General features: G+C 54.5%; 5 protein-coding genes across 9 annotated transcripts; 3 read left to right on the forward strand and 2 right to left on the reverse strand.

Annotated features, from left to right (window-relative positions):
- Positions 1-1,500: 1,500 nt before the first annotated feature.
- On the reverse strand, positions 1,501-3,324 carry NPM2 (nucleophosmin/nucleoplasmin 2). 2 transcript variants are annotated; one of them, XM_051640941.1, is made up of 9 exons: positions 3,198-3,324; positions 2,996-3,081; positions 2,775-2,894; positions 2,611-2,704; positions 2,422-2,537; positions 2,084-2,112; positions 1,952-1,988; positions 1,701-1,763; positions 1,501-1,528 (listed from the first exon to the last, which is right to left on the reverse strand). In XM_051640941.1, exons 1-8 carry the CDS (start codon positions 3,259-3,261, stop codon positions 1,719-1,721), a joined length of 591 nt encoding a protein of 196 aa, XP_051496901.1. In that variant the 5' UTR covers positions 3,262-3,324; the 3' UTR covers positions 1,501-1,528; positions 1,701-1,718. The 2 variants fall into 2 exon arrangements, with proteins under 2 accessions (XP_051496901.1, XP_051496900.1); XM_051640940.1 differs by having other exon boundaries at positions 1,701-1,766.
- A 2,052-nt stretch (positions 3,325-5,376) lies between these two features.
- PBDC1 (polysaccharide biosynthesis domain containing 1) lies at positions 5,377-7,343 on the forward strand. The gene is made up of 6 exons (XM_051640942.1): positions 5,377-5,422; positions 5,552-5,617; positions 6,487-6,546; positions 6,633-6,773; positions 6,884-6,995; positions 7,100-7,343. Exons 1-6 carry the CDS (start codon positions 5,405-5,407, stop codon positions 7,210-7,212), a joined length of 510 nt encoding a protein of 169 aa, XP_051496902.1. The 5' UTR covers positions 5,377-5,404; the 3' UTR covers positions 7,213-7,343.
- Positions 7,344-7,864: 521 nt separating this feature from the next.
- XPO7 (exportin 7) lies at positions 7,865-57,372 on the reverse strand. 3 transcript variants are annotated; one of them, XM_051640887.1, is made up of 28 exons: positions 57,292-57,372; positions 43,648-43,794; positions 41,948-42,041; positions 40,991-41,157; positions 38,110-38,175; positions 35,179-35,283; positions 32,972-33,137; positions 32,391-32,464; positions 30,805-30,924; positions 30,510-30,656; positions 29,002-29,174; positions 27,202-27,395; positions 25,844-25,949; positions 23,846-23,981; positions 22,898-22,971; positions 21,746-21,826; positions 21,091-21,154; positions 19,106-19,214; positions 18,550-18,656; positions 18,009-18,097; positions 17,195-17,302; positions 16,006-16,088; positions 15,162-15,376; positions 13,952-14,090; positions 13,126-13,286; positions 10,744-10,842; positions 10,341-10,468; positions 7,865-9,573 (listed from the first exon to the last, which is right to left on the reverse strand). In XM_051640887.1, the coding sequence occupies exons 1-28, from the start codon at positions 57,307-57,309 to the stop codon at positions 9,480-9,482; spliced, it is 3,264 nt and encodes a 1,087-aa protein (XP_051496847.1). In that variant the 5' UTR covers positions 57,310-57,372; the 3' UTR covers positions 7,865-9,479. The 3 variants fall into 3 exon arrangements, with proteins under 3 accessions (XP_051496847.1, XP_051496846.1, XP_051496848.1); XM_051640886.1 differs by having other exon boundaries at positions 38,083-38,175; XM_051640888.1 differs by lacking the exons at positions 7,865-9,573; positions 10,341-10,468; positions 10,744-10,842 and having other exon boundaries at positions 13,099-13,286; positions 38,083-38,175.
- Positions 57,373-58,867: 1,495 nt separating this feature from the next.
- On the forward strand, positions 58,868-65,049 carry DOK2 (docking protein 2). Of its 2 annotated transcripts, XM_051640908.1 has the most exons (6): positions 58,868-58,930; positions 60,308-60,604; positions 60,718-60,826; positions 61,688-61,869; positions 61,940-62,838; positions 65,004-65,049. In XM_051640908.1, the coding sequence occupies exons 1-5, from the start codon at positions 58,868-58,870 to the stop codon at positions 62,831-62,833; spliced, it is 1,545 nt and encodes a 514-aa protein (XP_051496868.1). In that variant the 3' UTR covers positions 62,834-62,838; positions 65,004-65,049. The 2 variants fall into 2 exon arrangements, with proteins under 2 accessions (XP_051496868.1, XP_051496869.1); XM_051640909.1 differs by lacking the exon at positions 58,868-58,930 and having other exon boundaries at positions 60,366-60,604; positions 61,702-61,869.
- Positions 65,050-88,954: 23,905 nt separating this feature from the next.
- GFRA2 (GDNF family receptor alpha 2) lies at positions 88,955-117,621 on the forward strand. The gene is made up of 9 exons (XM_051640918.1): positions 88,955-89,156; positions 95,125-95,439; positions 98,901-98,984; positions 104,997-105,345; positions 115,032-115,141; positions 115,218-115,358; positions 115,452-115,627; positions 116,139-116,192; positions 116,501-117,621. Exons 1-9 carry the CDS (start codon positions 89,117-89,119, stop codon positions 116,627-116,629), a joined length of 1,398 nt encoding a protein of 465 aa, XP_051496878.1. The 5' UTR covers positions 88,955-89,116; the 3' UTR covers positions 116,630-117,621.
- Positions 117,622-137,549: the final 19,928 nt, after the last annotated feature.

Here is a 137,549-nt window from a genome sequence, read left to right on the forward strand (position 1 = left end):
CCCTGTCACCTGGGGGGGACAACAAAATCTGCCACCCTCACCCCGCAGAGATGGGGGGGGACGGGGGGTGATGCTGTGGGGCAGGGGGGGGGGGGGGTCCCCAGGGCTGGGAAAAGCCCCTGCGACCTGAGGAAGGGCCGTGCTGAGGGGGCTTCAGTGTCACCCTCCTTCTCCCCGAGGTGTCACACGTGTTAAGTGCCTCATCAATGCCCCAGCAGGGAGCTGAGGGGGGGTGGGAGGGGGGGTGGGGGGTTCCCCGGGGGGTTTAACACCCCCGGGGGGTTTAACACCCCTGTGGGGTGGCCCAGAGGGGGCCAGATGCAGGAGTTGGTACAGAAACCACTTGTCTCTATCCTTATGCCTCAGTTTCCCCATCAGGGGGAGGGGGAAGTACCAGACCCCAGAGAAAAACACGGTGGAGATGATGGGGTTCCCCCCCCCGCCCCCAGCTGGGGGGCCTGATTCACTGTTAACTACCCAAATTACACCTTCCCCTGGTGCTTCTCACCTCCTGGGCTCCCAGGCCAGGAATGCAGCCCCAAAAACATGTTTTTCCCCCCAAAAAAAATAACCAGCATGGGATCCCTGCACCCCCCCCCAGCTCAGGGGTCCCCTTCTACCCCCTTCACCCTCAGTGGGGGGGCTGCAGGGCAGGGCTGTGCCCCAACCCTTCCAGCCAGGGGGATGATTGATGACCAGGGAGCCATCATCACACCCCCCCCCCCCCCCCCATCCCTTGTTCATCCCCCTCCCCATTCCAGGGCAGAGGGTCCCAGGGAGCCATCAACACCCCAGTTGGGGGGGCTGGCCTGTGCAAGCAGCCCCTGCAGAGTGAGGAAAGGCTGAAGGGACAAGCCTGCCTGTCAAAGCCCTCTCTGTGTGTGTCCCCCCCAACAGGGGATAGCCCCCCCCCCTGCCCCAGCCCAGCCCCCCAAATGGGACACTCAGCTCCCCCCAGAGAAGGGACTGACCTGGCCCTGTCTCCATCTCCACCCCCACATCCAAGCCCTGGGAGTTCAGCTTTCCAGCCCCCACACCTGGAACAGACCAAAGCCTTTGTGGGGGGGCTCAGCTCCCCTCTCAGAGCCAATCTGAGGCACAGCAGTGTCCCCTCTGTGTCCCCTCCCCAACCCTTCCCACCCTCCAAGGGCTGTGGACCCTCCACCCCTACCTGCTGCCCCCCTGCCCAAGGCCAGGTCAATGGGTTATAATCATCTCCCTGCTGCTCCCTAATCCCCCTTTGTCTCCTATTCACAAGCAACACTTGTTCCCCTGGGTGGGACAGTGGGGAGGGGGCTGCTGCCAGTCCCCCCCCTCCAAGCCAGGAGAAGGACAGTGCCAAGGAACCAGCATTCCAGAGCCTGGGAATTGGGCACAGAGCTCTGGAAGCCCAGGATATAGAACATTTCCCCAACTCCAACCCCCCCCCTTCCATTCCCAAAACAGAGAAGGCAGGAGTGCAAAATATCCTTTATTGGGGGGGGGGGAACAGCACCACACCCCAACTATTCCAGGCTTAGCCCTGCACCTGGAAAGGAGGAAGAGAAGGGGTCTCAGATGCAGGGCAAGCCCAGGCTGACCCTGACTTTTTAGGGCTGGGTCTGTCCCAGCCCCACTGAACCCATGAGGCTGGGGGGCACCTCCCCAGCCCCACAGGAACCTTCCCAACCCAGTCACCCCCCCATCCTGCTGCCCCATACCTGGGTTGGCAGCTCCTGCTACTTCTTGGCTGCTGCTTTTCTACCCCGTCCAGCTCCACGACCCTGCTGGGACGGGAGCACAGCTGAGCACAGGAGACCCCAACCCCAGGAGACCACCCCCCCACGACTTCTATTTCTCTCCCATATTTGAGTTCTTGAGTTCACATCAGCCCCTTTCCCTCTCCAGGAGACCCCAGTCCTGGTTGGTGGGTGCTAACCCACACGCCTGGGACACCCCAGATGGCTCCTACCTTGCTGGGAAGGGGATCCTCAGAGGAGAGGTTATTCCTGCTTGGGAGGGAAAGAGGATTGGGATCAGGGGTCCTGTGGAGCCCCTGCTCCATGGCAGGGTGGGTAGATACCTCTCCCTCCATCCTACTCACAGCTCATCCTTCTTTTCCTGCTTCTTCTTCTAAGGGAGAGAAAGAAAGATGGAGACAGCAGGGCCAGGATTCACCCCAGAGCCTGTGGCTCTTCCCCCACAGGGGATGGGGACCCCACAGCATCACCCCCCATTCCAGAAGGGGTTTGGGGCTCATGGTGAACACCAAGCAGCCCAATCCCAGCATCACCCCCCATTCCAGAAGGGGTTTGGGGCTCATGGTGAACACCAAGCAGCCCATTCCCAGCATCAGGACATGTGGAGGGTCTCAGCAGAGGAGGCTACAACCCCTCTGCCCCCCCCCCTGCACCCCACATCCCCAGCCAAGGGGGTGCTGACCTTGCTCTTCTTGGCAGCTTGGCCCTTGGGGGGCTTCCTAGGGGACTCTTCCTCCTCAGCATCCTCCTCCTCTTCCTCCTCCTCCTCCTCCTCATCCCAGGACAGACCGGGCACCACTGTGGGAGAGACTGGCTGAGCCCCCGACCCCCAAGAAGGGGTCCTGGAGGGGGTGATACCCCCCATACTTACTAGAGAAGTGCTGCCCACTGATGTAGACGGGCCCAGATCCAGTTCTCAGGCGGAAAGTGACCGGAGGTGTCAACTCCACTCCCACCAGGGTGGCCTGGGAAGAAAAAGAAGGTGGAAGCCCCCAGAAAAACAGCAGCAGCCCCCTCCCAACCCCGGGCACTAACCATGGGCAGCACGGTGGGTTTCAGGGTGGCCAGGGGCACGGGGGTACAAGCACCCCCTTCCTCCGTGGGCACGATCTCCACCACGTGGAACTCATCCCGTGCTGTCTCCCCCAGGCAGATCTTTTGAGGGGAGAGGCAAGAAAAGCATCACCCCCTCACCACCCCGCGACCCCTCCCCGAGCATTTGGGGACCTCTTAGGGGGGCACCAGGGACCTCCTACCGTGCGTAGGGCCAGTTGCTGCTCCCCCTGCCAGTCCTCAGACACTGGGAAGGTGTAGGAGTCCTGCCGGCTGCTCAGCTCACAGCCTGGGGAGGGGGGACACGGGGGTGACAAGTGCTGCAAAATGGGGGTGCAGGGCAGGGGGAGCAGCTCGGTGCAGCCCCCCAACCCCCCGGGGATGCTTGTGGGGGGAAGTTCTTACCCCAGATGAGGGAGACGATCTTCTCATATTTGCTGTCCACATCAGTGCTGTCCAGCAGGGACATGGGGCTGGGATCCCTAGGGGAGCACACGGTGCTGCTCTGTGGGGACCCCCCCCAAGACCGTGAGGGGGTCCCCCTCACACCCCAGACGCTTCAGGTCAGCCAGAGGGTGTCACCCCTCGCATCCCCACCCCCAGAAACGAGGCAGCTCATCACTAAACCCCAAAAGCTCACCACCAGGCACACAGCAACCCCAAAAGCAGCCTCCACAATGATCAGGGACACCCAGAACCCCCCCACCCAGGGGGGCTTATAGAGACACAGGGACCCCCACCCGCTCACCCCATCACCCAATCAGCGCCCTGGCCCCTCCCCTCTTAATTACCAACAGCCCCGCAGGGGCAATTAAGCCCCCCAGGTGTGTGTGAGCCCCCAGCCCCGAGCCCTGCCCTGCACCGCGGGAGCCCCTCCAGCCCGCCCGGCAGGGGGTCCCTGCTGAGCCCCCCACGTCCCTGGTGAGCCCCCCACATCCCTGCTGGGCCCCCCACATCCCTGCTGCGCCCCCACGACCCTGCTGAGCCCCCCAAGGTCCCTGGAGAGCTCTCATGTCCCTGGTGAGCCCCCCATGTCTCTGCTGGGCCCCCCACATCCCTGCTGAGCCCCCCAAGGTCTCTGGTGAGCCCCTATGACCCTGCTGAGCCCCCCAGGTCCCTGCTGAGTCCCTGGACCCCTAGCTGAGCCTCCAAGGTCCCTGCTGAGCTCCCCAAGATCCCTGCTGAGCACCCCCATGTCCCTGCTGAGCCCCCCACATCCCTGCTGAGCCCCCAAGATCCCTGATGAGCCCCCCCATGTCCCTGCTGAGCCCCCCCGTGTCCCTGCTGAGGCCCCCAAGGTCCTTGCTGAACCCCCACATCCCTGCTGAGCCCCCCATGACCCTGCTGAGCCCCCCAGGTCCCTGGTGGGGGGCCAGGGGGACCCAGCACCCCAGGACCCGCAGCAGAAGCACCAGCCTCGTCCCCCCAGTGACCCCAGAGAGCCCGGGCGTGCAGTGGGGAGACGGGGGGTGCGCGGGGGGGGCTGTCCCCGGGTCCCCTCGCTGTGCCCGGTCCCCCCCGGCTCTGACCCTCCCGCCCCCCCCTGCCCCGGGGGGTGTCCCCGCGCCCCCCACGCCCCCTGTGTCCTGCTGTCCCCTCCCTGCCCCCCATGTCCCGGTGCCCCCCGGGTCCCGGTGCCCCCCATGTCCCCCCCATGTCCCGGTGCCCCCCGTGTCCCCCCGTGTCCCGGTGTCTCCCCATGTCCCCCCCATGTCTCCCGTGTCCCAGTGTCCCCCCATGAGCCCCTTTGTCCCCCCGTGTCCCGGTGTCCCCCATGACCCCCCATGTCCCCCCCATGTCTCGGTGCCCCCCATGACCCCCCATATCCCCCCGTGTCCCGGTGTCCCCCATGACCCCCTTGTCCCCCCATGACCTCCCATGTCTCGGTGCCCCCCATGTCCCCCATGTCCCCCATGACCTCCCATGACCCCCCCTGTCCCCCACGTCCCGGTGCCCCCCATGACCCCCCCTGCTCCCCATGTCCCCGTGTCCCCCCATGTCCCCCGTGTCTCGGTGTCCCCCCATGACCCCCCATGAGCCCCGCTGCTCCCCATGTCCCCGTGTCCCCCCGTGACCCCCCATGACCCCCCCTGTCCCCCACGTCCCGGTGCCCCCCACGACCCCCCCTGCTCCCCATGTCCCCATGTCCCCCCATGTCCTCCATGTCCCGGTGTCCCCCCATGACCCCCCATGACCCCCCATGTCCTCCATGTCCCCGTGTCCCCCCATGTCCCCCGTGTCTCGGTGTCCCCCCATGACCCCCCATGAGCCCCGCTGCTCCCCATGTCCCCGTGTCCCCCCGTGACCCCCCATGACCCCCCCCTGTCCCCCACGTCCCGGTGCCCCCCACGACCCCCCCTGCTCCCCATGTCCCCATGTCCCCCCATGTCCTCCATGACCCGGTGTCCCCCCATGACCCCCCATGTCCGCCCTGCCCCCCCCCGCCCCCGTGTCCTGGTGCCCCCCATGACCCCCCATGACCCCTCTTGAACCCCCATGTCCCGGTGTCCCCCCATGACCCCCCATGACCCCCCTGTCCCCCCCTGCCCCCCCGTGTCCCCCGGCGCACGCGCGGGGGGGCGGGGCCCCCTCCTCTTCCGGCAGCGCAGGCGATGGCGGCGGCGGGGCTGGTGGGGCTGGGGGTCCTGGGGGGTCTCGGGGGGGTCCCGGGGGGTCCCGGGGGGCTGGACGGGCCGGGGGGCCGGTGTGGCGGGGGCCGGGGTCTCCCCACCCGCCCCCAGCAGCTTCTCCCCGCGCAGGGACCCGGCGAGGCCGCCGCGGCCGCTCAGGCGCTGTCGCTGCCGGCAGAGGCCTTCGGCAACGACGTGAGTCCCGAGGCCGGGGGGCTTTGGGGAGGGGTCCCGGTCCTGGGGGGTCCCGGTCCTGGGGGGTCTTAGTCCTAGGGGTCCCAGCACCGAGAGGGGTCCCAGTCCTGGGGGGGTCCCAGTCCTGGGGGGTCCCTGCATCATAGGGGGTTCCAGTCCTGGGGGGTCCCGGTCCTGGGGGGTCCCGGTCCTGGGGGTCGCAGTCCTGGGGGGTCCCAGCACTGAGGGGGGGTCTCAGTCCTGGGGGGTCCCTGCACCATAGGGGGTCTCAGTCCTGGGGGGTTCCAGTCCTGGGGGATTCCAGTCCTGGGGGGTCCCTGCACCATAGGGGGTCTCAGTCCTGGGTGGTCCCAGCCCTGAGGGGTCCTAGTCCTGGGGGGTCCCAGCACCGAGGGGGGTCCCAGTCCTGGGGGTGTCCCTGCACCATAGGGGGTCCCAGTCTTGGAGGGTCCCAGTCCTGGGGGGGTCCCAGCACCGAAGGGGGTCCCAGCCCAGGAAGGGGGTCCCAGCCCACAGGGTTTCCCTACACCCAGGGGTCTCTGCCCCAGCAGAGGAGTCCCTAGTCCTGGAGGGGTCCCCAGGGGGTCCCAATCCTGGGTGTGGATTTGGGGGGGGGGGTCCCCAGCCCTTAAGAGATGTGCCAGACCCAGTGGGAGGTGCTGCTTTGGGGTTCACAAGTCCACAGCATCACCCCCCCACACCCCAGGGGCCACAGACCCCCACACCATCACCCACAAGCCATCCCCACTTTCCTCACCCCCCCCCCCTCATTCCCATTTTCCCCCACACCCCCCCCCCCCCCAAAGGGAAAGAGGGGACCCCCTGGGGGGCTGCACAACCTCATGTGACCCCCACTTTTGCCTCCACAGCCCCGTGTGGAGCTGGCCTGGGCCATGAAGGCACATCAGCACGCCCAGGTCTACTTCAATGTAAGTCCTTGGGGTGGTGGTGGGGGGGGATCACCAGGGTGGGGGTGTTTGGGGGGGTCACAGTCGATTGAAGTCTTCCTGCACAGCTCATCTCCTCCGTCGACCCCAAGTTCCTGAACCTGACCAAAGTTGATGACCAGATCTACGAGGAGTTCAGGAGAACCTTCAGGGACCTGAAAATCGACCTGCTGGACCCAGAGGAGCTGAAATCCGAGCCTGCCAAGGAGGTGGGTGGGGAAGGGGACACACACACACACACACAGAGGGATGAATTGTCCCAAAGGGGGCTTGATCCTGGCTGAAGCCAGGACCTGCTGAGGCTCCTGCTCTCCCCCAGAAGTGGCGCCCGTTCTGCTTGGGCTTCCAAGGGGTGGTGGAGGATTTCAACTACGGCACCTTGCTGCGCCTGGACTGCCAGCAGGGCTACACTGAGGAGAACACCATCTTTGGTGAGGGCCTGGCCGGGCTGGGGACTGGCTCTGTTGGAAAAAGGGGGTGCTGAACCCCCAGGATCTGCTCTTGACATTTGTTTTCCCTCCCCTCTCTCTTTTAGCCACCAGAATCCAGTTTTTTGCCATCGAAATCGCCCGGAACAGAGAGGGGTGGAATAGTGGGGTGTACAGCAGGGCCAGGCAGCTGGTGGCAGAGGAGGTGTCATCAGGGTGAGGATGGGATTGGATTCCCTCAGTGCCAAGCCCAGGAGAAGTCTTTTTTGGGGTGGTTCAAGCAGGGTTGTCCCCTCCTCCCTGCCCCTCCAAGTTCAGCCTGTAAATAAATGTTTTTTAAAACCCAACAAACCACACCAGAGTTCCTTGTGCTGCAGGTGGTTCCCTAGAACAGACCCAACCCTCAACTATTGCTCAGGCCACTTGACAGAATCATGGGATGGTTTGAGGGGGAAGGGACCTGAAAGATCATCCAGTCCCAACCCCCCTGCATGGGCAGGGACACCTCCCACCAGCCCAGGCTGCTCCAAGCCCCATCCAACCTGCCCTTCAACACTGCCAGGGATGGGGCAGCCACAGCTTCCCTGGGCAACCTGGGCCAGGCTCTCCCCACCCTCACAGCCAAGAATTCCCTCCTCATCTCCAACCTCCATCTCCCTCTCCCAGTTTTAACCCCTCACCCCCTTGTCTTCTCACTAGAAGCCCTTGTCAAAAAGGAAGACACCTTCCAGCTCAGAGCTCCCCGTGCCGAAACACATCCTACCCCAGAAAGAAAACCCTCTTTCCCTATGATTTTTTTCACCCATTTCCTTTGGAAAACGCCCCCAAGCAGGAGCTTTGGGGGTGGCAGGTGATGCCCAGGCAGACACAGCTCAGTAGAAACCATTGAAGTTTTATTTGCAGTCACAATGCTTACACTGTATGCAGCAAACACCCTTACAAAGTCAACCAGCAATCTGCTCACGCGGGGAAAAAAAAAAAAAAAGGACCCAACACACAATCAGCCAGAGGAAAGAAAACACAAATAAACCAAAAAAAACAAAACAAACCGAAGGAAAAAAAAAATAATAAAATTAATAGGTGGTGTCTGGGAAGAGAAACTGAACCCTAAGGACTGAGTGTAGAGCTGAGCAAGAGGATGCACACGACTAGCAGCAACAATAGTGGGAAAAGTACAAGGCAAACTGGTTCCCTCCCCCATCAGCTTTTCCTCCGTGAGTCAATTTTCCATCCAAAACATACATTATGGTGACTTAGGAAAAAAAAAATGGAATCATTTTTATCAGGGGGGTGTGATACTTCATGCTTGAGGCATTGTCTTGTTACTAAGAACCCTCCGAGGTGGCTCCAGCAGCTCCGAGCTCCCCAGAGCCCGAGCGTCCCTGGCCTGCTGCCTGCTCACTGAAATGGGGGAGAAAAAGGAAAAAAAGGCAGTGAGGAGAAGGGCAGGAGCCCGGGATGGGGTGGGAAGGGGGTGAGGGCCCTGCCAGGAGCGGGGTGACAAGGGGACAAGTGGCTACTGCTACACCTGGGGACGGGAGAGACACCCACAAGCAAGCACGGAGGGAAGGTCACGCTGCATGGCTTCGAGTTCCTAATAACAAGGGCAGGACTTGGAACAGGGAGTCGTGATTTCCAGGGGCTTAATAAGAAAAAAATATACATTTGGGAATTTTACATTGCCTTTTTTTTTTTTCCTGTGTTTTTTTTTTTCTCCTTTTTTAAATTTTTTTTTTCTTTTCAGTGTTTTTTATCATCATCGATTCCCCCCCACTTCGATTTTCGTTTTTTTTATGATTTTTTTTCATGTTTTTTTTTTTTCCCCTGCTTCTCTCTCTCTCTCCACTTGTCACTAAATAGATCTCTGCCACTTTCACACACCCACCCCCTCGCCCAGCAAAGCTTCAGGCCACACTCCTCCTCACTCTCATACACGACCCTCACGCCAGCACCGGGTGCATCGAGACTCTGTAAAAATTTTCAATCACACTATTTTTTTTTTGTTGTGTTTCTTCGTTGTTTTTTTTTTTTTTTTTCCTTTTTCTTTTTTTTAAACGGAGTCCATAGAAACCTTGTTCAAAATGTTATGAAAAAATGTACATGTTTGTTTGTATTTTACAAGGCAGGCTGCAGCAGAGCGCTGGCGTTCCACCCAGACATTCAGGGAAGGGAGATGTGCTGGATTGTTGCACCTGGGTTTTTGTTTTGTGGTTTGTTTTGTGGGTTTTTTTTTTTTTATGCCCTTCCAACCCCCCCTTTTTTTTTTTTCCCATGGAAACAGAAGCAACCCTGCCCCCTGTGAGCTCAACAACCCCTCCTCCTGTTCCCTCCTCCCTCCGGACTTGGATACAGCAGCAGCGCCGCAATCCAGCCCTGGGGAAGAGCAGGGATGAGAAACGCCCTCTTTTTTTCTTTCCATCGGAAACGTTAACCCCTCCGGGCCAGGCCCAAGAGATGCTGCTCTGTACAGGTGGAAGTTGGGAGACGTCAGCTCATCATGTCGTTGCTGTTCACGCCGTAGGTGGAGTTTTTCATGGAGTCGTTCACCTCCCTCCGGAAGGCGGAGAGGTTTTGTGTGAACCTGGGGGAAGAGGCAGGGCTGAGAGGCAGGGGAGGTGGGCACTCCCCTTTCTCAGGGGGCTTTGGGGAAACAGGGATGGTTTGAGTGGGATGGGACCTGAAAGATCATCCAGATCCAACCCCCTGCATGGGCAGGGACACCTCCCACCAGCCCAGGCTGCTCCAAGCCCCATCCAACCTGCCCTTCAACACTGCCAGGGATGGGGCAGCCACAGCTTCCCTGGGCAGCCTGGGCCAGGCTCTCACCACCCTCACAGCCCAGAATTCCCTCCTCATCTCCAACCTCCATCTCCCTCTCCCAGTTTTCATCCATCCCCCTCATCCCATCCCTCCCTGCCCTTGTCCCAAGCCCCTCCCCAGCTTTCCTGGAGCCCCTTCAGGCACTGGAAGCTGCTCTCAGGTCTCCCTGGAGCCTTCTCCTCTCCAGGCTGAACACCCCAACTCTCCCAGCCTGTCTCCAGAGCAGAGCTGCTCCAGCCCTGGGATCATCTCCATGACCTTCTCTGGAGTCTCTCCAGGAGCTCCATGTCACCCTTATGTTGAGGGCTCCAGAACTGGACACAGTTCTCCAGGTGGGGTCTCACAAGAGCCAAATAAAGGGGACAATCCCCTCCCTTGACCTGGAGCATGCTTCTGCTCCCTTGAGCATGGCTTTGCTCACCACGAGGACCACAGACTCTCTAAACCATGCTTCTGCAGGAAGCTGTGGGCTCAGCACACCTCAGGGTGGGCTCAGCACCCACAGAGGGGTCTCTGGCCCTCACTGACCTGTCTCTGTTCTTGGTGAGGAGGTTGCGTTCGATGCCTTCCATGAGGTTCTCAAAGCAGAGGTGCATGGCCTGCTGCTTCTCTGGAGGCTGGCTGTTCACTATGCTGTTCCTCAAGTCAGAGAAATACTGGGGGGAGACAAAGAGAAGGATGGGTTCAGTTTCAGAGGAGAAACCACCTGGGCTTTGTGACACAACTTAGGTTCTTGGGAAGAGAGAAGGAAACACGTCACAGCTCTTCTAGTGCCCTCAAAAAATGAAAGTTAGGAGGACTCCTTTGTGCCAAGGCTGCTGCAGGGGAGGGTTGGACACTCTTCCCACCCTGCTCCCTTCAGCCCCAAGGCTCCAGCATCACCCCAGCCTAGCCAGCTCCTCCAGCTGGGATGGGAAGGTGGGATTGTTACCTTTTCATTGAGCAGTATCAAGCCGAGCAGAGGCCGAGACATTGACCATTGGTTCCTGCAGTCCTCAAAGATGATGATGTTCAGCACTGTCGACAGCATCTGGGGAGAAGGGGGGAGTTGAAAACCAGCCCTTCCATCCCAGCCTTCTCCTCACCTCCATGATGCTTCCAGTGTTGGAGCCTCAATGCTACAGAGCTCTCAGCACCATGGAACAAGAGGAGAACCATCTGGAGCCTCCATGAATTGATGGAGAACTTCACATGGAGGAGGTGCTGAAAGCTGTTGGGATAGTTATTCCTGACACTCCAACCTTGCCCCAAGGGAAAGATTGTCTCATCTTCACTTCAGCAAGTGCTTCAATGCAGAGAGTGCACCAGCTCTGGTGCCCTGGGGACCTTCCCCTCATCCACACTGTGTGCCCTTCCACAGCCTCCTTGGGATGAAGCCAGGATCTCACCCAGCTGGTTTGGAAGATGCAGTTGCTCCTTTTATCCTCAGAAAACAGCTTCTACCCCCCCAAAAAAGCCTGCTTGTCTCTGCTTTTGATCTACCAGCAAGGGTGGAATGATATTCCCTGCTCTCCCGTGGGAGTCACACTGACATCTGGACAAGCAGTGACACTGAGGTACCTAAACTACCTGGTGTGTGGAGTTTGTCTCTTGCTAAGCCTGAGCCAAGCAAGGAAAATGGCTCAGCTCACTCCTCTGCCACTGCACACACTCCTGAACCTGGGAGAAGACAAACCCCAGCAAGCTCCATGTCTATCCCAGGGGTTGTGGATGAAGACAGATGGCAGATGTGCTACCAGCATGGGGAAAAAACAACCCTCCATCACCAAATCCACTCTGAGGATGCTGTTTTGAAGGCAGGTGAGAACATTGCCAAGGCAGCAAAAACAACCTTCATGTGGTCCCCACAGGAGACACAGCAGAGCCCTGCTGAGGACAGAGACCCCACAGTGCCTGCTCTGCTGTGAGGGCACACAGACCATGGAATTGGGCCAGGGATTTCAACAACCCCTGATGTTCACACTGGTGGGGCTGGAAGGGAGCTCTGGAGATCAGCCAGTCCAACCCCCTGCTAGAGCAGGGTCCCCTAGAGCAGATCCCACAGGAACACAGCCAGGAGGGGCTGGAATGTCTCCAGGGATGGAGACTCCACAACCTCCCTGGGCAGCCTGTCCCAGGGCTCTGTCACCCTCAGAGTGAAGAAGGATTTTCTCCTCTTCAGGTCAAACCTCCTGTGCTCCAGTTTGTGCCCATGGCCCCTTGTCCTGGCCCTGGACACCCCTGAGCAGAGTCTGGTCCCCCCTCCTGCCACCCCCTGGAGATACTGATCAGCACTGAGGAGATCCCCCCTCAGGCTCCTCTTCTGCAGCTGAGCAGCCCCAGCTCTCCCAGCCTTTCCTCTCCCAAGCCCTTCCTCCTCATTTTTAAAGCAGAAGAGGCACACTCTCAGGTCAAGGTCTGTCTCCTGGTTTCATTTCTACAAGCTGCCAGGACTGCTTAGAACAGTGTTATTTTTTTTTTTAAAACAAGCTGATTTTTGGCTATTCCCTCTCACAAACCTGGTGTTCCTTGCCCAGGGAGAAGCACAGCCCTGAATCACAACTACTACATTATGAACATGTAGGAGAGATGCAAAAAGTAGCAAAACCCAAATAAATTCCCCTCTTCCTCAGGAACAGCCTGGAGCTCTAGGGTAGGGAGCACAGGGTCCTGTGTTCCATCATGCCATGAGAATTCCAGGCTCACTGGGGAGCTCCCTGTGCCATCCTACTGGGAGGCCCTTTGGTCATAGAATCACAGGACTATTCAGGTTGGAAAAGCCCCTTGGGATCACCCAGTCCAACCATCATCCCTGCTCTGCAAAGTTCTCCCCAACTCCACCAACACCACATCCAAACGACCCTTCAACACACCCAGGGATGGTGACTCCACCACCTCCCTGGGCAGCCTGTCCCAGTCTCTGACCACTCTTGCTGTGAAGAAGTTTTTCCTGATGTCCAGTCTGACCCTGCCCTGGTGCAGCTTGAAGCCCTTCCCTCTTGTCCTGTCCCTACTCACCCGTGAGAAGGGACCAGCACCAACCTCTCTGCAATCACCTTCCAGGTGGTTGTAGAGACTGATGAGGTCTCCCCTCAGCCTCCTCTTCCTCACACTAAACACCCCCAGCTCCTTCAAGCCTTCTGCACCAGATGGATTCCCCAGGCCCTTCCCCAGCTTCCCTGCCCTCCTCTGCCCTCGCTCCAGCACCTCGAGATCTCTCTGGAATTGAGGTGCCCCAAACTGGGCACAACACTCCAGGTGTGGCCTCACCAGGGCTGAGCACAGGGGGACAACCACCTCTCTGCTGCTGCTGGCCACACTATCAGGTCTGTACCTGCTGAATCATCTCTGGGTGCTGCTGCATGATGTGCAGGAAGCGGTCGCTCTCCTGGGCCAGAGGGGTGGTCCTCTTCTTGGTGCTGCGGGACAGCTGCTTGAAGAGATAGGTGACAATGTGGTCCAGACAGGAGCAGCAGCCTGTGCAAACCATGGTGTCTGCAACAACAGGAGAGAGGGGGAGATGTTGGGGTGCTGCCAGCACGGCCCTGGCTCTGACACACCTGGGCAGGATCCCAGGAAACACCATTTATCTGGGTCCTTGCAGGGACTTTGTGAGCAAAGAGCATCTAACCCTGACCAGGTCAGCAACCTCCTCACTCACATCTCCACTATCTCTGGTGTTCCAGCCTCAACCGAGGTGAAACTCCTCCACCCATCCACAGGGTATCATTTAGTTCATAGAATGATAGAATCCCAGACTGGTTTGGGTGGGACCTGAAAGATCATCCAGATCCAACCCCCTGCATGGGCAGGGACACCTCCCACCAGCCCAGGCTGCTCCAAGCCCCATCCAACCTGCCCTTCAACACTGCCAGGGATGGGGCAGCCACAGCTTCCCTGGGCAACCTGGGCCAGGCTCTCACCACCCTCACAGCAAAGAATTCCCTCCTCATCTCCAACCTCCATCTCCCTCTCCCAGTTTTCATCCATCCCCCTCATCCCATCCCTCCCTGCCCTTGTCCCAAGCCCCTCCCCAGCTTTCCTGGAGCCCCTTCAGGCACTGGAAGGTGCTCTAAGGTCTCCCTGGAGCCTTCTCTTCTCCAGGCTAAACACCCCAACTCTCCCAGCCTGTCTTCACAACAGAGAGCAGAGGTAGTTACCTAGTGCAGTGAGGCCTTCTGAAATGGAAGAGAGAATATACATGATTACATGAGGCTCCAGACTGGCTATAAAGTTCATGTGGTCCTGGGTAAGAACTTCCAGCAAGGAATAGTATGACTGGCTGAGCTTGGGATAATCCTATAGAGAAAGGAAGAGAGAAAATATTTTAAGGCCTGTAACCATGAGATACATCTTCCTGTTAGACCCAACCCACTCATTCATCACCTGAGAAGTGCTTACCCCATCTCCTGGAAAGAGAACAAACCAACCTCTCACCCAGCATATGGGCCAACATATTTTCCCCTCCTTCTCCCCCATCAAGAGCCTTCCAACCAGGCTTCAGCAACTATGGCCCAGCAGGCTCCCAACACTTATCTCAAAACATCTCTCCCCACTGCTTGGCTCTTAATGGGGAGTGTGAGCTGACTAATGGCCATGTGGAGATGGAGAGATAGGACGGGCTCCCCAGGTGGCCTTGCCCAAGTGCCAGAGCTCATCAAAATCAGCATGTCTGCACTGCAGGCAGTGCCACTGACCCCTCAGAACCCCCCAGACCTGGGGGGACTATGCTGGGAGTCCTGCCAAGCTGCCCCATCTCAAGAGTTGCATGTCTCAGGAACATTGCTTTGGTGTATCAGATCAGGAAGGTGCTGGATGCAGTCAGAGATGGGAGCAACTTGAATCAGGGAATGGTTTGGGTTGGAAGGGACCTGAAAGACCATCCAGTTCCAACCCCCTGCATGGGCAGGGACACCTCCCACCAGCCCAGGCTGCTCCAAGCCCCATCCAACCTGCCCTTCAACACTGCCAGGGATGGGGCAGCCACAGCTTCCCCGGGCAACCTGGGCCAGGGTCTCACCACCCTCACAGCCAAGAATTCCCTCCTCATCTCCAACCTCCATCTCCCTCTTCCAGTTTTCATCCATCCCTCTCATCCCATCCCTCCCTGCCCTTGTCCCAAGCCCCTCCCCAGCTTTCCTGGAGCCCCTTCAGGCCCTGGAAGCTGCTCTAAGGTCTCCCTGGAGCCTTCTCCTCTCCAGGCTGAACACCCCAACTCTCCCAGCCTGGCTCCAGAGCAGAGCTGCTCCAGCCCTCCCATCACCTCCGTGTCTCCTCTGGACTTTCTCCAACAGCTCCACACTTGATCCTCTCCCATCCTTGCCTTCCCTAGCCACGTGTTTACGCTGCCAGTGGCAGGTGTGGGCTCACCAGCAGGTCACTGTGAGGGATGGAGAGCAGAAGCTTGATGAAGGTCTGCAGGGCATTGTCCAGTGCATCATCCCCGTAGAGGCGGAAGACCCCGAAGTTCACGTAGCTCCCGCTCAGCGCAGCCTTCAGCATGGAGAAGCAGATGGAAATCCCCTTCAGCTTCAAGGCATAGACCTGATCCTTTGGGACCTCCCCAAGCGTCAGGATACGATTTCCTACGTGAGCACAGAAGGAGACTCAGTGTTTCAGCCACCACAGCCAAAGCCTTTCTCTCCCAGGGTGCAGGAGAAACAGAAGCAGAGGCACAAGGAGTGCCTGAGAAGTCAGGCACAAGCATCACAGACTTTCTCCCCAGAAAAAGGTTAAGGAACCTCCTGGTGTGGCTTTACTGGAATCACAGAATCACCAAGGCTTGAAAAGACCTTTAAGATCATCAAGCCCAGCCTATACACAACTGCATGTCATTTGGCAATGGGAACAGGGCAGCCCCAGGACAGGATTGCCCTTCACTTGCTCCACAGCTTTGCCCGTCTCCCCTTGCACACTCACATGGGGCTCAGCTTGGGCTCCTGCTCCTGGCTGGCATCTTTTCTCCCATTTGCATGGCAAAGCCCCTGCCCCTTCTGCTTGCCTGCCCACCCAGCACTTCAGGCAGAAGCATCTCCCTGTATCCAAGCACAAGCATCTCCCTGTCTCCAAGCATGTGTTCAGCAGGCAGTTTGGCACCGTTTCCCAGCCTGGACTGGCTCTCTGAGCTGGCAAGTGCCCCAGCCCTCACTCCCTGAGCAAGTGGAGGAGTCAAGGGCAGCCTGAGGCTGCCCAGATCCCCCCTGCTGGCACTCACCATAGGTGGTGATCATTTTACTGGTTTCTCGGAAGAGCAGGATGCCATTTGGGGAGGAGACATCAAACTGCAGCCGTTGGGACCTAACGAAGAGACGGGGAAGAAATCAGCTTAGCTATACCTGGGGGGAAAATCCAAGCTAACACTTCAGCAGCTCCTCCACTGAGGCCACCCCCTCCCACAGGCTGCTCCCCAGAGCTCAACCAAATCTGGTAGAAAACACTGCTGGCTCATTGCCAAAGCCAGGCAGCACACAGCCCCTTTGGGGGACAGAGGAGCTCTGCTGTGGCAGAAGCAAGGGCCTGTATTTCACAAAGGTTGGGAATATGACAAGATTGAGGCTGGAGATCCTGTCTTGGCAATTGTCACTAGGCTACTGTACACAAACACAGGGACCATCTTGGGAGCAGCACTGCAGGGCAGGCTGACTAGCTCCTATTCATCACACGAGCAAGAACCCAGAGCTTGGCATTTCCTCCCCCTGCACTGAACAGATCTTACAACTGAAACCCAGCGAGTTGCCCAGTTCACCTCTGAAATAAATGAGTGGATGTGTCCCAGTTAAGGATTGTCCTCCTGCAAAGATGCTGCTGGGATGTGACAAACAGTCTGGCAGCACAGAGAGTCAAGCTCTCAAATGACTGTGCCTGAGCCTTGTGTCCCTTCCACTCAGCTGTAACCACAGGCCCTTTCTACAGGGCTGTGTTCAGCTGGCTGGGAGCCAGGGCAGCATCTTGGCAACCTTCCACCATCAGATGAGATTGCCTCTGAATGATCTGAACTGCCCCAGAGGTACCTCTCTGCTGGCAGAGAGAGCTGATGCTCTCAAGCAGAAGTGGTCATCTGGCTGCCAGAGAGAACAACCAGGCTCGTTTTAAACACAGGTTTTAAAAAAGAAAATAAATGAGCAGGAGTTGTCTGCCTGCATCTTACAGAGCTGCCCTTGGAAGCAGACACTGGACAAATTCAGTATTACTGACCATGTCTCTTGGTCTGAGGCATGACACAGCTGATATCTCAACTGCTAAGATTTTCTTCCAGGCCAGTTTCCCCCTCTCCCCCCTTGGCAGCCTTTAGAGCATCAATAGACCCCAGCAGAGAAAACACAGCTGAGCACCAGCACCCACAGGAAGGCTGAAGCAGCAGCCAGACAAACCCCTGCCAGCTTTCAGATGCTGGAGGCTCATACCTGTTATGTACCAGCTCAGCCATCAGTTTGAGGACAGGTGTAGTGCAGGCTGGGTCGTGGTACCACAGCTCAATTGCCCTCTGGAGGATTGGCATGTAGGATGGGTAGCTGCAGGGGGAAAGCTAAGGAACTTGGTTCCTCTGCATGATGAGAAAAGGTCACCATTTGCACCAAAAAGGCAACTTTTTGTGGACTGCACCCAAACCTGGCCAAGGAGTTTACCTGACAGGGTTAAGCAGAGATGCTGCCTGTTGGGGCTGCTTTATCACAGGAAAACTGGATTAAAATCTTCACTCTGTTGAAGGAGTTGCAGAGTTTTTATACTAGGACCAAACCACAAAGGTTTTGAGTCAGAGGGATGATGGATACCAAGACCTGGCACCTCATCAGCCAGTTGACCTTCACCAGCCAAAGAGGAATCTTTGGAGCCCAGAGAAGGTGCCCTTTGAGCAGCTCTGCTCTCACCAAGAGGACAAAGGCACCAACTGCTTGGCCCTAGTGATCATGAGGAAAAGCTTTTGTTGCTGCTGAGACTCACACAGCTCATTAAAGGCCTTTGTGCTTTACAGGTCACATCTCTTTAGGTCCACTTGGAAAAACCCCAACAGTTCAGCTCTGAGCACATTTTTAGGTTGACTTGGTTGCAGACAGACCAAGTCAAATCTATTTTAGGGCTTAGAGTCAGGACACTGAGTGCTAGAGAAGTGAAGAGAAAGCCCAGCCAGGATTTAGCAGGGAAAACAGGGCATTTGGGTGCAGAGTTCTTCCCCCTGACAGACAGGATGACACAATTTTTAGGGTAACACAAGGATACATCCACTCAAACAGCATCATGAAGCTGGTCTTGGCATTGAAGGCAAAGGCTATTCCCCTCAAGTCTCTCACCAAACCAACCAAAGTTCTCTGTATTGCAAAAGAAAAGATGTGTTACAAGATGACATACATGGATCTCTCCCTCCCTGGCTCTCCCAGTCTGGAGTCACTTCCCTCCCACCCCAACAGCAATCCAGCCTTTCTGTGCTGGATGCCAACCCCTGGTTAGAAAGTTCTTCCTCCCTAATTTGAGCTAGTGCTGGGATATTTCATTCCCAGGAGAAGGAAAGCCAGCAGGTGAGGCTCACTGCTTCAATTATCAGCTACACCTGGACCCCAAGGGGTAAAGCACATCACTGCATCCCCCAGGTCCTGAAAAGAAAATCAGCACCCATCACCCCAGCATCTCCTTGTCTCCTTCAGAGGGCAGAATGGCTCTCACTTTGCAGGAGCTTCTTGTTCTGTCCTGTCTGACCTGAAAATGTCAAAGCCCTTCAGGGAATGAGTAAGGAGAGGAACAGGGAAGGTGCTGCCCAACTTACTTTTGCCTCTTGTTCATTGAAAGTGTTTGTGCTGAACATCTGTGCCACAGTCTCAAAGGCAGCTGTGAGGGGAAGCATGAACTGCTCATACTGATCCTCATCTTCCCCTGAAAGACAAAAAAACCCCAACAAATGATGAGCCACCAGACTGCCCATCCCTGCACCCTGCAGCTCTGCCTGTGCCAGACACTCAGACATGGCTCAGCCATGGAGCTAGAGGCAGAGAGACCACAGGTTTCCAGCCAGGTGATCTATCACTGCCAAGAGAAGAGGCTTGGAACAAAACCTCAGGAAAACATCTGGAGTATTCTGAAGGAAAAATGCAGCCCCAGCCTTGGTGGTGTGCACCTCTGGACTACCTGTGACCAGCAACATGGCACCAAACCCACTCCTGAGCTTCTTTCTCCTCCTTTTCCTTATCCCATTTGGCTCCTCCCACACCAGCATCCTGGAGTTTACAGCTCCCTAAGCAGCAGGATGTAGCCTCCTGCAGAGCCCAGCATCCAAACCACAAAGCCACCATTTGGCTCTGATTCCCAAGAAAAGCCTTGAATACCTAAATCCACCATGAGAAGACGCCCAAGTGCAGTGTAGAACGTAGTCCGACATCTCATGTCAGTCAGGTTGGACTGATTGTTAATGCCCAGGAAAGAAAAGTGCTCACTCTGCAAAGGGAAGAGAACAGAGGGGTTAAAGAGGAACCACCACCTTGAAAGGGCTCCTGCACCAAGGGCTGAGAATCCCTCATTTGTCTAATTGTCACAATCACAGGGTGGTGGGGGTTGGAAGGGAGCTCTGGAGATCAGTCAGTCCAACCCCTGCTAGAGCAGGATTCCCTAGAGCAGATCCCACAGGAACACAGCCAGGAGGGGCTGGAATGTCTCCAGGGATGGAGACTCCACAGCCTCCCTGGGCAGCCTGTCCCAGGGCTCTGTCACCCTCAGAGTCAAGAAGGATTTTCTCCTCTTCAGGTCAAACCTCCTGTGCTCCAGTTTGTGCCCATGGCCCCTTGTCCTGGCCCTGGACACCCCTGAGCAGAGTCTGGTCCCCCCTCCTGCCACCCCCTGGAGATACTGATCAGCACTGAGGAGATCCCCCCTCAGGCTCCTCTTCTGCAGCTGAGCAGCCCCAGCTCTCCCAGCCTTTCCTCACAGGCAGATGCTCCATCCCCTCAGCATCTCAGTGCCCTGTGCTGGACTCTCTCCAGCAGCTCCTTGTCCTCCTGGAACTGGGCAGCCCAGAACTGCTCACAGAGCTCCAGGTGAAGCCACCCCAGGACAGAGAAGAGGGAGAGAATAATTTTCAGCCTGTGCAAGGATGAGAGGCAGCGAGCTGCACGGTTATCTTGCTCAACACTTGACATCTGCCAGCTTCTCATCTCTATCTGGGAGAAGAGGCCACCAGAGGGCAACAGGCACCGTGGCTGCAGGCCCCGAGCAGCCTCTGATCTGCTGACAAAGACACCAGAGATCATCTTTCATCTTGGAATTCCCCAGGAGCAGGTGAACAAGGAAGCCTTGCTTTGCCCCTGGAGCAGAGATGCACAACCTGCCCCCCTCACTCATGGGGACTCCTCCAGGCTGCTGAAACCAGCTCTCTGCAGACACGTCCCAGGTTCCTCTGCCCACATTCTCCACAGAAACAGTGGCCCCAGACAACCAAGTCTCAACACAGCTTCTAGGTAGAACTGCCTGCAAAATATCCCCCAGCTCCAGGAACACAGCACCTGGCTCAACCACTCAGTGCCAACCTTCTGATGTGGTGCTGGAGCCCTGTCCCTACAGCATCAGAGCACCAAATGATCACAGGCTCCCAGGGGCAAGTCAGAAATCTGAGACTTGGCTGCTGGCTCCTGGTGGCTCATTCTGCCATTTCTGATTTCCAGTCAGCATCCCAGATCCAGGCAGGGATCAAGGAACAAGGCTGCTCTCCTGAGCACTGCAAGTGATGGCACTTGTTCTGAATCAGCACTTCGGGACTGAAAGCTGGGACACCAGAATGCTGCTGTACTTAGCACTAAAGTCCATCAGCAGAGCAGACTGCCTGCATGGGCAGCAGCTGGGGCTGTCCCCCACATTTCACCCTGGAGATGTCTGTCTTTTCTTGGAGAGTAAAGAGACCTCCACACATTAACCATGGAAGGTACCAAGACAATCATAAAATCAGAGACTGGTTTGTGTGGGAAGGGACCTTAAAGATCCTCTAGTCTCAACCCCCTGCATGGGCAGGGACACCTCCCACCAGCCCAGGTTGCTCCAAGCCCCATCCAACCTGCCCTTCAACACTGCCAGGGATGGGGCAGCCACAGCTTCCCTGGCAACCTGGGCCAGGGTTTAATTACAGCCCCTCAAAATGGAAGGGCAGCTTTGAAATGAGAGAGATGGAACACATGTTTCCAGTGGCTCATCTTGGAAAATGGAAACACCTGGAAGACATTAAGCTTCCCAAGTGTGTCCAGGTGTTAAAAATGAGGGGATTATCTGAATGAAGGCAGGTGGAAGAGTTTGCTAGGAGAGGAAAAGCAGAAGGGGAAGGACTCACCGTGTGATTGTTCAGCATGAACTGCACAGCACTCAGCTTCACCAGCTTCCTGACACTGCTGTACGTGCAGTGGGGTTAAGGAAGGAGCAGAGTCAGCAGGAAACTTCTTGCCAAGCTTCCAGGCACTTCCAGGGCAACACTGCAAGGGGCTTTTGTCTAGATTGTTCAGTCTGCTCTAGCCTCTCTTCCCTTAGCTTCAGGAGCAAGCAAGCTGCACACAGCTCTACTGCAGAGACCATTTTTTAGTCACTTGGCCAGGAAGAACACATAGAAGACCACAAGGCAGTCTGTGACTCAACTAACCAACCATGGGTAGTAAGCTACAAAGCAATTATGACCCCAAATAATAATTAAAACCTCCTTACAATATTATAGCCATCTACTGCAATTCAACACCTAGATGAACCATAGTATAGAAGAGACTGGTTTGGGTGGGAAGGGACCTTCAAGATCACCCAGTTCCAACCCCCTGCATGGGCAGGGACACCTCCCACCAGCCCAGGTTGCTCCAAGCCCCATCCAACCTGTCCTTCAACACTTCCAGGGAGGGAGCATCCACAACTTCCCTGGGTAACCAGTTCCAGTGTCTTACTACCCTTATGGTGAAGAAGATGATGGTGTCCTGTGCACCCAGCAGCTCTTCTGAAAAGGATATCCAATGGAGAGGTCATTGAGCAGCTGCAGCGTCTTGGAGGTGATAGGTTCACATCGACCCCAGTACTTCAGGTTGGTGATGCTAGGGAAGAGGACAACAAGGATGGATCAGAGGGGTTTGCTGGGCTTCCCCTTTGCTGTGTGGGCAGGTTCTTCCAGTGCAAAAGTCACCCAACATCATCAGCTCCACCCTCCACCGAAACCACAGACATCACAAGCCACAAAATATTGGTATAAAATCACTGTACTTACATTTGGTTGACTAGAAAATTATCCTTCAGATAATCTTCACTACTTGGGTCCCAAGCTACACTGGCCCATACCCAGGCCCTTGGAATTCTGTGGCACTCCAGGGCTGGTTTCTGCAGCAAGGGTAAGAGAATTCTGCGGCAGTGACTACATGCAGACGTATGCAATTCTGCACCTGCACCATCCACTGTCAGCTGCAGAATTCTAGTAGCCCTTGCTTCTTCCAGGAGAGCCATTTCAGCCCTTGGGGGTGAGGGAAAGGCAAGGCCCCAAAAGCAGGTAAAGATGGGGCCATGCAGAAGAAGTTGGGAGCTACTGGCTGCACGTCGCCAGGCACACGGCACTGGGAGTCAGCGTGGGAGCTACAGAATTGATTTAAAAATGCTAAAGGAAGCTGCCAAAGACATGACAAAAAGCCAGTGGACAGGCTGGGTCCAGAGGAAAACTGCCAAGGAACAGGCTGAACAGGGTGCCTACCAGAGTGGAGGAATTTGAAAGAACAAGGACTTGTCCTACTCTGGGACTGAAGGGCAGAGTTTGCCATGAAAAACCTCTGAAGGAGCAGTCCCCTCCCCTGGAGCTTTCGTGGCTGGTGATTGCCAACAGTCAAGTGGTAAGACACGAGTGCTCGAGGCTGTCCCCTCCCTGACTTTGGTTTGGCTAAGCAGGCACTGGAAAAAGAATCCATTATCCTGGTGTATGGTTTAGTTATGTGTCTCCACAGCCCAGGCCAGAATCCACGCTGGATAAATCAATCCTGGATATTGCACGTGACTTAAGCCCTGTCATTCTCCAGTAGCCAGATGGTCCTAGACTGAACAACACTCCCTCACAGTCCAGTTTTCCTGGTTCCACCTTCAAATAAACCCTGGAACCTCTGGTGCCTGCAGGCAGGAACACTTACATTTTCCCTATGAAGACACTCAGGACCATGGTCTCATCATTCAACCCCAGGACCTCGGAGAGGCGGCGGTACAGCTGGAGGGGGGAAAACAACACCAGTTTAAAAGCTGTCAACCAAACAAGAGATGATTAAGGATTGGGTTTATGTTCCTCTCCCTTTGTGGCACACAGGCCCAGGAGGGTGAATGCTCTGGGTCTTCCTAGGTGGGTCACAGCAGGTTCAGACCCTGTGCACAGAAGCTGGGCTTTTGCTTTTCCCAGGAAAAGGGGACACAACTGTGCTCCTCCACCTGTCCCTACACACAGTGTGAGTGACTTTGGCTGGAGCTCTAAGCCCCTTGTCACATCACTGCTCTGAAGGCTCCAGACTGGGGAAGGAAGATCACAGGTTACTGGAAAGGAAGAGAATCTCATTCTGGAGTAATGACCTTCCTGTTATTTACACTTACTGATGTATATTATTTATACATTTATATATAATCTATTTTAACAAGTTATGTTGCATCTCTGAAGATGCACCAAGGCATTCCAAGTCAATCTACAACTGCCTCGTGGTGAAGAGAAGGAGAAGGGATATTTATATTCACTTCAGAGCTGAGGAAGGAAGATACAGACCCTGAGCTCAGACTCCTGGGTGCACGAGGCAGCACAACTTGCACACTTTCACAGGTACCCAAGCTGAAGGGACCTCTTTGAAGCCAGCAGAAACCTGGCAGGTAACAAACCTGAAGCCAGGTTTCAAGTTCTAGGCCACTGTCACAGTCATGGCTCCTTCCTGACACTTGCAGAACCCAGTGTTGCAGAAATCAGCTTAAGGTTTGCAATGAAAACACTGGAAAATGGATCTAGGAAACACAGCAGTCGAGGCTCTGAAATAATTTCAGCTATCAGGGAAGCTTTCACTGGGCTTGGCATGACCAAGGAGATGTAGGCAATGGGGATGGATTACCTTGGAAGACTTCTGCACCTGATCTCCAATATAGATCTTCCTGAACTGCTCGAAGAAGCTCAGCATGGCCAGCTCCAGCTTCTCATTCCCAGCCTGTGCCAGGCGAGAGTCCGTCAGGTTCATCAGCTGCAGCACCCTGGAGAGAAGTGGGAAAAACACCCTTTGCTGCTGGATCCTGGGAGAAGGGAGGGATTTCTGGCACTTCATCATGTTTCCAGCCTGTGTGCAACAGTGTTGTTTATCTTCTGAGGGGATTGCTGATTTGGGTCAAGAACTGATAAAACTGGTAAGAAAACTCTGACCAGGACACATTCCCCTTCTGCTTGGGGGGAGGATTCCACTTCCCTTCTAACAGGGATGCAAGTGTTTGAATTGGCTGCAGAAGTTTCAGGTGCTTCAGCACACTCTCCCATTGACTGGCTCATCGTGTTCTCAAACCCACCTGAGAAACCACTACCTGCTCTCCTGAAGACAGCCAGGCTCTAAAGGACACTCCCACTTAATCACAGACCAGTTTGGGTGGGAAGGGATCTTAAAGATCATCCAGATCCCACCCCCTGCATGGGCAGGGACACCTCCCACCAGCCCAGGCTGCTCCAAGCCCCATCCAACCTGCCCTTCAACACTGCCAGGGATGGGGCAGCCACAGCTTCCCTGGGCAACCTGGGCCAGGCTCTCACCACCCTCACAGCCAACAATTCCCTCCTCATCTCCAACCTCAATCTCCCCTCTTCCAGTTTCAATCCATTCCCCCTTGTCCTCTCCCTCCCTGCCCTTGTCCCAAGTCCCTCCCCAGCTTTCCTGGAGCCCCTTCAGGCACTGGAAGCTGCTCTAAGGTCTTCCTGGAGCCTTCTCTTCTCCAGGCTGAACACCCCAACTCTCTCAGCCTGTCTTCATAGCAGAGTTGCTCCACCTCTGACCACCTTCATGACCCCCCCACTCAGGTCTGGGTTTTGCAGTGAGCCCTGCAAAGACCTGTGCACGGGCTCAGTGAGCAAACCTTGCTGGTGAGGAAAGGGTTTTAGGGTAAGTTACAGCAGTGACATTCTTTTTGAGAAGTGTCACAAAACAAGGAGTGAGAAAGAAGATACAATAGAGTGGACATCCACCACTGATGCTGGCACCAAAGGTAGCTGAAATACACAGGAGGTCTCACCATTTCCTCTTCAGTAACTCATCAGCTAGACAGGAAGCCAGTGCTTGATCTTATCTACTGGCTCACCAAGAGGCCAGCTTCCAGACATTCCCAGTTTAGCTCCTTTACTATCCCAGCTTCCAAGCAGAGCAATTAGGCTCTGGCTGTAAAGCCTTCAGGTTGTTCATATGTGGCAAATAAATCTTGCACTGGACAGGATTAAGCATTCTGAGAATCCAGCAGGTGTTAGTGGATAGTGAAAAGTTTTGACAAATTTAGAAGAACAACAACATAGACAGGACAAAACCCACTTTCAATTTTGAACTGGGAAAAAGACTTTTCATAGAATTGGAAGGGACCTCTGAAGATCATCTAATCCAACCCCCTGCCAGAACAGGATTGTCTATAGCAGATCCCACAGGAAGACATCCAGGTCTGGAATGTCTCCAGGGATGGAGACTCCACACCCTCCCAGGGGCAGCCTGTCCCAGGGCTCTGCTCCCCTCAGAGTCAAGGAGTTTTTTCTCATGTTGAGGTGGAACTTCCCGTGTTCCAGTTCATGTCCTTTGGCCCCCACCCAGCAAAGAACCCCACATGCGTTTAAGGCTGGATTAACTCCCCTCTTCCATGCTCTTCCCCTCTCCTTCTCCTTCTTACAACCCACACTTCCCAAGCTAGCCAAGCTGTGGCAGAAGTCTGAACAGGCTCTAGCTGGTGCCACCAATCTCTCCTTTCAGGATGGCCAGTCCCACCCTGCCCCGTTCAGCCACAAGAGGGGAAAGCAGATGGTGGCAGCTTCCTCAGAGCAGATTCTGGTGCTGACTTCAGCAGTGGTGCAGCCAGAGAGGAGTCAGCATCCCTACCGACAGACCAGCTCTCCATCCATGGCATCCTGCTCGTCCGTGCTGGCGAAGGAGACGCGGCCACCGATCACTGCCCCGATGATGTAGACCAGCCACGTCAGGCGCCCTGCAACCGAGACACGCGTCAGAGCTGCAGCACAGCCTGCACCACCAGCAGCAGCACGGGGAGCTGAGGAGATCTGCCACACACTGAGATCTCAGAGCCAGGAACAGCACCGAGGGGAAGCTGAGATCTGCAACCCCCAGAGGCATCAGAACCAAGAACATCACAGGGGAAGCTGAGATCTTCAACCCCCAGAGGCATCAGAACCAAGAACATCACAGGGGAAGCTGAGGAGACCTGCTACCCCCAGAGGCATCAGAACCAAGAACATCACAGGGGAAGCTGAGATCTGCAACCCCCAGAGACATCAGAACCAAGAACATCACACAGGCAGCTGAGATCTGCAACCCCCAGAGGCATCAGAACCATGTAGGAACATCACAGAGGGGAAGGTGAGATCTGCAACCCCCAGAGACATCAGAACCAAGAACATCACACAGGAAGCCGAGATCTGCAACCCCCAGAGACATCAGAACCAAGAACATCACAGGGGAAGCTGAGGAGATCTAAATTTTAGTTGGGCAAAACTAGGATTCACCAGGGGTATCTCTCTCCTTCAGTGCCCATCCACTCCAAAATACCTCAGCTGTTCACTTGGAGGACCAGGCACAACTTTACTAGGAAGGAAACCAGAATGCCAGGTCTGCCTGGAAGATTTTAGTCGTTTAAAGCCACTTTCTTGTAAACCTGTACCTGTGGATTTCAACATGAACAGCTGCTGGAAGCAGCAGCAATTTGGCCTGGAAGGGATCTTAAAGATCATCTAGTTCCAACCCCCCTCCATGAGCAGGGACACCTCCCACTAGACTAAGTGGCTCAGAGTCCCATCCAACCTGCTCTTCAACACTTTGGTCTCCCCATATGGCCAGTGGGGAAGTTCAAAGGAGCACTCCATACCTTGCCTCTGACAGGAGAGAGATGGGACAGGCAGTGCTGACCACCTGCGGATGGGGAACCTTCCTCAGAACTTGTCTGTGAAGGATTGGGCAAGGAGATGCACTAAGTTTCCCCCCCAAAAATGAACGGAGTCAGTTGTAGGACAGTGGTATCTCCAGCCACCACTGCTGTGTGCCTTGGGAGGGGCTGTCCTCAGCCAAAAATATTCCACACCACACAGGCACCTCTCCAAGGGAATGCCTGAGATCTGCCCCCATATTATGGGTATCACCAGGACTGCAGGCTTCTGAGATGGTCCTTTTGAGAATGGGCAACCTACAGCCAAGCTTGCAGGCCACAGCTCCCCAAACAGCCTCACCTTCTTGGACAGCAACGTCCATGGGGCTGGCAGTGGCACTCTGCAGCAGCTCCTGGTAGGACTGGGCTGACTGGTCAAAGAGCTGCACCAGCAGAGCACAAGTCTTCTCGTACTCACACCGGCCAATGGTGGACAGCTGATCCAGCTGCTGCTGCACAAGGCCAGTGTCATCCAGGGGATCCTCCAAACCATCCCTGAACAGCAAGAAAACAGATTAGAAGCACAGAATGGTTTGGGTTGAGAGGGATCTTAAAGATCATCCTGTTCCAACCCCCTGCGTGGGCAGGGACACCTCCCACCAGCCCAGGCTGCTCCAAGCCCCATCCAACCTGCCCTTCAACACTGCCAGGGATGGGGCAGCCACAGCTTCCCTGGGCAGCCTGGGCCAGGCTCTCACCACCCTCACTCTATCAAATACCCTTGGTCAGAACTGGGTGGTAACAGACTTTGAAGACTTAAAATGTAGACACAGCCTAAGCCATAACATTTTGGTAGAGTTGTGTTAATGGTTGCTAGAGTTAGGTTATGGTTGGGCTACATGATCTTAAAGGCCTTTTCCAACCAGAATGGCTCTGTGCTAAGCTTATTTCTATCAGCCAGAAGATGTTTTTTCCAGGCATACAACAATTCCAGTGACTAAAGACTCTGCCTCTACACTTGGAGAGCTACACAGACTGATGTAATAAGCTCCAGGTTACTGTGGCCATCAATCAGAACAGCAGAGGCTCAGGTGGAAAGGCCACCAGAACCTGGCATGACTAAGCTCTTCTTACATCTACAGCATTTATCCAGACCTTGCAAGACAATGTGCAGTGCCAAGAACAAGGTCTTTGCCTGCTTGTCTTTGTGAACCCAAGCTTTCCATCTTCATGTTTCAGCTGCCTTCTCCTCTACACACACCAACCTCAACACCAGGTTCATTTCAAACCCCAGCCCTGCTGTTCCTCCCTTGCACTGCTAGATACCTAAAAAGGGACAAACCCATCAGTCTTCCTGAAGAGAGCCATTATTTTCTGTATCTGACCATTTGTTTTCATCAAACACAAACACACCCAAGGCAGAATCCATCCCCCACAAATTCAGGCACTGCAGTGAGTCCTGAGGGCTGCCCCTGCACTCCAAGGATGAAAAGAATGAAAATGGGAAGGTACTGAGAGGTAGGATTTGTGCCACCCTACAGCAGCAAGGTAAAAATGAGGTGAATCACACTTTGAATCATAGGATCACAGACTGGTTTGGGTTGGAAGGGACCTGAAGGATCATCCATATCCAGCCCCCTGTGTGGGCAGGGACACCTCCCACTAGATCTGGTTGCTCCAAGCCCCATCCAACCTGCCCTTCAACACTGCCAGGGATGGGGCAGCCACAGCTTCCCTGAGCCAGTGTCTCACCACCCTCACACTGAGCAATTTCTTCCTAATATCCATCCTCAATCTCCTTCCAGTTTTAACCCATCAGCCCTTCCATATTTCTCTCTGCTGCCACGTAGATGTCATGTTGCAGATGTGTGAGGATGTAAGAGGAAACCTACCCACAACATGTTGGAGACCACTCAGCTTAGTCTGAGCTGAAGACTTAAGACTGAGTATTTAAAGCTGAGCAAGGTCTAAGAAGAAATACACTCCTCTTTCTTATAAGAGACAGAATATGTGATTCAGGTAAGAGTCCCTTCAAAACCCTTTGGTGACTCACAAACCCTCCCTCCAGTCTTGGCCTGCTTTTAAAAGAAAGCTCAGCAGAGGAACCACACCAGAGCTCTCTGCATTCAGGCTCTGGTGCTGCCATCTCTGCTTTTCTTACCTCAGGATGATGTGCACAGATTCCAGCCTGGATGTGATATAAGCTTTTGTGACTTCTGGTGTGTATGTTTCCAGCATGTGAGGTTCTGTGGCTTTAACATAGGGCACAGATGCAGCCAGTCTCTGCCACAGGCTCAGGAGATAGTGAACACTGTTTGGGGCAAACTCCCAGTGCTGCCAGGAGGCAAGAGCAGGAAGAAAAAGGAAACCAGTGAGTTACAACCTTGATTATTTTACCCATATTACTTTGACTTCTGTAGCACCAGATATAGAATCACAGAATGGTTTGGGTGGGAAGGGACCTGAAAGAGCAGCCAGATCCAACCCCCTGCATGGGCAGGGACACCTCCCACCAGCCCAGGCTGCTCCAAGCCCCATCCAACCTGCCCTTCAACACTGCCAGGGATGGGGCAGCCACAGCTTCCCTGGGCAACCTGGGCCAGGCTCTCACCACCCTCACAGCCAACAATTCCCTCCTCATCTCCAACCTCCATCTCCCTCTCCCAGTTTTCATCCATCCCCCTCATCCCATCCCTCCCTGCCCTTGTCCCAAGCCCCTCCCCAGCTTTCCTGGAGCCCCTTCAGGCACTGGAAGCTGCTCTCATGTCTCCCTGGAGCCTTCTCTTCTCCAGGCTGAACACCCCAACTCTCTCAGCCTGGCTCCAGAGCAGAGCTGCTCCAGCCCTCCCATCATCCCTGTGGCCCTGATAAGTTGCCCACAAATATGGCAAAATAGAATCATGGAATGGTTTGGATTGGAAGGGACCTTAAAGATCACCTAGTTCCAACATGTAAAAGCTTTGATGATCTGCTTGTCCATTTTAACCATGAATTGCAGTTCACACCTGAATCATTGGGCATTATCACCTTCCAACAAAGACTAAAAGATAATCCCAAATTCCCAGGCTGTGAAGCTCAGCCAAATCCTTTGGTCCCAAACTCCTCCCAAGCTCATACTGTGGAATGCTGCAGACAGCTCCCCAAAACTACAGTTTAAAGCTGTGATCCAGAGAAAATATTAAAACCTTAACAAACAAAGTCGTTATGCAAGCTATACCATTTTTTTTTAACCCATCCTCTGTGCAGGGGTGTAGCTACCAGCCCTGTACCAGTGGAAAACTCTGTGGGAATATGGCATAATGTTCATATTACTACCAATCCCTGCACTGGCATTTTAATAGCAAAGTGGTACAGAATTCTAAAAATAAGCCTTATTTAACAAGGTGGGTTGTTTTTTTTTCCCTCCTCCCTGCTAGGACATGGAAAGCCTCTGGAGGCACAGCAACCCTGCCTTCCCCCACATCCTGCTCCTGTTTCATTCAGGAGGAATTCACAGGGTAATCAAGGCTACAAGCACAGGATTCTGTCCCAGAGCCAGCATGGGGATGGAGGGAAAAATAACATGAAGTGAAGGAAGGGGCAAAGAACAGACCAGAGGGTTGTAATTTAGTTTCAAGAGAAGACAAGGGGCAAAAACACCCATGGAGGGGAAGTAAAACCCTTTTGTACCTGCAGGCTGGTGACAGTGAAGTTGGCAATGAGTCGGATGACCTCGGGGTAGTTCTCCACCTTCACCAGCTCTCCCAGCTGGTAATTGCTTTTCAACCGGGCCAGCAACCTGCAGAACTCGTGGTAGTTGTTTGGGTCTGACAGGCTCTGAGAGGAGAAAAAGAGGAGAATGGAGAAGACACTGCATGAGGGCCAACAGAGGGCCAACAGAGGGGATGTGGGTCATGCAGAGTTCTGGTGAAGAAACCTGATGCAGAGGAAGCACAATTCCAGGGCCTGCACCCGAAATACTCACCTGTGGGTTTTCCAGTATCCGTTTAACTCCGTCAACGAGATGAGATAAAAACTTTGCCCTTTCTGCATTGTTGAAGAGGGATCTGCGGACAGAGGCAATCTGCACCAAGCAGGATAAAACCTACCAGGGGCAAAGAGAAAGGACAGGGAAGGAAAGATCAGAACACTGAAACGAACGTCGCGTTTCCTTTCCACGCCGCGGCAAATTGCTTCGATCCGATGCTCCTGTGGGTGCTACACAACAGGTCCTGCACCTCTGCAATCGTGTAGGGCAGGTGAAATCATAACTACAAGTGAACAGACTGCTCAGGGAAGTGGTGGAGTCACCATCCCTGGATGTGTTTAAAAGTCATGTAGGTGTGGTGCTGAGGGACACGGTTTAGCAGGGGGCTCGGTAGAGTTGGATTCGTGGTTGGATCTGATGATCTGAAAGGTCTTTTCCAACTGAGTCTATAAAAGGAACATCATCTCCCTCCTGACTTTCAGAGGGGGGTTCCCAACTCTGCTCCCAAACATGCTGGGATTTCTTCAGATTAAGAAGACAGATCACTTAAGACTGAAAATACACCAGGGCTGGCAGGGGAAGCTGGTGAACAGCACTGATTTGGGGAAGCATCACGGAAGATAAAAGACTGGCAAGAAGAAGAATTAAGTTGTTCTCAACCCAAAGCTCTAAAATTTAGAGTCAATTTCAAGGGTGCAGCTTCAGTTGTAATAGGCTGCTGAATGGGTTTGAAGAGGAGGGGCAGCTGGTCATGACCAGCATCCAGTAATCCCCAGCTCCCTTGAACAGCTCTACCTGCTCAGCCTCCCACGTCTCCTGATCCAAGAGGCAGGACAATCCAAGGCCTAATTGCTTCAGATTTCTATTCAGTAATAATAAAAAACGTCTCACACTGTTAAATCTCTTTCATGAATATTTGAGGCTCTGAATTCAGAATTAGCATCTAACCCTTCAACATAATGAGCAGTGCTGAGAAATACTTGGTGATAAAATACTTCCCTCCTTAGCCAAAGGCACATTTTCCTTGTGGCATTAATTATCAAAAGTATTTATCCAATAGATAGATTTGCAGGCAGGTGGCTTTTTTTTTTTTCAAGAAGAAATGATCCCAACTTCCAGTTCAGCTGTGCTACTGGGCCATTTCACCCAGCTGGGACGTGGCCTAGTTTTCCAGTGTGGAAGGAGAAATTACATCCCTGGGTTGTGCTCCCAGTCTTGCTCTCTCCTCACAGTGGGGTTTTAGGATCAACCTGGCAGTGCAGTGGGAATAACTAAAGCTACAACCCTCAGAAAGGCTTTATTGCTGAGCATGCAGGCTTTAAGCTGTGCAAGGACCAAGCAGGTTGGACTTTCAGCAGAAAAACCTGCTTTAAGGTCAAATCCAAAACCTGTAGATGCATCACAATTAGCAGCAGCAGGACCAGCCTCCCCTTTGTCACCAGAGCACAGGTCAGTGCCACCAAAGTCAAGGCAACTCTGGAATCAGCCTACAGCATTTTAAGCAGCTCTTGAGTCTCCCAGATGAATCCTACAAACACTTTCTGGTAGAGGAGTCTGTAAGGAAAAAAAACCACTCAACTTACCAGAGGAGAAAACGAAGGAGGGATGGAATGATACAGATCAAAGAACAACTGAAGTGTTGAAGAATCCAAGAACGCTGAAAGAGAAGGGAGCATTTTACTGAAAACAACTCAACTTGCTGCTTTCCACAGGTCTAAAGCTTCCCAACAACGGCCTGTGCACTTGTCACACCCCCTTTCCTAGAAATGAAGTGAACCCAGGGGCACTTGGTCTTAAGGCAAAATTATAGGAGAGTATTTTAAGAAGGCCATCTGTGAACCTGCCTGAAAAATGAGTGCTGAGAACAGCAGGGATGTTAAGAACAGGGGCTGAGTTATTTCTTAGTTACATTTTTAAAAAGGAAAACCAAGTTGGCTGTTTCTTGCAACTGGCAGGTGTCAGATTTAAAGGGTAGAGGAGTGTTTTTACAGCCACGACAGCCAACCCAAACTGAACTGCATGTGTCATCACCCTGAGGAAAGGCTGGATTGTACATCTGGCATCGCACGCACAGCTGATCTGCTCAGCAGACAGAGGGTTCCCAAGCCACCCCTGCCCTCAGCTGGTATGCTGCAGATTAACCCTCTTCCTCCCCCAAGATTACCTGATCTCCAACTGGTTGGGATCTGCACAGTGCAAAGATCATCTGAGGACTCATCTGTTGATGTGCCAATGAAATCAAAGTTCAGGCAATTATGTGTCAGCTTAAGCAGCTGCATGAGCAGACCATGCTGGCTCTCATCATTTAGATTTAGGTTCTTCCCAGAAGCCTGTAAAATACATGGGATGAAAAAGAAAATCAATGAAAAGATCAAGGTGACAGCTGAGTTTGAGGCAGCAATTCAACCTGAAACAGGATCACGTGTCACAAGCACCAAGCCCAGCTCTCACACACTCTTCCAGACAACGTGTGGATGTACATGTTCAGTCTTCACACAAGATGGATAAATAAATAGGCAGCACTTTCCTTATCACTTGGCTGGGACTGCAGAGGGGAAAAGTAGCCAGGCTTGCCAGCTTGCAGTTCCACTGTGAGATCCAGGAGATAAGGAAGTTCTTACTAAGGTTAAACACAAGAATATCTTTTCTGCCTGACAAGCACTTGGCAGCAGGGAATCCTGTTGCTCCACCTAACCCTCTTCTGGAAAGGAGAGCATTCCCTGTGGTTGCAGAGACCATCTGTGTGAGCTCTGCTGTGCTTACAGCTTGCTGGGGAAACGGGTCCTCTCAGGTAACACAAAGAAGAGGGAAACATGGATCCTCTGAAGTAACACAAAGAACTTGATAGACACAAAATGACAGGTCACTTCACTGAGGTTGAAATGTAGGACCCAGGGTGGTAGAGCAGGGACAGGCCACTCTACCCTTTGTATTATCACTTGTTACTTTAACTTCTTCCAGCTGGGCTCTACTGCAGATCACCCATGAGATGTCTTCCTTTTGACAAGGGCTTCTAGTGAGAAAACAAGGGGTGATGGTTTAAAACTGGAAGAGGGAGATGGAGGTTGGAGATGAGGAGGAAATTCTTGGCTGTGAGGGTGGTGAGACCCTGGCCCAGGTTGCCCAGGGAAGCTGTGGCTGCCCCATCCCTGGCAGTGTTGAAGGGCAGGTTGGATGGGGCTTGGAGCAGCCTGGGCTGGTGGGAGGTGTCCCTGCCCATGCAGGGGGTTGGATCTAGAAGATCTTTAATGTCCCTTCCCACCCAAACCATTTTATGATTCTATGATGATTTCTGAGACCTCTAATTGACCACCAGATGCACCTGAAATAAGCCAAGGAACTCAAAAGCTTCCAGAGCTGTTATGGCTCAGGAGGATGGGGAAGGCTGACTGGGATAACTGTACAAGCCTTTGCTTCCTTGAGAAACCAGGAAGAGAAAAAAGATCAAATTACACCCACGTACCCACCTTTATTCCTGACAGAACCAGAGCTGCTCATTCTGAAATGGCTTTAAAATAAAATTTCCTGTTCACTCTTTGTCCTATTTGTCAACTTTGACACTTCACTCAGCTTGAAGGGTAAAAGTGAAGCCAATCAAATCTGTGCCAGTGCTGCTCAGTTTATTGGGGCTGACTTTCCCATAAAGACCTGTTCTTGCAGGCACCATCTGGACTCCAAGCTAGCTTTTCAGAAAAGAAACCTGGTGCAGAATCAATAATTTTCTTCAGGTCATCTACCTGCTTACAAAACACCTCTGTGCTAAAAGAAAACATCTGCTTTTTGGGGGGTAAAAATCAATCCCACTATCAGAGCATTGCTGCCTTGTCCCAGGAGAAGTATTTTTGAAGCAAGTTGACTCAGGTGTGATAATTAGCACAAAATGAAAACTGGGGAACACAAGACAGGGTAATATCATGTTTTAAAACATGAAGAACAATCTTGAGTCTCAATCTACCAAATGTGTCTTCAGCAGCATTGTTTCCTCTCACCATGTGGGTTTTAAAAGAGAGGTTGAAAAAAGAAAGAAGGATTTATTTAACAGGAAACCCCTCTGCAACTACTGTAGACCAATGGTATTGATAGGGTAAAAACTAACAGCTCATCTCTTCCTTGATGCTTTAAGACAGGAGAATTTAACTCAGGCCTCAAGGCCCAGGCATGAATGTTCAGTTGAAAATTGTTGAAGTTCTATTTATCTCTGTCTTGTTTGATTTTTTTTTTTCTTAATACAAACCTCAAAGCTTTCCTGGATACCAAGTCCTGAACACAGCTTCTAGAGGGAGAGGGCTGGTTCCAGCAGGGAACTTCAGCCTAAATTCTGTCACCCCAGCATCCAGTCCCCAAGAAGAGATGACAAAGGAGTTTCCTTACCTGTTTCAGTAAGTTGCATGACAGTGTGAAAATATCAAATAAGGATGAATCTCGGAAGGAAGAGGCTATTTTCCTGTGCTTGGTCAGTGGGTGAGTAGTATCAGCCTGAGCAGAGAGAAAACCAGGGCTTAGAACTGAGAGGCAGAGGTGGAACAAGACCAGCAGAACCTGCAGGAACCCTGTTAAGCACTGGGACATCCAGGTTTCCCTCCCCAGAGCCATGTCCCCCTGGCTGAACCAGGGTGGATCCTGCCACTGCAGGATCCTGGCTCCTCCATGGACAAATCCCACAGGACTTTCCACCTAAGATACTTCCAGTGCAGTCTCACTGCACCCCTGCCAGAAAGCAGAGTCAGGTTTTACTCTCAACTTCCCTTAAACCTCTTCCAATGCAGGATGGACAACAGGATTTCCACCAGCACTGAAGTAATTTTAGAAACATGAACACTGCTTCCTAAAATGCTCCCAATTCCTGAGAGTTCAATCCTACCTGAGGCCGCTGGGTAGACTCATGGTCAACTACTAGTAATTGTAACTCCCCTCCTGAATCTGCACAGATGAGAAGAGAACTAGAAGGAGAGTTAACCAGTGACAGCTAGTTTGGACTTGGCTGTATCTATGATAAACTCCAGGTTTGGAGCTCTCAGTGTATCAGAATAAAATACTGACATATAAGAGGCCAATAGATTTTGGTTTATACTGGGTAAGAAAGTCTCCAGTTAGTTCACTTGGAGCACAGGCCAACACAACCTGTGTCACTTCATGGCCTGTTGTCTAGGAAGAGGAGAAAAGTGAGGTGATCCTGCACAGCTCTGCCACTTCTGGGAACACAGGCTGCTCAAATTCCACTTGCCCAGGGTGAGTTCTGTGATGGGCAGTCACCGGGTGTGGGGTGGAGCCTTCCTGCAGCCCAGTGCAGAGGCATAAAACCTGACTCTCATTTTCTTGATGCATTACTGCATCTCTGTTAACCTTCAATATCTCACCCAGCACTGCAGGAACCAGGACAGCTCTGACCACTCTCTCACTTGACCACACTAACCTTCACAGCCACCCCCTGGGAGGATACAAACACTTTGATATCACAGATATAAACCAGATGTCTTACATCACAGATGAAAAACAGAAGCCCTGCATCACCCAGTAGCTGGTGGTAGAGCAGAACTGGTCCTAAATTAATCAAATGCTCTTAATGACTGAATTATCATTCCTCAGCTCATGCTACTGGATTTCAGGGTGTTGAAGAAAAGGAACATTAGTTACTCTCTCCTTGTGGCAAACGAGCATTTCCTCTTTCTTCACCACAAGGTCACGTAGCTTAGTGGACTTCCACAATCCAGTGGACACTCCACCTCTGGGCAAGTCTGTGCAGTATTTACAGGATGAAAACTGATACTTCAGAACAGTTACTAGTGCTCTGTTTTATTTGTACTGTTTTGGAACAAAAGCTTTAGTCAACAGAGCTCAAGACACTTCAGCTCTCATGCAACGCAGCTGGAAGTTCAAACAATTACCAAAACAAGGCCTGAGAAGCCCCAGAAGGGGTTTTGGGGTGGGTTTTATGGATTTGTACATGTACCTGACCCTGCTCAGGTGAGTGGGCACGTTGGCAGGTTTATTGTTTTGCAAGTCAAGGCAGTTTCAGACTTTCCAAGATGAGTCACTCAAGCCAGCCCTGTGCAACTGCTGCCACCAGGTACACTGAGGAATGAGCAGTAAACTGTGGCAGATTTAATACCCGAGATATGAGGAAGAGATTTTTGATCAGCCTTTAATTTAATTTCTTATTTTAGTATCAACCTGTAGAGACTCTGGAACTGGGACAGTTTCTGTGCTGATTGCTCTCCTACAAGCAGAAGCTGAAGCCCTGGGTGAAGATGCCACCAGACACTCAATTTATACAGGTAAATAAAACAGATTTCTTGCTTTTATCCTTGATGCAAGGAAGGGAAGGACTGACCCTCTGCAGAGATGAATTTAGGGTTGCACAAAAGCCTGGGCAAGGATATAATAACAGGACGTGGTTTAAGGCTCAGGAGGAGATCTGTGGGTCAGGGTTTACTGATCAGGCCAGGCTTGAAGATTGAGGTGAACTTGGGCTCTGAAATGGATGCAGAAGGCACTCAGATTAAAGCAAAGGGCTTGGGCAGCTCAGAGGTGCTGAACTTCATAAAGTCCAGCAGAAGAAACTGGTGCTTTGCCCTGGCCAGGACAAACCCTTCTCCATTTCCAGTTCTGACAAGAATTTGTAATTATCTCTCTCTGTTCCAATGCCTGGATCACTCAATATACCAGCAGAAATGAAAGGCTCGTGTCCTTAGGAAGATACTAACATTACAACTTAGTTACACCTGGTTCTCTTAGCAAAATCAGAGATAACCAGGAGAATTTGAGAACTACCTGCTGGGAACACTACAAAAGTGAGGGCTGAATGAAAAGGACACTTGTAAAATCTGCACAATTTGACAAATCCTCTTTGTTTCATTTCTCTGGTGGGTACAGGTGAGGGCTCCTTTCACTTCTTGGCACAAAATGCTGTGAGCTGAAACAATGCAGAGGGACAGAAAGTGCTGGGGGGTCCTCAAGCTCAGGGCTTTGTCCTCTCTAGGAGGGCTTAGAATTGCTTTTCCCTTTTTCATCTCAGAACATGACACCAAAGTATGAAGAGAAGATGGAAAGATGCCAGTGAAACGAAACAAATCCTCAGGACAAGAGGTTTCAGCATCTTACCACAACAGTGACTGTGTCAAAAATCAAAGGAACAAACAAAAAAAACACAGAACACCCACATCACCCCCCTCCCCATGATAAAAAGAACAACAACAACCAAACAAAAAAACCCCCAAACAATGCACAGACACACAGCAGGACACAACAATATGAATGAGAAAATTGGACACTTACTTCACTGAGGAAGGCTGTAGCACTTACTTGATTAATTTCATTAGTTAGTTGGGACAGGATTGTCACTCCTATGATGCAGTGCTCTACACTATCCTGAGGAAGGAAAGGGGGACAGGGAGAGCAGTTAGCAGTGCCAGGAGGTTTTCATGAAGCTTCAGCCAAGACCTTTCTGCTTGGAAGATTTCTGGACATGTTTGCTTATAAAGGCTTCACCTTTGTAGTTTTGTGACTGGAATAAAGTCCATGAGCAACACCCAGAGAATTTAAAATGTGCTTTACCAGCACTCAGTGTTGTTAACAATGCAAAGGGTTCTAAAAAGTTTGGTGATGTGAGCTAATAAAAATGGGCTAATTTTAAAAATAATTTCATCAACATTTCTGTGTTATGTTCTAACTCCTAAAACCATCTAAATCTTTTCAATCATAGAATCACAGAATGGTTTGGAAGGATCTTAAAGATCAACCTGTTCCAAACCCCCTGCATGGGCAGGGACACCTCCCACCAGCCCAGGCTGCTCCAAGCCCCATCCAACCTGCCCTTCAACACTGCCAGGGATGGGGCAGCCACAGCTTCCCTGGGCAACCTGGGCCAGGCTCTCACCACCCTCACAGCCAAGAATTCCCTCCTCATCTCCAACCTCCATCTCCCTCTCCCACTTTTCATCCATCCCCCTCATCCCATCCCTCCCTGCCCTTGTCCCAAGCCCCTCCCCAGCTTTCCTGGAGCCCCTTCAGGCACTGGAAGCTGCTCTCAGGTCTCCCTGGAGCCTTCTCTTCTCCAGGCTGAACACCCCAACTCTCTCAGCCTGTTTTTAATTTTCACACAGGCTGTGGTAAAACCTGTGGACATTTCTGCAACATCTGGATGAGTATTGAAGTTGCCAGAAGAAAACTCCGGGAAATAAACTGCTATTTATTTGTTTCCCCTTTTAAGACTCCTAACCTTGAACAACAGGAGTAGCAGCTGACCAAGTTTCTCCACAGACCCACCCCAGGATCCTCCTACCAGCCCATCTCCCCATGAAGGGAGCTCATTCTTCCCAGCCTGCTCAGCCACTGGCTCCACTTGAGGCTGCCCAACAAGGGGCCAATCGTGAATTAATTCTGCTGCAGACACTTCTTCACTAGAAACTCTCATCCATTCATCAAATGAGTTAAGAGAATCAACCTGGATTGTTCCCTTGCCCCAGTTTCTCTTCTGGAACTAATAAAAGCTGGTTCCTTTCCTAGCTCCAACTTGCTCTGCTTCTTCTGCTCAAATTTCCCTTTTAAGACTGAACTCAGGAGAAATTCAGGCCTTTATATGTTTGGGATCTTGGGCCACTTCTTCACTGCAGCCAACTCGTGATGACAGTCTCAGTATTTTCATGAGAGTTATCTAGAGAGAAGCCACTGGAAAACCCTGTTGAATCCATGTCTTGGAAGAAGTGCAGCCTCCTGCACATTCCAGCAGCCAGAACAGGGAAACAGATGAACACAGCAAGTAGATATCACACCATTTAATTAGGTTCCTGATTTAAAAGTGCACATTTCCCATGTCATGAGCTGGGACAGTGATGAATCTAGCTCTGATAAGTGCAGCTAAGAGCACTTCTGATCTATTTGGGACAGAGTTACCAGCCCAGAAACGTGATCTTAAATTGCTTAACACTTTCTAGATCCTGCTTCACTGCAGACATCTGTGAATGCCTAAAACAATAGTACTTAGCCTATTTTCTGAATGCCCACAGGCCACCACTCCAGAATTAAAGCTTGGTCCACATTACAGCTCCTTTTCCACACTGGATAGAATTCCTGGTCATTCTGATCTCTGCTTCCTCCAACTTCTGGTTTTGGGATACATTTCAGAGCAAAGAAATCAGCACTTTGAGTGTTATGGGACTTTCTGGGAGGAAGTTTGAATTGGGAGCCTTTGATAACAATGTCACCTTCTGCATAACCAATCTGCTGCTCTGGGACTGAAACCCTGTACTGGTAAGTGAGTCCTCAGGGTTGGAAGGGACCTCTGGAGATCATCCAGTCCAACCTCCTGCTAGAAGAAGGTCAACCTACAGCAGATCCCACAGGAACACATCCAGATGGGTTTGGAATGTCTCCAGGGATGGAGACTCCACAACCTCCCTGGGCAGCCTGTCCCAGGGCTCTGTCACCCTCAGAGTCAAGAAGTTTTTCTTTATGTTTAGCTTGAACCTCCTGTGCTCCAGTTGGTGCCCATTGCCACTTGCCCTGGCACTGAACACTGCAGAAAAGAGTCTGGACCCATCAGGAGAAGAGAGATGATTGCTTTTGATGCAGTAGCAACCACCTCCAGCTCACAGAGCAGGAGAGCAGACTTTGAAATCAAAAAGCCAAGAATAATCTACAGCAAAAGGCTGGCAAATCCACAGGAACATTCCTGAACCAACAGTTAGGGCTTCTAAAGAAAATGTTTCACAGTAACGCTGGCGTCACACGCTGGCTTTCAGCTAGTTTGTTATGGTAACTCAGCTGAATATCAAACATGCCTTTCATGGAGGTATCACCCTTGCAGTGGTTGAAAGCAAGTCAAGCAGGGCAGGTATTTCCCTGTAGACAATAAACCCTCCAGTGTACCATTTTGCAGTCATCAGGATGGTGTATTTAAGCTCGAGATCTTGACAAAAGAATTGTGCAATGCTAAGGACTTGTCTTACCACTGAATACTCATGGTGGCAGCTGCCAGAAATAAATCCCTGCCCCACCAAACTTTGAAGAATAACAACCGACCCATCCTGCCAGTTGGCAGCTGCTTAGCCTTGGTAGTGACTATTCAATCAACAAAAGCACAGAGGAGACTGGACCAAGGACACGAAGGCGCAAAACGAGAGCTGAAAATGCATCAACTTCTCAGCCCCACGAGGTGTGTATTCACCTCACACAAAACTCTGACCTGTAAAAACCTTGTGACATCTGTGATCACGTTCCTGAAGACATACTCATCCTTCTGACAGTCAAACCAGCCCAGCTTGGTGATCCTGGCATAGAGCTGGATTAGTGCTTGCGTGACAAACGTTGCCAGCTTTGGCCTTGTGGCAAGGTAGTTGAGCACATAGTTCCCTGAAACACAGAGAAGAGGTTTCTGTAGACAGGAAAAATTGCAGAAGGAACTGAGGTGGTAACACTAAAAGTATCTTCTGGAAGGCTGCTTTAAAGAAAAAAAAATCAGGACAGAAGTGGGTTAGATAGAAACATTTATGATTTATGCCTTGAACACAGCAGAGCTGTGGAACAGATCTGGAAGGTGGTTAGTGACAGGGGAGAGTCCCTCCCCACCAGCCTGACTTGGTTTGTATTATCAGATTAAGTCCAACCCTCTGCAAGAACATGGAAAGAGTAAGAAAAGCTAAAAACATTTCAAGAGCTCTCCCCAGGGATGATCATCTACCACACATGTGTAAAAAAGAAAGCAGACTGAAGTGGCATTCAGCCTCCCTCCTTGGAGGAGAGGAACTCTCAGCCATTCTCCAGGAGAGAGCTGTGACAGGCTGGCTGCTCCCTCAGGAAATGGTATTTCAGGGACCCATAAAGGCTTTTCAGTTTTGAAAGCATGTCCTCAGCAGAGGCAACCACCATGCATATCTTACACTCCACAAGAAATCCATCAAATGCAACTGGTTTATTCACAGAATCCTCATTCCCTTCCATCTGGACAAATTCAGGATATTTAGCCTTGAGCTCTGTTAGGTGCTCAAGGTGAAGACGAAAGAGAAGAGCTCCTTTGCTACACCTTAGGACACCCAAATTGTGAAGCAGAGCAGCTTGCAGAGAACCTCCCACCCACGGATCAAAGCCCAGACAACAAACATCCCCATGAGTTGGGTTGGGAAACTGAAGGTCTTGTACTTACGAATATCTATTCGCTGTTCCAGTGGTAAAGGGTTGTTTGTGCGTGACACCAGTTTTGTAAGGCATGTGGCTGCCAAGAGCTGGGAGTAGGATGACTGTAAGGGGAAAAAAAAAACACCCCACAAACAGAAGTTTACCCCACACTGCAGAAGATGAAGCAGCAACGCTGGATTTTAAGCTAAGTGCTCTCTGGAAGTTTTGAATTTAAAGCATTCATTGGTTAAGTCTAAATACTCTACGGAGCATTTATTCTGGTTTTATAGACACTGAAGGAAACCAAAGACTTGAAGTGTTTTAAGAAAGAAAGGAAAAGCTTTTAAAGAGCAGAAGACAACAGAACTGCTACTGAAGGCAGGAGTAGAACCAGAGTTAACCTAAGGAAGTTGATTTAAACATCACACCTGAAAGAAACAGTTAGCCCTCTGAGCCACAGGAGTACGTCACTGTACATTAAGGGGCATTTACAGCTTCCTCTTGACTACTAAACACAGGTTGAAACATATTACTTACAGAACAGCACACAGATCACTCAACTGTAAGCTAATTCAGGGACAAAACTGATGGCATCAACCACCTCAAACCTCTGGCTGAGCCTGATTCCATAAATTACAGCCAGGGAAATGACAAACACTTGGCATGTTAATTCCTGTCACACACGGTACCACAGAAAGGTAGGAAGCCTATTTATTCCAACATTCCCTAGGACAGTTGGGTATAAAATAAGTCAGATTCCAGACTGAACAAAAAGCCCCAGACCTCTCTGGCAAGGCCCAGAAGTAACCTGGGCTTTAGGAACTCTCCTTACAAACAGATCTACTTCTTTGTCCTCAGGTAAACCAGCTGCTATTTCCCACCTGAAGAGCTTCAAGGGAGTTTGTCATGAATTAATTGGACTTGAAACACATCAAAAAGTTAAATTATTTGCTTTGTGTAAGTTTGCTGAGCCTGTTAGGTGTTACTCTTTTGCCCTTCCCTTCACCATCTCCTGCTGGACGACTCCCTCTATTTCATTTTTCCTGGTTTTGTGAACAAGGCCCCAGTCTGACAGGTAGGAAAGCTGGGTGCACACTCTGCCAAAAGCCAAACCTTGCAAGATCACGTGGCAAAGTAATTTTTAACATCATTTGTGCTGATACAAAGTCAAAACCAAACGACCACTTCACAAGAAGTTAAAAAAGCCAGGCAGGATTTTCTGCTGGTGGATTTAACATCCTTTCTGTAACACTGATTCTAAAGCACGTGATCTAATTTTCCCTGGTTTAAACTGATGGATTATTAAGACAACAGCACAGCAGGGGCAATTTTCCAAGGAAACATTCCAGCAGGAACACTGCTGGTTTTATCCCCTATGACCCTCTGTGCACAGACATCATTTCCTCCCTGAAGCCCAAGTGGTTCCCACACTCCCTGAAATACCACTGCCATAATCACGTTTCCAACTCAAAGCTGGACATGTCTGAGTGGTGAGGAATGCAGAAAGGCCCACAAGACATTGACACCCATTTGTAGGAACCACTGCAGGAGCATCATTAGTCATGAGAGCCCAGTGCTCTTCTTACCCAGGCTGCCCATAAATGAAGATACCTGGGAGCACACCAGGTATGCAATATCAACACTGCATTCCACCCCCTGGGGCTATTTTCCTTATCAATGCCCAAAATACCAAGCTACATTTGGGACAATTTAGATGGTTTTACATACACTCCCTCTTTCTAGAAGAAGCTGGCACTTGCTCAGGCAGTCTGGACTGTTGGTGAACTCCACCAAGGCTTTCTCTGCCTGGAGCCGTGTCGCAGTGTCTGTGGTCTCATACAGCTGCTTGCACAGGTTCTCTAGCTGGGCTAGGCTCTGGAAAACAGGGAAAAAAAGCAGTTAGGAACATGAGGGTTTACAGGTTAGTTATGCAGTGGTTTGACCCAGGTTACACGTGCCTACACACACAGAGAAAGCTTTACTGCTTGTGCAAAGGAAGGAAAACACTGCCCCGTTCAGGGCTACAAACCCTCAGCTCAGTTTGCTCTTCCATCAACCAGGTGTATTTAATCTCCCAGAAATTTCACAGCTACCTCTTATCCCTGACAAAGGACCACGTTGCCTCCCCACTTTTACCATTTTTATAACCCAAACTCAGGCACCCATTCCCAGGGTCCCAGCCTGAACACACCACAAGGCTGATGGGGTCTGGAAACATTTCTTCCAGTTTGTCATGACAATAATCCCAACCTGCCCACTTTAAGAGTGAAAAAACATCCTCACATCCATGGTTTTTTATGCCATACCGTGTCCAATTCCCCCCCAAATTTGCTTTATATTCCTTTGCAGGGCACTGTGACAGACCTCAGCATCCCAGGAAGGATCTGACATTAAATCTTCTACACTACACTAAAATACCTCAAGCAAATAAGGAATGGGATGGATGTCTTGGAGTGTCTCTGTGAGCACATTTGAAGGGAAATAAAACTACCAGGCAGGTTCTGTGTGCTCAAACAACTGGAAAATGTTTGCCATAAACTGTGATCCAGGCAGATGGTTTCCCCCAGTGAAATCTTAGGTGTCCTAGTTAAAAAGTGACTTCACAGATGGATATAAATATTCCCTCAGCTTCTCACTGCTAGATTAATAAGCAGGTATTTTCAACTGCTTTGGGGCTGCATAGTAGGTTTCCAGGGGTAAATCATGACAAGCACAGCATAACTTCTGTGCTTTGCCTTGTGTGGTTGTAAAAGAGGTAGCATCAGTCTCCTGCTTTATTTTTGGAGGAGATTTGTTATGCAAAAGCTGAGTTTCTGACAGGGTCAGCCATGGGTTCACACACACCAGCTCCCAGCTGAACCCTCACACACAAGCACAGCAGTTCCACACCAGAAGCACACCCAAGTTCTTGATGCTCTCTTAGAATCATGGGATGGTTTGGGTGGGAAGGGACCTGAAAGATCATCTAGATCCAACCCCCTGCGTGGGCAGGGACACCTCCCACCAGCCCAGGCTGCTCCAAGCCCCATCCAACCTGCCCTTGAACACTTTGGCCTCCCCATAGGACCATTATCACCCATAACCTGTTATAAACCATGGTTAAGCATTTCTCAACACCTCTCATCACAAATCCAGTTTCAGTTTATCAAAATCATAGAACATTTCAGGTTAGAAGATCATCAGTCTCTAACCTCCCTGCTGCTCAGTTGGCAAAGTCTCCATGCAGTAAAGTGCCTGCTTATGTGTATCACCTTCAGCCCCAGGAAGAAATACCTGTTTCTCCAAAATCCTTGTGACCATTTATCAGTTTGAAAAGCCACCAGGACACTTTGGACCACGTGTGTACGATGGGTCAAATCCCTGGCAAGTGGCTCAGCCTGGCTCCACCAGCCTGCCAGGAGAGCCACCATCCCCAGCCTGAGGGTCCCACACTCAACCCAGGAACACAAATCCAGACATAGTATAAAATTGTAAAAAAAAAAATACCTATTTTTAAGAGTTAACACCAGGATGGGGTTCCCCTACAATCACAGCTTGCTTCACACCTCCGAGAAACTCAAATTCCCAGTGAATTTTCGGGACTGGGTGGTGAGAACCACAGCTCCTTTTGTGAGCCACTGGCCAGGACAAAACCCCCTTGTTTGTGCACTGTGCTTGCTCCGTGCCAGCCTTCCTGCAGATTACACTCAGTTAACTCCCTCAGAGCTGCAGGAAACACATGCCCTTCAGGATCCAAACAAAACAACTCCCAAAAACTGACAGAGTAGCCCAGCCCTAAAGATCCAGCACTAAAGGGCACTGGTAGATGCCCCATTAATGACACTGGTGTTATTAAAGCTCAGTTTTCCTGTGAAAAAAATCACCCATGTGGAAAAGCTGGTCCAAATTATCCAGGAGTGTGAACAGAGAAAGTCAACAGGGAATAAAAGTGTACTCTGTTCCCCTTGGATTAAGCATCCAAGATGGATTTTAAACGTATTATGTCTCTTCTTGCACAATGTCAGCTGTCCTGGCCAGACACCCCCAAATTAAGCTTCATTTCCTACTTCTCCCTTAGGTTATCCTGGACACTTCTTCCTCATGGTATCCCTGCCACTTCACCTTGGGTTATCCTGGACACTTCTTCCTCATGGTATCCCTGCCACTTCACCTTGGGTTATCCTGGACATTTCTTCCTCATGGTATCCCTGCCACTTCTCCCTCAGGTTATCCCAGACATGCAGCTGAAGAGGAGGCTGCTGGATGGGGGGCATTTTAGGGCACAATTTGTACCAAAGCTTATGAGGGCAGATCAGAGGTAAAAGCTGACACTCAAACTTGGGAATTTTCATCCATTATCTCAAGTTCGTGAATGATAAGTTGGATTTTTTTACATTTCATGTGCTCAAATGTTGTGAAAAATTACTCATGATAGGCTGTGATCCAACTAATTTAGCTTATCTGATTAAAAACCCTTTAGGAATAATTTTGAGGGTTGTCTCACCAATAAATATCCTCTCTCCTCTTGAGCTCTCTCCTGATCCTCTCTCACACAGACGTGCAGAGCTGCCCTGACACTGTGTTCCAGGTTTGAAATGTGGCTTTTTCAGCACATTGCCATGATAAGGGCAGTGGAATTCCCCTCCTCTCTGCTGAAGGGGTAGAAATGAAGCCAGGAATAAGGATTCCAGCACCCAGCTTGGAAAGTCAGAGCTGTCTGGGTGTAGGGCAGCAAGTTGGGGGAGGGATAATTTCACAACAGAGCCTGGGCAATAGCTACTCTTGCAGCCAAGATGAAAAAAAAAAACACACCAACATATAATGATTATGCAGGGCAAGAGTTCTGCATCCTCTAGATAAGGACTGAAGCATGAGACAGCAGAGTGTGTGGAACTGGGAGACACTGGGGCATCCTGCCATGGGCTGCCTCGCAAGATGGAAAGGTTCATGGGAAGAAAAATAGCCCTGAAGACAACGAGAACTAACCCAAAGTTGTGCACTTGGAGAACAGCTCCAAAAGCTCTCTGTAAGAAGCAAAAAACAGCCTCTTGCAGCAAGGGAAGGCAAGGAGGGGGGGGTGAGGGGATCTGCAGTGGTTGGGATGGGGTTGGGAGGAGAATGCTGAGTCATGGGAGCCAGCCCCAGGGGTCCAACACCTCCTCCCACAGAGCTCCCAGCTTTCCCAGTCACTCTTCTCTGCTCCTTACACCACGGCACTGAAACCCCAGGATTCCTCTACAGCTGCACACAGTACATTCTAGTAAGATCCCAGTGCACCCAAACTACTTCATGCAGTAAGAAAAACACCCCTATTTTGGTCCAGCTCGTCCCAAAGGCTACATGCCAACCCTGAACACCAATCATGGCTCAGCTGGGGCTACGGGTCTTAAATACATCCTGAAAAGCCTAAATTGCCACTGAATTTTTTCATGTAACCACCTCTGGACTCCAAGCTCAACATCCTTTCACTTTTCCTCCTAGGTTTACACACATTTTTTCCCCCTCCAAAGTCCTGTGCTTTTCCCTCCAATAAAGCATGGCAATTAAGGTCTATTGATGGAAACGTGTCCTTCTAAATCCAGCTTCCAGGCATGGCATCCCAGCATGGCCCAGCCTACCAGCCTTCAACAGCTTTTTTGCAAATAGAAGTTTGTGTTCCTCAGAAAAAAAAACCAACCAAACCACCTCACTATGTTGTATTTTGTCCATCTCCCCAAACTGAAGGTCAGTGCTACCAGGGGAACAATCCCCAAGCCAAGCTCTGGAGGGTAAGACTGATCCCAGAGCTTTTGTTTTGGATGTGGTCACAATGTTTACTAACATGGGGAAGTTTATTTACAGAAACCAGCAAACTTGACAAATAATTAGCTAAGCTTCCACTCCACTTCCTCCCTGACAGGGAGGAGCTCCCAGGGGAGGTTTTGCTGCAGACCAAGGTCCTACAGACTTGGGGGTTCCCCTCCAGCACAGGGTGAAGCTCTCTTCACCACAGGCTGCACAGTCCTGAGCAGGAATTCAGTCCCACCAGCCTCCGATGAACTCTGCATCATGTTATTGCTTATTTAATAATATCAAACACTGAGGAGAAACGAGTTTACCTCCATACATGCCACCTGCTTTGTACAATCTTAGCCTCAGATGTTTGTCCACTGAGAGCAGCTGTGAAGCTCAAAACATGTGGGAAAACAATACCCAAACTATCAATCTCATTTATATTACAAGCTAAATAAAACTGGTCATTGTTCAGTCTTCTCCCCACGGTGAAGATAAACAATGTATGATCATCTTTAAAATGATAAATACTACAGGGAAAGTAAGAACCAGCTAAAAGGAGTCCCTGGGTTGTGGAATTGATCTTAGATTACACGGTTGCTTAAGCAACGCTCTTTACATCCGAGGGCTGCAAGAAGCTCCAGGCAGGTTTAGTTCAATAGAGTTGACTTGGCCAGACTGACAGTTCCCATTTCAGGGAATTGAGGGAACTCTCCCTGTGCTGGGTCTACTGAGGATGGCAGAGCCAGGAAGTCAGCAGGAGCACCTACAGGCAGCCCTGACCACTTGGCAAGCACTAACCCCCCGGATCCAGACAACTAAAATGGATACTTGGCTTAACAAGATCAATCCAAACTTTCCTGGAGGTTCTTATCCCAAAGGATGTGTGTTGCTGTAAATCCTCCAGGCACACAGTGTTTCTAAGACATCCCTTCCTCCTGCCTTATGGTTCCTGACTCCCTGAGCCAGAGACCCTGCAACATGTTTAAGAGTTATTTTGGTCCCAAGCACATTAATCCATTTGAATATCCCCCAACTGATTCCCCCATATGTTAGAATCCAAGTCAGACTGTGCAAGTGCTGGGGAACTGCAGGGCAGACAATGGGAAGCTGATGTCCTTGCTCACTGCAAGCATGCAACAGGTCCCAGAAGAGTTCCCCACATACCACCAAGATGTGGCATCATGGTGTTGGGAAGAGACTATCACCTATTTTTCCTTTCCCTTGACTGTTTCATCTCTAAGGAACATGGATTTCATTTGTCAGTGACCAGGCACAGCCCAAGCACACAGGGTGTTAAAACAGGTAATGCTCCAACAGCACCTGAAACCTCTCACTGAGTCCTACACCAGCTCCAGGCTTCAGAGCTGCACAGAACGTGGCAGCTTCTGCTCCTCAGACCTGTAGACATCAGCTGCCTCCTTTCTTTTTATAGTCATCAGGGCTGGAAGGGAGCTCTGGAGATCAGCCAGTCCAACCCCCTGCTAGAGCAGGATCCCCTAGAGCAGATCCCACAGGAACACAGCCAGGAGGGGCTGGAATGTCTCCAGGGATGGAGACTCCACAACCTCCCTGGGCAGCCTGTCCCAGGGCTCTGCCACCCTCAGAGTCAAGAAGGATTTTCTCCTCTTCAGGTCAAACCTCCTGTGCTCCAGTTTGTGCCCATGGCCCCTTGTCTTGTCCCTGGACACTGTGGAAAACAGAGTGGACCCATCCACTTGACACCCCTATTTAGATATTTGTAAGTGTTCAGAGAGTTGAGCAGGAAGAAACTTAATGAAATTCCACAAGGACAAGTGTCAAGTGCTGAACATGAAGAGGAACAACCCCACAGATCAGTACAGGTTGGGGGTGCCCTGCTGGAGAGCAGATCCGGGGAGAAGGACCTCAAGGTGCTGGTGGACAATGGGTTGACCATGAGCCACGAACGTGTCCAGCAGGTCAAGGAGGTTCCCCTCTCCTTCTGTTCTGTCCTAGTGAGACCACACCTGGAGTATTGTGTCCAGTTCTGGAGCCCCCAGTTCAAGAGGGACAGGGACAGACTAGAGAGAATCCAAGAGAGTTTATGAGGATGATTAGGGGACTGGAACACCTGTCTGATGAGGAAAGGCTGAGACACCTGGGGAAGTTCAGGCTGGAGAAGGAAGGCTGAGAGGGGATCTTATTCATGTTCACAAATATCTCAAGGGTGGGTGTGAAAAAGGAAGGGCCAGTCTCTTTTTGGCAGTACCCTGTGATAGGACGAGGAACAATGGACACAAACTGGAACACAGGAACTTCCACCTCAACATGAGGAAAAACTTCTCTACTGTGAGGGTGACAGAGCCCTGGGACAGGCTGCCCAGGGAGGCTGTGGAGTCTCTTTCTCTGGAGACTTTCAAGAGCCATCTGGACATGTTCCTGTGAGACCTGTCCTAGGTGGTCCTGCTCTGGCAGGGGGTTGGACTCTATCTCCAGAGGTTCCTTCCAACCCAAGGCATTCTATGACTCTGTGCATGGCAGAGGGAAGGGCCCCTGGTGCTGTCAGTGACTCAGGTTCAGACAATGCCTCAGGTCACTTGATGAATGCCAGGTATTTCAACCCAAAAATGAACAAAAAGCTTTTAAGCTGAGCAATACAACTAGTAAATGCCAAGGACTGGGCTGATGCACTTGTTAAGTACTCCTCCAAGCTGTAAAAAAACAAGGTGTCATGGCTCATCACCCTCATTTGTTAAGAGGAGCTGAAGAACAAATTACCCATTTCCATTTACCCTACTAATAACAGAGAAAGCAAACCTACCTTCACCCTTCCAGCACAGCTATTTATTGCAGCTGGATTTTTAGGCATCTCCCTGCATCTCTAAGGGAATCAATAAAGAGCTCTCATTTCTTTCTCCAAGACAAATGGTCCTCCAGCCCAGATGGAATAGGGCTGCCTCCAGGATTCAGCCCTGCCATTTCACTGCACAGTTCTTCAGAGCAGCTCCACACCCCCCAGAAACACAATTAACAAAACCAAATTAACAATAATGCTCCCCAAAACTTGGCACTCACCATGCACAACCTCACAGGTTACACAGGGCACTTTCTACCCCATAGAGGAGGAACACGGTATCCTAAATAGCTGGTGAAACAGTAAGTTAAGAAGAGGTCTGACAACACACCAGGTTGTTTTTTAAAGAATGAAAAAGATGCAGTGAAAATGGGAATCATCCCTGCTCTCAGTGCTGGCCAGTGTTCATCTCACCCTGACTGTGTTCTGATTTCATAGAATCACAGACTGGTTTGGGTGGGAAGGGACCTGAAAGATCATCTAGTTTCAACCCCCTGCATGGGCAGGGACACCTCCCACCAGCCCAGGCTGCTCCAAGCCCCATCCAACCTGCCCTTCAACACTGCCAGGGATGGGGCAGCCACAGCTTCCCTGGGCAACCTGGGCCAGGCTCTCACCACCCTCACAGCAAAGAATTTCCTCCTCATCTCCAACCTCCATCTCCCTCTTCCAGTTTCAATCCATTCCCCCTTGTCCTCTCCCTCCCTGCCCTTGTCCCAAGTCCCTCCCCAGCTTTCCTGGAGCCCCTTCTTCTGATAGTGAGGAGTCTTATGGCAGATACCAGAGCCAAGGGAGAAAACAATAAAGCAAGTGCACTACTGGGCAAGCTGGGAGCAGGGAATCAAGCTGCCTTTCAGATCTCTGCGTCTCATCTTCTCATTAGAGATCACAGACAACTTCCTGGGCACGAGCTTTGCAGAACAAGCCACACTCAGGTGCAACAATCAATACTTAAATACTGACTGAAATACTAAAGCTGCCAGAGGACTGTTCCAACTCGCCATCCAGAGACAGCAAAATAACCCAAGCCCTGCAAATCACCTTCAGCTTTATGCTTAAATTAGTGGTGGCTGCAGACATTATCCAGTAGAAGAGAAACAACAGAGTATTTTTCAGTGCAGTGGCCTTGGACTGTAACTCCTGTAATCAGTGTGTTCACAAACACTGAACTGGTGATACAAGGGCACAGAGCCTCCCAATGGGAATCCAAGCAACATACTAGGATGATCCAGCACCAACACAGTCCAATGGGGACATGGTAAAAAGAGAGTAAGCTGGACTGGTGGGTTGTGGAATGAGCCACCTAAAAGGTGTGTTCAGGAACCACACATGACAGAAAGTGCCACACGCACAAATCCTGTGCAGATCTAGAGTGTGAGAGTCCACAGGGTGTGTGGACAGAGCTTATTTTCCAGTAATATAGAAAAAGGATGGCAAGAACTTCAAGATGCTCCTGAAGTGGAGGTATTTAGCAGAAGAACAGTGGCAATTCCTTTTATAAACTGGCCTTACAGTCTGCTGATAATCCTGCTACAAGATCAAGTGACTGAATGATACATTTCTCAATTAAGAAGAGTCTTTCTGATGATCTTACCTAAGCAGTAATCAGATTTGACAGACATTAGATGGACAGACTGGAGCAAGAAGGCTTGTGTGAGCTGCAGAAAACAGTCAGCTGGGACAGGAATTGTGACCATTCCTTGCTAAGGTTGGAGTCCTCACTGCTGGGGCCCCATAAGGTGTGAAAGCTCCAGATTTCTAGAGCAGAGACATCCATAACATGCTTCCCAACCTTTGGGCCTTGTACAAATCCAGATCCTATCCAAGCCAGTACCCAACTGGAACCAGAAGCTAAGGACACAATTTGCCTGATTCAACCCTGGTTTGATTTTCTGGTTCTTGTGTTATTAACAAATTAGACAAGAATACTGAACAATGCATTAAAAGCAGAACTGTGCACTTGAACTTCTTCAGCTAGAAACCCACAATTACACTTTATCAAACCACAATGAACAGAAAGAAGTGCTCTTACACGGCACGTACAGCTGGAACAATCTCCAAGCAGGGCAAGAGACTGAAGGCAGCCTGTTAAAAGCTGGTATTTTTCTCTTGTAGGGCTAAAACAGAACCTTTGGTGTTGATATCATGGCATCATGGGATGGTTTGGGTGGGAAGGGATCTTAAAGATCATCAGGATCCAGCCCCCTGCATGGGCAGGGACACCTCCCACCAGACCAGGTTGCTCCAAGCCCCATCCAACCTGCCCTTCAACACTGCCAGGGATGGGGCAGCCACAGCTTCCCTGGGCAACCTGGGCCAGGCTCTCCCCACCCTCACAGGGAAGAATTTCCTCCTCATGTCCCACCTCAATATCAGCTGGAGGACAAGGAATCAACTCCTGGCTCAAGGAATCAACTCTGGAGTCCCCAGAGCTAAAAAGCAGCATCCCCTTTTTCATGTCCAAGTTTGGCTGCAGAGATCTTGAGATACTGAACCACAACTTTATCCCCCCACCTTTGAAATCCAGCTCTGAACACCTGCAACTTTGGTGCTGAGCATCCAAACACCACAGTTTAAACTTCAAAAAAGAGCCTGATTTGCAAAAGAAATGCTGCCAGCTTTATTTTTAGTTCAAACAGTGCTTCCCCCTCCCCAGGTCCAGAGCCCTCCCTTGGGCTATTCCAAGATAAATCCCAGTCCTTAATTAGAGCTTTCAGCCAGTCCAATGACACAGGGAAGGTAAAAGCTTGAACTAAAAGCAAACTACAAAGTATTCTAAGCAATTTGTAGTTGGGCAGCAGGTTGCATCGTGACTCTTTTACCAAGTGCAAGGTTACTGAGATATCAAATGGGAAACACACATCTCAGTCTCCAGGGTTTCCTCTGGAGCAAGCTGAATGTTATGGATTTCTAGAGCCAAATTAGATTTTGTGTTGGAGCCAAAACAAGGCCCTTCAGAGCACAGAATAAACAAAATTGGTCCTGTTAGGTATGGGGAAGGAATTGCCCGAGGAAATAGCCTTGGAAAAATTAGCTGTGTCCCACTCAGGCCATGAGTGTGGCACAAAGGAGCCTTGGATGCTGGTGAGGAATCCCTGTGCCCTTCCTCACACGTCCAGTTTCTGGGAATAACCACCAGCCTGTGGTGGATGGAACACAGGAATGCCCACCCAAACACACTGTGACATGATTTTGTTTCCCCCCTCCCACAGCTGCACCGAGATGCAAGAAGTTCAGCTCTGCCTGCAGGTGGAAGCCCCAGCACAACTGACCCTGCACAAACACACAACTGCTCCAAAGACCCAAATTCTCCAGCTTGAAGCAAAGCACTGTCAGCTCATTGAACAGTTAGAAAGCTGGAAAACTCAGGGCCAGTTTCTGGGATTTGAAAAATCCAGTCCCAAACCTAAAAAGCAGATAGTGGGGAAGCAGAAAAGGGATGCAGCTTCCTTTTTAGTTGCAGATTCCTTATTTCTCAGCACCTGCATTTTTACCTCTCACTGGCCCAAACTTCTTTCATTTCAACTCCCAGTTAAGCTACTGAGAACAGATAATAATCCAGGCAGAAAGGACAACTCTTAGGGCAGTGATTTTTTAAATTCAAGACAAATGAAACAATCAATGCAAAGTCACAGAATCCATCACCATCCCACAATAAACCTTCTCCCCCAGGAATGTTCCCATCCAGTGGGTGCATCCCATTCCTGGGCAGCAGCCTGGGAAACATCTAAGGGGCCAAGAAAGTGGAAGAAAACCAAACATGACAGAAATCTGTCTCCAAGAGGGAGAAAAAAAGGCAAAAGTGGAGTCATCCTTGCCCACAAAACCAATTTCAAGCACATCCTCACTGCTCTCCTCTGTCTCTGCTGTGAGAAAGCTGAGATGAAGTTGACAAGACTTGGAAGCAACAGAAATATTCATTCAAAACAAGATTATCTTGAGATCTGGAGAAGCTGGTGTGCACCAATTTGCTGTTAGACCCCAGGGCTTCTTTTCAGCCCCATAAAATCATCCGATTCTCTCAGCTCCTGTATCACTATCACTGCATCCCTTGTTTCCAAGCCCTGGAATGCTGAGAGAACATCCCCCTTGATGAGCTGCTCACCAGGAAAGCACCACAACCAGCTCCAGCCACACGTTTCCCACCAACTAAACTGCTGGGCTTGCTCACAATTTGCATAAAGTCTATTTTTTGAAGATGAAAACGTGACATTCTTTTTCGTTATGGCCTTCAAAGTTCATCTTTATCCTTCCTGTTGCTCCGTGTTGCAAAGTAAACAACTTCAGCACAGTTGCAGTCTATAAATAATGGGGGTTTTTTTATGCTTCAGGACCTGTCAGCACAGCAGGTACAACTCCAGGGAGTTCCACTGTGAACATGGAACACCCAACCCAAAGCCCTCATGAATCATGGAATGGTTTGGGTGGGAAGGGACCTGAAAGACCATCCAGATCCATCCCCCTGCATGGGCAGGGACACCTCCCACCAGCCCAGGCTGCTCCAAGCCCCATCCAACCTGCCCTTCAACACTGCCAGGGATGGGGCAGCCACAGCTTCCCTGGGCAACCTGGGCCAGGCTCTCACCACCCTCACAGCCAACAATTCCCTCCTCATCTCCAACCTCCATCTCCCTCTCCCAGTTTTCATCCATCCCCCTCATCCCATCCCTCCCTGCCCTTGTCCCAAGCCCCTCCCCAGCTTTCCTGGAGCCCCTGCAGATAACAAGGCTTCAGTCACCTGCTAAACTCTGCACAGCTTTTGACAGCCAGTATTTATTTGCAAATCCCTGTTCCCATTAAACCAGAACCAACTCCCACAGCATATGCCATAAAAACAACCCTCTCAATTATTCACACTGATCATCAGCATCTCCCCACGAGGCTGGAGAGCTCAGTAACTGTTCTGTTAAATGAACATGATGTTTGATAGGGGAGCCTGTGCAACTTAGCTCAAATCTTATGCCCCAAAGACTGGCATTTTGGGCTGTGGAAAGACTTCAGAGCCAAAATTTAATCGACTAATAAAAAAAGCCACCACTTCCTCCAGGCACAAAAATCACAACCAGTTTTGAAGGGAACCTCATGCTCTCTTTTCTGAAGGGAAAGAGACTTAACATCACACCTTCACCTGGAGCAAAGCAGCACAAAAAGGGAATAGAAAGCAAGCAAACCCCATCCAGCTACAGCCTGTGACAGTTTATTTGAGCTCCCTTTGCCCTGCACCAAGCTGCAGGTGCCTCAAATGTACTTGCAAATCACTTCTCCTCTGAGGGGAACATCTTCCAAGCCTCTGATGTTAAACTTTAACCAACCAAGTGGAACGCAGCAATTGCAACCCTGTTCTTACAGCCCCAACTTCCATTTGCTCAACACAATATTTAACAAAGAGAAGCAGGGTGAGATGCAGAGTTTTCAAGCAACAAGAGCAGCTGTTTCACCTGCCTTCGGGGTCAAACTGCAGGCTGGACAAGCTGGGAGAGGCAGGGCTGGGCACAGGGCAAAGGAATTCAGAGTTTCTGCTAGTAAATGTAGAGCCTGTGAATTGGTTAATAATGCAGTAATTCCTCTCCTCCCCTGAGATTACCCAAGAGACATTTGCCAGCAACCTTGCCAGACAACCTGTGAGCTGCACGAGCTGGGTTTGGAGTTAATAAACTGCTCACCCTTGTGGTTCACAGGGGTATCATGTGGAGAAGGTATTTATTTAAAAGTCGCATAGATAATATGTAACCACCCGTGTCATTACAGTTTAGCCAGGCTTTTGGACACCACGCAAATCCTCCGACAGCTGAACTAAAAGATTATGCAAAACCAACCCAAACAAACCCCCAGTTTGCCCCCGGCTGGGCTTATTTTTACTTCTTTTCTCAGTCCCAGCAGAGTCTTCAGGGAGTTTTTCACCCCACCGTGCAAACCTGAGCGGTTTCAAGCCATTGTCACCTTAAGATTTTGGCCTCCCAGCTCCTCTCCACCACCCTTGATCCACGCGGGGGGGGGGGTTGATTATTTTAAGGCCAAGCAAAACAGTTTTAACGCCAAAGACTCCCTCTCGCAGCTGGAAAACCAAACAAACGCGGCTGGGAGGACGGGGGGGCGGGGGGGGGGGAATAAAACAACCAACAAACCACGCAACAAAAAAGCTGCAAAGCTCCAAACCGGGGGTAAACACAACGGGAAAAGGGGGGCGGCCGAGGCGGGGGTGCCGGTGTTTGAGGAGGGAAGGGGGGTGGGAACGATCCCTTGAGTTTTCTTTCCCTAAATATTCGCTGCCGGCGTCGGGAGGAAAAACCCCCCCGGGCGCAGGGGGGGCGGGGGGGGGAGGGAAAGGCCGCTCGGCCGGTAAACACGGGTGATGATCCCTCACCGAACCGCCCCCCACGGGTTTTCCCCTCAGGAGAAAACCACAGAAGGCCCTGGAGCCGGTAAACAAACCCCCCCCCCCCCCCCGGGGGTTGGTTTGGGGGGGGGGGAAGAACGGGGCGGCCAGGCCGCTCGCCCCCGCCGTTCCTCCCCCCCCCAACCCCCCGCGGCCCTCCCAGACGACGAACCCCCCGGCAGCAGCGCCAACAAACCCAACTTCCAACCTCCTCCACCTTGAGGGCCGGCCCTAACGTTCCGCCTCCCCCCGGGGGGGGGGGGGAAGCCGCGCTAGGCCGGGGCCGCGCTAGGCCGGGCCTCCCGAGCCCCAACCCCCGCAGGGCGGCAGGGGAGGCCGGGGAGGAAGAGGGAAGAGCAGGAAGGGTGGCCGTGGAGCCGGCGAGGAGCCGGTGTTTGTGTCTGTGTGTGTCCTCCCCCCCCCCCGGTACCTGCACATGATCCGCCATCTTGCTCCATTCATGCTCCGCTCCCCCCGCCCCCGCCGGGCCCGGCGCGCGCCGCACGCCGCCCCCCCCCCCCCCTCCTTTCCTCCTCCCGCCGCGCCCCGCGCGCCGCTCGCGCCGCTTCCTGCCCCGCCCCCCCGCGCATGCGCGGCAGCGCGGGGAGAGAAGTGGCGCACGGAGGGGTGAGAAATAATTCCCCCTCCAGGCCACGCCCACTCCCCCCGATAGCCACGCCCCCGATAGCCACGCCCCCCCCCGCGAAGTCCCCGGATGTGACTTCGGACGCGACGCGGCGGAGGGAGGGGCGGGAGTTGTTGACACGGCGCTTAAAGGGGCCGCGCCCGCTGGGAGGGGGAGACGGTGCTTCAGCTGCGTCCGGCGGCGGGGCTGCCGGTGGTCCCAGTGCCCGCCAGCAGCGCTCCCAGTCACCCCAGTGACCACCAGCAGGGCTCCCAGTGACCCCAGTGTCCTCCAGCAGTGCTCCCAGTGACCACCAGCAGGGCTCCCAGTGACCCCAGTGTCCTCCAGCAGTACTCCCAGTGACCCCAGTGTCCGCCAGCGGTTCTCCCAGTGACTCCAGTGTCCTCCATCAGTGCTCCCAGTTACCCCACTGTCCTCCAGCAGTGCTCCCGGTGACCCCAGTGTCCACCAGCAGTGCTCCCAGTTACCTCAGTACCCAGCACCATGCTCCCAGTTAATGCAGTGCTCATCAGTGTCCACCATCAGTGCTCCCAGTTACCCCAGTGTCCACCAGTGTCCAGCATCAGTGCTCCCAGTTACCTCAGTACCCAGCATCAGTGCTCCTAGTTACCCCAGTTGTCCACCAGTGTCTGGCACCAGTGCTCCCAGTCACCCCAGCCCAGCACCAGTTGCCCGAGTGCTTCCAGTCACCCCCGTCCAGTCCCAGTGGCCCCAGCTACCCCAGGCCCTGCCCCAGTGCTCCCAGTTGCCCCAGTGCTCCCAGTTACCCCAGTCCAGTCCCAGTGGCCCCAGTTACCCCAGGCCCTGCCCCAGTGCTCCCAGTTGCCCCAGTGCTCCCAGTTACCCCAGCTCCATGTCCAGCCCCTGCCCTCCTTGTCCCCCCCACTCCTGTCCCCGGCCACCAGCTGCCCCCCACACCACCCCCCTCCCCACCTTTTCCCCCCACCCCCATCCCAGCTGGTTTTGGGGCTGGGAGCTGTGCTGCCCTTACTGGGAGCACTGGTTTGGACCGGGCAGGCTGGGAGGGGGCAGATGAGCAGCACTGGGGGGGGGCAGGGGGTGTCTTTCCCCTTCCCAGGGAGCTGCCTGTGGACCCGATGGGGAAACTGAGGCAGGGCGGGGGGGGGGGGGGCAGCCACCCGTTGCGGTGAGGTGGGAGGCACAGGAAGCCAGAGCTGTGGAGGAACCAGAAGAGCCTCAACCACACGTCACATGCTGAGACACCCCGACCCAGCCCGTGTCTGGGGTGCGGACGGGGACACACGGGGGGCACAGGCTGGGGCAGGACCCCCCCCCCACATCCAGGAGCTGAGGGACAAAAGAGGGGGGGGGGGTCAGCAGGATAGGAGGATGCCCGAGGATGGAGGAGGCGGTGGTGAAGCAGGGTGGGCTTCACCTCCAGCTGCAGCAGACCTTTGGGAAGGTGAGGAGGTGGTGGGGGGGGGGGACACACCCATGGGTGGGGGGGCAAAAGATGGGGGGGGGAGGTTGGGAGTGGATCCAAAGGGAATGGGATGATTCCACCCTGTTGGATTCCCAACCAGCACAAGGGGGGCGGTGGGGATGGGTGAGGAGGGGGGGGAGAGATGGTGCTGGGCAAAGAGAATCCCCCCTCCCCCAAATCTGGGGGTCTCCCCCCCCCCCCGGAAAAGGGGGTCCCACCACCCCCACAGCTCCGTGGTTTGTGGGGCTGGGAATGGCTGGAATTTGGCAACAACTTCTCTTGGGCAAGACAGGGAAGGAGCCACCCCGGGTGTCACCCGGCAGGAGGAGGACGGGGTGGGGGGAAGAAGATGCCCCCCAAAATCCTTCCTGGAAAAATGGGGACAGGTCTTGGCAAAGCCTGGTGGGTCACCAGGGCAGGGAACCCCGGTTTGGGCCCAAAACTTCTTCCCCTGCCTCTTCCCTCTGCCTCCCACAGGTGGAATGCCACGGGCTGCTCCAGGGGGCCAGCTGGGAATGGCTTTGGGAAGCTGGGTGTTTTTTGGAGGAATCAGGCAGTGGGAAGTTCCCCAGCAGCTGGGGGCTGTGGCTTTGGGGCTGGGGGAGGCACGGGATGGATCCCAGTGCTGGATGAAACTGGGATGTAGCCAGTGCCTTTCCCAGCTGGGAAAACCTTGCTGCGGGCTGGGAATGTTTTTCCTTGATCTGCTTGATTTTTCTCACCCCCTGCTTTGTCCAGCCCATCTGGGTGAGGGGGGGAGATCCTGAGCCTGGAGTTTGCTCCCGTGTCCTGCCCTGGGCTCGTGGGTAGGATCCCAGACTGGTTTGGGTGGGAAGAGGACAAGGGGCAACGAGCACAAACTGGAGCACAGGAGGTTTGACCTGAAGAGGAGAAAATCCTTCTTGACTCTGAGGGTGACAGAGCCCTGGGACAGGCTGCCCAGGGAGGCTGTGGAGTCTCCATCCCTGGAGACATTCCAGCCCCTCCTGGCTGTGTTCCTGTGGGATCTGCTCTAGGGGATCCTGCTCTAGCAGGGGGGTTGGACTGGCTGATCTCCAGAGCTCCCTTCCAACCCCCACCACCCTGTGATTCTGTGAGACTTAAGACAGTGGATTGAGGGACACTCCAACTTCATCACAGAATCACGGGATGGTTTGGGTTGGAAGGGACCTGAAAGATCATCCAGATCCAACCCCCTGCACGGGCAGGGACACCTCCCACCAGCCCAGGCTGCTCCAAGCCCCATCCAACCTGCCCTTCAACACTGCCAGGGATGGGGCAGCCACAGCTTCCCTGGGCAACCTGGGAGGGGATGATCCCAAGAGCGATGCTGGGTTTTCCCTCCTCTGCCTGTAGAAATGGAAGAAGTTTTGGGGTGTCCTGTCCCGGGAAAGCTCCTGCTCCAGTGCCCGCCTGGAGCTGTTTGAGGGCTCCTCACCCCCAGCGGCCGAGAAGCTGCGGAAAGGGGAAGGCAGCAAGAGGCTGGTCAAGCTGAGCGACTGTGTCCATGTGGTGGAGGCCAGTGGAGAGACTGGCTGCCCCAAGGAGACCATCCCCTTCCTGCTGGAGACCACCGAGAAGAGGTACCTCCTGGCTGCTGAGGGCGTGGAGGCAGCTGACTGGATCCAGAAGCTGTGCCAGCTGGCCTTCCCGGTATGAAGCAGACAGGGATAACTGGGAGATGCGTGGGGGGGAGTTCTGGGGGTTGGCTGTGGTGGGGGAGTTGTGTTTTGCCTGCCCTCACTCGCTGCTCTTTGCCGGGGCAGAGGTGTAGGGAGGAGCTGGCAGCAGGCAAGAGTGGGCAGCAGAGCTCCCTGGGGACTGAGGGCTTGTTCTCCATGGAGGAAAATTCCCTCTACAGCTCCAGGGGCAAAGGTAGGCACTGGGAAGAGGGGAAGGTGTAGCCGAGCTGGGGTTGCTTGCACCATGTTCTGTAGGGTCTCATAGAATCATAGAATCCCAGACTGGTTTGGGTGGGAAGGGACCTGAAGGATCATCCAGATCCAACCCCCTGCATGGGCAGGGACACCTCCCACCAGCCCAGGCTGCTCCAAGCCCCATCCAACCTGCCCTTCAACACTGCCAGGGATGGGGCAGCCACAGCTTCCCTGGGCAACCTGGGCCAGGCTCTCACCCCCCTCACAGCCCAGAATTCCCTCCTCATCTCCAACCTCCATCTCCCTCTCCCAGTTTTCATCCATCCCCCTCATCCCATCCCTCCCAGCCCTTGTCCCAAGCCCCTCCCCAGCTTTCCTGGAGCCCCTCCAGGCACTGGAAGGTGCTCTCAGGTCTCCCTGGAGCCTTCTCCTCTCCAGGCTGAACCCCCCAACTCTCCCAGCCTGGCTCCAGACCTAGAGCAGCTCCAGCCCTGGGTTCATCACCCCCAATTCCCAAAGCACCTCGGCCGCTTTCTCCCTGGGGATCAACCCCCACCACGACTACGTGCTGCTGGGGGCAGGGTGGAAAGTCTCCTGCCCCCCCCCCCCCCGAAACAACCTCTGACACAACCTCTTCCTGCTCTGCGGTCTGGCAGGGCTGGGTTTCACTGCTCTATCGGGGCTGCTCCCCGGCTGGAGCCCTCCAGCCCTTATCAGCCCGAAGCCGCTTCCTCCCACCCCGGCTGCAAGAGGTGTCACCAGCCGCCCCCGCAGCACCTCTCTGGGTTCTGGGAGATGCAGCTCTGCTCTTGCCCTGCCTTCAAAAGCCACCCTCCCCCCCCCCCCCCCCCAACCCCAGCTCCCTCGGAGCAGGAATTCGAGGTGACAGTGAGGACCACCGAGTCCTCCGAGCGCTGCCGGCTGCGGGGACGCTGCGTCCTGCAGGCTGGAGGGGAAGCTCTGGAGCTGCGGGATTGCCAGACCTTGGAGGTCCTCTACAGCTGGCCCTACCCCTTCCTGCGGCGCTTCGGGAGGGATAAGGTATGTGGGGTGACGGGGAGGTGGGCTGGGCTGGGGGGTGGCACGGGGTCCTGACCCTGCCCCTCCCCAGGTGACCTTCTCCTTCGAGGCCGGCCGGCGCTGCGCGTCTGGAGAGGGCAACTTCGAGTTTGAGACCAGGCAAAGCAAGGAGATCTTCCAGGCCATTGAGTCGGCCATCAACCTCCACCGCAGCCAGGGAGCCGAGGAGCCCTGGCGGGCTGGTCCTGGGGACGATGTCTCCCGACCACTCGGCCACGCCAGGATGCCCAGCTGGGCACAGGGGCATGAGGAACCTGCTGGCACCAAGTGCCCCTCTCTGGAGCCCACCAGGGAGGGGAAAGTGCCCAAAGCCAAGCCGGTGATGCCCCCTAGTTGCTCAGGGGTTGGAGAACCGGCAAGCAGCTTCCTGCCCTCCTGTGGTGCCGACAGCTCCTATGCTGAGCCCTGCAAGCCCCTGCTCCAGGGAAACCCCCCGGCACTGGAGAAAGGCCAGAGGCAGGATGCTCTGCCCGTCGAGCCCGAGTACGCCGTCCCCTTCGACACCATCGCCAAGACCTTGGTGGCCCGCAAGTTCGGCAGCCTGGCCACCCAGCCCAAGAAGGTCCTTGACCCCCTCTACAACAGCATCGGGGAGGCGAGGGCAGCAGGGGGGCAGCAGCCCCCGCCCCGCCCCACCACCCCCGAGCCCGACCACATCTACGACGAGCCCGAGGGTCTGTCCCCCCAACACACCCTCTACGACGAGCCCGAAGAGGTGAAGGGGGAGGCCTGGAGGCTGCAGGCGACCCCCGAGGAGCCCCCCGGGCACGAGTACCCCTACGACCCCCAGCGGGATGACTATGCCGTGCCCAAGAAGCCCCTCCCTCTCCGGCAGCCCTTCCTGCCGCAGGGCAAGGAGTGGCTGGGGGACACCGAGTATGACAACGTGGCCTTCAAGTTTGTTAAGAAGAGGCACATGCAGTGAGCGGGGTGAGGAAGGAGAGGAACACCCCCTACGTACCCCCCACCCCATCCCTCACCCGACCCCCTGCTCCCAGGCATTGCTGAGACCCCCCCCCAGCTCAGCGCACCCATGGCTGGAGGGGGAAGGAGGCAAAGAGCTGCCCTGCGCCTGGGGTATCCCTCCCTGAGGAGTGTGGGGGGGACATCTGGGGCAGCTGGGGGGCACATCTGGGGCAGCTGCAGGGGAACATCTGGGGAAGCTGCGGGGCCTGCAGTTCCGGGTGTGTCCGCGAGAGGGCGGTGCGCGCCCGCCGTGCAGGCAGCCCCCCCCCTCCCAGCCCCCCCCCCCGCTCCGTTCCTGCCTCCCCTGCACCCCCAAACTCTCACCCCGCAGAGCCGGGGGGTCCTGCAGACCCCCAGTACCCCGCTCCTCATCCAGGCAAAGCTTGGGAACCCCAGCTTTGCATCCTGCGAACCCCCATGCGTCCTTAGGGAAGGTGAGATGCAGCTGGACCAGGCACAGCCCTGGGATGCTCATCCCAAAGCCCTGGATGCAGCAGGACAATCCCACCCTGGGATGCTCATCCCAAAGCCCTGGATGCAGCAGGACAATCCCACAGCCCTGGGATGCTCATCCCAAAGCCCTGGATGCAGCAGGACAATCCCACAGCCCTGGGATGCTCATCCTAAACTCCTGGATGCAGCAGGACAATCCCACAGCCCTGGGATGCTCATCCCAAAGCCCTGGATGCAGCAGGACAATCCCACCCTGGGATGCTCATCCTAAACTCCTGGATGCAGCAGGACAATCCCACAGCCCTGGGATGCTCATCCTAAACTCCTGGATGCAGCAGGACAATGCCCAGCTCACCGTTTCCTGCAGATTCCTCTCTGTCTCCCCACCTTTCTGGATGGTGCCACAGCCCCTGGCAGCCCCCACGTCCCCCGGGAGGGGACATTCCTGCCTTCAGCCCCCACCAGCAGCCACCAGCAGGGGCAGGACCAGCCACCTGGCCTGTCCGAAGGTCACATCCTCCCTCAGCAAGAACAGCAGCAGCAATTTTTCCTGTCTCAGCCACATTTTTAATTTTTATACTTTTTTCTATTGTTATTTTTTTCATACAATCCCACTTTCCAGCTCCTCTGAATTATGGATGAAATTCTCAGCTTTATTGTCATGGTGATTTTAGCTCCTTTCCTCCCAGGACAGTGAGACCAGTGCACGGCCTGACTTGGCTCTGGGTCCTTGTTCTTCCTCCTCCTCTTCCTCCAGCCCTGGACAACCCTTGCTAGGGGATCATCCAGCCCCTCAGCTGGGCACAGTGGCACAGCCCCAGTTCCCTGTTGTCTGATGGTTCCCTGCCACAGGAACATCTCCCAGGGCTTCCCCTAGTGTCCTTTGGTGCCTGTTACCCTGGATGGAGGGACCTCAGGAGCCACTTCTGGTCCCCTCTCACCCTGGCAGGTCTGCCAACGAAGGCAAATACCAAAAAAAAAAAGGGCATGAATTATTTATAACCTCTTCCAATCAAATAAATGCTTAGGTGCTTGAGTTAATTTCCTGGATCCTGAAAATCCGAAGTGCAGACTTTTAATAAGGCAAATGAAGTGCTTTATGTGTAATGCTGATTAAAGCTGGGTATCAATCCATCCATTGTGGGATGGAGGGAAGGGGATGGGAGACAAGCAGGTCCCCTGGAGTTCTGTGCTCCTCGGGACTCCCCTGCCCACCCAGGTGGGATCACACAGGGCACAGGCCTTAAAAATGAAGTCAGAAAGAGACAACCAAGGTTCCAGCAGGTTTCTCCAGGGAGTGAGCATCAGGAAAGCACAGAGCAAGGCAGGACTTGCTATGCCCTGGGACCTGGGGGTGGTTTGGGGGACACAGGGTGTGTGGAGGGATGGGAGATGCTCCTTAGCCCAGGGCATCCCAGCCTTTCCCAGGGCTGTTCCGATGGGAATGAGGGATGATCCCTCTCCACGTCTGGGCTGGTTCCCATCTCCAGATCCTGGGAAACGTGGGAAAAACCAGGAGCATCCAGCTTAGTTTAGCTGGAGTGACGGGGACTCCCGACAGCACAACACCGGGAATCGATTGCTTAAGGGCGTGCTCTTATTAATTAGTGCTCATTATGGTGGTTATTTGTTATTAATCAGCTTTAACACACTCCTCTCTCCTCCCCATCCTCCAGCCTGGCTCCTCGCTGCAATCCCCTGCTCCTTCCAGCTTCCTCCACCACTCTTTTTCTTCGTTAACCAAAGAAATGGAAACACTTTCTGGACTTCACTTAAGAGACCCTGCGGGGTCTGACGAGGTTTGTTCCGTGCCAGTCGGGCTAACGAGGGGCTCACTCTGACCGGGACTAATCAAATTTCACAGCAGCAGCCCCAGGGGCTGGGCAAAGTGCCGGGAGTTTTGTCGCTGGAATAAAACGCTCAGGGTTTCCCCCTGTCTGCACGGATCGGGTTTAGGGTGGAAAACCTGTCCCTGGAATGTGGAGGCTGGATAAGGAGGATGGAAAGGCTGGGGAAAAAAAAAACACAACAAGCTCTTGGCAGGGCTGGGAAAATAAAATCGATGGCAGAGAGGGGAGGGAGAGATTAGAGCACAAAGCCCCAGACAAATGGAGAGAGCTTTAATCTGATTAGGGAGTTATTGTCATGATTGTGTTATGCTGGTTATAAATCATTTAGGAGCGCAGCTAATCAAAACAGAGATTTGTTCAGAGCTTTAAGGGTCGCTGCCTCTGGGAAGTGCCCCTGCCTCGCTCCCACGCTTCCCTCTGGGAGCAGGGCAGAGCTGCATCCCAGGGTGGGGGGCATGGAAGGTGGGGAGAAAGCAGGGGAGGTCCCAAGGGAAGGCTGGGCTGGCAGGCTGGGGGGGGAGAGGGAAGAAAGAGGGGTATGGACATCTCTGGGGTGAGGAGGATGGGGAAATGAGGAAGGAACAGGTATCTGTGGGGTGAGGAGGATGAGGAAATGAGGAAGGAACAGGTATCTGTGGGGTGAGGAGGATGAGGAAATGAGGAAGGAACAGGTATCTGTGGGGTGGAGAGGAAGGGGAAATAAGGAAGGAACAGACATCTCCAGGGTGGGGAAGATGGGACATAAGGAAGGAACAGACACCTCTGGAACAGAGAGGATGGGGAAATAAAGAAGGAACAGACATCTTTGGGGTGGAGAAGATGGGACATCAGGAAGGAACAGACATCTCTGGGGTGGGGAAGATGGGACATAAGGAAGGAACAGACACCTCTGGAACAGAGAGGATGGGGAAATAAAGAAGGAACAGACATCTCTGGGGTAGAGAGGATGGGGAAATGAGGAAGAAACAGGTATCTCTGGGGTGGGGAAGATGGGACATAAGGAAGGAACAGACACTTCTGGAACAGAGAGGATGGGGAAATAAAGAAGGAAGAAGCTCGCCAAGCAACCATGGCAGGGATGCTGCTCATGGCCAGGAGATGATGCTCCTGGGAATCCCGGCAGCATTTTGCCCTCCCTGCTCTGTGCACCTTGTCAAGGCAGCTCCTTTTTTCATTACTGTCTCCTCGGATTAGGGCTGTGCTCACTTTGCAGCGAGTCCCGGGCGCCAGCGCGGCTGCAAACTGCGTTAGTGTCTCGCCGAGGAGGCCCTAATACTATTAAGAGGGAGGCATTAGAGGTGCTAAATGACCAGCCCCTCATCAGCCCTGGAATTTCTGTCAATCACGTTCCCCAGGCAGGGTGGAGCAGGGCTCTTCATTCAGAAAAATTGCCTAATTGGGAGGGTCTGGATTCTCTCTGCCTGTCTTGTCCCTGGAGGTCTGGAGCTGCCGGTTGCCTTCAAGAGAAGGGGGATAAATGGAGCTGATGATGGGGTGTGGAACAGGGAGGTGGGTAATGTGGCCGTGGGTTGGAGTTCTGGCCACCTCCTGGCTCCCTCCATCCTGCTTTTCCTTTCCTGTTCAGAGGTTGGAGAAGAGCAGGACTGGTTGGTTCTGCTGCCCTGCAGTCCAGGTTCTGCTGAGGACTGTCCAGGGAAACCAGTGGGGGAAAAAAAAGGCTGCTGCTTTCCCTTTTGCCCACCCCTTCGTGGGTACCCTGAAAGAGCTGGGCTGCCTTCCTGCCCTCGGCTGCAGCGAAATGAATTGGCAGTTGCCAGAAGTCCAGAAACTCCAGCCTTTCTTGGGGAAGGAAGCTGTAAAAGCTGCCTGTCCGCAGCCGTATTTTCTTCCCTCCACATTGATCCCGTGGCCTTTGCTGGCCACAGCTCAGCTGTGGGACAATGTGCTCAGCCCCTGCATCGATCCCAGGGACCTGGGTCAGCCCACACCCCCTCTGCAGCATCCTTGGGTGCAAATTCCAGGGCTGGTGCCAGCCTGTAGCTCATTTGTCCTCCTTCTCCTTCCCACACATCTGGCACTATTTATTACGATGGTTGCTCGGGGGGAAAAAAGGAGAAATCCTGTAGCTGCAGCTGCAAGAGGCACATGCAACAGTTTTCCCAACATGGAAATGTCCTGGGGCAGGGCAGCCAGGGGTTGCAGGAGTTGGAGGGATGCAGGAAGGTGCAGTCTCCTTCAGGAGATCCTTCAGGAGGGGCTGATGCTCCAGGGAGAGCGTGTTTGGGAAAGCTGGACTGAGGGAGCAGCTGAACCTGCTGAGATGAGAAGGGCTGGTGGCCAAGGGTGAGGAAAGGCAATTTTCCTTCTGGAAAGAGAATTTTCTGCTGGTTTTAGTCCAGGATGTTCTTAGGGGATGGAGATCTCTGCAGTGCTGGTGGTCTGGCCAGGCTGTGGAGGGTACTGGGAGCAGGGGGAAGGGTTCCCATGCCCTGCCCAAAATTCCCTCTCTGTTATTTTCCAGTGCTGAATATTTGACGAAGACTAAAATACCAATTCCAGCCCAGGAGAGCGTTTGAGTTCTTTGGCTACTTCATGTGACTCCTCCACCTTCATTACAGGAATCCCATGCAAGGTCCTGGCTGGGGGATGCATCCAGAACCCCAGTTCATAGATTCATGGGATGGTTTGGGTGGGAAAGGGACCTGAAAGATCATCTAGATCCAACCTCCCTGCATAGGCAGGGACACCTCCCACCAGCCCAGGCTGCTCCAAGCCCCATCCCACCTGCCCTTGACTTCCTGGGCCCTGCTGCTGGATCCCTGCCCACTCACCCCCACAGCCTCAGAGCCATCACGGGGCAGGTTGCATTTAAAAGCTGAGACTGAATGCAAGGATTTTCAGAAGCCCTCAGCTCCCACCTGGCTCTGCTGCAGTGGGTGCTTCAGTGCTTTGCCTTTGCATGCACTGTTTGAGGCAAAAATAATGCTCTGTGTATTTTAGTACCTTCCCTTTGCCTTAATACCCACTGTCTGAACAAAAATATGCTCTGGATATTTTACACAGCTCCTCCCCTCCCAGATTTTGTCAGGGCTGCAATATATAAATATCCCCACCAGCCTCCCAACACCCACCTGCCCAGACTGGAGCTGGAGGAAGAAAAATGTAAAAAAAAAAACAAACCCGGCACCCTCAGAGCTGACAGCAAAGGCTCAGCAGGAAATGAAGGTGCTAAAAACTGCCCTTCCTGACTGGGTGGGTGCCCAGGGAGGGTCTGTTCCCTCCAAGGATGCTCCACAGCTTAACTGAGGGCACCCCAGTGTCCCCAAGCAGCCCTGGTGTGTCCCCATCACTGGGGCATGTGGGGCTGGTTGTTGAAAGCCATTACCTGTCCAGTGTGTCACACTGTCCCCTGCAGAACAGCCACCCTTCCTGGGGACTCATCTCATTAGAAAAAGAGCCAGGAAGTGGCTGAATTTCCACCCTGCTGCTCTCAGTTATCTCTGCGAAAGGGGAGCCAATTACCAGCAGCTGGTGAGAGCCTAAAATTGTTATTAATTTCAAACAAAGCATATGCTTTGTGTTAACAATCCTCCGTGGTGTGGCAGAAGGGCCAACACCATCCAGATGGCTCCAAGTGCACTGGGAATGATTAATGCCCAACTCTGGAGCCTGACTGGGGCGTGCTGTGGGGAAAAGGGGGCAGGGGCTGTGCCCCCGTAGCCACTATGCCCAGCAAGGGCTGAGCTGGCAGCAGGAGCCTGGCAGAGGGTCACAGCAGCATCCCTCGTGGCTTGGAACCAAGGGAAGTCCCCTGTGCACTTGGCCTCATGTCCTCTGGTGTCCCCACAGGGATGGTGACATCCCCACGGGTTCCCCTGGGGTGATGGCTGGAGGTGAAGGAAACAGGAGCCTGCTGATGGAAGTATAAAATAGGTTAATATAAGGAAAAACTATCCTAATGTGAGTGTATTAAGGAAGGTTTGGGTCCTGGGCTGGCCAGGGACCTGCTGTCCTGGCAGACAGAGGAGAAGCAGCTCCAGCTGCTCAGCCCATGGGATGCTGAAGGCTGGTCCCCCCCCCCTGCCCCAGCTCAGCTCCCCTTGCTGGAGGAATATGGATCATTTTCCCTTCCATCCCAGGCCTGGCCTGCATGTGCAGGTGGCTGGGAAGGTGTTTTCCAGCTTGGCTCCAGGCTTTGCAGGGGCCTGAGCCATCTGTGAGCACCTTGGCACCCAGGCCTGTGATGCTGGAGCAGGTGAGATGCTGCTTTGCTTCCTGAACTTCCCACGGGGAATTACAGGGCTGGGTGTTCCTGCAGAGCTCAGAGCAGTGCTTCCTCTTCCAAACGAAGCAACCACAGCTGCAACAGCTGGTGTGAAAATCAAGCCTGGGGGTCTATTTTTACCTGGCTGCTGCCACGTGTTGCCTTAGCACCAAGCTGCTGCTGGAGCCTGCTGGCTCAGCCCGGTGTCCTGTCCCTGGAGAGCATGGACAAGAGGAGATGTTCCAGGAAAAAAAGGTCTTTGCACAGCAATGGGGCCTCATCTGGACACGGAGCCACCCCAAAGTGGTTTCTCTTTTGGGTCTGCCCAGCCCCAGCTGGCAGGGAGACCCTGGTCCTTGGGAAGAGCTGGGTTGCAGAGCTGTCCCCCCACTTCATCCCACCTTCAGTGAGATGAGTAGGTCCAGGTCCTAGGAGGGCTCTGGATGCTGGATTAACACCACCCCACGTCTGACAGCACAGAGTGGGCAACAAGACATCTCACTTCAACTCTACCCCCTCCCCAGGGTTTTGCCCAGGCAGGAGGGTACCAGTGTCCCTGCCTCAGCTCCAGGCACCCTGGGAACTGGGAATGGCAGGAAAGTGTCTTTAAACCCCACAACTGGAATCGGGAGCAAAGCTTCTCCAGGGATGAGGGGTAAAAATAGCTGCTGCTCTGTGTCAGCAACAGGAGGTGGGTTGTTTCGAGGGCAGGCTGTGAGCACTCGGTTATAAATAGGAGTAATTACTCCAGGGGGGGGGGCACGGCACTTAATGAGGGGTTGGGCTGACACTGTGATTGCACCAGGCTTCCCAGCATGGCTGGAGGAACAATTTGTACCATGGCCCAAAGCCTTACAGGAGTGAAGGGGCCCTGGGAAGGAGTGGGTGGCATCGCTGCGTGTCCCCAGGGACACAGGGGTGCCCGGGAAGGTGGGAGCATGGTGGGGAGGAAGGCTGCCTCATGCCAGGGTGGAGGTGGTGGCTGGGGAAGGAGGAACCCTCACGTCTTAATTACACTCCCTGTCAGCAGAGAAGATGCCTGGTGACTGAGTAATTGTGTCCAGGAGCTGTGGGCAACCGTTCATTTTAATTAAAACCTTTGGCTGCCTGGAGCTGTGTGGGCAGTGGTGGGCAGGGCTGTGCCAGGGAGGATCTGCACCCCACAAAAACGCTGCCTCTTGGACCCCCTGTGCCCTTCCCACCCCCTCCAGTGCCTTCCCTGGGCCAGCCCAGGAGGTGCCAAGATCTGGATGTTCTCCCTGCCCTGGGTTGCTCCAGTGAGGAGGATGAGGAGGATGCCAGGAGGCAGCAGGGATGTCGGGAGCAGAGCCTGAGGGGTCTGGGGCTTTGCTCCTCACCCTGTTGCAGAGCTGGGCTAAGCACAGGAAATAAAGGTAAAAATGGTTGCACCAGATTTCCAAGGCTCCAAGCTCCCTGCTCCCAGAAACATGGGAGGGCTGGGAAGAGAGGGCACAGGGCAGGATAAAACCCAGTGCAGGCAGAGCTGACAGCAGCTCCCATTCCTGCTGACCCAGCTGGGGAGCCTGATTCATGGCCCCATCAATGCCACCTATTTATGCATAAGGCAGTAAGAATGGAGACAAGGCAAAGCTGTCCTGGGTGGGATTTCTGGAGAGCAGCCAGCTCGCCCCACCTTTCAGGCTCCATCCTGCAGGGCCTGGCACTGACCTCTCCACATGGGAAGGTGCCACGTCCCTGTTCCCAGCTCTGTGGGGAGATGCAGGAGCCTGGAGGTGCAGGTTCAGCTTTGTCTCTGCTCAGGAGAGAACCAGGCTGAGGCTGAGTCTGTGCAACAGCCTCAGGAGTCAGTGAGTTTAAGAGCCCATCACTGAGTCCCAGAACCACTTTCCCATGAGTTCTGTGCTCACGAGCAGCCCAGACTCCCTTCTGCTTCAAATTAGCCCTGGCCCTGCTGCCAATAGAACCCGTTGGCTCAGCTGCTCCCCAAGACCACATCTCCATCCCACCCCCTGAACTCACCCCGCTGCAGGTTCCAGGGGATGGGTAGGACCCAGTTCCACCCTGGCTTTGCCCTGCTCTGGCTGCACCAGCACACAGAGCTGCTGACCCTCCCCTTCTCTCCCCCACCCAGAGCTCAAGGAAAATGTGCAATACCACAGCTGAGGTTTTGAACACCCCATGGGCAGAGCCCCCTGCCCTGATCCCCTCACCCTCAGGCCCCGGGCTGGCAGGAAGCAGACGTTTGCCACCCCAGGGATGAAGCAGTGCACAGCATCTGGAGGTCAGCACCCCCCTTTTCCTCTTCCAGACCCATTACTGAGGACCTGATTGCCCTTTCCACCCCCTCCACCCCCCTTGGTAAGTGCAGTGCTCCCCCCAGCCCCTCCTGATGCTGTAACCTACGGCTCATTATTGCAGCCATCATCACTTTCCCATCCCCTAAAGCCCTGTTAGCTGCCAGCCCCGGGCCCCTCTGCCTGCACTTTGTGCCCTTTGCTCCTTTGGGCCAACTGCTCCCCCTCTTCTCCCTCATCAGCGACTTGCAGGGTTGCTGCACTCTCTTCCTCCTGGGTTATTGATCCCTAATTTCCCCCCACGAGGGACCTGCTCTCTTATTGCTTCCGTTTTTTCCCTCCCCCCCCAGCTCCTCTGTTACTCCTCCTCAGCATCCCCCCCGTGCCCTGCACTGCTCCCCATCCTGCATCCATCCAGCAGGCCTTGCACAAGGAGCCAGGCAGCTCCTGAGAGCCAAGTGAGCAGCAAAAGGCAAAGCACCAAGCTGCTGAGGAGGGACAACTTAAAAAAAACAAACCCCAAGCAGTTCTGGGCAGGCAACAGGCAGAATTGTACCTGTACAGTGCAGTGCTGTGAGCTTCTGCTTCTGCTCAGTCCTAAGAGGAATGAGAAGTGCTTTTCCCCTTGCAAAAAAAGGGGGGGAAAAATAAAACCAACCTACCTGGCCATGCCCCAGTAAAGCTCACAACCAGCCCCTACCCCCTGCCAAGCCTTTACTTCCTCACCCATCCCAGCCAAGGGGCAGGTGTTCCTTCCCCCAGAGCTGGGATTTGGTGGCTGTTCCTCAGCCCACCCAGCCCCAAAGCAGCTCTGAGCTGATGAATCTCCAGCCCCAAAGCAGCTCTGAGCTGATGAATCTCCAGCCCCAAAGCAGCTCTGAGCTGATGAATCTCCAGCCCCAGAGCAGCTCTGAGAAGATGAGCCTCCGGCCCCAGAGCAGCTCTGAGCTGACGTACCTCCAGCCCAGAGAGAGGTATTCATGACTCTGATTTTTTCTGGTCATCCCTTCAGAAGTGCAAGGAGTTCTAGGGCAGCAGGAAGACTCTGCTGCCCAAACAGGCATCGCCAGCTTTTTTGAAGCTTGTGAGCTGTGAAGACTGCTGGTGGGGAAGAACTAAGAAAAAATGGGATCCTTGAGGGCTCCTTCCCACCCCAGCCTTGGTGGACAGCTCCTCTGCCTGGCTCTGCCCGGCTCTGGTACCCGTTTACCTCGCATCCCTCAGGATTCACAGCAACCCGACCCTTTGCTTTTGTAGTTTGTTTGTTTGTTTGTGCTTGCCTGTCAGCTCCCCTGCCACCCGCGCCCCAGCTGAGAGCAGACTGCATGCTAATAAATTCTGGAGCGGCAGCAGCACCCAGAGACGGGGAAAAGCTGCTTGAATTACAAAAAAGAGCTTCACTTCTGCAGCTGGGTTTGCTTCTCAGCCCGTTTCCTCTCTCCGGGCAGAGATGCTGTGTCTGAAGTCAGCAGGGACAGGGGCTGGGCAGGGAAAGCAGGAGGTGGGATGTAGGGATGGCTCCAGGAAAGCTGGGGAGGGGCTTGGGACAAGGGCAGGGAGGGATGGGATGAGGGGGATGGATGAAAAGTGGGAGAGGGAGATGGAGGTTGGAGATGAGGAGGGAATTCTTGGCTGTGAGGGTGGTGAGAGCCTGGCCCAGGTTGCCCAGGGAAGCTGTGGCTGCCCCATCCCTGGCAGTGTTGAAGGGCAGGTTGGATGGGGCTTGGAGCAGCCTGGGCTGGTGGGAGGTGTCCCTGCCCATGCAGGGGGTGGGATCTGGATGATCCTTCAGGTCCCATCCCACCCAAACCAGCCTGTGATGCTATGCAAGTGAAAAGGTGATGGCACTTGGACCCCTCTAACAACAACCCCCACACCCGCCTGTGCCCGCGGTTCCACCTCCCCCCTCAGCACCCCCAGCCCCACCTGGCTGCTGCAGCCCCCGGCCCCCTCCAGCCCCCCGGCCCCCAGCAGCAAGGATTAGGGCTGCTTCCTTTGCTTCCCCCAGGAGTGTAATCCCCCCTTTGAAAGGCTGGTCCTGGGCTCGATGCTTCCTGACATGAATATTATCAGCTCCCGGCAGGCGCAGAGCTCGCCTGTCGCCGGCGATTAGGGCGCTGACACAGATGGGTGCAAGATTTCACCAGCCTCTCATTACAGCTGACTCGGGTTCCACACGGCTTAGGAAAGTCATCCTGCATAAACCTGTCACCAGCAGGAGCTGCTGATGGAGGGGGGACAAGAGCTGCTGCCCCCTCCCCACAGCCCTTCCCGCACTGCTGAGCATCCCCTGCTCGGCTCGGGTCCTTGCAGAGGGGTTTGCCTGCACTGGGAAGGCAGGTTAGTTATACTGGGATAGACAGGGAAATGATTTGTTGTCTACTCCAACATAAATCCAGCAAGGGGAGTTGAGAAGAGAGGACTGGCCTTCAGCACAGTGGCCTTCCAGCACCTGAAGGAAAGCTGGGGAGGGACTTTGGACATGAGGACAAGGGGTGATGGATTAAAACTGGGAGAGGGGAGATTGAGGCTGGACACGAGGAGGAAATTCTGGAGTGTGAGGGGGTTGAGACACTGAACCAGGTTGCCCGGGGAGGTTGTTCCCTTCCAACCCAGATCATTCCATCATCCTGTGATCATTTGAAGCCCCTGGGGTGATGCGGGGCCTCCAGCATCCCACTGGGCTGAGCAGCAGGAGCTGCTGCTTCTCTGTCTCTCAGGACAGCAGGTCTGGGGCCAGCCCAGGACCCAAACCTTCCTTAATATACTTTTATGAGTGTATTTCTATTTCCTTAACATACTCATACCCTCTCTGGGGGAGGTTGCTGCCAGACCTGAGGCTCCCCAGGGCTGCTCGCATCCCTGCTCCCTGCACCTGGGGACAGGTTACACTGGTTATACTGGCAGGGAGCATCTTCCAGGGGCATGTCCCAGGCTTGGGAGGGGTGAAAGTCGGCTGGACCCGTCTCCCCCCTCGCCCCCCCACCCCTAATATCCCTGGTGTGCGAAGAGCCGTGGGTGGAGGGGACAGGAGCACGACGAGCCACACACCGATGCTCCCAGTTGCTCATGGAGCTTAAGCTGAATGCGGGAATAGGAGCAATTCCAGGGCAAAAGCACCAGGGTGACAATCCTGCGAAGGACGCTGGGGGGCTCCGGGAGCCTTTCAGCCTCCCAGACCTTCTACGTGCCCCTGGAGATTGCGCCCTTGCCAGTATAACCAGTGTAACCAGTCTGGTGTCCCCACAGGCAGGGAGCAGGGATGCTGGCGAGCTCCCTGGGGAGCTGCAGGTCTGGCAGCCTGCTGAGAGGCTGCTGGCACCCCCTGCAAAGCCAAAAGCCGCTTTCAGGGACCTGTGCACCCCATCACCTTGGCGTGGGGGTCCTGGTCCTCTCACGGCTGGGTCTTTTTTCCCCCTCTTTGTGTTCAAACCCCCCGCGTTCCCAGCCCCGTGTGCTGGGAGTGGGTTTTCCTGGCAGCTCCAGGTGATGCTGAATCCGAGTTATTCCAGCATCTGGGGCGTGCAAAAAAAAACCTCCCCTGGGGTTTGTGCTTTGCCATCCTCCCCCTCAATCCCTTAATCCTGTATCCATGACCAGCAACATTTGGGACCAGGTGCCTGGAGAACAAAAGACCTTGATGAAACCCGAACTCCCCCGGTTGCTGTGGGATTATTTCCACCCTCCCCAAGCCACAGGGGAGGAATTCATCCTCTAGCCAGGACCTTTGCTGTCCCCAGACACCTGAAGATGCCAGGGCATGGTTGTGATGGACAGAAGAGCCTAATTAAGAATAAATCATTAAGGAGGAGGGCAAGGGGAGGGGTAAACTCCGGGTTGGCTCCTTCCAAGCACTCCCTTTGCTCCCTGCTGGCAGCCCCGGGACGTGGCACCCGGCACAGGGAGCAGCCTCACTATTCAGGCACCCTTGGTGTGACATTTATTCCAACCCCCCCAGCCTTGGCCTTCTCATTAAGTGCAAACGCTGGGGAGTAATTGCTGGCAGTGGCAGCAAGGAGAGAGAAATGACAGGGAGCCCAGGAGCAGCTATTAGATGGGAAAGTGGAAAGTGTAAACAAAAACTGGCCCATTAGCCTGGAGCTGCCCTGCCCTGTTGGTTGCTGATGGGAATTCTCTTGGATGGCTCAGGGAGGAGATCAAATCTCCCTGTCCCCGGGTGGGCTGGAGGTGGCCACGAGCACCCCGTGCCTCTCCAGGTGGTACCAGACCCTTCTTCTGGCTGCATTGCAGAAGCCAACCCCCTTTTCCTTCTGTCCCGACCTGCTGAGGTGGGAATCTCCAGCCTTATCCCTGGCTCAGCCCCACTAATCCCTTCTTGTCAGCACCCCCGAGGCTCTGGCAGGGAGCTGGGCTGGGATCTGCCTGCTAAAGCTGACAGGATAATTAAAATCAGGCAGGGAGATAGGTGGCTATCAGCTAATTTTTGTGATGCCTGTCCCTCTCCCCCCTCTCCCAGCTCACTTTCCATCCCTCCTTCACGTGCCCTGCCTCCTCCTCCTCCTTTGAAGAAGCAGCAAACAGGCTCACTGAGGATGCTACAGGTGCTGGGGGTCTCCCTGTGCCCCCTGCCCCCACCCTGGAGAGGAAGCATCTCCAAGGCTCCTCTCCAGCCCTTGCCAGGCTGCAGGAGCACATTCTCCAGGAGAAAGGCAACATTGCAGCCAATTAGAGGCATAAAAAAGAAGGGGATAATTTTATCAATGGAGCAATCCGAGGCAGGGAGGTGGGATTTGCTGTTCAGGGTAATGGGAGCATCATGTCTCCAATTAAAGTTTGGAGGATTCATCTTGGAGCCGGGGCCTTTCCGAAGCCAACATTTATTAGGCTGTCAAAGTCAATCTTCTTCAAGAGCTGCTTCCCAAGGAACATTGGATTATCCATCACTTAGGCTTTTTCTAGCAGGGCATCCCTGTTTTTAGGTGGGTTTTGTGGTTTATGTCTCATTTTGTTTTCCCCCTAATGGGGAAGAAACCCAGAGGCACAAACCAACCCCGTTTCATGGGAGGGATTGCTAATTAATCATCATTATTTATCAGAAATCAGAGCTTCCTGGCTCTTGGTGTGGAGCAGGCAGAAGCAGGGAAGAGGCTGGGGGGTCTTCTCTGGGTCCTTAGTGAGCCAGAGGCTGGGACACAGGCTGGGAAGCTCTGGGCTGTGCTGGGAATGAGAGACATCCCAAAAGAGGAGGGCTGCTGCTGGGCTGTGCCTGCTCCCAGCTCCGGGGGGGTTTGCTGCTGCTGGTTGGGGATGCAGGCAAGGAGACCCAGTGCTCCAGAGGTGCAGGGACTGCTGGATCCTGCCAGGTTAACCGACCATGGCAAAGGCTGCACCAGCAGCACCATCTTGGCACCTCCCGTGAGCAGAGCAGAGGGGTGGCAGGAGACTCTGCAGCTCCTCTCTCCATTCCAGTGGAAGTGGGGCCTTTCCTCTCCATCTCCTTCAGTTGCATCCAGCAAAGAGGGGGAAAAAAAGTCTCCTTTGTGCCTGCCCCACATCCCAGGGGGATCAGTTTGGCTTCCCAGCCAGGGCCAGCAGTGCCAGCATCCCCGAGGAGAGGCAGCTGGACTGACAGATCCATCTGCTTTCATTGCTCCATGCTCAGAGACCTATTTTTATCATCTCTTTTCACTGCTCCCAGCTTCCCTACCTGTGCAAAGGGACACCAGGGGTTATAAGCAGAGCTTTTATCCCCAGCCTGGGATGTGCTTTGAATTCTTTTGCCCTGTTTTGCATGTGCCCAAGGACTGGGATGGTTTTCCCCAGGGATGTCTTGGGGCTCTGCAGCTCTCAGAGCTCCATCCCGTATCGATCCCTTCTGCCCCTGAGTCTCTCTCTCTGTCCCAGTGATTTATCAGGCTGGTTTGGAGCTGGGAATGTGATGTCTCTTGCTGAGCTTGACCCTTTTTAGGATCCCTGGGGAGCTCCATGTCAGCTGGAAGCAGGGGGAGGCACATCCCCCCCCACCCAGCAGCAAACCCCTGCATCCCAGAGCATCTCCCAGGGCTGGCTGGGTGCAAGTGAGGGGGGATCCAGGGCTGACCCCCCCAAGGAACCAGGGCTGGTGAGTCTCAGCACCCAGCCCTGACCTGCTGCTGCCCATGAGCGGGGTCAGACTCCCTGTTACTGGAATTCAGCCTCCTCGGAGCTGCCTGGGCAGGGTTATTACAGGATATTATACAGACCATTTGCATGGCCACCTCCAGGTCATTTCGATCACTTTAAGCTACTTATCTGCCCATTTTCTTCCCCATAATATTTGCCTAATTCGATTACTCTGCAGCCTCAGCACGCTGCAGTGAAACCATCAGGAGATATTACCCAGAACAAGTCAACTGGATCCATGTTTCCAGCTGCCTCTCTCCCCAGGCTGCTCATCCACGGGGGGCTCTGTGCCTGCCCTTGCTTGGGGACACAAGGGACAGCCCTGGGATCTGTCCCCACTGCTGCTGTGCTCCGTGCAAAGGGCAAGGACTCTCTGTGGGCAAACCTGAGAGCCTGGCTGTCCCCTGGCTGGCTGTCCCATCACAGCCCTCTGTCCTTCCAGCTCACTGCCCAACCGAGCCAGTCCTGGCACGCTGCAGCGTGTGGCCCAGGACAGGTCCCCTCCTGCTGCTCAGGGTTTTTGGCTGGATGAAGCAGTGCCTGGGTTGGGATTCGATGTGCCCTGGCAGGGCAGGTCCAAGCCTGACCCTGGTTTTGCACAGGGAAAATTAAAAAGGAAGAGCTTTCTGGCCCCCCAGCCTGGCTCTTTGTGGGTGCTCCTCTCTGTCCTTGTGTCTGCCCAGAGCCTGAGCCCGGAAATGCAGCAGCCAGGGTGGAAAACCTGGCTGTTCCCAGCCCATCAGCACAGCCTTTCCCGGAGCACATTACCTAAGCCCAGAGCTCATTTGTGTAATGAGCTGGTTGCAGAGAATCAACAAGCCCTGCCCGGGCACCCACGGGCTCCTTGCCAGGGCTACCTTCCAACCAGGTGCCCCCACAGCTCAATCCAGGGGATTCTGATGCCTCCATTTCAGGCTTTTGGCCACCAAAGCCACCAGGAGCTGGGCTGTAGGGAGGGGAGGTGATGCTGCTGCCTCCAGCTGGCCCGTTGCAATGGGTTTTGGGGGTCCAGGAGGGTTGGGGTGCCCATGGGAGGAGGGCCAAGGAGAAGCCAGGGGGAGAGGAGGATGGAAGAGGGGCCTGCTGACCCTTCCCAGCCAAACCCCTGGATATGACTTGGAGCTGGAGGAGCCAAATCCACTTCCAGGCTTGTTTCAGCCACGGCTGCTCCGGGGGGAGCCCTGGCAGGCCAATCAATGCCAGGCTGCTAATGAGAGGTGCTGAGTTAATTGGCAGGAGCGGGTGCCTAAATGAAGATTCAGTATGCACAGGAGGAGCTGGGGAACAGGGCTGCTTTTCGGAGCTGGGCACATCCAATTTGTGCCTGCAGCAGCCTTGGGAAGCTCAATTAAATCATCTCTGGCTGTTCTAATCAAACTCACCCCTGTCTCCCCCTGGGAGGAGGGCACAGGCAGTGCCTGGCTGGGGCAGCAGGGTGGAGGTGCCATCATGGGAGCGTGTCCTGGGCTGAGCTGGTTTGATCCCAGCAAACTCCATGTAAGAATTCCTGGAATCCCTGACTCTGCAGCTCTGGAAAGGTTGGGATGTGGAGCTGAGCCTGGGGATGCTCAGCCAGCTCCTGTGCCTGCCCTGCAGGGTCTGCAAGGTCCAAGGAAACAGCAACGTCTTGAAATCCAGCCCCTCCCAGGAGCTGTCCTGGGGACCAAAGGGAAAAGATCTCTGCTCCCACAGAGAGCCTCACATTTTGGGGCCCTTCCAGTGCCTCCATCCATGCTGGACACCAGTCCTGCTGCCATCATGGCAGAGAGGTGCCAGCTCTCCCTGCCAGGCAGCACCAGAAAGGGATGGAGCTGGTTTTGCTGCTCCGTGTCATCTTCAACCACCTTGGCAGGAGGATTTTCTCCACTTGGAAAAGCAAGTCAGTGCCAGGTACCAGCTCAGAAGGGCTGATCTGTCCCACCGAAACCTTGTAACCCTCCCTGGGGTGGGCTCATTAGTTTTTTTTGGGGTTGGGTTTGGTTTTTTTTGCTCATGAGATGCAAACCCTTGCCACCAGGCCCTGGGAGCTGCAGCACTTTGCTGCTGGGTGGGCAACTCCTTCTCCCTGCATCCTGCAGTAAGACCCTGGCCCAGGCTGCCCAGGGAAGCTGTGGCTGCCCCATCCCTGGCAGTGTTGAAGGGCAGGTTGGATGGGGCTTGGAGCAGCCTGGGCTGCTGGGAGGTGTCCCTGCCCATGCAGGGGGTTGGATCTGGCTGATCTTTCAGGTCCCTTCCAACCCAAACCATCCCATGATTCTATGATCCCTGAGCTCACAGCATCCCAGGGGATTTCTCCCATCTACCTCGGATGAGTCCCCACAGAGCTGGGAATGCTGCCAGGCCCTGGTTATCCAGGAGCCTGGAATGCTGGAGCAGCCAGGACAGCCAGACTCTGCCAGAGGTGGCTGCATTTCCCTGCCTTCACAGCTTATTAGTATTTTGTTGTTGTTATTATTTGGCTTATAAATAAAAAATGCAGAGAGCTGGGGGGCTTCCTGGAAGAGGGAGGCTTTATTGTTATTTTTTATTTATTTATTTGTTGGATGGTGCTTGAGACAGCTTTCCCAAGGGAGGATCACTTTGAGCTGGCAGGATCTGCTTCTCAGAGGGGCTTTTGATGGTTTGGAGTGTGATTCTTTGCACCCTCTTATCCTCCTTGACGTTCCTCAGAGGAGCTGAGGTGTAAAATAAAAGTGGAAGGTGTACTGGGGCTGGTTTGCAAAGGCAGAGGAGCTCTGGGGTGCAGGGTGTTGCTCCATTTTGATGGGAAACGTTTCTCCAACAGGAACCTCCTGCCCAGCACCCCTGGTGATGCTGGGCCAGGGTGTCCTGTTGGGCTGGAGATGGGAATGGGGACCTTGGGCTCTTCCCCAGGGCTAGAGCTGGAGCTCCTCTGCTCCCAGCTGAACTCCCCCTTGCTGTGCTGGCTCTTCCCAGGAATCCCACAAGGATTATTTTCCACCCTGAGGAGCAGGAGGAGCACCAGGAGTTTGTCCCAGTGAGGAAGGGGAAGGCTGGGACCAGTGGCAGCTCCCTGGGGGCTGCTTGCATCTCTCCTCCTGGCTTTTGGGCAGGGATCACCTCCATTTAATGTCTCTGGTCCCTCCAGGATCTGGAGAGATGAAGCCCAACCCGTGTTGGCCAGGCAGCACCCAGCACCAAGGGTGTTTCAGTGAGCCCAGAGCTCACAGAGCAGGGGGCTTCTTCCCTTCCCTCTCCCCTCTTTCTGGCCTGCAGTGCTGCAAATATAATTAATGCACATCCAAACCTCCATAATTATACTCGGCTTCCAGTGCCAAGGAAAATGAAAGCAGCAAATCCCAGGCAGGAGGAGGGGGAAGGAGCCGACTGGAGTGTCAGGACACTCAGCCCTACCCCTTGGCATCTCCCCCAGGGTGTGGACACCCCCTTGGCAATGTCCCCTGGGGCTCCTTGTCACCCTGCAGAGATCTGGGAGGTGGGACATGGTGCCCGTGAGGAGAAGAGCTGGATGCAGGGAGAGAAGGGCTGCGAGTGCCTGGGCCAGAGGGAAGAAGCCTGGAGGGACAGGTAGTGATCAGCCTGGGAGAGGATGCTCCTGCCACCCGTCTGGGAGGAGAGGGAAGCTATAAATACATCTGCTGACACAGCAGGCAGGACCTGGAGTGGGAGAGAGACAATAAAAATCATCAAGGGACTCGGGGATATTGCCAGGGAGCCGAGGGGCGAGTCGTGAGGAGCAGGGAAGGGCTTTGGACACCTCCTGTGGTGTTTTCCTGGGGGTCTGTCCCCAGTGGGGACACTGGGGTGTCACCTTCTGCCACAGCCCCTGTCCCTCACCCCGTTGGCTGAATCGTGGGGTGTTTCTTCACCACCTTCCCAGCTTGACAGCCGAGGCAGCCTTTGCATCTTGGTTGCTGTGGAGGTGGGAGGGCTGCCAGGTGCTCGGGGGGAGCACCCAGCCCTGCCTTGCCTGGGATGAGGACCCTCGTCTGGCACCCAGGGACCACCCTCTGGAGGATGCAGGAACATCTGGCACACAGCTGCAGCAAAGCCCATCCTCCTCCCTCCCCTTCTCCTGGCACCAAAGGACCCAGCATCCCACCCTGAAGGCATCCCAGTGGTGCCAAGGGGGGGAATCCCACAGCTTCCCACATTCCTGGGGGAAGAGAGAAGGCAAAGCTGCTCCCCAGGAAGGCAGCAGCTCCCTGACACCCCCTGGGCCTTCCCCCAGCACAGCTTTCCTGATGGAGCAGTTTCTCCTTCCCTGCAGAAACTGGCAGCATCCCCCTGGCTTTCCAGCCTTCCCTTGCCACCTTGTCTTGAAGCCTCGGGGTTCTTGGAGGAGGATGCATGGAGAGGGATCCCCCAAAGGGGAATGGGAGCACAGGGTGATGGGGCACCTCCCGGGAGGATGAGGGGAGCCAGGCATGGCCAGGGACAGGAACCAGGCAGGGAGGCTGAGCCCAGCCTGGCTGCAGCTCCCTGCATTCCCCAGGGCTTCTCAGACACAGGCTGCAGGGATCCCTGCCCTCCCTGCAGCCAGAAACCCCTCCAGAGCAGGTCCCTGCCCTGATCCAGAGGAATTTGATGCTGTTTCCTGACCTGGGCTCCAGGCCTGCTCATCCACTCGGGCAGCAGAGGCACGGGAAGCACCAGGGCTCCCTGCCCTGGCTGGACCACAGCAATCACTCCTTTAGCATCCAGGGAATGGATGGAAATCTCATTCCTTGGGATCAAGGAGGGCAGGGGCAGGAGAGGGCTGCCCAGCCAGGGCTCCTGAGCTCTTAGTGAAGCTCAATTTGCTTCGTTGCCTGATTAGGGCTGAGTGTGTGACCCTGGACCCAGCCCTCATTACCCTGCTTTTCCCCACATCATTCCCCCTTTTCTCCTCTCTGCCTTCACCCCCATCTCTGTGCCCTTCATCCCATGGGAATAAAGAGCTGCTGGCTCTTCGCCTCCATCCCTGGAGGATCCCAGCCTAAAATCTGGGGTGTCCCTGAGCTGTTTTGTCCAGCAAATCCACCCCGTGGGGCTCCAGAGCCGGGAGCCTCAGCTCAGACACTAAGGAGACAGCAAAGGAAAACAAATCTGTTCCTTTGCAAGAAAATCCCCAGCTCCTTCCCTTCCAGCTCGTCTGGCTCGGGGGCCGTGGGGCTTTATTTAAATGTCAGTTGTAATTTGGGGCTGTGGAGGCTGATGTGTGTGTGAGCATGAGACCTGACAGCTCAACTCTCTGCGTGCCGACCGGAGCTGCTTGGGATGATTGTCCCTTTCCAAGTGCCACCAGCTGAACTGTTCATCCTCTTTCGGGTGGTTGCAAACTCCAGGTAAACCCGTGGAGAGGAAGGGAAAGGCTGGAGCATCCCCTTAAGTAGACCATGGGGTGTGATGACCCAGCATCACTGACAGCACCTTCCAGCTCCCCAGCCCTGGGGCACCAGTGGGACTTGTCCCCTGTCTCTGGACACGCAGCCAGCCCAGCCTCCTGGATGCAGAGGTTGGATTCTAGGGATAAGCTGCCTCTGGCTTGGAAATCCTTGACCTGCTCCTTCCACAGGGCACCCAGGCAGATCTGCTGCCTGCACAGCAGCTCGGAGCATCCATGGGTACCCGTGCCAGGGCATTCAATTAGCAGGGAGAATCGTGGCCGCCCTGAACTGTCACTTTCTCTGCAGCAGGCCAGAGCTGGGAAGGGGATGGATGGGGCTCAGGGCTGTCACCAAGGAGCTCTCCTTAGTGAGAGCCACAAAATGAGCCACAGAAGGAGGAGGGGGAGGAGGAGCTGCTGGCTGGGTGACCCAATGTGTCAAGGGAACCTACAGGAAAGATGGGGAGCAACTTCTCACCAGAGAGAGCAGTGAGAGGACAAGGAGGAATGGTTTTAAAACTGGGAGAGGGGACATTTAGGTTAGATATTGGGAAGAAATTCTTCACTATGAGGGTGGTGAGACACTAGAACAGGTTGCCCAGGGAAGCTGTGGCTGCCCCAGCCCTGGCAGTGTTGAAGGGCAGGTTGGATGGGGCTTGGAGCAGCCTGGGCTGGTGGGAGGTGTCCCTGCCCATGCAGGGGGTTGTATCTGGCTGATCTTTCAGGTCCCATCCCACCCAAACCACCCCATGACTCCATGATTCTATGTGATGCTGCTCTCTGCTCCAGCAGGGTTGGGACCTGGCAACCACCCTTGGGTTTTATTCCAAGGGATCAAAGTGTGATTTGGTTTGAGTTGATCTCCTTTCCATTCAGCACCTCTGGAGTTCCTCCTTCTTCCCCCCCATGGTCCCCAGTGGATGGGGAGGCAGGCAGGGGAAGGGGCTGTTTTCCCCAGCAGAGGTTAAAGAGGGAGAATCAGTTCAGAAAACAGCAGTGAGGGGAAAAATAGCCTCTGCCTTTGCGTGTAGCTGTCGGGGTCCATCAGTGTCGGGGTGTTGTAAGGACTCCTGTAGCCTGTGGCTATGAGCTGGCTGCTGTCAGCAGCCCTGCAAAGATGATCCCCAAGGAGACACCCCCAGGGAGCCCAAGTGTGACTGTCTGTGCCAGGGTGAGTCCCGACGGCATCCGCGGATCCAGCCCCCAGGGACCAGCTCTTGGAGGACACCCTGGAGTGGAAAACCCTGTTCCAACAGCCCCGGGAAGGAGGCTGGAGATGCAGGGCTTCCCCAGCAGCTGGCTGCAGCTGAGCCATGCAGCCTTTCCCCACCACTGCTAATTTTTGCACCAGTTAATGACCTGCACAGATGTGCCCCCGGGGAACCAGCTGTGTCCCCTCCCCAGCCAGAGCCCGGGCACTCCCAGCTTCTTCTCCTCTTCTTATAATATAACATAAAATAGAGTCCAATCTGCAAGGAGCTGGGGGAAACAAACGGGCAAAATACCAGAGCCTTGGAGCAAAAAGGCACTAAATAAATGGAGCAGTCCTGAGGCACCAGGGAAGGTCTATGCCAGCTGTACCCAGTCGTGACTTAGTGCCTCTGCATCAGGGTTGAGTTATGGGGCACTTGGGCAGGGAGAACAGCTCCCAGCACTCATGGACCCTGCAAAAAAACCCTCCAGGGAGTGGAAAAGGGGATGCTGAGCACGGGCCGGGGGTCACGGGCAGCCCCCAGGGTGGGGGTCTGGTGCTGTGCTGCAGGAAATCGGGTTTGAACCAGGCCCAGGAAGGCAAAGCCCTGGTCTTGAAGGAACTTGAGGCCCCAAAGTGGGTTCTGCAAAACGAGCTGCATCTCGGGGAGTTATCCCCATCCTGCTCTGCCCCTGGGCTGCAGGACTCCCCAGGAATGGGAGCAGAGGTGAGATCCCGTCTTCCAGCCATCCCTGGAACCTACATGGGAAGCTGCAAAGCCCCAGGGCTGCAAAAAAAAACCCACCCTGTGTGGGGCCAGGTTGTTGCAGATGCCTGAAATGCAGCATCTGGTGGGGAGCAGAGCCAGGGTCCCAGCAGAGGGGGAACCAGCAGCCCCAGGAACCCCAGCCACCCAAGCAGGGTGTCCCCTCAGATATTCCTGGTTCCTGCCCTGCTTGTGCCCCAGCCAAGGGCAGAAACCCAGCACAAAGCCTCAGTCACCCTCTCACTGCCCTGGAAGGTGCTCGTTGCTCTTCTCAGAGCTGTCAGGACTAGGAGAAGACAAGGAGTGTTGGGGAGAGCTGGGAGGCTGGTCCTGCCCCCCATGGATTACACTGTTAATGCATAATCCATCACTTTAACAACCTTGACTCCCATTAATGTGATAACACTTTGCAGAATTAAAGGCTAAAGTCAGGAGGGTAAGCAAATCCAACTCCTATTAATGGGACTTAAACGGAAGGAGGGGAAAAATCCTCTGGTCACATTTATCAATTCCTGTGCAGAAACAAAGCCTGGCTGGAGGAAAACTGTCCCAGCCCCATGGAGAGGTCTCCTCCCACTGCTGCCGAGGGGATGCTCGAGCTGCCAGGAGAGGATCCTCTGCAATTAGAAGACAATCTGGGGGAAGAAGCAGGAACATGAGCCTGCCACCCACCCCAAAAAAAGGGCTGGGGCCCCCTGAAGGCAGCAGGGAGCACCAGAGAAGAAGCACAAGTGCAGGCACCAGCCCCTGTGGTCCTGTACTCAGCTTTGGCCATCAGCCTTGGCACTTCACAGAGGCTCTGAATTTACCCAGTGCTGTGGTGTAACCAAGTTGTTGGGTTTGCTGTTTGCTTTGGGGTTTTGTGGTTGTTGGTTTTTTTTTGGTGTTTTATTTCTTATGTTTATTTTCCCCAGAGCATAAACGTTTGCAGGGCTGTGTTGGTGCTCAGTCCTCTTCCCTGGCAGCTCTCCCTTGGTCCCAAAAAACTCCTCCTGCCTCCCTCCTCCCTCTGCCCCAGGCCAGCAGCTCCTCAGTGGCCACCAGAGTCTTGCTCCAGGCAGAACCTCTTCGTGCTGCCAGGGCTGCAGGGGGGAAAACCCCACGTGTGCCCACAAAAAACCACAGTGGAATTGTGGTCTCCACCATCCCACCCATCTCCTCTTCTCCCAAAGGAGGCTGTGACCTCCCCTGCTCCCAAAACACAGCCCGGTTGGTGTGATGCTTCCCATGCTGTCTGATTTAAGGAGTTCCCAGTGACACGGGCTATAAATTCCCCTGGAATAAATTCTAACTGAGAAGCCAGGTAGCTGGCTGCTCCTGATAAGGGCCGGAGCGGGGATGTGCTGCAATCAGTGTCTGCAGTGGGATGGATCCCATGGGAGGAGATGCTCCTGGCTCCTGCCTGGTTCTTCCACCCAGTGGATGCTGTGGCCTTGCTCATCAACGTGTCCAAGCAATCAGAGGATTGTGCTTTCAGGTAGACCCCATCATCCCCAGGGTGCTCGCCCGGAGGTCCAGCCATGCCTGGGTGTGTTAGTGTGTCCTCAAAGCCCCTCCACCCTGCCTGGGGACAGGGATGGGGACAAGGACAGGACATGCTGACTCCTGGGGGGTGTTTGGGGTGGGGTTGGCTGGACGTCACCCATGGAAGAAGGTGGGAAAGCCTGTCCTACAGGGATCTTGCACCACCCGGGGCTAAAGAGCCCTCTCTGCAGGTTGAGGAAACAAAACGCAGGGACAATCGAGGTTTGAAGCTGTGGCTCCCCCTCCTGGGAGCAGCTGCGAGGATAAACGCCCTCAGGGATCAGTGTGATGGGGGCTGAGCAATCCTCCCCCTCTGCCTCGAGCCTGGGAAGGCAGGAGATGGAGACAGCGGTGAGGCTGAAGGGTGGAGAGAAGAGAGGAGAGAGGTTCCCTCTTCTGGCCGAGACGATCCTTTCCTTCTGCTCGGCATCGAAGCAGGGACTGAAGCAGGGATTGAAGCAGGGACTCGCATGCCTGGGGAGGAGGCAGAGGTGCCTGGCCATGGGCTGGAGCAGCTGCTGTTCCTGCTGCTGGGATCCCACCTCCGGGGCAGGCAGAGGAGGAGCGCGGAGGCAAAAGGGACAGGGGAACGGTGGCTTTTTAGCGTCACAACTGGCACTTTTGGGGAACCTTCCTGCAGGAAAACGAGCGGAACAGCCAGTGCAACGAGCCGCTCTGAGACCTGACAGGATTGCAGCCCTGCCGGGCAGCTGAGGACACAACTTGCCACTGCTGTCTCCATCCAGGCTGTGCGAAAGCACAGGAACAGCCTGCTAAGTCAGGCTCCGTGTTCTGTTGTTTGGTGGCTTGTTTGGGTTTTTGTGTTGTGGTTTTTTGTTGTTGTTTTTCTTTTAAAGAGCAGGCAAGCCAGGGACAGCAAAGAGCATGAAAAGAAGAGGAAGGGAAGGATGTTGCTAAATAAGAAGCCTTTCTCCTGCATACTGCTCTGATCTGTTCTTCCTTGTCCCCCCCTTTTCCCTTGGTCTGAACTTTTCCCCCTGCCTGCTGCTTGCCTGCCACCCCGTTTCTTGAAGCACCTCACTTCAGAGACAAGGCTTTGTGACCCCGGAGGGGGGGGGGGGGGGGCTCAGTGCTGTGCCCCCCAACCCTGTGGTGCAGAGCACAGGGTGCTGATGGGGCTCAGCAAAGTGTGGCTGCTGCCCCTGCCCCCCCCTCCTGCTCCAGAGGCCCATTATTGCCTGGAGGGGGTCGGAGCTGAGCATCCTTTGTGCTGCTCATGCCCTTCATGGGTCTGGGGCCAAGAACCCCCCCTTTGCTGGAGCTTGTAGGGTCTTGACCCCAAGTCAAGGAGAGCAGAGAGGGGGGGTGAGGGGCTCCCCAGCCTCAGGCAGAGCTGGGAGGAGAAGGAGAAGGAGGCCAGGAGAGCAGCCCCATGCCTGGGGGAGCAGCAGAGGGATCAGGGTGGAGGTGACACCCCTGTTCCCAGCTCTGGGTGGGGTGGGGGGGGGGGAGCAGAGGATGCTCTGGGTGTCAGGAGGAGCAAAGTGCTGGTCCCCAAAGCCAAACTGTCGGTGGAGCTTTGGACCTGAAGGGATTCACTCCCCGGGCTGGTTGTGTGTGTGTGTGTGTGTGTGTCTGTCTGTGCAGTTCCTCCCGCCCCCCCCCAGCAGCCAGGACCCCCCCCACACCCAGCTTGCAACCCCCCCCAACTGATGGCACATCACCTATCCAGGGACAAAGCACCCCCAGCCCAAGGGGTCCCCCTCTCCCATCCCTGAGAGAAAAGCTGGTCCCAGACGACCGGGGCTGGGTGGGTGGGTGGGGGGAAGCAAAGAGGGTCCTTCCCCTCCCTCCGCAGCCGCGGCCGCTCAGGGGGTCCCCCCGTTTGGCTCGGGCAGGTGCATCGGCGAAGGGTGGGAGGGCTAAAGGAAGGGATGGCGAGCCGGGGGGGTCCTCAGACAGACCCCCCCCCCTCCCTCCCCCGGCGGAAGGGCGGTGAAGGGCGTCCGCGGCTGCGCTGCCCTCCGCGGATCGGGGCTTGTTGGGGGGGGGGGGGGCTCGGCGGAGAGAGGCGGAGAAGAGCGCGGAGGGCAGGGGCGGGGAGGGGCAGCACGGCCGGCTCGGCCCCTTCTCCGGGGCTCCCCCCCCCCCACCCCATAAAAAAAAAAACAACCTCCACAAAACCCAACCAACCAAACCACCCCACCCGGTTCCCGGCAGCCAGAAAGCTCCGCACAACCCGCCGCTCCCCGCCGTGCGCGGAGCCCCGGAGCGGGGATGCGGGAGGCGGCGAGGGGCGGCTGAAGCCCCTGCTCCGGCATCCCCCCCCCCCCCTCCCCCGACACCCCCAGCCTCTTCATTTTTTTTTAACCTCCTACCGTCCTCTGCTGGGATTTGGGATCTACCTTGTGGGATTTTTTTTTCTTCTTCTTCTTTTTTAATTTGTTGAATTTTGCATTTTTTCCGTCCCGCCGGGCGCACGTGGAGGGACGCGTGGATTTTATCTTTTTTTTTTCACTAACATGATCTTGGCAAACGCCTTCTGCATCGTCCTCTTCCTAGGTGAGTGGCCCCGGCGGGGGTACCCGCAGGATGGCGGAGGCGGCGGGTCCTTCCTCCCGGGGTGGGGGGGGGGTCAGGGGCTTTGATTCTGTATTTTGGGGGGGGTCGGGGGAACTGGCGAGAGGAGCCGGTTCTCCCCGCCACGGGGGGGATTTTAAAACTAGGGGCAAGTTCATGTTCTTATTCTCCAGCAAACTTAAAACGAGGCGTTTGGGGGGGACGCACACACACCCCAACATCCCCAACCGCCCTATTTGGGGCACCCCCCCACTACCACCCCCCCCAGCACCCCACGGCCGGATCAGCCTTTGATTCCCTTTCTCCTTGTAGAAATCCGAGGTGGATTGTGCGTTTTTGGAGGATCTCGAGACCCCCTTTTATTCCCCCCCCTCCCCACCCAGTGTCTCCCAGCGCCCTCCAGCCGCTGCTGCCGTGGCTGCCGCCCCCCCCCCCCCCCGCCCCCCATTCCCCCTTCCCCGTCCCTGCTGGTCCCTGGGAACCGGGCATGGAGAAGCCGTTCGGAAAGTTGAGCTTCATGGCATGGATGTGTGCGTGGGGAATTGCTGTCCCTGCTGGTGGAATTCCTGCGTGTGGCTTTAGATGATGGGCGAGTTCCTGAGGAGCTGCCGGGAAGCTCCGCAGCTCTAGGGCAGCCTCAAACGGAGCAGCTGGGAAAGAAAAAACAGGGGAAAAGGCAGGGACTGGGGTTGGGGGGACTGGGGTGAAAAGGAACCGGATGAGAAAGGTCCGTTTTTCAGCTCCTAGGAGGAGGAAAAAAAACCCAAGCAGGACGGAGTCAGGGTCCTGCTGGGTGCACGCAGGACAATGACTCGGTGGGGTGCTCTGGGTGCTGGTATGGCAGCACCCTGCACCCCGCTGCCTGCCCTGGGGGGGCTGTGTGTGGGTTCCCCAGCACACTGCAGCAGCCAGCGCCTGGGAATGCTGGGCTGAGCTCGTCTGGGCTGGAGGAGCATCACCCGGTTTGTGAGGACAGGGGAGAAGGGACAGACGAGCTGCCCGGGGAGACTTGAAGGTTGGCAGGGGAAAAACTCCCCTCCAGAGCATCGGGGGGGGGGGGCAGGTGGAGGGATCAGGGTGTGTGGGGTGATCAGGGTCCCCCGGGAGGGCTGGTTTCTCTGGATGAAATGGGGGTGATGGGCTCTTCCTCTCCCCTGCTCCCCAGCACAGCCCCCAGCTGCCGAGGGGAGGGGGTGCTGTGCCAATGGAGGGGTGTGTCTGCCTGGGTGCAGTGGGGGTGCTGGTGCCTCCCCTGCCTTTGTGTGGGGTGGGACAGAGGGCTGAGTTGTGGGGGGCTAATCCCCAGTTTGGGGGTGTCCTTCCCCAGCAGCAGAGTCTGTCAGGGCAGGGGGGGCATGAGCCCTGCCTGGTGGCCAGAGGGAGCAAGGAGAGATGCTCTGGGAGCAAGGAAGGGGGGCACACGTGGGGAGACATCTGGGTAAGGGAGAGGGGTGGCTCTCAGGGGGCAGCTGTCTGTCTGTCCACACGTCCAGATGTCTCACGAAGGAGATTTGGGAGGGCAGGGACCTCCAGGATGCCCCACCTAAGACATCCAAACTGGGGGCCGTTCGCCACCTCAGGGGAGGTTGTGTGAAAGCAAGACCCTCTGCCCCCTCTCCCCAGTGCCCCAAGATTTTCCTGGGTGCAGGGTGGGTGGGTGGGAAGGCTATGTGTCCCCCCAGCCAGAGGAGCTGCAACACCCCGAGCAATCATCACTGCACCCCCCAGATGGAGCATCAGGGACGGGGTGCCTGGGGGACCTCATCCTGCAGCCCCCCAGCAGATGTGGCCTTGCAGTGAGGAGCCCGAGGGAGCAGGGCTGGCTTGGACCAAGCCCAGCTCCTCACATCTGGGCTCTCCTTTCTCAGGAGCCACCGAAGAATAAAAACCACCCTTTCCTTGGGATAAAGAGATCCCTGCCACAGCATCCGGGCTGCGGGGCTGCACGTTCCTCAGCAATTCCCTTCCCCGTGTCAAGTTGTAGAGGATAAATATTTACCTCTCCAGCTGCCCGTGTCCAAAGGTGTCTGGCAGGAGCAGGAAAAGGAAACATATTCCAGCTAGGAAAGAGGCAGCACAGCCTGATGCTGTCGGGGAAGCTGCCGGAGAGGAGGGGAAAATGGGATCAAGGTCTTGGTTGCTGCCTGGCAGAGGCTCGTGCATCTGCCTGCAAATCCTTGCTGTGCTCTGACACCCCGGAGGCTGCTGAGGATTAGGTTTGAATTCTCTGCAGATGTTTCATTGATACGAGAGTTTAGAGGGTGTGTGTCTGCCAGGCAATTTCTTTTTGGGTAGGATGAAAAAAAAAACCAACACAAAACCCACCAACAAACCAACACCCCAAATCCTCAGCCTGTCCCTCCATCCAAATTCCCCACCTGTGTCTCTGTGGGGAGAGAGGGCTGGGGAGATTTCTCCTGGAGGAGAGGAGGTTCTCCAGGGGAAAACACTGACCTGGCAGCAAGGGCTGCTGGATGGGGAGGGGGGCTGAGCTGTCCTGTGTGGGCTGTGGGCTGGGGAAGGGCTGATCCTGCCCTTCCAGCTCCAGCTTTGTGCCGTGCTCTGGGGAAGGGCTGATCCTGCCCTTCCTGCCCCAGCTTTGTGCCATGCTCCTGGGTCTGCTGGCACTCCCCCCTTGGAGGTGGTGCAGGGTGCTGCAGGCACCCTCCCGGGGCTGCCCAAGGGGCACACAGCACCCTACTCTCTGCCAGAGCGTGGAAGCAAGGTGGCAAAACCCAGGAGGCTGGGGCCAGCTCACTGCTGTGCATCCCTGCTGGCTCCCTGGCAGGTGGATTGACTGTTGGGCTCCCCACCCTGGCACGAGCAAGGATCCCATCCCAAGCAAGGATGCTCCGTGTGGTCCAGCACTGTTTGCAGCAGGGCAAGGTTGTCTCCTTTCCCTGCCTGGGAGCCCCGTGGAGCCAGCAGGCACACAGGGTGGCAGCTGGAGGAAAGGCTTTGGATGGCACTTTGGGAAGAGGCTTCGTGGCATCAGCTGGAGAAGCCTGAACGGGAGCAGAGACTGAAGCAGAGGGTTCGGGGAGAGCTCCAGAGGGATCTGGATGAGGACAGCAGAGGAGAAATGGCACATCCTGCAGCTGAAGGATGGTTCTCCAAGCCTGGGGGCTGATTGCCCTGAAGCTGATGGCTGCAGCAGGAGCAGGTCACCCCTGCTCTGGGCTGGATGCCTCAGGCTGGGGTTTCCTGGCGTCTGAAGGTGCAGAACTGGCCCCTTTTTACTTTGAAACACCAAAGCATCACCCACCTCGTGGAGAAGAGCTGGCATTTCTGCCCTGAGGAGCCTCTGAGGATGCTTGTTTCTCCTCCACCAGCCCAGGAGTGTGCCTCCCATGTGGAATATAATACTGAAAGGCCCAGGAGGGCCTTCCCAAGTGACATTTGCCACCCAAAATTGGATCTAATGTGGACCTAGGGGCTCTGCATCTGCTCCTGGTTACCCGGACACCCTCCAGACCTCTCCAAACCCAACAGCGTCTGATCGGGGGCATCAGCTGAAGACCAGGAGGATGGGATCTGTTCCTTGGCCTGACCACAGGCAGTGGGAGATGTTTCCACCCAGGTCCTGCTCCTCGAGCCCCGGCATTGCCCCGTCCCTCCCACAGAGCTGTCCAAGCCCTGAGCATCTCCTCTTGAGCATCTCCTCTCATCTCCCCACGGCCTGAGGAGCATGTCCCACCATGGCCAGGTGGGCAGAGGTGTGAGGGGCCACCTGCTCCTGTGGCCACTTGTTCCCGTGGTCCAACCTGCTCCCGTGGCCACTTGGTTGGGATGCAGGAGGGCAGGGGGCAGGTGTCCCCCCCGAAGGCTGGTGGCAGGGGGACAAACCCTGCCTGCCGAGTGGGATCTGCTGCTGGGGCTGAGCTTGGGAGCTGCCTGCGCATCCTGGAGGGTGGGGGACACACGGGTGGCCCTTGTCACATGCCTGTAGGTGTCACTGTCCCCCTGCCGTACCCGGCCAGGCGGCCACGGGTTGGAAAGGGGCTGGGAGCTGCAGGTGGAGGGGTCGCCGTGCCCATCTGCTCCTGGCATGGGGCATCGCGGGGGGGTTGGAAGCTGCTCCTCAGGGCACAGGGACAGCGATGGGTGTGGGCGTCACACGAAGTGGTGTCCCCACTCTGTGACCTTCCGGACTGACTGACGATGCTCTGCAGGTCCCACAGTGCCCATTTTGGCCTGTTCTAGGGCTTTCCCTGCCTGCAGTTGCCAGCAGAGAGGTGGGGGGGGCAGTTAGGAGTGGTGGGAGTGGTGGTGGTGGGAGGGGGATCCCTCCCACCCCATCCCCATCGCTCAGCTGGTCCAGGCACCCATGCTGCCACCCAAGTGGCCTTGCCCTGGGGCTGCCTTGGCAAGAACCTCTTTCAAAAAGCCAAATGAGAAAACGAGAGAAGTAGCTTGAGAGCTGAGGGGGTGGTGGGTGGGAAGGGGGGTGAGGCAGGGTCCAAGGAGCAGGCAGTGGCCATGCAGGAGCCATTTGGGTTGGGTGGTTGCCACCCCCAGGAGTGGCTAGGACGGAGGCACTGAGGAGGTCATCCTGGGGGAGGAAGGGTTTGCACTGAGCTGCAGCTGATCTGCAGCCCTGCCAAGCCCGAGTGCTCCAAAACCCATGAGTCAGATGCCCTAAAAATAAAATAAAATAAATACAAGACAATAATCCTGTGGCAGGGCTGAAAGCCATGAGCTGCAACATAAAAACCAAACAGCAACGTGAGCAGGGAGTTTGGGTGGGCTTGGATGCTCTGGGTTCCCGAGAGTTCCTGCCTGGAGGGTCATGGCCCCACAGCCCCAGGCTGGAAACACCCCGGGTTTGTTTATTGCCTCTTTGGTTTTAATGAGAACCAGAGAGTCCTGTGGCATCCCATGACTCTGGGGGCTGAGGCACTGGGCTAACCCAGGCACTGGGCTAACCAAGGCATTGGTTAACCAAGGCACTGGGCTAACCAAGGCACTGGGTTAACCAAAGCACTGGGTTAACCAAGGCACTGGGCTAACCAAGGCACTGGGCTAACCAAGGCACTGGGTTAACCAAAGCACTGGGTTAACCAAGGCACTGGGCTAACCAAGGCACTGGGTTAACCAAAGCACTGGGCTAACCAAGGCACTGGGTTAACCAAGGCACTGGGCTAACCAAGGCACTGGGTTAACCAAAGCACTGGGTTAACCAAGGCACTGGGCTAACCAAAGCACTGGGTTAACCAAAGCACTGGGTTAACCAAGGCACTGGGCTAACCAAGGCACTGGGTTAAGCAAGGCATTGGGTTAACCAAGGCACTGGGCTAACCAAGGCACTGGGTTAAGCAAGGCATTGGGTTAACCAAGACATTGAGTTAACCAAGATGTGAGGTTAATCGATGAACTGGTTTAACCAAGGCATTGGTTTGAGCAAGACATTGGGTTAACCAAGACATTGGGTTAACCAGCACGTTGGGTTAAACAAGGCATTGGGTTAAACAGGGTGTTGGGTTAAACAGGGTGTTGGGCTAAACAGGGTATTGGGTTAAACTGGGTGTTGGGTTAACCAGCACGTTGGGTTAAACAAGGCATTGGGTTAAACAAGGTGTTGGGTTAAACAGGGTGTTGGGTTAAACCAGGTGCTGGGTTAAACCAGGTGCTGGGTGAACCCTCCACCTCCCCTGCCCTGGGCCATGTCAGTGCTGCCGGGGTGCCCTGGGACATCCCCTTTGCTTCTTCAGGCCCCCAGCTGGGTTTAGCCACGTCTAAGAGGGGTGACGGCTGGGGACACATCCAGGCCTGCCCGAGCACCCTGCCAGCACCCTGCCCCCCCCTCCCGGGCAGCCCGGAGGGGGCTCCATCCGGGGGAGGGGGGCTCCGGGTGACGTGTGGGGGATGCGAAGGGGGTTTTTGCTCCTCACCCTGTGTCACCTTCCTCTGCCTGCCTCTCTCTTTCCCCTCTCAACCCCGCTTCACCCAGATGAGCTTCTCCTCTCTCTGGCCGCCCCCCCGTCCCCTCCGGGGCAGGACCCCCATGGCTGGCGAGTGCCCGTGGACTGCGTGCGAGCCAACGAGCTGTGCGCTGCCGAGCCCGGCTGCAGCTCCCGGTATCGCACCCTGCGACAGTGCCTGGCCGGTCGCGACAGGAACACCATGCTGGCCAACCGGGAGTGCCAGGCAGCCCTGGAGGTGCTGCAGGAGAGCCCCCTCTACGACTGCCGCTGCAAGAGGGGGATGAAGAAGGAGCTTCAGTGCCTTCAGATCTACTGGAGTATTCACCTGGGGCTGACCGAAGGTAGGGGGCTTGGGGGGTGGGTTGCGGGGGTGGGGAGGGGGGGGGGGAGGGAGGGGGGGTGCTGGGGGGGAGGTGGTGGTCCTGAGCCGTCTCCAGCTTGGGAGGTGCTGAGGGCATCTTGGCCGCTGTGGGAAAGCTGGGATCTGGTGGGAATGGGGGTCCCAGAGGAGGTAGACGAGTGGGTGCCCTGGGGGGGCCCGGGCTTGAGGGCTTGGTCTGCCCGAGGTGGGCAGGGGGCAAGGGGGAAGGAGGCTGGGGGCTGCGTTTGCAGCCAGAGCTGCTGCGGGGGTGGCAGAGCTGTGGGGACATCTCCCTCCTCTCCCTCCCTCCTGCCTGCCCCGGGGATGGGGCTGTTCCCAGGGGATGATGCCAAGGGGAGCAGGGCTGGCGTGTGGCTTTGCACCTCCATGTGGGGATCTCCCGAGGTGCTGAGGTGGTCGCTGCCCCCTCACCCCCTGCCCAGGCCCCCCGTTAGCCCTCGCCCCGGTGGGATGTGTGGGCTGGGGGGCAGCAGGGGGGGGGCTCTCTGGGGGCTCCCCTTGCAGAGAGCTGCTGCACCAGAGCCTGCTGAAGGAGTAAAATCAGAGGCTGGAGCAGTGCAGGGAATTGGAATTGGATTCTGCTACTCTGGGGCTGGTTTGTTCCTTGAAGGCAGGACTATCTGCTGCCTGGAGGCAGGAGGAGGCAGGGGGGCTTCACCCACAGCCCCTCACCCCTCTGCAGGGCAGCGCTAAGGCCACGCTGAGGGTCCAGAGGGGCCCTTTGCTGGGCTCAGAGGAAGGAACCAGTGGTGAGGGGGGCTCAGCTGGGGCTGGTGGGGTTTGCTTCGTCCTCCCGTGGGCTCTGCCCCCTCCTGCAGCTCTGCCAGGGCCCAGCTGGCCCCAGCCCGGGGAGGAGCAGAGCCAGCAGCAGTTGGACAGTACACATCCCTTTCCTGGGCTTAGGGCTGGAATCCAACTTCTTCTGGTGTGAAACTACCTGTCCCAGAGCCCCTGAGCTGTGACAGACCCCCCCAGGGGCACCTGCCCACTTGGCTGGTGGCAGCTCCATGACAGACCTTTGCCCACCTGTGGCACCAGGTGTGTTGGCAGCTTGGCCCTGCTCCCACCAAGGCTCTGAGCCTGTCAAAATGTCCTTTTCTCTGCTGCTTCATTTCTAAAAGCCACCTCTTTGAGCAGCTGGAGTTTCTGGGCTCCCTTTGGTGGAACCTGTGGAGGAGCCTCCAAGCCCAACAGCCACTTCTCCAGGCGGGCACAGGTCTCACCTCCCTCCTCAGTGGGGGATTGAAGCTGGAGGAGCTGTTGATGGTGCTAGGAGGGCTTTGGTGGCAACAGCAAGGACGTGGGGAGTTGTGCTGGAGCCCTCAGCCCCCCCGGGGTGAAATTACCTTCAAATTTGGATCAGCATAAAGACCAGCGAGCCCAGAAACCAGCCCAGAGCAGGAATGACTGGCTAATTGTGTTCCACCCCTCATTAGCAGCCTTCATTCAGCAATTTCTGAGGGCTTTGCAAGCATGAATGAAGGATGTTTTACTGCGTGCTGGGTACTCCAGGACCTGTATGATGGGTACTCCAGGACCTGTACCTGGGGGAGGAGGTGGCAAGAGAAGTGATTACACCAAGTCTTCAGGAGAGGTAGGAGCTTTGGTGAGATCCAGCAGCTCGTACCTTTCATGTGCACAAACCAGTGAGTGTAAAAGCAACGAGGAGCCCAAGGTAGACCTTGATCTTCTGCCTTGTAGCAGAGAAGCTGTGCCTGGTGGGCTCCCATCCAGCCCCTCTGCTGCGGGAACTAACCTGTCCCTGCTGTTGGGTAGGATTGCTCTCACTCCAGCCTCATTCCTGGAGGTTAATTGCATCTCAGCGAGCTCAAGAAAAGTCCACTGCCCTTTTTAATGCTCAGTAATTTTCCTAGCAAGCAGCAGGATTCAGCTGGTGTTTAATTATTTATGGCATTGGCAAAGCAATATAGCAGGAGGTTACAGTGTTTCCTAAATGCACTTTAATAAAGGTGCTGTTTGTCATCCCAGCATTAGGAAACCCAGGGAAGGAGAAGGGGGTTGGCCTGAGGCAGGAGGACTTTGCAGGCTTCCCAGGACACGTTTCCTTCCCCGTGGTGCCCTTGGCTCTGGCAGGGGCTCTTGCCCCCATGTAGCATCCCCAGGGTCACCCTGAGGGTGGTGGTGAGGCCGGAGGCAGGGTGATGGGCTGCAAAGCTTCAGCCTCTGGAGAGATCCCACTGGATCTCCCTGCCCAGCCACCCAGCTCTGCCCTCTGACATTCCCAAGGAACGAGGAGCTGCTGGGCTTGGAGAGAGCCCTCCCACATTGCTCCCCACTTCTTCATCAGCTTGTTTTCCAGCACGGGGTTTTCAAGTGGCTCCTTAATTACACAGGGTAAAGCCTCGGGCTCGTGATAACTGGGAAGAGAAGGTATGGACTGGAGAGGTCTGGGCAAACTGGGCTCCAGCCTGGGGCAGCTGGGGCAGGGATCCTGCCAGGGAGCAGCTGGGCACTGTGCAGATCGATGCTCCAGGCATCTGGGCAGCCTCTGACTGGGCCTTTCCAAGTCCAGCCATTGATTTGTTTTCTTACCATTTTTTTAAATATGTATATATTCTAATTTTTTTTTCCCTTTCCTGTGGCTGCTGGGGTTGGAGGAGAGCGTTTCCTCTCCTGAGAGCTGTGGCTGGCTCTCCTGAAATCAGCCTGTTCTGGAGTTACCCCAAGGGGCAGGCAGCAGAAGAAGGAGGGTTGGCAGTGGAATCAAAGATGGGAGTGAGGGGGGGGGTGTTGCTCCCAGCCTGGGGACAGATAATCCGGGCTCTGTCCCCTCTGGAAAGTGCAAATTGCCACGGGCAAACCCCTGGACCAGTGGTGGGAATGCTCTGGAGCTCAGATGGTGAAGCTCTCCCATCTCTCCCCCCCCACTGAAGTAGTTCCATGTTCCCCAGGTGCAGCAGAGGCAGAGCAGGTGGGGAACAACCTTCACGGTGGTTCTCCAGGCAAATATTTCTGGTTTCTTGTTGTTTTGGTGTGGGGTTGTGGTTTTTTTTACAACAAGAAATCAATCCAGTGCTGAGCACAGACCCAAGAACTTCCAGCTGGCCCAGGCTCTGCGGATGTAGCCATGAAACCTTGACCTTCCAAAGCTAAACTCCCTCAACTCCTGAGGTCAGTTTGGAGGCAACTGCTGCCCAACCTTGCCCTGCAGGCAGCAGCACGGACCTGCCACAAGCTCCTGAACAGCCCAAATGAAGCTGAGCTGCCCCAAAATGGGCTTTTCTTTTTGCTGCAGGGCAGTGCTTTAAAGACTTTTCACTTCTCCCTTCCCAAACCACAGATTTTTGTGCCAGGGGGGCTGCCTGCTCCTGGCTGTAGCCTCGGTGGTGAGCGAGGTTGATTTGCTGTGGGTTTTCATTTGCTTTTTCTTCCCCTTGTCTTTTTTCCCTCCCACTCTAGGAGAAGAATTTTATGAAGCTTCCCCCTACGAGCCGGTCACCTCTCGTCTCTCTGATATATTCAGACTTGCTTCAATTTTCTCAGGTAATCAAAGCAAGGTGCTGCTGCTGGTTTGTCTTCTCTTGCCCATGAACACAGACCTGCTACCGAGCTCCCTGGCCAGGAAAACCTGCACCTGCTGCCCCCGTGGTTTGGTCCTTTGCTCCTCCAGCTCCTCTGACCTTTCTATGTCCTGTCTCTTCTCCCATCACCCCAGACCTGATGCCTTGAGCACCAGTTGGGGGTGAGAGGTGGCCCCCAGCAGCCAGTTGGGATGCAGAAGCCCGGGTGGAGGGGCTGGTTCCTGAGCCCTGATGCACTTTGGGACAGATCTTCTCCTGTTAAGACCTTCCTGGTGGGATCAGACACGGCTGGGAGCCCTGGCTGGGGTGGGGGCTTGCTCTGAACCCCTGCCCAACAGTGACAGCCAAGCCACAGGCAGCAGCCTCCTCCTTGGGCTTCTGATTTCCCTCCAGGCTGTGATTTAGGCTTTTCCCTTTTGGACTCCACTGCCTCCAGCCGTAGGTTTCTGGCAGGTAGTTGAGCTGGGCTGGAGAGCCTGGAATTGCCTGGAATTTCTCTTGTGGTTGTGTCCCCCTTGTGCGGGTGGGTGTCAGGGGGAGGAGGCACAGGCACAGCCCGGGCTCCCAGGGGGACCAGACCCTCCCTCTGCCCATCCAACACCCCATCAACAGCATTTTGTCTCCTGTAAGATTTAGGACACCCTGTCTGTGGGGAAGCTTGAGGAGGGGGGTGTCCTTTTTGCTGTCCCTCCCCAGGGCAGCCCAGTGGTGGGAGGAGGATGTGGGGCCCTTTGGAGCATCTCTCTGCCTCCTCATCCTCCTCTCAGGAACACAAACTCCACCATCATCCTTGAGAACTTTTCTTGCCATCTATTTCCATGACAACCCTCCGTGCTGCCCCCCCAAGATTTTCAAATTAGGTCACCAATGCTTTGGCTTCTCCTTGCTCCTTTATCTCTTAACCCTTCTCCTGAGAGCCGTGGGATCTGGGGATCCCTGTGTCCCCAGACTGTGTAGGGTGGTGGCACCTTGGCGACCCCCCCGTGATGCCACCCCTCCTTGCCGTGCCCTCAGCTCACAGGGGACCCCTCAGAGGAAGGTTGTGACACTGTTGTCCCCTCACTGTCATCACGTTTGAGCTCCCCAAGGCGAACTTCCCAGGCTCCCTCCAGGGAACTGGGCTCCGGATGAGGATGCCACCCCCTCCCGGTTCCCTCCCGCCTCTTTGGGTGACATGAACGTCAAGGAAATGTTTGAGCTGCTGGGAAGTCTGCAAAGCAACGTGTCTGGAGTGGGGGATGAAACGCTCACGGGTTGATTTATTCCTAAAAGCAGAACGAGGAAGCTCGCCTGGCGATTTCGGAGCTGCAAGGAAGGGGGAAGTGCCCCTTGTTGCCCTCCAGGGACCTGCCGTGGCCATCGGGGTGGCCTTGGTTCTTCTTCCAGCCCTTCTCTGTCCCCCTCACACGGGGCTGGAGTAGTGGGAGAAATGAGGGGCTGCCCCCCCTGGACCCCCAGCCCTGACCTGGAGCCCAAGCGATTGACACAGAGGAGGGGCTGGTGTTATTTCTGGCTAACGAGGCTGAGCCCTGCTGATTGCCTGGGGGGGGGGACATGGCCCTGCTGGAAAGGGGGGGCTGTGCAGGCCAGGAGAGAGGCAGTGTGCTGCTGGGGGGCACCACGAGGGAGCAGCATCAGGAGTGGGGACCACGAGTGAGCACCACAAATGAGCATCATCAGGAGTGGGCACCATGAGGGAGCATCAGGAGTGGGTACCATGAGGGAGCACCACGAGTGAGCACCATGAATGAGCATCATCAGGTGTGGGCACCACGAGGGAGCACCATGAATGAGCATCATCAGGAGTGAGCACCACGAGTGAGCACCATGAATGAGCATCATCAGGTTTGGGCACCACGAGTGAGCACCACAAGGGAGCATCAGAAGTGGGCACCACAAGTGAGCACCATGAATGAGCATCATCAGGTGTGGGCACCACGAGTGAGCACCACAAGGGAGCATCATCAGGAGTGGGTACCACGAGGGAGCATCAGGAGTGGGTACCATGAGGGAGCACCACGAGTGAGCACCGTCAATGAGCATCATCAGGAGTGGGCACCACGAGGGAGCAGCATCAGGAGTGACTACCACGAGTGAGCACCACAAGGGAGCATCATCAGGAGTGGGTACCATGAGTGAGCACCACGAGTGAGCACCATGAGGGAGCACCATGAATGAGCATCATCAGGAGGGGGTACCACAAGGGAGGATCATGAGGGAGCACCACAAGGGAGCATGGTCAGGAATGAGCACCACGAGTGAGCACCATGAATGAGCATCATCAGGTGTGGGCACCACGAGTGAGCACCACAAGGGAGCATCATCAGGAGTGGGTACCACGAGGGAGCATCAGGAGTGGGTACCATGAGTGAGCATCATCAGGAGTGGGCACCACGAGTGAGCACCATGAGTGAGCATCATCAGGTGTGGGCACCACGAGTGAGCACCACAAGGGAGCATCATCAGGAGTGGGTACCACGAGGGAGCATCAGGAGTGGGTACCATGAGGGAGCACCATGAGTGAGCACCGTCAATGAGCATCATCAGGAGTGGGCACCACGAGGGAGCAGCATCAGGAGTGACTACCACGAGTGAGCACCACAAGGGAGCATCCTCAGGAGTGGGCACCATGAGTGAGCACCACGAGTGAGCACCATGAGGGAGCACCATGAATGAGCATCATCAGGAGTGGGCACCATGAGGGAGCATCAGGAGTGGGTACCATGAGGGAGCACCACGAGTGAGCACCACGAGGGAGCATCATGAATGAGCATCATCAGGAGGGGGTACCACAAGGGAGGATCATGAGGGAGCACCACAAGGGAGCATCATCAGGAATGAGCACCACGAGTGAGCACCATGAATGAGCATCATCAGTAGTGAGCACCACGAGGGTGCACCAGGAGCAAGCACTGTTGAACAAGCACCAGGAGCAAGCACTGCTGCCCTCCCCAGGGATGGGGCTTTGTCCCCCCACCCCATGGAGCAGAGCATCCCAGGCTGGGGGTGAAGTTGCTCTGTGGTGCCAAGGGCTGCTGGGAGCCTGCTCCAGGGAAACCACAGCCCACAGGGAAGAGCCTGGTTGGGAAATGGGCCCCACACTGGGTTTCTGCCCCCCTGGGCACCGAGACGGGGCAGCAGCACCCGTGGGGTGGGTGGGAGTCAGGCCCCCCTGGCTCAGCCTGGCACAGAGTGAGCTGGGAGAAGCTCTGCCTTCCCCATCACTCTCCTCCTCTGCCCCTGACCCTGTCCTGTGCTGAGAGGCCAGGCCGAGGGGACAACTGGTGGCACCATGTTCCCAGCAAAGTCCCCTCCCTGGCTCCTGGGCCCCGGTTTCCTTCTTTCCTCATTAAATTTTCATGCTTGTGCTTTATTCATGAGCTCCCCAGAAACCCTGAGCTTTCCAGTGTCAGCTCCATTAAAATGCATCCAGGTCCCTGCAGGTCCTGGTCAGGGCAGGAGCAACTCTCAGATGCTCCAGAGGAACAAGACGAGGAACTGGCACTTGGCACAAATCCTGCCATGTTCCCAGAGCTGCTGCACTGGCTGTTACCCTCCTGGAGCCAGGGCAGCTGCCAGTGCTCAGTGTATCCCCCTCCAAAAAAAATACCACCCAGGAGCTGGGCTGGGCAAGGAGGAAAGAGATCCACGAGTCCCCCAAATTCTTCAGGCCTCTTCTTCCCACATCAGTGTCATGAGTTGTCTCCATCCTCAGCCCTCGCCTGCAGGGGACCCTCTGGCATCACCCTGGGCTGGGGGGTTCCTGCTGGGAAATGGCAATTTCTGCCCTATCCCATCCTTGAGGAGGGTGTGAAGCCCTGGAGGACTTGCCTGCACCCCCTTTCTCCCCAGCTTTATTCCCAAGAGGGCTCCAGGAGGAGCAGCTCAGGGGGAACCTTTCAGCTCAGGCCACTTTCTTGCACTCACATCCAAGGCAAATCTGCTTGTAACTCATAGATCAGCAGACGTGTCCCCTTCCTTCTGTCTCCTCCACCACCCCCATCCCTGGTCGACCTCCTCAGGGTGCATTCATCCCTGGGATGGCCCGTTTGGAATTTCAAGGGCTCTCCAAACAGTTTCACCCCTTCGGATCTGGGGTCTCAGGGCGTTGCAGCCCAGCTGGGGGTGCTGGCCCTGGGTGAAGGGGACAGTGGGGACCCCACGGTTGTCACAGCACAGGTTGGCACCCGTGGCACCGGGTTCCCAGGAGCTGCAAATGGCCCCAAAGGGTTGAGTTTGCATGGGATGGCACCGGGGGGGGGGGGCTTCCAGCTTCCCCTTTTCATTGGGACCCCTGAACATTCCCCATCCTGGCAGCTCCTGGCTCGGAGGTTCGTGCCCAGCGGGATGAGACAGTGGGAAAATGAGACAGTGGGGTCCTGTGCTGCAAATGACCCCCCCAAAATGCTGCTGGCCAGCAGCTGTGGGGGCAGAGAGAGATGGGGGTGGAGGGGGGGGGGGCTGGTGCTTGCCCAGGCAGCTGATTGCTGTTTGCTAATTAGCAGAGCCCTATAAATGCAGCTGTTAGCAACCCCCTCCTTCTGTGCTTTGTCTGTGCCAGAGGGAGCTGGGAGGTAAGTGAGGGATCTGTGGAGTTTTCTGGGCTGTGGAATTGGGGGGGGGGGGTGGGAAATTTGGGCCAAGGTGGCTACTAAAATAGCACCTGGGCTGCTGAGGGTGATCCATCATTTTGACAAAAAAAAAAAGCAGGGAGTTCAAATGTTTTTTGTTGGCTTTGTGTCTTCTCTGTTGATTTGTTGGGGGTTGTGATTCCTGGGGGGCTGGGGGGGAGTGGGATAGGGGAGGTGGGATTTGGGATATGGCCCATGGGCAGCTCTGGTGGCAGCTTTGTCCCTGTCAGCCTTAAGGGGTCTGGGTGGGGGTGACCTGGTTTTGGGGAGCCCCTGGAGAAGTTACAGGGGCTGGGGGGGGGTTGGGGGGAGCCCAGTGCAGCTTGGCTGATGATTCTGCTTTGGAGCAGGCTGAATAATTAATCATTATTCTTTGAATAATTGACAAGAAAGAACAAAAAACCAACATCTTGTGAATTCAGGGCATGAAGGATGCGCTGAAGTGTCTGACCAGGTCTCCCTGCTGCAGTTGGTGTCTTTTAACCCTCTCTGTGCTGGAGGGGGAGCCCCAAATTGTGTAGGGGGATGGGGATGAAGGGGGGGGGGGGGCACAGCAACTGTCCCCACTGCCACCAGAATCTGGTTTTTAATAATTCATATGATCAATTAAGCCTCCTTATTTAGGGTCGACCAGCTTTGTGGGGTTGATCTGATTGTGGTTTTGATTGTTGTTTGATGATTGGGAAAAGAGAACCTGAAGTTCGAAGTCATTTGTGGGAATGACTAGAAAGCCTGGAGGCATGAAGCTCTGGTTTGAAGCCAGGGAGGTTGGGAGGCTCTGGCAAAGCTGGAGGAGTTGATAGGTTTGAAGAAGGAATAGAGGAGGGTACCAGGAGGGAATTCTTGGCTGTGAGGGGGGTGAGACCCTGGCCCAGGTTGCCCAGGGAAGCTGTGGCTGCCCCATCCCTGGCAGTGTTGAAGGGCAGGTTGGATGGGGCTTGGAGCAGCCTGGGCTGGTGGGAGGTGTCCCTGCCCATGCAGAGGTTGGAACAGGATGGTCTTTAGTTCATGGGATGGTTTGGGTTGGAAGGGACCTTCCAAGACCACCCAGATGATCCCCCTAGTTGATCTTGAAGGTGGTCGCTCCATCCCTGGAGGTGTCCAAGACCAGGTTGGATGGGGCTTGGAGCAACCTGGGCTGGTGGGAGGTGTCCCTGCCCGTGCAGGGTTGCATCTGGCTGATCTTTCAGGTCCCATCCCATGATGTCTGTAAGCAAATCCCTTACCCCTCAACACCCAGACCTGTCCCACCACGCCCACCAGGATTCCCTGGGGCCATCTCCCCGAGCTTGAGGCCACCTCCCTCGCTCATCCTCACCCTTCTCCTCCTCCTCCTCCTCCAGGAATGGAGCCTGCAGCCAACTCCAAAAGCAACCACTGCCTGGACGCAGCCAAGGCGTGCAACCTGAACGACAACTGCAAGCGCCTGCGCTCCGCCTACATCTCCACCTGCAGCAGGGAGGTGTCGGCGGCCGAGCCCTGCAGCCGCAGGAAGTGCCACAAAGCCCTGCGACAGTTCTTCGACCGCGTCCCCGGCGAGTACACCTACCGCCTGCTCTTCTGCTCCTGCAGGGACCCGGCCTGCGCCGAGCGCCGCCGCCAAACCATCGTCCCCGCCTGCTCCTACCAGGAGAAGGAGAAGCCCAACTGCCTGGACCTGCGCGGCGCCTGCCGGGGCGACCATCTCTGCAGGTGGGCTGGGAGGGGGCTTGGGGTGGTTTCTTGAGAGGTGTGGACTTCAAGAGCATCCAGATCCCACCCCCTGCGTGGGCAGGGACACCTCCCGCCAGCCCAGGTTGCTCCAAGCCCCATCCAACCTGCCCTTCAACACTGCCAGGGATGGGGCAGCTGCCTTCAAGATCATCTAGTGGGGTCATCTGGGTGGTCTTGAAGGTCCCTCCCAACCCATCCCATGAGCTAAAGAGCATCCAGACCCAACCCCCTGCATGGGCAGGGACACCTCCCGCCAGCCCAGGCTGCTCCAAGCCCCATCCAACCTGGAGAAATGCTGATTTGCAGCCCAGAGCTGGGAGGGATCCAGTGTTGATCCCAATGGGACCCTTCTAGGTGCTGGTAGGGATGATCTCTGCTCCTTTCCTCCCTTAAATGAAGGTAAAACCCAGCCCAGGTCCCTGCTGGCTTGGCCACACTCCAGCCCTGATGCCACCCGTGTCCCCCCTCATCGTTCTGTGTGTGCTGTGATCTGCTGTTCTTTCCTGATCTGAGTTAATTATCCTCATCCATCATAGGATCATCATCATGGGGTGGTTTGGGTTGGAAGGGGCCTGAAAGAGCATCCAGTTCCAACCCCCTGCATGGGCAGGGACACCTCCCAGCAGCCCAGGCTGCTCCAAGCCCCATCCAACCTGCCCTTCAACACTGCCAGGGATGGGGCAGCCACGGCTTCCCTGGGCAACCTGGGCCAGGCTCTCACCACCCTCACAGCCAACAATTCCCTCCTCATCTCCAACCTCCATCTCCCTCTTCCAGTTTCAGTCTGTTCCCCCTCGTCCTCTCACTGCCCTTTCTGGTGACAAGTCCAATCTAAATGTCTCATCTCAAGCTCCTCAAGCTTCAGTCTTGTTGCTGAACTATGTGGGTTGTGTCTTCCCAGTGCAGAGTGGCTCTGCTGCCCGGGTCTGCTCCAGTCACAGCTGAGTCCTTTGCAGAGTTCATGGGTTTTGGCTGCTCATGGGGAGGTTTTGGGGCTGAGATGTGGCCTTGAGGTTGGTCCTCCTTGCTCTGGAGTGAAGCTGTGGGTCAGTGAGGGGCTGGCTGTGGTTTTGCAGGCACGGGGGCTGAGCTCTGACCTCCCCAGGCTGTGGAGGGCTTGAATGTGCAGAAGGCACATCCCGCAGGCCCCAGCCCAACTTCATGGCTGGTGGGATCCCCTGGCTTCCCCATGGTGGAGCCAAGTCAGGGCATCAGGCTTTTGTTCCCTTATGAAATTCATTATTCATGTGGCAACCCCCCCCCCTCCTCCCCCCATCACCTTCTGGGGGCTGGATCAGCCTCACCAAGAATCTTCCCTACGAGGAGGGAGGGTTTTTCTTCTGCCAGAGTGATGGGCTTTCCCCAAGCCTGGTGGCAACATAAATAACCCAGCTTCAGGTCTTCTTCTGCCTGCAAGTGAGTGTGTTTGGAAGGTGGGGAATGTGGCTTTTTATCCAAAAGTAATAGAAGAAGCCCCTGTCTATGAAGAAAAGACACCAGGGCTGCAGCTCCTCCCCAGCAGCAGAGCTGGTGCTTGCTCAGACATTCAGTGCTTCCTCTCACAGAGGGGGGGACACAAACAGGGGGGGCCATGGAGCTGCTGAGCATGAGTTTTAAGCCCTTTCCTTCACGGGATGAAGTTCTTCCCAGCAAGAGGTGAAGCAGCAAAGGGGGAAGAGCGTGGCAGGGCTGTTTGCTCCCAACTGGAAGTGCATTTGTCTGGCAGCAGCCTGGGTGCTGCTGGGCTGGGGGCTCCTCTGCAAAGCCCCTGAATCCAGCAGCTCTTTGTGCATCCAGTGGTGGGTCCTGGCTTGTGGAGCTGAGTCTCAGCTCTTCCCTCCCTGTCGTGAAGCACTGGGGGGATGAGCTCCTCGGATCCAGGCTTGGAAGAGGAGGTCCCATCCCAGTTCTGCCCCAGTAGGGTTCTGGTAGTGCTTCCCCAGGCTTGGCCAGGCAGGTTTGCTCTGGTATCCCCAGGAAAAGCAGCTTCACTAACCAGGGTGCAGGGCCTGGAGCTGCAGGAACATCTTGCTTGATCTCCTCCTGCCTGCAGCTGCCCTGGTGTTTGGAAGCAGTGAGCTGAGCCCAGCACCTGAGCTGGGGGGGTGGGGTTAAATAAGGAATTTTTCTCCTTTGAGCATCAATGCAAGTGAGTGAGGGTCTGGCTTTTTATGTTGGTTTTTGTTTCCTGGCTTTTGGAGTAGAGCTGGGCTGTGTGTGCACTGGGCTTTCCCTGGGAGCAGGGACACACACACAGGCTGCATTTGATGGTCCTGGCTGCTGGTTTTTTCCCCCTTCCATCTCTGTCAGGAGGTCTCCTGCCAGCCCTTCTCCAGGGATGAGGCATCATGTCCCAGGGGACATGTGGGGAAAGGATGGGGAGGAGAGCTGCTCCAGGAGAGCCACTGGGGTCTCTTCCCCCAAGTGACAAGCAAAACAAGAGGAAACGGCCTCGAGTTGTGCCAGGGGAGGTTTAGATGAGATATTAGAAGAAAATCCTCTTGGAGGGAGGTGAAATACTGGCCCAGGCTGCCCAGGAAGGTGGTTGAATCCCCATCCCTGGAGGTGTTCAAAAGGCCCGTGGACGTGGTGCTGAGGGACATGGTTTAAGCCCTGGACTTGGTAGAGTTGGGTTAATGGTTGGTAGAGCTGGGTTATGGTTGTACTCCATGATGTGAAAGGTCTTTTCCAGCCAGAAGGATGCTGTGGTGCTTCCACAGCCCCTCTCCTCTTCTGTGCCTGTTCCTGGTGTTTCCCAGCTGCTCCAGGCTTAGAGCTTGGGGAGCTGGAGGAGACCTTAGGTGTCTAACCATGGTGCCAGGGATGCCAGGGGCTTGCTGTGCTTTCTCAGAGGGTTTTGACCTCTGTGGAGGTGCCATGTGTTGGTGGTGGGTTTGGCCTGGAGGCAGGGGATCCTTTTTGTGCTCAGTGCTTGGAGCTGCTGTGCAGACAGGGCTACACAAAGGGACCTGCAACCCTTTGTGCTTATAAATACCAACCCCTCTGTGGCCTGTTATCCCTGGCAGGGCAAAGCTGGGCTCTGCCATGGGATTTCCAGTGCTTACCAGGCCAGCATCATGGCCTGATGCTCATCCTTATCTGCCTGTGGGACTGGAAAGGGCATTGACATCAGCAGCAGATGATCAGCCTGCTCTGAAACCCAGTGCTGATGGAGATAATGCTCCCACACAGCCTGGAGTGCAATTAAGCTTCCTGGCTAACCTCCTAATGAAGGGCCAAGTCATCTCCCTGGGATACAACTTTACAGGGAGGCTTCCAGTGTCATCTCAGGGCAGCCAGTGCTGAGTTGGGTGAGTGGGGCTGCTCCTCATCAGGGCTGCTCCTGCAGGACACAGCCCTGAGGTCACGTTGCTTCTTTCCTGAAAGCAGCAGAGGAGCTGGAGGAAAGAGCATGTAATGATCTGGCGTGGGAAACACTCCTTCTGTTGACTTTCCTGGCTCTCTGCTCCTGCTTTCCAGCTGCACAGGGCTGGTGGTTAAATGGTGGTTGAACACCAGCCCCTGGCCCATCAGTGGTCACAAAGCTGGGGAGATAAAAGCCACCAGCTTGTCTTTCATGACCCGTTCTGCAGGTGCTTGTGCTCTGGATGCTTTGGAGCAGGGTGTTTTAGTGGGCAGCATCCTGGCTTAGAGCAGGCTCTGGACCACCTGGGGGGGTCCCTGCAGCCAGGAGGAGGGTGCTGTGCAGCCCCTGGGTTCTGCACTGCCCTTTGGAGGGCACAAAGAGGTCAGGAGGTGGCCCCCAAGCTCCCCTGCCTTCCCAGGAGGGCTCAGGTCCTGGTGAGGGTGAGTGCTCAACCTGTGCCCTTCCTGGGGGAAGAGGGGGGGGGTTTGGGTTATGCTGGGCTGAGATCCTTGAGCTTTGCTCTGGATGGCTGTGACCTGTGAGGCTGCTCAGATTCCCTGGCGAGACCCTCCAGCCCCAAGCCCCTTCTTCCAGCCACGAGAGCAGCCACAATCAGGCTCAGATGGCTGCAATTTGTGAAGCTTTCAGTGCCAGGAAGCTCTTCCCAGCCCGCTGGAAGAGCCTGACAAACTCCCTGAGCTTTGTGTCTGATTGCAACGGACAGGTTTTAGCTCCCAGAATATAAAAACCTCTTGCAAAACACTAACCTCAGCTAAGGGGAAAGGGAAGAAGGGGGGAGAAAAGAGCTGATTTCAGCAGCTGCAGTTTGCTGTATTTTTCATCTTGCATCAGCAAGTCGGGAACACAAATAATCTGGTCTTATATGCTTCAGTGCTGCTGGTGCTGAAGAATTTCCCAGCCTCCACTGGCTGGAGCTGCTCAGCATCCAAAACCAAGGTGGTGGATCATTTTTTCTCCCTGTTTTTTTTTTTTTTGTGGCTGGGAGGGGAACAGATCCTGCCCAGCTCCCCTGTGCCTGTTTGCATGGGCAAGGAGCGTTTCTGCAGGGCAGAAACTCTCTCCTTGGCTGGAGTTGGCATGTTAATTTGGCAGCAACAGCCTGGGGAGGAGAAGCCTTTTCTTCATCACCCCAGGACTCGTGAGGGAAGGCAGGGGATCCAGCCTGGCTTGGTATTGATGAAACACCAAACATGGGAATGAAATGCTCTTTCTAAACGCACGTCCTCGTCTTTCACGCCCTCTGTTTAGCCCAGACAAGATGCCATCTATAATGGATGTTGCCTTGATGAACAGAGCAGCTCAACTTTCTTGTTAGGTTGTGTAATGTCCACGTAGCTGACTGGGAAGAAGGAGGAGAAAAATGCTCCTGGGTTTGACAGTTGGCAGAGAGGAGCGATGCTGGTGTCTGGAAGGGGACAGGCCAGGGCAACCCAGCCTGCCAGGAGAAGCCTCCAAACCCCTCCTTAGATGAGCAAATAGGCCAAAATTGGTGGTTTGGGCTTCCTGAAATGGGGGGGGGGAGCAGAGGGGCAGCTCCCCAGGTCCCTTCTCCCTGTGGACACCCGTGTGTGAAGGCAGCTGGAAGGGATCTCAGCTCCACAGCCACCTTGCTCAAGGCTACCCAGGCTCTTAACACAATCATAAGTCAATTCACACTGAATAATTAAATAGAGAGTCTTCATAAGTATTGACTTAATGTGACAGCAAGTCTATACTGACTCAGGGTTTGCTTATGTAAACACAATCTCCTGTTCAGCTTAGTTAGCAGTTCAATGAAATAGAACAGTCCTTCAATTAAAATCAAATGATGCATGCCTTTAATTCTTCCCTGCTCTTACTGGGTAATGATGGGGTTTAAGCAAAGGCAAGAGGAGGAAAAAAGTGTCTTTTAACTGCTCTTATCTGTGATGAATCAGAATGTGGTGTCCTAAAAATACATGCTAACCAAGCTTCTTCATTAACAGCTCCCAGCTTTGCAGTTGGTCTGTTGTCTGTCCTCATCTTCTTGCTGTTTTAGCTCTGCTCCCTCTAATTTGGGGATTTCTTCTTTGCTTCTCTCTGGTTGATCCTCTTTTTGCTTCTTTCCTGCTGCCCCATCTCCCTGGAGAAGGGGCAGCTTTGGGATGGGGACCAGTCCTTGTTGTAGGCTCAGCTATTCCATATGATTTTCACTTAAAAAAAGGAATCAAACCTTCCTGGATCATCCCAGCACAGGGGATTCCAGTACCCAGAGGTGGTGGAGAAGCTCTCCTGGATAAGTTAAATGTATCTATTGATGTGGGCCAGGGTCTCACCACGCTCACAGGAAAGGATTTCCTCCTCATGTCTAATCTGATCCCCCTCCCCAGGGCTCTCTGAATTTCCTGACCACTCTTCTTGGTGTTAGAGGCTGGTTTGTTGGTGGTTTTTTTTAAAATCTCAGCCTCTCCTGGCTCCAAAACCATCATCTCCAGCAGGCAGAGAGGCTGTTGGGAGGAGGATGCCCAGCAGGCCTGTGGGTTTTCCAGGTCTTGCTGAGCTTTTCCATGTTGTCACAGCTTCCTGAACATCCTCTGTTCTGTGGGTGTTGGGGAAAAGACACATTTCCAAGCTGCCTCTTGATGCTCATCTCTATTAAAGCCATTTTTCCTTGGTCCCTGTAAATTGCTTGTGAAAAACATGTCTTGAGTAATCTCCACATCCTGGACATTTTCTGCATGAAATAGTCAAGAGCCTGGGACTGTTTTGCTTTGATGGGGGGTGAGTTATTACCAGATCTGGACTTGGACTTCTCATGGGCATGTGGTGATGGGAACAATTGGCACCCAATTAAGCACCTTGCATCTGTTCAGGGCATTTTTCTGCTTGGAAAAAAGCCACCCTGTGAATTGCAAGGTGCCAACAAGGTGGGGGGGGGGGAACCCAATCAAAAATCATCTGCTGTGTAGGTAGCTTTTGATGTCAGAGTGAGGGTGTCTTGCTGGGAAGATGAATTCCTGCATGCTAACAAGGTTAGGAGAGGACTTAGGAGCCAGGAAATGATGGGATGGTCCCTTCAGTGATGCACCAAGTCCTCAAAATGGGGATAAAAATGTGTCCTGGGGGTTGTGTGTTCACCACAAGGAGCCTGGGAGGTGTCTGGAGTTGGGCAGGGAAGAAGATCAAGTCCCTGAATCCCTTGGGCTGCCTCCCCTTGGTGTCCTCCTGGTCCTTTCACCCAGAAACCCAACCTATTTTCTAGATACATCAAAGAGAAACAGCTTGGGAGCCCTTGACTTTGAAATCCAGCACTCGGCGCGGGTTTGGGATATGATAGATGTGTGTATATATACAGAATTAATTCTTGGTAATCAGTTTTCTCACTTTTTTTTGTTTCTTTTTGGCTTGGAGGCCTTTCAGGAGCACAAGGTGCTGGCTGTGCTTGTCCTCTGCAGCTCCCTGGGCCACCATCCTCCTGCCCCAGCTCTTCCCAGCCCAGCTCTGACATTTGCAGGGCAGGGACTGGCCAGACCCACCTGCTGCCTGGAGCTGCCAGCCAGCAATTTGGCACCAATTCCTCCTGTTTCTGCTCAGATGAACTTGGCTTCTGCTCCTCTTTTTCTGTGTGTTGTTTTTTTTTTTTGCCCAGGCACTTAGGAGCAGAAACCTGAGAAGCTGTGGGCTGACTCCAGTCGGGTTTATTCCTGGCAGTTCCACTCTCATCCAGCAACTGCAAAGTCATTGTATACAACGGAAGGAGTGACATCTGGCTTTGGATATTCTGGAAGGATTACCAGCTGGCTTGTCATGTATTATAAAAAAGAATAACATTTGCCTTAGAGGATGCTACAAGCCAGGAGCAGGGCCCCAGGGAGCAGCGTGACAAATTTGCCTGGCGCTGGGGGATGAACTTGCTGGAGTTGTTTGAACAGAGCTGATGTGCCTTCACCTCTCCTTTGGGGAGAGGGGAAATGCTGTCAGCACCTTGATTGACCTCCCGGGGAAGGGAAAAGACCTTCCTGCCACCGGGTTTGTGTGGAAGGAGCAGGGTTGGGGTCTTTCTGCCCTGCTAGAGGTGGCCCAGGGTCTTCCTGCTGCTCCCACCTTGCACGTGGGGAGCAAGAGCTCTTGCAAACAGGCTGGGTTTGGCTGCTGGGAGGGCTGAGCACTGCAGGTGTGCAGCAAAGCTGCTCGGGGCTTTGTGCTGTGAGAGACTGAGCTGAGAGCTGGTGGGAGCCCCAGCCTCCCTCCCTGCACCCCTGTCGTGGGCATCTTTTTCTTTCCCCCCAAATTCCCTGGCCTGTCCTCTCTCCAGTCCCCTCCTCCAGCCCCTTCCTTAGTGCTGAACCACCAGGAAGGAAAAGCAACGTGGGTCTGGTGAAAATCACCTGCTCCTGGGGTGGGTGAGTTGTATATCCAGGAGGAAGGAGAGGGAGAAAATCAGTTCCTTGTTTCACAGGTACCACGGCAGAGCTGTGGGATCCCCTTTTTGTCCCCCAAAATTGGTGCTTTAGCTCAAGCTTCTCTTCTTTTCCCACGGTGGAGCAGCTGCCTCTTATCCCCCCACCCTGGTTTCATCTCTCCCTGGGGTGATGCCACTTGTGTGATGGCTGTTTATTAACATCCAAGGTGTGGAAGAGCACGTTGGTGCCCAGGAGCCCTGTCTTCTCCTCAGGAAGGCTGGAATAACCCAGATGATGAAGAAGTTGACCTTGCCCTGGAAATCTGCAGCCTGGGGAGAGGCTGGAAGTGGGTGAGGCAGCTGGTGGAAGTGGGAAAAGAATCCAGTTCCCACCCCTGGCAGGGAAAGCTGAGTGTGCCCTGCATGGCCAGCAAAAAGAAGGTATCAAAGTGGGACCCTGCTGAGGGGAGGAGCTCGCTCTGGGGGTCCCCAAAGGGCTCCCAGAAGATGGTTGCATCAGTGGCAACTGGAAAATGTTCCAGTCCCAGATGGCTGGAAATAGCAGAAGTCTCCAGGAAGCCACTGCATTCCTCCATGGAGCATCCAGAGCTCTGGTCCAGCTCTGAGCAGCTGCTTTTTATTCCCTCCTGTGTCCTCTCTCCAGTCCCCTGGTGCACCTGGGATCCAGTGGGATGCAAAATGCAGGGTGGCTGCAAGGAACCACTGCTGGTCCCCTCTGCTTCACCCAGTCCCTGCTTCAGCTGCTCCTCTGTTTCATTTGCTCAGAAACTTCTGAAAACAAATCATTCCTATTCAAAAGGGGAAAAACAAACCACCACCACAGTTTCTACCCTATGTTTTCCTCAGTTCTTGTGGCTTTTGGCAGGTAGTGTTGGATGATTCAATCACTGGTTGGACAAAGATGACATTTAATTAAGAAGGAAGGGAAAGGAAGCTGGAAGAAAATAATGTGTGCTGCCTGCTTCCTGGATGGAGTGCAGAAAAATAGAGCAGAGGAGAGTTTCTGTTGAGAAATGCAAGGGCTCATCTACAGTGTCAGCATCTTGGCAGCTTCACAGCCATTCCTCCTGGTGATGGAGATCCAGCACGGGCCACAATTCAGCCTCGTGTCTGGTCAGATAATGACTGAGTCCATTTGGAGAACTGCAGCCCATCCATCTGTCCACCTGGTCCATCTGTCCCTCCTCTTCTACATCCCTTCCTCCCTCCTCTTCTGCTTCCTTCTACCTCAGTGATTCACTTCATTCCATAAACGTCCCCAAAGCATGGGAAGCTGGGGTTTGTGTCAGCAGAGCCAGGTTATGGGGACACCTGGAAAACAACTGGGCTTCCATCCCTCCTTGTGCCTGTTCTGTGCCTCACACTGAGCAGTGAGAGAGGACAAGGAGGTCCTCCCTGGTGGGGTAGCCCCCCAGGCAGGGAGGGGTCCTACAGGAAAGCCAAGGAGGGACTTCTTACCAGGGTATGTGGTGATAGGATGAGAGGTAATGGTTTTAAGCTGGAAGAGGGAGATGGAGGTTGGAGATGAGGAGGGAATTCTTGGCTGTGAGGGTGGTGAGAGCCTGGCCCAGGTTGCCCAGGGAAGCTGTGGCTGCCCCATCCCTGGCAGTGTTGAAGGGCAGGTTGGATGGGGCTTGGAGCAGCCTGGGCTGGTGGGAGGTGTCCCTGCCCATGCAGGGGGTTGGATCTGGATGCTCTTTCAGGTCCCTTCCCACCCAAACCATCCCATAATTCTAGGATTCCCTTGCCTGGAGGTGACCAGAGGAAAAGCTGCACCTCCTGACTCTTGGATCTCTCTCAATCTCTCTCTTTCTCACCTTTATCTTTTTAAAACGTTCCTCTGTGCTGGGAGTGGAGGTGAAATCCCACCTTTCTCCCTCTCCCTCTTGTCCTCAGGTCCCGGCTGGCTGATTTCCACACCAACTGCCAAGCTTCCTTCCAGTCCCTGACCAGCTGCCCTGGGGACAACTACCAGGCGTGCCTGGGCTCCTACGCGGGGCTCATCGGTGAGTGCCGGGGCTCGGGGTGCTGCAGGCTCTCTCCCCCCGTGGCCCCTCATTCCTTTTCCTTCTTCTGGAGCAGGGTTTGACGTGACGCCCAACTACGTCGACGCCAGCACCACCAGCATCACCATCTCACCCTGGTGCTCCTGCAAAGGCAGCGGGAACATGGAGGAGGAGTGTGAGAAGTTCCTCCGAGACTTCACGGAAAACCCTTGTCTCCGTAAGGCTCTTCCCTGTCTCCTTCTCCTCCCCCTGACCCAGTACCCCCGCCCCTGGAGTGCAGCCCCCTCCCATAAACCTCTCCTGCCTTCAGGAAATGCCATCCAAGCCTTTGGCAATGGCACCGATGTCAACCTTGCCCCCAAGAACCCTTTGCCCCCCGTCACCCCACCGCCCAGGATGGAGAAGAGCCCTGCCTTGCCAGATGACATCAACGACAGCAACACCATGTATGACATGAGTGTCATCACCACCTGCACTTCCATCCAGGTAGGACCTCAGCCTGGTCATTCCTGCAGACTGGGGTGGGGGGGGTTTGGTCTGGATCCTTGGTGGTTCCATCAACCAAGAGGTGGGCAGCAAAATGTCCTGCTCAGTGCAGCCGTCTCGGGCTGGATGGGGTGTTGGTACCCAGCTGCCTGGCAGGGTTCTGCTGTCCCTGGTAAATGGGCTTTGGGGAGTGCCAGGGGGGTCTGGGGACTGCTGGGGGATCTGGCATGGGGAAGGGGTTGCTCCATGCCCTGCCCATCCCCTTCCCTGGTCCTCTGCCTGCCCAGGGCAAGGCTGGAGCAGCTGCTCTGAGCCCAGCTTCTGGTCCTGGCTTGTTTGGGGTGAAGCCAGCTTGAATTCCACCTGGTTTGGGGAAATATGCAAGTTACCTGTTTTTTTGCACCCTGCTGGGCTCTTGGCTTCCTGCTTTGTTCCTCGGGTGGGAGAGGAGTGGGACAGGGGGGGTGGATGCATCTTCCTGCCCTAAGCCTCCCTCCTTTCTCCTCTCCAGGAGCAGGGACTGAAGCTAAACAAGTCCAAAGAGCAGAGCCTGTGCTACTCAGAGGTAGGTTTGGGGCAGGGGGGAGCCAGGGGGAGGGCTGGTCCCAGGGTTGGAACTTGTTTCCTGTTGTAAATGGATCATGGATCCCCAAGAATCATGGAATCCTAGAATCATGGAATGGTTTGGGTTGGAAGGGACCTTAAAGATCATCTAGTTCCAACCCCCCCTGCGTGAGCAGGGACAGCTCTTGCTACATCAGGTTGCTGCATCCAAGCCTCATCCAACCTGCTGGGGGGACCACTGGGAAAAAAGAAGAGGGGTTTGGATGCTTCCCACCCCTGGGTGACTCCTGGCTCTCCCCTCACCCACAGACCCAGCTCACCACGGATGTGATGCCAGACCAGAAGACCTTTGTGGACCAGAAAGCCGGTGGCAGCCGGTGCTGGGCGGGCCGGATCCTGCCCCTCCTGCCCATCCTGCTGCTGGAGCTGGTGTTATAATAGAGGGGTGAGGATGGCAGTGGGGACATGGGGACACTGGCACAAGGACACACCGGCAGCACCTGCTCCCTCCTCGGTTCCTGCCGGGGAAGGGAGGGATCGTCACGTGCTGGAGGCTTGAAAGGCTCCAAAACTCCGGGAACGCCGAGCCCGGATCCGCTGGGTGGCAGGAGGACCCTCACCACGCTGGGAAGCTTGGGTGGTTTTCTTCCTATTTTTTGGTGGTTTTTTTTTTTTCCTTTTTTTCTTTTGCTCTTTTTTCCTGGTGTGTTGGTGAAGCAGGAGTGGTGCAACCCCCCCCCCTCCACCTGCCTCGCACCCGGGGAGGGAAAATCAGCACTGGGGCTTGGGAAGAGGTTGTTTGTAGCACCCGGGTTATTCCCAGCCCGGGGGGATGGCAGAGGTTTCCACCCCAGAGCATCCCAAAGGATGGACTCGCCATCAGGAAACCCTTCTGCATCTTGCCAGGGGACTCCCTCGAGCTCTTGACCTTGTGGTTGGGGTTTATTTTCCTTTCCTGGGGTTGGTGAGAGTTTAGAAATGGAAGAGCCGAGAAGTCGTTCCGACGTCGTGAGCGTGTCCTGCTCGTTTCCATCCGTCACTTGGAGGGGGGAGAAGCATCCTCTTGGGTTTCTGGTTTGCTTTTTTAAAACCTTCACATTGAATTTGGGTTGGGATCTGACCCATCAGTGGGGCAGGAGCTTCTCTAGGTCCCTCTCCTTTCTTTTTCTTTATATATACATATAGAGTGTATGTATATAACACCCACCTACAACTATGTATGTACAGACATAACCATATACATCTCCAGTGTGGCTTTTTCAAGTTCTTTTTTTTCCTTGATTATTCCTTTTTAAATGCTCCAATGGCAACAACAACTTAAAAAAAAATTGTATTATTGTAAAGTTTATTTTTTTTAATAATGTCTATAATGGAAAACAAATGATAATAAACCAAGAACGACCAAGCCAGGCCCAAAGTGGCACCGAAAAGCTGAGCCCACCTCTACCTGGCTGAGCACCCCCAGCCCTGGGGGGGGGTAGGAGAGAGGAAAGGGGGACCCTTCAGCTGCAAGAAGGAGGGGGTTTTGGGTCAGCCTCGATTTTTGTTGCAGTGCTGTGAACAATTCCCTGGCTCTTTTGCTCAGGGAGACAAGCGAACATTTCAAAGGAGCTGACATGTTCCCGGGTGGCAGGGAGGGTTTTGGGGTTGTTTTTTTATCTGCAATAGCTTTGGTTTTGAAAATACCATCCCCTTAATATCTTTTTTTTGTTTTGTTTCCCTTTTATTTCTTCCCAAGCAACCTGACAGCCCTTAAAACCCAACTGAAACACTGAGATTTAGGTCACAGAAAACATCGAGTTTCTCGGTGTTTTTAAGGTTGTTCCACTTTCCTGCTGGTGCTGGGGAGTAGAAAAGACCCCTCCCTCAACCCATCCAGCTCTACCCATGGAAAACAGGGATGTCAGGGGCATCTGGAAGAGCTGGGAATGCTGGAACAGGAGCTGGGTGCTGGCAGAGAGGGGAGGGATGGAGGAATATTCCCTTTTGCAGCACGGAAAAAGCGAACGCGTTTGATCTGGAAGTTGGCACGGGGAAAATAAACACGTCACGTCTCTTGCAGGAGCCTCCTTGCAAACCCAGGCTGCTCTTTCCCGTGTTCTCTCCTCTCCCAGCCAGGAAAGTGACAGCTCTGAAAGGCAGCCAGGTGTGCTGAGCCATTTGGCATGGAAAAAAAACCCCACAGCTAGGTGGGGAGGGAGGCATCGGAGGGGCTCTCCGGCCAGATTTGGGGTGCCTGGTGGGGGGCTGAGCTGAAATCCTGGCTCTTCCCAGCTGTGGGTGGGAATTTTTGGCAGAGGTTGTGGACCCCCTGGGCACTGGCACTCTGTTTCTTTGGGAAAGGGGCTGGAAATAGGAAGCAGATTGCTCTTCTTGGTGGTGGTTTGATTTCCTTCTCCCTTCAGAAGGCTGGGAGCACACAAGGTGTTTCCAAAGGGAGCATGAAGTTGTTTGCTAGGAGAAATAAAGGAGAAACATCTTCCTCCAGCAGCTGGTGCCCTGCCTGCTGCCTGCTGGGTGCTTGCACCCCATCCACAGGGAATATTTGGCCCACTCCCTTGGATCTTCCAGCTAAGGAGGCATCAGGAGAAAGCAAAGAGCTTGGAATGAGCTTAAATTAGGAGTTACCCCTTTGCCCTTGGGGCTGTTGTGGTGGTCATCGGTGGTCATCCAGCATCCCTGGCCGTGCCAGTGGGGCCAGAGGGAGGGCAGTGCCTGGATGCCAGCTGTATCCCCCCTGTCTGGGTCCTAGATTGTGCTGGAGCTGCTGAACATTCCTGCAGTTGGGATGAAGGCATTGGCCATGCTGATAAGCTGCCTTCGTCCAGGTATCTCCAGCTGCTGAAAGCAAAGCTCTTCAAGGTGGAAGTGCTGATCCTGGGGCTGGGAACACTGAGATGGAAAATCCTGGGGAGTTATCCTGCCATAGCCTTGCCAAGTCTTCCTCTACAGACACAAAGCCTTTCTTGGAAGGAGGGCAAGGGGACAAGAGACTATCTGCTTGGGAAGAGGTGGACAGTGGCTGAGGGAAATGGTTCTGGAGTAACGCTCCGTAACGCTCCGTGCTCCATTGCTGATGTTCCTGCTCCCTGCTCCACAAGGATTTCTCCTGCATGGTGCTGTTTTGGGAATGGTCCTTCTGGAGGAGCTGCAGAAATGGAGCCGTGTGGTTCTGGGGGTCTTCAGCCCCTCTCAGACAAAGCCAAGCCTCATCTTCTCTGGATTTGGAGAGACCCTGCACGCTGGAGGGATGTCTGGAGACCTTGTGCAGGTGGACAATCCTGCTCTGAATCCCTGCAGCCTTCATCCCTGCAAATCCTCGGGTGCCCACGGGTTGGACATGGGTGTGCAGGCAGCAGAGATGCTCTGGTGGGTTTTGGAGACCTGCAGCTTCAGAGTGACCAGAGGGACAGAAACCAGCCTGCAAAAGCCTCCCATGGGCACAGCCCCCAGCAGCCAGATGGACCTGGTGGCTTCCCCTTCTCCCAGCTGAACTGCAGGATTTGCACCTTGCCCGAGGGCTGTGAAGTGTCTGGGACCAGGACTGCCTGCAAACAGGGCATTTTCCTTCTCTTTTTCCTCTGCTAACCCCCACGCTGCAGGGAAGTGTCTGCCACAGCTTCCCAAATCCTGGAGGACACTCCAAGCCACCCACTCCCTGTGCAGCCACCTGCCCTGAGCCCTCTCCCCATGGCTCTCCCTCCACTGCAAACCACTGGCAGAGCTTCAATTAAAAGGGATTAAGGGCAGTTTACTTCTCCAAGAGCAAGTTCTCTGGGATTACTCATCCATGGGACATCATCCCACATGGAATTTGGCCCAGCAAGGGCCCAGGGCTTTACCCACCTTTCCCAGGGGGGGAGCCAGGCTGGAGGATCAACTGCTTTTCTCTCAATGACCACTTGAAATGGCCTCATTCCAGCAACAATTAGCAGGCTCCAAGGAACTCCTGTGTCCTGTGTTACACTCTCCTAATATAATTACTGCAGCAAATGAAGGAGGAATTAAATGAAGGAGAAAGGCAGGGAGAGGCAGCACTCGTGTGCTGCTGCTGGGGTCACTGCTCTGTCTCCCTGGAGGGAGAAGATCTTCCCGACTCACTCCAGGCTTTTCTCTTTTGAATCTTCTTTTGGGAAAGGGATGTCAGCAGGGCTGGTGAGGAGACTCCTGGGTAAGCCCCCAGGTAGGTCCCTGCAGCATTGTCCTGTTGGCTGAGTCTCCATCCCTGGAGGTGGAGACGTGGTGCTCAGGAACGTGGCTGAAGGACTGGGCTGGGTAGAGGTGGGTTAATGGTTGGTGGAGTTGGGTTGTGGTTGGACTCGATGATCTTCAAGGTCTTTTTCAACTGGGATGATCCTGTGATTCTGCCATGCAGGTGCAGCACAGGCCCCTCTGGACACTGGGGTGCTGCTGCAGGGAACCCTGCACAGAGATGGTTTCCAAATGGGCTTTAAGTTCAGAAAAATCACCCATGGCTGGAGCAAGACCCCAGGACAGGGACAGACCCCACCACAGGGCGTGGGGTTGAGCTGGTGTCTCTGAACCAGGGCTGGATGGAGGGCCCTGTCCCACCTCTGCTGTGAGATCTTATGGAAGTAGAAGGTGGTTTTTTTATTATTTTTAAGCAGATTTATAGAATGAATGAATCATTTTGGTCGGAAAGCACCTTCAAGACCATCAAGCCATTAATTTCACTCACTCCGAGCCACGTGCTCCCACAGCCAGGAGCTGTCCCAGCCCCTTGAGCACCCTGTTACCCAGACAGCCCCACCAGATCCCAAAAGAGGGGATGAGATGGTTTGGGGGCCACCTCATCCCTTCACCCGGGTGTGGGAATTGTCCAAGCCAGGCTTGGAACCAGCCCAGCTGCTCCCAGCGTTCCCATCCCCTCCCCACTAACAACTCCTCTCCAGCCAAACACTAACCCCTGCCACCTTCTCCAACATATTCCAAGTACATTAATTACAGGAAAGAAAAGTGCCTGTGCTTCCAGTTACTGCGTGGTCGTGAAAAATGCCTGAGTGTAAAACCCGTCTGCAAGATAATTAACTTCATAGATAATTTCTTCTTCATTCCGACTCAATTACTTCCTTGATATGAGAAAGTGCTGAAAACACGATTTGATTTTATTTTTGGATGTTGCATAAAACAATAATTGAACAAAACTACTAAAGCTTTCCCAGAAAGAGCCTCCCTTTCCTTCAATAAAGGAGCCAGGGAATAAATTGGATTTAATTCTTGCTCTAGAGTTACAGGGTCTTGGCTCCTGAGCGTTGTGTCTTGGCAAGGGGGGGGGGGGGAAATCCTGCTCTGTGGTTGTGCCTTGGGACAGGGGGAAAACAGAGCTCTGTGTTTCTTAGGAAGGTTGGCAGGAACAGGGTGCAAAGGTCATGGCTGGTGCTCGGAGGCAATGCTGCCCTGGCAAGGCAGGGTTTGCTTGGAATGGCACCAAGGAGTGTGGGGCTGGGAGCTGCTGGTGTGTTTGCAGCTTCAGGATGAGCTGGTGGGAAGAGTTTTGTATCCATGAGTGGAAAAGCTGCTCCCAGCCATCACCCCGGGCTGGCACCCAGCACCCATCCCACTCCCCCACCCGCGGGGGGTGTGTCAAAAGCCCAGCAAATGAGCCCAAAACGAACCCATCAGTGCTTCCCCCTCTGCTTCCTGGGTGGAAGGCTCCATTTCACAGCTGGGCCTCTCACCCAACCAGCCCATTTCAACATGGAACCCACTCAGAGACCAAAACATCTTGCTTCACCTTGGGCATAAATTACCAAGCTCTTTGCTCCTGGCAAACTGCTCCGTGGCTCTGGACACCTGGGAGCAGTGAGGGACACTTGGGGACAGAGCAGAGGCAGAGGGGACAGGAAGCTTGTGCCTACTAATGATTCCACCTGCAGGATCTTGTCTTGCTGGGGTTTTTTTTTTGCTTTCCTCCCCGGGGCACCCGCATCTTGCTGCATAAATCCAGCTCAGCCCTGGGGTCAGCTCTGCTCCAGGCAGCTTTCTGCAGAGAAGCTTTTTAAGCAGTGAAAAATTCCCTCTGCTCCTTGCAGGAAATGCCAACTGGTGGGAGCACTGTGGGGGGGAAAAAAAAACAACCCAAAACAACAGAAGGAAAAAGTATTTTCAGGGATATTTTTTTTTTTTAAATCCCTTCCGTTTGTACCAGAAATAGGAAGGTACAAAACTTAGGTGCCATCAAACTTGGCGGGGGGAAAAGGGTTTAATAAGTTGCTCTGAAGAGGTGTCCTTCACTGGAGAGGTTTCTGGGAGGTCTTGGTGGTCTGGGGGGAGCAGGACCTGGTAGGTCCTGGGCAGCTCCAAGTCCTGCAGAAACAGGTCATGGGGGTCAAAAAAAAGGATGGAGGAGGGACACGAGGCTTTCCAGCCACTTGAGAGGAAACATCTCCCCTGCTTCGTCTCCTTCTGTCCCAAGAGCAGTAACTTGGCAGGGCAGACCAAACCTCCCATGGGAAAAGAGGAGATTTAAAGCCTGGTAGAGCTGTCCTGGTGAAAGGACAAACCCCTCGTCTTCCGCTAGGAAAAATCACAGCACCTCTTTTGTTGAGCCCTTGGCACTTGGGGAGAAAAGCAGGGATGTGAGGGGCTTTATGAGGGGTTGGGTAAAGCAAATTATGAAATGTAATCCTGCTGGGCTGGCTGTGATGGATGGTGGGAAGATGGGACAACTGGCAGGCTCACCCAGTAAAGGAATTCATTGGTTCTAAGTGGTGCGTTTTAAAGGGCTGTAAAATTTGGGGGGGGGGAGGAAAAGCTGTTTAAAGGCCCTTTAGGAAGTGGCTGCCAGGCTTTGCAGTTAGGGCCAAAGGCAGGGCAAGGCACGTGCTGCTGGGTGCCTGCTGAGCTCCTCCTGGATGATTCCTCCCTGCCTGCTGGAGCTCTGCAGCTTTGCATACGTTAATTAGACTCAGTGGGTAAAATAAACCCGAGCGCCGGCTCCTCTAATTCCCTGCCTCTCCGTTCATTATGGAAGCAGCAGCCACTGGGATGTCAAGGAGCATTTTAAGCAGAGAGCTGGGAAGTCACAGGTGGTTGCAGCACACAAACCCCCCCACCCTTTTCCTCGTGTCCTGATGGAATTGTGTGTTGGGATTGGAACTGAGCACCACCCCTGCTCCCCATCTCCTCTCCTGAGCTGTTCCCCTTCCCAGTCCTGCCAGGACTGGAAATTCCCAGGGCTGGCAGTGAACTGGTTAAGGTGTTTTGCTGGCAGCCCTGTAGATCAATGGGGCCTGGGTGCTCTGAGCCCCAGAAATGCCCATTCCCAGACCCCACAGCATAAAGGCAGCATTTTGTAGAGCATCCAAAGCCGGGCTGGGTGTGCGGGGAAGGGGCCGAGGGAACAAGGGCTTCACTGTCTCCCTGGGACTCGGTGGCCTCAGGGTCCTTTTGCTGACCTTGAGCAGGCATTTTTGGAGGAAATCGAGTCTTGTTGGCGCAGGGGGATGCTGAGCACCCCCCTTGAGCTTTGCTGTGGCTCCCAACCCCTCCCCTGTTCCTGGTGGCTCCTGGGGACACCCTTGCAGCTCCTTAGGGATGCTCCCCTCGCCCAGCCTTGGGCATGAGCGTTTTAGGGAAGCGAAACCTCCAACTCCCCAGGGCAGGGTGGGGGTCTGGGAGCCACCAGCTCCCCCCGGGGGTGAGCAGCAGGAGCCCAGCTGGCCCCAGCAGCCTGGAGGGGGCCCAGGCAGCCAGCAGGGCCAGCAGGATTTAATTAGCTGCCGAACATGACGCTGGGTTTAATTTTGTGCGTCGGGAGCTGCGTGTTGCTGCCCACACACCCCAGTTGCCATAACAACTTTAATTTGTTTTCTAGCCTCCACTCTGATGGATTTGGGGGATTTTTTGTTTGCTTTTTTTTTTTAAAAAATATATATCTCTCCCTTCCTTCCCTCCTTTCTTCCCCCATTCCCTCTTTCTTCCCTTCCTTCTAACTGCATCGGCTACCCCTTCTTTTTTTCCTGCATTAATAGTGGGGGTCAAGTCGTGGTGGGATTCTCAACTCAAGGTTGGGAATCCACAGCTGGAAGGATCCAGCAGCTGGGATTTTTTCCCCAGCAATCCCAGTGCAATAGCAGAGATGAAGCCGTTGTCTTCCCAGCTGTCCTGCTGCTGGAACACAGAGAGATGAGTGGTTTCCCCTTTGCCCACCTCCCTGTCCTGGGTTGAAAACCAGGGATAAACGTCTCAGAAGGCAAAGCTGCAAGTGCTGGGATCCCAGAGGGATTGCTTGGGTTGTTTTAAGGGATCAAGCAGCTGCTGAACTGTTCAGAGAGAGAAGTGAATGCAAAGGGCAGGAGGGAGAGCCCTGCCTCTGTGTGCACGGGTGGGATGGTTGGAAAGGGACCCCCCCGCTTTTGACAAGGCTCCCAGGGGGTCTGTGTGCCATGAGGGGCTCCTGGCCAGGGACCACCAACCTCTGCCTTCATTCTGAAGCCAAAGATGGATCTGCCAGAGGCTCAGCAGTGATCAGGGCAGCTCCAGGAAGATGCTGAGGTGGCTGAAGCCACCAGGTCTTTCCCTGGATTGTGAGCTGATCCTCATCCCTTCCCTCAGCCCCCTGCTCCTGTCTCCGGGGTCTGACCCTGTCCTGCCTCCTCCAGCATCGTGTCCAAACCCCAGTTTGATGCAGCTGGAGGACGTGACGTGAACTTGGTTCTGCTCAGCCTGGGGACCTGGTGGTGCTTCCTGGCTGTGACTTCTCACTCTTGCATCAGGGGGAGAAAGGCAGTCAGAAATGCAGCACTGGCCAAACGGGGCAAAAAGCAGCAGAGGAAGGAAAACCAGAGGGATCCACAGCAGCAGATGCCTGGGGAGTGTGTGTTGGGGGGGGAGAAGGGAGGGGCTGGGAACGGGGTGACCAGTGGGGAGGGAAGGTCAGGCAGGACCTGAGGCCAGGGCTGTCACACTGACTTACAGCAGCTGCCAGCAGGGTCAGTGTCCCCTGGGTCCCCATCCTCTCTGCCTTGCTGTCCTGGGGGGTGCAGCTTGGCCCCCCCCCTGCCCCAGCTGCTCAGCCCCCAGCCCAGGCCCATTGGGGTGACTGTTTGCAGCTCCAACTGGGGACCCTTGGTGGTGGCTGGAGAGCAGGGATCTTATCTCATGCACAGGAATCCCATGGCCAGGGAGGTCTCGACTCCCTGAAGGATTAATTTGCCCAGGAATAGGTTTGCAAGTGACATTAATAACAGGCTGAGTGAGAGCCCTGCTGCAGAGAGGGATGCTAATGACTCCGTGCAGAGATGGAAGGGGGAAAATGATCCCTGGGCTGTTGAGTTTGGCTGAACCCTGGAATTAGAAGGAGTTTGGGAAGAGATGAGGCCCAGCCTTGCTGTGCTGCGGGGGGGCTTGGCCACCCAGCTCCCAGGACTGGGTCTGGATTGTGGTCTTGTGGTGGGATGAACCCTGTGTTTGGATCTCTGGATGCTCCAGCAGCCCTTGGAACATCACAGCCGTGGTCCTGAGCAGTTTGTTGGCTTGTCCCACCAAGCTTTGCATGTGGGATGGGGAAGGGTGGCCATGGGGAGATAATTCCTGGAGGGTTGACATGTGGGTATGGGGGGTTTGGTCAGCCCTGGGAGCAAAGGGGATGCAACAGCAGAGGAGGGGGATGCAGGGAGGGGATGAGGTGGGAGTGGGATGAGATGGAGGGGGATGCAGAGGAAGGGGTTCAACAGCCTGGGATGCAATGGAACTGGGATGTAACAGCCCGGGATGCAGTGGAACTGGGATGTAACAGCCTGGGATGCAGTGGAACTGGGATGTAACAGCCTGGGATGCAGTGGAACTGGGATGTAACAGCCCGGGATGCAGTTGAACTGGGATGTAACAGCCTGGGATGCAGTGGAACTGGGATGTAACAGCCCGGGATGCAGTGGAACTGGGATGTAACAGCCCGGGATGCAGTGGAACTGGGATGTAACAGCCTGGGATGCAGTGGAACTGGGATGTAACAGGCCGGGATGCAGTGGAACTGGGATGTAACAGGCCGGGATGCAGTGGAACTGGGATGTAACAGCCTGGGATGCAGTGGAATTGGGATGTAACAGCCTGGGATGCAGTGGAACTGGGGGGGGGCAGTGGAACTGCTCTCAGTAGCTGTGGTTTTATGGCTTCCCATAACCAGTCCCCTCCATCTCTCTCTCTGTTTTTAATTACCTAGAAAATAACCTCCATTCAATTTACAGCTCATTTGAAGCTATGAGCAAGAGCCCATAAATATTTAATGTGTTTAGAAGTGGCACCAACTGTCCGGGGTTGGTTTTTTTTGTTCTCTTCCAGGAGTTGCCTTTGGTTTAGCATATTTATTCCCCCCACTTCTTGCCTATTTTCCACTCCCTCCACCTGTGAGATCTGGTGGGAAGCAGCAGCAAACTGCTGGCAAAGGGTTCAACTCCACGTTTTCCTGGGAGGGATGGACCAAAACTGGCAGGAAGGGTTATTCCCTAGCCAGGAAAATTAAGAGGAGCAGCTTCCTGAGCATCCCCCAGCCCTCTCACCCTCCACACCAGTGTCTTTTCCAGGGAGAATTCAGGTCCCTCTTTGCTCCCAGCCTGGATTTTAGGAGGTTTTGCCAGAAAAAAAAAAAGGGAATGGCACCCCAGGATTCCTGCCTCCTAATATGTGGCTGAGCAGAATTCAGCCTGCAAGTCCACCCTGCCCTACTTAAAAATTGAAATAAATAAATGAATAGCTATTGCAGTGAAGAGGAATAACTGGGAATTCCTGTCAGTGCTGTAATTCCAGCTGCTGAGCCCACGATGCTCTTCCCAAGGAAAACTTCTCCTCTGTAAGTCCTGACAGCCACCCCACATCCCAGATATTCTGCAAACAAGTGACTTCTGCTCCCAGATTTTTGGTGGGTTTCCCCAGAACATGCTTTGGACGTGAGTATTAATCACTACAACACGTATTTTATTGTAACATAATAGATATATTTACTGTACAAGGAGTGACAGTTTATTAATTATGCACAAGCAGGCCTAGAGAAGGGATTTGTTTGCTTTGATGTCTAATGCAGCAGGCTTGCTGCTTTTTTTTGTTGTTGTTGCCTGCTTGTTAAACTTAATCAAAAGCAATCAAAATATGCTCCCATAAATTCTAGCTAATTAATTTCAGACAAAAGGGAGAAGAAGTATTAGAGCCAATGGAAGCAGAACTTGCAAGGCAGCAGCCAGGTGGGAGTTGAGGTGGTGGGGTTGGTTTTGGACACCAGCCCTGCAGCATCTTCGTGGGGTGGATCTGGGTCCTTGGGGATGGGAGCTGGATCCTTGGGGATTGGATCTGGATTCTTGGGGATGGGATCTGCATCCCTGGGGACTGGAGCTGCAGCCTCAGGGATTGGAGCTGCACCCCTGAGGATTCCAGCTGCATCCCTGGGGACTGGAGCTGCAGCCTCAGGGATGGGAGCTGGATCCCTGGGGATTGGAGCTGCATCCCTGGGGACTGGAGCTGCAGCCTCAGGGATGGGAGCTGGATCCCTGGGGATTGGAGCTGCATCCCTGGGGATTGGAGCTGCATCCCTGAGGATTCCAGCTGCATCCCTGGGGATTGGAGCTGCATCCCTGAGGATTCCAGCTGCATCCCTGGGGATTCCAGCTGCATGCCTGAGGATTCCAGCTGCATCCCTGGGGATTCCAGCTGCATCCCTGAGGATTCCAGCTGCATCCCTGGGGATTCCAGCTGCATGCCTGAGGATTCCAGCTGCATCCCTGAGGATTGGAGCTGCATCCTTGAGGATTGGAGCTGCATCCATGGGGATTCCAGCTGCATCCTTGAGGATTCCAGCTGCATCCCTGAGGATTCCAGCTGCATCCTTGAGGATTCCAGCTGCATCCCTGGGGATTGGAGCTGCATCCTTGAGGATTCCAGCTGCATCCCTGAGGACTGGAGCTGCATCCCTGGGGATTCCAGCTGCATCCCTGGGGATTGGAGCTGCATCCCTGAGGATTCCAGCTGCATCCCTGCGGATTCCAGCTGCATCCCTGGGGATTGGAGCTGCATCCCTGCGGATTCCAGCTGCATCCCTGCGAGCATCGCACCCCCAGCTGCCTCTCTCTTCCCCCCCTCCTTTGGTCCTGCCGAGAGTTTGGGGTGTTTAGGACCTCCTTAATTAAAAGCCGAGCAGCTCATCATTCCTGCCGGCGGGAGGAGGGTGCTGAAGGACATTCCCGGTGTCCCGGCAGCTTTTCCCGGAGCGGGAGGTGCCGAGCACGCGCCGCCGGGCTCTATTTACATAAAGCTATTGACATTTTGGAGGGTGAGATTCTGTGTGCTGCCTTAATTCACTGCTAAATTAAATTAGGAATGTTTGGAACGTAGTAATTTCTTTTGTTCTAGGAGCAGATTGTTTTATATATCTGCCTGTATTACCAAGTTATTAATTTAATGATTTCATAATAGCGCTGCGTTCCTTTGGGTAATATAAAGGGGAAAGTGGGCTCAGTGAACAGCACAGGCTGGTTTGCTTGTCCCTGCACAGATTGTAGGGGCTTAGGAATAAAGCTGATGGGTTTGGCAGAGGGTTCAGGAGCCTCCAGGGCAGGATCAGGAGCTCTCCTTGTGTCTCCTGCTCTTCCCAGGGATGCAGGATGCCCGGCAGCCTCTGCACTCCAGGGTTCTCCCCTCTGGAGCTGGGGCACAAGCTCAGAGGGAGCTGCTCCAGGTCGTGCCCCTTCTCAGCTCGCCCCAGGGAGGGAGTTTTCCAGCTTTCAGCCATGTGCCCAGAGCCAGGGTGTTGTTTCCAGCTGCCTGGAAAGCCACCGTGCCCTCGTGGGTGTGCTCGGAGCAGCCCCCGGCCCAAGGACTTCAGCTCATCCAGATGCTGCTGATGTTGGCCTGGAGGTGTGAGCAGGGCTCGGGGGGTGCAGGGGGAGAGGAGGGAGGTTCCCAGCTTGTCCCCATCCCTGTGCCCATCCCTGTCCCCACTCCTGTCCCCTCTGCTCCTCCTGACCCCCACGGCACCGCCACCAACTGACCCACTCAACACCAGGATCACCCCCCTCTCCCCTGCATTCCTGCTTTCCCAAAGCTTCCGTGGCTCTGCTCAGCTGCCTCTTTCATTGCTAAAAAGTGTCCCCAGCTCTGCAAACACCAGAGCTGGCACCGGGTCTTGTCACAGCATCCCTGCCAGCTCTGCAGGGCTCCCACCAAACTGACGTTCCAGCGCGGTGCATCTAAGGCCTGAGCACCCGGAGCCAAGTGACTTCCCAGGCTCCTGGATTTCTCTTCACATACATTTATCCTTTTCTCCTCCCTGCCACCACCCGCCGTGCTGTGGGGAAAAGAAAAAACTGGGAAAAATTGTCCACCTACACGCTGAGACAGGAGGGAACAGGAGCAGCAGCAGCAGCGCCCGCGTTTGCTCCCGAAAAAGGGAACGTTTTTGGAAAGAGATGTGAGAAGGGGCTGGGGACAGAGGAGTGGGCTGCCTGGTGACTCACGTGGAGTTGAATGTCCCCCCCCAAAATGGAGCAAAGTCATGGTTTGAAGTCAGTCCTTGCCAGGAGCAAGCAGGGAAGAGGGAGGACAGGAGGGCCAGGCTCCTTCCACCCCCGTCCCAGCTCCGCTCCCGTCTCTGACACACGTTTGGTTTTACCCCACATGCAGGACATTCCCTGCTCCCTGAATTTCCAGGGGCTAGTGCTGGTCCCAGCCAGGCTGGGGACTGGTGGCCCGTGCACAAATGGGGAGAGCAGCGAGAAAACCAACGGCCTGGTGATGAAGCAGAGAGAATTGCTGAGCCCTGAACAACCCCTCCAAATTCCCAAGTCATTCCCATTCCAATCCACACTCCTGGACTTCCAAGAAGGTAATGGCTCCTCTGGCACCTCCAGGTCCTTTAGCTGGACAATTTCTGGCTTCTGCATTCCTGAGGGGGAAGCCTTTCCATCACTGCACTTTTGCACCCTTGCTTTGCTGTCCCATGGCACTTTTGCACAAGTGAACCCTCCCACGACTGAGCTGTTGCACGACTGAACTCCCACACCCTTGCATTGCTGTCCAGTTGCACAGCTGTGGAGGGATTGTCCTCCCTCGGGCACTTGTCCTCAGAGCAGCTGCTCAGGTCATTTCTGGGTGCTAATGAAGCTTAGGGTGGGGATTGAAGATCCTGGGAGGTGAGTGGTTCTGCACGGGGTTAAGCTGGCAAGTGGCATCAGCTGGGCAGCAGGATGGGGCACTATAAGAGCAGGTCTCTGGGTCTCCTGGTAGAGTTTTCTCCATGGAGTCTTCCCCAAGCTGGAGCTCAGTGTGTCTGTTCCCTTTTTGGACTTTTCTTTTCCTGTTGGATTTGTTTTTCTGACTTTAACTGTGCAGCAAGAAGGGAAATTCAGGTTTCTGCCCCCCTGAGGTTTTGTGGCAGGTGTTGCAAGCAAATCCACCAGCACAGAGGACAAAACCCTGGGAATCCTGGAGCCCAAACCTGTCTGGAATCACCCACGGAGGAGGGAGCTGTGTCCCTGCTGCAGCCTGTGAGTACAGAGATTTATGCACTAAACTGTCAGAGGTGGGTTTATGTGTGAGATGTTGACAATCCCTGGTGGCTCTGGAGGGGTTGGATCTCTTTGGCTTGGAGGTTACAACCATGAATGGTGCTGCAGGCTGGTGTTGGAAGGGCAGGCTGGCTTATGTGCTGTGTCAGAGTTCAAGCCTCAAAAGGGACCATGAAATAATCTAGGAATCATCAGTTCTGGCTGGTTTGTGTCCTTCATCTTCCTATTGCACCCAGTGACCCTTGTGTGGCAGGCAGAGGTGGGTGCTGGGCCCTGCCCTGCAGGGAGAGGGACTTGGCCTGGGTTTGGAACAGTTCAAAATACAGAATCCATCACTTTTGCTGGTGTCTGCTCTGATGGTTCATCAGCCTTGCTGTTAAAACATGGGCCTTGTTTTTCCAGTGGGGAAACTGAAGCCAGATGCCATCATCTCCTGCCTCTTGTTAGGTCTTTCTCCCTTGGATTAAAGATCCTCTAGTTGCTGGTGTTTTCTCCCAGGAAGCTTCTTACTCTTGGCAATCAAGTCACCTCTGTTGTCTCTTTGATAAGCTTGAGCTCTTTAAGCTCTTTCCTCTGAGACATCTTTTTCCAGCTCTTCCAGGACCTTCCTGTTCATCCTTCCCACACCCTTTGGGCTTCCCCTGCCCGAGGGTCTCCATTCCCAGGTGATTTGATGCTGAATCATCCACCCATGAGACAACTGGGCATCCAGCCTGGGTGCTGGTGGGATGCTCAGGGAGGCAAGGGGCTGGTGAGGGGGGCTGGTCTCAGTGGCACCAGCAGTTGCTTGTCCCCAGCCCTCCTGTCCCCTCTGGCTCTTTCCAAGACTCGTTCAGTCTCCCTGGAATATCTTGGGAGCAACAGTGAAGCAGAGAAGCAGCCACGTCAGTGAGTGAGGCAGAAGGGAATTGATGCCTCTTGCAAAGTGAAGCTGGGGTGGGTTTATGTCTCTTCTTCTGCCTAGATCTGTCTCTTATCTCTCCTGGCCCTGTGACATTTTTCTAACCTCCAAGTGTGATATCCAAAGGATGGGGTGAAGAATATTTCTTGCCCCCCACCCAGCCTTGGGGGGGTAAAACTCTGGCTTCTCCCTAAACTGGGATGTTTTCCCAGGGATAACTGCCCAGGTGCAGGGAACACTTGCACAGGCACTGGAAAAGGGGGAGGAGAGGTGGGAAGTTCAGCCCCAAAATGAGGAGGGGGCTGCATGAAGAAGCTCCCCCAGGGGTTTCATGTTGGTACTTTCCTCAGGTGCTGCAGCTGGGGTTGTCAGGCTGGACGTGGGCAGTGTTAGTTACTCCTTGCTCTGGGCTGGGGTGGTTTTGGGGAGAAACTCTGCAGAACTGTTTAAAAATGGGAACAACCCATTAATGGGCACCTGGCCCTGGTTGCACCGTTTCCTTCCCACTCCAGGAAGCCTTTGAAATCAAACCCCTGGGGTTCTAATTCTCCTTAACTGAGTCCCATGTTGTGCAAACCAGCCTTGCTGTGGGAGCTGGAGAAACGAGGCAGTTGGAACATGAGAATATTTGCCAAGTGGTGCTTTCCAGCAACAGACACTTGGAATAATCTGGTGAGGCATGGGGTGGACTTGCTCCTACCCAAGGGCTGTCACTGGTGTCACAGACACTTAGTGTCAGGCCAGCAGAGTCCCCACTCCTCGTTAGCTCCCCAACACCCAGCAGCAAACACGTTTTGCTGTTTTGCCATCTTAAGAAGAGGGGAAAAAACCCTTCCTGACAGCTTGCTTAACCTTTTCCCCCATCCCTTTCTCACTTAGAAGAGCTGAAGTTCTCAGTTCAGGGCAGCTGTGAAGAGCAGAAAGGGCTGGGGGGGGGGAAGAGCAGAACGGGGAGAAGAGGGGAGGGGAAAAAAATTGGATCTGTTTTTTCCCACACTAAAAATACAGAGTGTCTCACACATTCTGCTTTCTCCCCTGTAATGCAAAAGGCTGGTTTTGTGCTGCTGTAAAGGGTAACCCTGATTAGAAGGTGTCAGAGGAGGAGTTCTGAGCTTGCCTTTGGGTGTTCTGGGTGTGATGAATCCTGCTGGGGAGGGGGAAGTAAAAAGCTGGTTTCTGTTAAGTCGTGGAACTGTTATTTTAGTTTTCAGCCTGGGAAATGCCCAGTGTGTGGTATGAGGGTTGGAGGGGGGAAAAAAGGAGGAATACTTAGGAGTAAGTAGGTATTGAAGGAATTGTGTCTCTGTGGATGTCTCCTTGCTGGAGGATGGGGAGCTGAGGGTCTCTGCAAGGGTGGTGGGCAATGGTCCATGGGGATCAGGTCCCCAAGGGGTTTGGGGCTGGAAGCATTTGGGGTTTTATGCCCAATTCCTGGATTTCAACACGTTTGTGAGTCCATTTGGGAGCTTGTGGTTGCTCAACAGTCGAGCTGGGCTTGAGGCAGAGGCTGCAAGTTGTGAGCAGGAACCTCTGGTTGCAAAGACAACCAAGTGTAACCTGGGGAGAAAGGGGCAGTTCTTGCCATTTCCCAAGCACAGGGCCAAGATCCTGGGGTGAAGAGGCTGTTCAGGTGACACCACCTTTGCTGTGAGGGAGTTTCTTTTCCCACTGCTGCTTCCAAGCTCTTCTGGGGGAGCTTTTTGGTGCCTTCCCCAGGGATCAGCCCCGAGCCCTGTCCTGCCAGGCTCCTGTGGCTGGCACAGGGACCAGGTGCTTGTGTGTCCCCTCCCTGGCAGGGCCCCAGTGACAATAACACACTCACTTCCTTACCCAGCCCCAGTGTGTGTGTGTGTGTGTGTGGGGGGGGGAGAAAGACCCAAACCAAAGCCTGGGCTCATCAGCTCATTGCCTTTACCAAGTTAATTATTGCATGAGTCCAAGTGAGTTAAGCTGTTCTGCAGGGGTTGGGGATTTGGCTTTTCATTATCTTTTTCCCCTCTGAAATACAAAGACTTAATGATGCCCTCTTGCTACTTTTGGGCTGGTTCTCTGTCCCCAGCAGGTGGGTACTCAGACCCTTCTGGAAATGAGTGTTTTACCCTTTTTTTCCCCCCCTTCCCTTTCTCTCTGACTTCACTGAGTCACATTGTTCCTTCAGAAACTTCTCCTGGGAGCTCTAAAAATCCCCCAGCAGAGCCTGAAAACCAAGGCTCTCTTTTTTTTTTTTGGCAAATGCCAAACTGCAAATCTGGGCTTGGTATTTTTTTTTCCTCAATTAAGCTTTTTCTTCTGTGTTTTTTTTTCTTTTTAAGGGGAATTAATTGATATTTACTGAGTGTGTCAAAATAGCTGCAGTGCGTTGGAGGGCTGTGCAGTTGGAAGGGGGTGCTGGGGAAGGGAGGAGTGAGTCAGTGGTAGATGAATTCAAAGCAGCAGCTCCTGCTCGAGGCCACTTGCATCTTGCTGGGAGAAATGGGAGGGAAGGCACGTGGACTGCAAAGAAACTGGTCCCAGGAAACCCACCCTGGGAATCTCGACTTGGAGGGATTTGCTTGGTTTTCCTCCTGCTGGAGGGCAGGGGGGATGGGGATGGGGTTGTTTTCTTGTTGAGGTAAAAGCAAAGTGGTCTTGGGCAAAATGATAGGATCATGGGATGGTTTGGGTTGGAAGGGACCTGAAAGATCATCTAGATCCACCCCCCTGCATGGGCAGGGACACCTCCCACCAGCCCAGGCTGCTCCAAGCCCCATCCAACCTGCCCTTCAACACTGCCAGGGATGGGGCAGCCACAGCTTCCCTGGGCAACCTGGGCCAGGCTCTCACCACCCTCACAGCCAAGAATTCCCTCCTCATCTCCAACCTCCATCTCCCTCTCCCAGTTTTCATCCATCCCCCTCATCCCATCCCTCCCTGCCCTTGTCCCAAGCCCCTCCCCAGCTTTCCTGGAGCCCCTTCAGGCACTGGAAGCTGCTCTAAGGTCTCCCTGGAGCCTTCTCTTCTCCAGGCTGAACACCCCAACTCTCCCAGCCTGGCTCCAGAGCTGCTCCAGCCCCCAGATCATCTCCATGACCTTCTCTGGCCTCTCTCCAGGAGCTCCATGTCCCCCTTATGTTGAGGGCTCCAGAACTGGACACAGCTCTCCAGGTGGGGTCTCACAAGAGCAGAGCAGAGGGGACAATCCCCCTCCCTGGCCCTGCTGGCCAAGCTGCTGGTGACACAGCCCAGGACAGGGTTGGTTTCAGGGCTCCAGAACACAGCCCCAGCTCGTGTTGAGCTTCTCATCCACCTTCACCCCCAAGTCCTTCTCCTCAGGGCTTTTTTTCCACCCAGTTGCCTTTCACCCAAGGATCCCCCTGCAGTACAAAAGGATGGTACAACAAAAAGGAATGCAGGATGGGGGGGGGGGAAACAGAGTGCCCCTGGAGATGCTCTGCAGAGCAGCATGGACCCTTCAAATGGCAACTCTGGGCAGCTCAGGACCCTCATGGCTGCAGGAAAAGCTGGGGCTGTGTTTGATATCAGCTTTACCCAGCTCCAGTTGCCCAGCAGTGTGTAAAAGCCCTATTTCTGGAGTTCCTGGGGTTACAGCTCACAGGGTTAAAGCCCTTTCTTGATGCCCTGCTGCCCTCCATCTTCCCATTTCTCTCCTCTCATTTGTCATCTTTATTAGTTCTTAATCTCCCCTTGGTGCTGAGGAGCTAAAAGTGGGATTAGGGGCAAGCTTAATTGCATGGTCCTCCCAACATCAGACTCCATAAAAGTTTATGGCAAGATAAAAATCTCCCAGGGTTTTATAGCCCTGGACAGAACCAAAGGGACTGGATGGGAGAACAAGGTAACTTTTTCCACCTCCTGGTTTATTTTTTTCCTTCCCTCCCAGCCTGTTTCAACTTGATTAAATAAGGAAGGAAGGGTTGGTGTGAGCAGCATTATCCTTTTTGCTGTGTGTAAGCAGTTGAGTGGCCTGGTGCTGCTCACCCTCTCCCTGCCATTGCCCCTGACAGGAAGATGAATTGGACTTCAGCACGGGGGAAGAGAACATTTATTTCACATTGGAAAATATGCTGAACTGCTCGAGAAACTGCCTGGAGGGATCAGGGCTGGGGGAGAGGGGACAGGAGAGGAAAAGTGTGCAGGGTGGGAAGGGGGGGGGGCTGGTTTAGGCTCTGGGGGGGCTGGTTTAGGCTCTGGGGGGGCTGGTTTAGGCTCTGGGGGGGCTGGTTTAGGCTCTGGGGGGGCTGGTTTAGGCTCTGGGTGTGTGTAGCCACCCTGGGCTGCTCCTCTTCCAGTGCTGAGACTCTTCTTCAACATCCCTGGAGACCTTCAGGGCTGAGGAACTTGCCAGCCTGGGAGTTTTGATGGGAAGGAGCAATTTGGTGGGTCTAGGTGGGGGGGCTATAGACCCTCCAGCCTCCTCCACCTTGTGTCCCCACCCTGTCCTGTGTCCCCAGCACCCTCCTGGCAGTTGGAGGGGACCCCACAGTCCTTACCCACCCCTTTCTCATCCAGAAGATAAATGATGAAGGGATTTCAGAGGAAGCCCAGGACGTGGGGAGAGGATGAATGGGAACTGATTGAGGCTGCTGAGGCCAGGGGGTGTCTGTGAATGAGTCCAAGTTGTTCCTATTCCACCAGAATCTTCCTCTGCCAGGAAGGTTTCTTCTCCTTGCAGCCAGCTCCTGGCAAACTGGTGCTCCTGGCAAAGCCTCTGCTGTGCCCCAGCTCTGGAAGAACCACTGGACCTGGCTGAGCCTGGCAGGAAAATCACTGCAAACTAAAATTGAGGGGAAAATCTGCCCTTCTCTTGCTGCTTTTGCTTCTCTCCCTGGTGATGGAAGCTGTTAGTGGTAGAAAAAAAACCCTAAACCCTCAAGCTAATTTTCATTAGAGCTTTGCATTAGGCTTGTAATTGTTTCCATTCCTGTTTAAAATCATCTTGGTTGGGTGTTTTTTTCCTCCAAAACACCCTGTTCTGCTCTTATTTTGTTCTGTTTTGGGTTCTCATCCCAATTTTTACTTTAAGTAACATATGGGGGGGAAAAAAATGTGTGTGGGGGGGGGAAAGTGTTAAGAAAGGAGGTGGAACAAAAGGGCAAGAAAATAGAGAAATGGGGGAGGGTGAAATGAGAGTTTGTGGCTCTGACCTGGGTGGGACAGAAGGTACCCAAAGGCAGGGAGAACCTCAACAAGGCTGTGGGGCTGGTCCTCGATTTTTGGGGTGCCCCCAGCCCAAGGCACTTTGAGGTTTCAGCAATTGTGCTCAAAACTGGTGGTTTTGGAGCAAAGGAAGAGGCAGGGAAGGGGAGGAAGAGCCAGCCCTGGTCAGGAGAGGAGGAAAAGGAAGCACAGGGTGGTTTGAGATATAAATATGAGTTTTCAAAGCTCACCTGTGTGGTTGGGAGGGAGGGATTAAGGCCCAAGAATTCCCTGGGCTGGAAGGATGTAGCTTCTCAGGTCTGAGCATCTCTGTGCCTGGCCCAGCCCACCCTGGGGAGCTTCCTCCTCTGCTGCCTTTGGGAAGCAGGGAGCAGCAAGCTCCAGCCACGGCAGGCAGAGAGCAAAACCCTCTCCCTGAATCCAAGAGGACATCTATTCAGTGCCAGCTCCTCTGGGGACAGTAGGGGGGGGGATAAAGGGACATTGTCAAGTCCTTTCAGGCCCTGAATTGTGATTTTTGTAAGAGCTTCACAAGCCCTAATGGGCTGGTTGTGGCAGCCTGGCTTTCCCACTGTTCCCTCTGGCTTGGGAAAGGGGCTGGTCCAAGCTGGGCTGTGGTGTCTGGAACATCAATCTTTAATGGAGCTGAGCTTTTAAAATGTATATTTATTTACAGAATCAGCCTGTGCTTCATTTCCCCCCCCCCCCCCCCTCCCCCTGCTGACCAGGGCTGGCTCTTCTTCCCCTTTCCTGCCTCTTCACTTGCTCCAAAATCCATCAGATTTTT

This window comes from Apus apus, chromosome 26 (genome assembly GCF_020740795.1).
Source record: "Apus apus isolate bApuApu2 chromosome 26, bApuApu2.pri.cur, whole genome shotgun sequence".
NCBI classification, from domain to species: domain Eukaryota; kingdom Metazoa; phylum Chordata; class Aves; order Apodiformes; family Apodidae; genus Apus; species Apus apus.

Excerpts from the sequence above, each read along its gene's own strand:
- NPM2 (XM_051640940.1), bottom strand. The coding sequence starts at position 3,261 with ATGTCCCTGCTGGACAGCACTGATGTGGACAGCAAATATGAGAAGATC. Across the intron at positions 2,895-2,995 it reads AGCAACTGGCCCTACGCACG|ATCTGCCTGGGGGAGACAGC; the intron begins GTAGGAGGTCCC and ends TCCCCTCAAAAG. Across the intron at positions 1,989-2,083 it reads CAGGAAAAGAAGGATGAGCT|GAATAACCTCTCCTCTGAGG; the intron begins GTGAGTAGGATG and ends CCTCCCAAGCAG.
- PBDC1 (XM_051640942.1), top strand. Across the intron at positions 6,774-6,883 it reads AATCCGAGCCTGCCAAGGAG|AAGTGGCGCCCGTTCTGCTT; the intron begins GTGGGTGGGGAA and ends GCTCTCCCCCAG. Across the intron at positions 6,996-7,099 it reads TGAGGAGAACACCATCTTTG|CCACCAGAATCCAGTTTTTT; the intron begins GTGAGGGCCTGG and ends TCTCTCTTTTAG.
- XPO7 (XM_051640886.1), bottom strand. Across the intron at positions 18,657-19,105 it reads TCTTCTCATGGTGGATTTAG|GGGAAGATGAGGATCAGTAT; the intron begins GTATTCAAGGCT and ends TTTGTCTTTCAG. Across the intron at positions 9,574-10,340 it reads CTCACCAAGAACAGAGACAG|GTTCACACAAAACCTCTCCG; the intron begins GTCAGTGAGGGC and ends CTCTTCCCCCAG.
- DOK2 (XM_051640908.1), top strand. The coding sequence starts at position 58,868 with ATGGAGGAGGCGGTGGTGAAGCAGGGTGGGCTTCACCTCCAGCTGCAG. Across the intron at positions 58,931-60,307 it reads TGCAGCAGACCTTTGGGAAG|AAATGGAAGAAGTTTTGGGG; the intron begins GTGAGGAGGTGG and ends CTCTGCCTGTAG. Across the intron at positions 60,605-60,717 it reads TGTGCCAGCTGGCCTTCCCG|AGGTGTAGGGAGGAGCTGGC; the intron begins GTATGAAGCAGA and ends TTGCCGGGGCAG.
- GFRA2 (XM_051640918.1), top strand. The coding sequence starts at position 89,117 with ATGATCTTGGCAAACGCCTTCTGCATCGTCCTCTTCCTAG. Across the intron at positions 95,440-98,900 it reads TCACCTGGGGCTGACCGAAG|GAGAAGAATTTTATGAAGCT; the intron begins GTAGGGGGCTTG and ends CTCCCACTCTAG. Across the intron at positions 115,628-116,138 it reads CCACCTGCACTTCCATCCAG|GAGCAGGGACTGAAGCTAAA; the intron begins GTAGGACCTCAG and ends TCTCCTCTCCAG.